Source organism: Neovison vison, chromosome 10, assembly GCF_020171115.1.
Source record: "Neovison vison isolate M4711 chromosome 10, ASM_NN_V1, whole genome shotgun sequence".
NCBI classification, from domain to species: domain Eukaryota; kingdom Metazoa; phylum Chordata; class Mammalia; order Carnivora; family Mustelidae; genus Neogale; species Neogale vison.
Window position 1 is genome coordinate 54,024,987 of NC_058100.1, and position 128,080 is coordinate 54,153,066.

The 128,080-nt window shown below is 40.7% G+C and overlaps 1 protein-coding gene and 1 pseudogene across 6 annotated transcripts; one reads left to right on the top strand and one right to left on the bottom strand.

Moving 5' to 3' along the window:
* The first annotated feature begins 11,295 nt into the window (after positions 1-11,295).
* Positions 11,296-120,803, top strand: ABL2 (ABL proto-oncogene 2, non-receptor tyrosine kinase). Of its 6 annotated transcripts, none has more exons than XM_044267322.1 (13): positions 11,296-11,698; positions 99,752-99,814; positions 101,236-101,406; positions 106,348-106,643; positions 109,486-109,758; positions 110,864-110,948; positions 112,293-112,470; positions 113,098-113,282; positions 114,495-114,647; positions 115,476-115,565; positions 118,262-118,435; positions 118,983-119,216; positions 119,526-120,803. In XM_044267322.1, the coding sequence occupies exons 1-13, from the start codon at positions 11,542-11,544 to the stop codon at positions 120,704-120,706; spliced, it is 3,240 nt and encodes a 1,079-aa protein (XP_044123257.1). In that variant the 5' UTR covers positions 11,296-11,541; the 3' UTR covers positions 120,707-120,803. The 6 variants fall into 6 exon arrangements, with proteins under 6 accessions (XP_044123257.1, XP_044123254.1, XP_044123259.1 ...); XM_044267323.1 differs by lacking the exon at positions 11,296-11,698 and adding an exon at positions 94,281-94,449; XM_044267319.1 differs by having other exon boundaries at positions 118,983-120,803.
* Positions 86,406-86,977, bottom strand: LOC122918643 (annotated as a pseudogene).
* Positions 120,804-128,080: the final 7,277 nt, after the last annotated feature.

Below are 128,080 nucleotides of genomic sequence, written 5' to 3' on the forward strand. Positions count from 1 at the left end.
CATAATAGCAAATGCTGTAATTTGTCCAAACAAGATGGTAGCAGGTCTGGTTATCAACACAACACCCCCTTCTTCTGGGAACTGTTCCTCAGTACTGTGCCTGAAGAGACTTTCATATTGTTCTGTGACTTGCTGGGGTGTTTGTTTGCTTTTTTTTTTTTTTTCTAATATACTTTGGATCTTCCTAAGCCCATACACATGTACCTATTTCAACCTTCTTTAAACCAACCAACCAACCAACCAACCAAACCAGGGCTTGGCATTACATTAATTATTTCCATATTAAAAATATGGTTAGTTAGTTGCTTTCAATTCTTCACTATTAAAAACAATATTGTGGGATGCCTGCGGGGCTCAGTTGGTTAAGCATCTGCCTTCAGCTCAGGTCATAGTCCCAGGGTCTTGGGATCTAGTCCTGTATCCCGCTCCTTGCTTAGCAGGGAGCCTGCTTCTCTCTCTGCCTGCTGCTTCTGGGGTCTCTCTCTCTCTCTTTCTCTCTCTCTGACAAATAAATAGATAAAATCTTTTAAACAAACTGCGACTGTACTTGAACATGTATCTTTGTGTACCTATAAAAGTAATTTGGAGTAATTAAAGTAATTAAAGAGTAATTTAAAGTAATTAAAAGGAATTATTAGATAAAAGAATGTATGAATTGATATACTATGTATATATACTGAGTGTATACAATAATAGATTCTGGTAAGTTGCTCACAAAAGACGTGTTACAGTTCAAACATGGGCCTATTGGTCATTCTTCACACTAACCTCAACAACTCTAAACAGATAGCTTCTAAAAACTAGGGTACAGGGGGCACCTGGGTGGCTCAGTCGGTTAAGCATCTGCCTGTGGCCTAGGTCATGATCTCAGGGTCTTGGGGTCAAGTCCCACATTGGGCTCAGCAGGGAGTCTGCTTCTTCCTCTCTCTCTGCCCTTCCCCCTACTTCTACTCATTCTCTCTCTCTTTCTCTCTCAAATAAATAAGGTCTTAAAACAAAGAAGCAAACAACTAGGGTACAGATGATGGTGACTGTCGGCCCAGAGAACGACTTCTAGTCCAGGATGTTGGTCAGGTTTCTTAGAGAAGGTGACTCCTAAGCTGAGTTTTAAAAAAACGAATAGGAGTTAGGCAACAAAAGAAGTGTAAACTGGCTTAAAATCTTACAGGATGGAGGTGAACAATGATCTGGAATAACTAAGACTCTTTCACACTATTTGCAGAAGTATAAATTGGTAAAAGCACTTTGGAATATCAGATAGTATCTAGTTCTAACTTAGTTCTAAGTTCTAGATAAATATCTAACAAAATACTTATCTGTGGTCATCAGAAAACACATACTAGGATATTAATAACAGCAGTATTTATTAGAGCCCCAAATGAAATCAGTTCATCAGTAGTGGAATGGATAAATGAAGTATAACATAGCCTCATATAGTGGAATACTATACAACAATGAAAATAACTTACAAGTATATCTGGGTGCCTGGCTGGCTCAGTGGGAAGAGCAAGCAACTTTTGATCTTGGGGTCACGGGTTCAAGCTCCACGTTGGACCTAGAGCTTTCTTTAAAAAACAAAACAAAACAAAACAACAAAAACCTACAAGTATGAACAAAAATAGAAATGAATCACACATACACTATTTTGGGGAAAAGGTGTCAAACACAAAAGGTTACATATTGTATGTTACCATTATATAAAGCACAAAAACATGAAAAAATTAACGTATGCTATTAAAGTCAGAATAGTTGTTACCTTTGTTGTGTGGGAGGGTATGGGTAAAGATTGGGAGAGGGCATGAGAGTGCTTCTGGGGTGCTGTTAGTGTTATGCTTTTGGATTTGGATGTTGATGACAGGGATGTGTTTTGTTTATGAAACTCGTCAAGCAGTACACATATGTGCGCACTTTCCTATATAAAGACTATCCTTCAATAAAAAGATGGAAATTAAAAAAAAAGATGCAAATAGGGTGCCTGGGTGGCTCAGTGGGTTAAGCCACTGCCTTCGGCTCAGGTCGTGATCTCAGGCTCCTGGGATCGAGTCCCGCATCAGGCTCTCTGCTCAGCAGGGAGCCTGCTTCCTCCTCTCTCTCTCTCTGCCTGCCTCTGCCTACTTGTGTTCTCTCTCTGTCGAATAAATAAATAAAATCTTTTAAAAAAAAAAGATGCAAATAAGGGAAGGGGAAATTGACTTTTGAGGCAGAGGTAACAGCATAAGCTCAGACACAGAGGCTTGATGAGTTCATGTGGGAATAGCCCATAGAATGGACAGAGAAGGGGAGCATGGGAATAAGAAAGGGGCAGAGGAAATATATGCATTAGTGGAAATAAGGTTGGCCTCAGTCCCTTCCAATTCTGAGAATCTATGCTTTTATGATTAGCCTACATTCATAGAGTTAATTGTAAAAAAGGATAAGACTCCATGGAAGATTGAAAACATGGCTATAATATTCTGCTAATCTTCCCATTAAGGCATGGGGTCTCTTTCCCCATTCTACAAGTCTGGGCTGGTTTTGTGACTTACTTTGATTAATGGAATGTGGTAGAAAGGGTGTTTTCAGAGTCTTGGAGTCTAAGCCTCAAAAGATCTTGCAGCTTCCACTCTTGCTGTCTTAGAATCCTGAGACCAGCCACCATGCTATGAGGAAGCTCTGTGTTAGGGGTTGAATATTTTCTCCAAAGTTTGCGTGTTGAAATCTTCACTCCCAGTACCTCACAATGTGAATGTATTTGGAGATAGAGTCTGTAGGGAGGCAGTCAGGTTGAAATCAGGTCATTAGGATAGGCCCTAATCCAATAGGACTGAGGTCCTTAAAAGGGGGGGAAATTTATTTATTTATTTATTTATTTATAGATATAGATATTATTTTATTTTATTTTATTTTTATTTATTTGATTTGATTATTTATTTGATTTTATTTATTTATCTGACAGAAAGGTAGAGAGAGATCACAAGTAGGCAGAGCAGTAGACAGAGGTAAAGGGAGAAGTAGGCTCCCCGCTGAGCAGGGAGCCCAATGTGGGACCTGATCCCAGGACTCTGGGATCATGACCTGAGTGGAAGATAGATGCTTAACCAAATGAGCCACCCAGGCACTCCCAAATGGGGGGAAATTTAGACAGAAAGAGCAGCAAACTTGTGAAGATAGGCAGAGATTGGATGCTGCTTCTCCACACCAGAGATCACCAGCAAATTGCCAGGAGCTAGGAGACAGACAGAGAACAGATTCTTTCTCACAGCCTTCAGAATAAGCCCTGCTGACATTGTGGCCTCAGACTTCCAGGCTGCCGAACTGTGAGAAAACGAATTTCTGTCGTGTAAGTCACCGTGGCGGTGGTGTGTTGTTACGGCAGCCCTAGCAAACCAATTCACCTCTGATTCCCTAAGGTTAGATTGTCTCAGTTTGCTAGTGTTGCCATAACAAAGTACTTCAGACTGGGCGAGTTAAACAACGGACATGAATTTTGTCAAAGTTCAGGAGACTGGAAATATGAGATGAAGATTTCAGTAGGGTTGGTTTCTTCCAAGACCTCTCCTTGTGTAGATAGCCATCTTCTCTCTCCAAGTCTTCATGTGATCTTCTCCGGTGTGGGTTGTGTCTCAACTTCCTCTTCTTATAAGAACACTGGTCATATTGGAATAGGGTCACCCTAATGACCTCATTATTATTATTATTATCTTTTATTTAAAGATTTTTATTTATTTATTTGACAGAGAGAGAGAGATCACAAGTAGGCAGAGAGGCAGGCAGAGAGAGGAGGAAGCAGGTTCCCCGCGGAGCAGAGAGCCTGAATCAAGCTCTCTGCTCCGCGGGGAACCTGCTTCCGGGCTTGATCCCAGGAGCTTGGGATCATGACCTGAGCGGAAGGCAGAGGCTTAACCCACTGAGCCACCCAGGTGCCCCACAATGACCTTATCTTAACTTAATCACCTCTTTAAAGATCCTATCTTCAAATAGAGTCATAAGCTTCAACCTATGAATTTGGGGGAGGGCACAGTTCAGCCCATGAGAGGCCAGATGGAGGAGAACCGAGATGCTTGAACTGACAGCAGCACCAACTGCCAGATATGTGAATGAGGCCATTGTGAACCTTCCAGCTCAGCTGACCCTTCCTCCAAATGCTGTCACATGAGTGAGCTGAGGTGCCCTCAGCAGAACTGTCCAGCCATCTGTAGAATTGCAAGGAGTAATAAATCACTGTCCTTTTAAGCCCTAGGTTTGGGGATGGTTTGTTATGCAATTGAAGCAACATGTATGTAGGGTCACCTGGGTGGCTCAGCTGGTTAAGTGTCTGCCTTTGTGTTAGGGCATGATCCCGGGGTGCTGGGATTGAGCCCTGAGTCAGGCTCCCTGCTTGGTGGGGGGCCTGCTTCTCCCTCTTGTGCTCTCTCTTGCTATCTCTGCTGCTATGTCTGTCTCTCTCTCTCAAATAAATAAAATCTTGAAAAAAATTAACAAAGTGTATGAGCAGTTGAGCATCTGCCTTTGGCTCAGATCATGATCTCAGGGTCTTGGGATCCAGGATCTAATGGAAACAATGTGTATAGTGACACATAAATTACAAACTAGGCCCAGTTCTACTACTCTACATTTACTGATGGGCTACGTCAAATGGATTGTTTAGTCAGCTTGTCATTGTTACCACAGAAAAGGAGTGAGTACTAAGTTATTAATTTACAATGAATAGATGCTATTACTTCAACTTGTAACATTTTATATAGCATTTTGCTAATTGTTTGAAAGAGTATCTTTAATAAATAATAAAGTTTTTTAATCAAAGAAATATTGAATCATAGACCCTTGGGGCTAAAAAAACAAGAGGTCATTTAATTCAACTCCTTATCTTCAAAGAGAATGACTTACTCTATCCCATCCAGATAAGAATCCTCCACCTCTTTATTGTCATCCAAAAAAACTTTTAAAATATCGATCTATAAATGGAACTGTATTTGGCACTGTACAGGCCTTTAAAGATTTAATACAAGAACAATGCAGAGACAAACCACATATAAATAAATCTAAAGTACAGCATGCACAAACAGCTTAAAAGGAATGGATAAAAAGGATGTGATACGCACACACATGCACGCGCGCGCACACACAGGAATATCATTCAGCCATGAGAAAGATAAGATCCTTCATTTGCAACAACACATATTGACCTTGAGGGCATTGTGCTAAATGAAATAAGTCAGACAGACAAGGACAAATACTGTGTGTCACTGCAGTGTGGAATCTAAAAAACTCAAACTCGAGGTACTCAATGGCTCAGTCCTTGATTTAGGGGTTGTGAGTTCGAGCCCTGTGTTGGGTATAGAGATTACTTAAAAATAAAACCTTTGAGAAATAATGAAATAAAAATAAAAAAGCTAAACTCATAGAAACAGAAACTAGAATGGTTAGCAGGGGTGGGGTGGGGGAAATGGAGAGATGTTGGCCAAAGGATACAAACATCTAATTTGGGGATAAGCTCTGGGGATCTAATGTACAGCATGGTGATTATACCTAATAATACTGTATTATATACTTGGGAATTGCTATAAGAGTAGATTTTAAATGTTCTCACCACAAAAACAGAATGGTTATTATATGATGTGGTGGAGGTGTTTACTAAAGCAACGGTGGTAATCATTTTGCAAAATATGTGTATCAAGTCACCACGTTGTACAACTTAAACCGCATGTTGTATGTCAATTACATTTCAATAAAGCTGGGGAGAAAAAGAAAAAGGCTACGTATAAAATGACATTTTTTTCTTCCAATTTATCTACCTAAATATTTTTAGCTCATGTAGATAATATAAACAGAGATAAACATAACTAAACAAGCATCTACACGTACACAAGTAGTAAAAGAAGATTTGGGGTCACATGACAGTTCTCAAATATTTGAAGGGTGGTTGTGTAGAAGAAAGGTTAGATTTGTTTTGTTCAGCTACTGGGTAGAACTAGGACCAGGGTGAAACAGGTAGAAGTTTCAAGGAGGCAGGTGTCAGTTTATCTTTAGGATGAACTTTTTAGCAATCAGAACTCCTTAGCCTGGGTTTCTCAGTTGGCTGAGTGTCTGCCTTCAGCTCAGGTCATGATCTCAGAGTTCAGGGACTAAGCCCAACGGGCATCTGGCTCCCTGTTTCACTGAGAGGCTTCTTCTCTATCCCCCTCTGCCTGCTCTCTGTTTTATTTTTATTTTTTATTTTATCATTTTTAAAAGACTTTATTTATTTATTTGACAGGCAGAGATCACAAGCAGTCAGAGAGGCAGGCAGAGAGAGAGGAAGGGAAGCAGGCTCCCCACTGAGCAAAAAGCCCAATGCAGGACTCGATCCCAAGACCCTGAGATCATGACCTGAGCCGAAGGCAGAGGCTTTAACCCACTGAGCCACCCAGGCACCCCTCTCTGTTTTATTTTTAAAAGATTTTACGTATTTATTTGAGATAGAGAGAGAGAGCATGAGTAGGGGCAGAAAGAGGGAGAAGCAGGCTCCCCATTGAGCAGGGAACCAGATACCCACTGGGCTCAATCCCAGGATTGAGCCAAAGACAGACACTCAACAGACTGAGCCACCCAGGTGCCCCTGACTCTCTCTTAAAAAACAAAAACAAGGGCGCCTGGGTGGCTCAGTGGGTTAAGCCGCTGCCTTCGGCTCAGGTCATGATCTCAGGGTCCTGGGATCCAGGCCCGCATTGGGCTCTCTGCTCAGCAGGGAGCCTGCTTCCTCCTCTCTCTCTGCCTGCCTCTCTGCCTGCTTGTGATCTCTCTCTGTCAAATAAATAAATAAAAAATATTTAAAAAAAAAAAAGTTTAAAAAAAAAAAAAACAAAAACAGAAACAAAAGAACTCCTCGAAATAAATGAGTTCCGTCACTGAAGTTACTGTCAAGGGAATTCCAGATTAGCCTAGGTGACCTCGAAGGCTCTTTACAACCCTGTGATGCTGAGTCCCATGTCAAAATTAAACAAATTTACCAGCCTGGAGATGCAGGGATCAAAATGCACAGGGATCAGTGCAGCATTGCAACACTCCCCTCCCTCCAATTACGTTAGAGGAAGGTAATTGAATGTTAAGGCAGAGAATTGTTACCAGCTGTGGTTGTTTTAGGTATGGACTGGTAGAATCCAGGGAAATTAAGCATCTGTGGATGTGTCTGGGATTCTCTTACGAAGGAGGCAGGATCCGAATAGAATCCCGAGTACTATAAGAGGAGTCACTTGGGAGCCATATTGGGGAGAATATGATTATTGCAAAAGTCATAACTAAGAAAGAAAACATCATGAAATAAACGAATTGGAGGAAACACCCATGCATGCCGTAGGAGGGGTGGGGGTTTGAGGACCAAGAGATGACATACCTTAAACAATTATAATCCAGGATGTTCTGGAAAATAATTTTGAAACAGGTGAAAAATTTGGGCATTGCACATAATGAAGGGCAGGGGAAACATTGTCCAAGTGATGAAAGGAAGAAATATTTTTGTCTTAGTGAGTTGCTTGGTACTAAAGGTCAGGAATTTAGGAAGGAAAGGCTTATAATAGCAGAAGAATCTAGCAGATATGACCCAAGTCTAAATGAACACGGTGTTCATACAGAGGTAGAGAAAGAAGTAGATATGAAAGACAGTTTAAGAGTGTGATGATAGCCTGGAAACGCAGAGTGGTGAAGAAAGGGAGCATTGCTCACAAGTCCCTTGCTTCTGGAAATAGTGGTATTGCTCCTACTACAGGGAAGGTAAAGATGATAAGCATCTATGTCTTCCGTGTGCCTTGTTAATGTTGGTGATGGGTCTGTCTGCTCTTCCATGCCAGACCCGGGCTATCGGTTTGTTGAGGTTGTCCCTGGGCTATTGTGTATCATCCCCCGCTACTTTTTTTTCATCTGGTTTCTGCCCCTGCCTGGAGCTCACAGCTGCCCCTCAGTTCAATTTGAGATGATACTACTTGGGATTGTTTAAATGTTGTCCTCAGGTAAGTCATCTTGCTTTGGTTATATTGAGATGAAATAATTTCCCATGCCTAATGAAATGTTTCTACCTAGTCTATAAAGTTCCCATTCTTTTTTTTTTTAAAGATTTTGTTTATTTATTTATTTGACAGACAGAGATCACAAGTAGGCAGAGAGGCAGGCAGAGAGAGAGGAGGAAGCAGGCTTCCTGCTGAGCAGAGAGCCTGATGTGGGGCTCGATTCCAGGACCCTGGGATCATGACCTGAGCTGAAGGCAGAGGCTTTAACCCACTGAGCCACCCAGGTGCCCCTATAAAATTCCCATTCTTAAAGTTCCCAATTCACTTTGAAAATGAAAGAATGGAAAATATCTACAAGATAATGCATATATCCTAATCTCCCCTTACAGAGTATTTGCTTTAGTCTAGAAAGGATCCTAAGAATCAATGGTAGAGGAATCCTCATATGCAAAATAAGAATTATATAATATAGTCCATGTGTGCATAATCATGTAGGAATAATCATGGATTATAGTCCATGATATATATATATATCTCACATTTATCTTGATATATATATAATATATGTGATATAATTATAATGGATTACATAATACAGTCCATGTGTGCATAACCATGTAGGAATGACTAATAAAGTGCTATTTGATTCTACATGTTTTAATTGGTTGATTGGTGTTTTTTTGTTAGCTGGTGGCAAGTGGAAGGGGGGCTCACCTGAATAAATACTGTAGCACTTGTTCCATAATTTAAGTTGTACCACTTGAAAAAATTAGGCTTGGAAAATCTGATGGACTTCTGAAAACATTAATTTTTTTGAACTAATACTTCTATGACACTCATTAAATGTCAAATACTGTTTTAAGAGCTTCATGTTAACCAATTTATTTATTTATTTATTATTATTTTTTAATGTTAACCAATTTAATTCTAACAACAGCCCTATAGGTATTATTGTTATAACCATTGCTTCATGGATAAAAGAACTGACACACAGAAGGTTAAATATTTGCCCAGGAGCAAATACCTAATAAGTATCAGAGCCTAGTTTTTAACTCAGTCTGGCTTCTGAGTCCCTGGACTTAACTACTATCCTAATATTGATCTATTACATACCATGTGTGAATTAGCAGAGAAGCCAGACTGTTATCCTCAAATTAATATTCTTTCAGAGGGACGCCTGGGTGGCTCAGTTGGTTAAGCAGCTGCCTTCGGCTCAGGTCATGATCCCAGTGTCCTGGGATCGAGTCCCGCATCGGGCTCCTTGCTCGTCAGGGAGCCTGCTTCTCCCTCTGCCTCTGCCTGCCTATCTGTCTGCCTGTGCTCGCTCTCTCTCCCTCTCTCTCTGAAAAATAAATAAATAAAATCTTTAAAAAAAAGAAATTCTTTCAGATAATAAAAACCAAGTAACAAACCAAGTTCTAGTTCTATGATAACCTCTATCCCTTGTAAACGATTTTCCCCTAGTAGTTGCAAACACTTGGGAATTAAAAGGAAAAAAATATTTTAATGGCAGGAAAACTTTGATCCAAATGGAAAATTTATATTCTATCTAGTGCCAAAGCATAGTATTTCTGTTCCCATTTTTGGAGGGGGGCGGTTTCAGATTTTCTGGTTACACCCTGGATAGTAATGGAATAATTCCATAGCGCTCTGATAGTAGTATCAATGTCAGTGAATGGTTCATCTAAGAGCACCCTAGTTCTATGAAAGATGTGTAAAAAAGAGCTGCATCGGGGCGCCTGGGTGGCTCAGTGAGTTAAAGCCTCTGCCTTTGGCTCGGGTGGTGATCCCAGGGTCCTGCATCGGGCTCTCTGCTCAGCAGGGAGCCTGCTTCCTCCTCCCTCTCTCTCTGCCTGCCTCTCTGCCTACTTGTGATCTCTATCTGTCAAATAAAATAAATAAAATCTTAAAAAAAAAAAAAAAGAGCTGCATCCACCTTTCCCCCAAACCTATTTTCCCAGTGGGTGTTTTGTTGCTTCTTTGCAATGTCTGCTTTAATTTTAAGCAAGTTTTCAGTGTGTTACCTGTAATAACTGATACTTATCAGGGAAATAAGGGAGTGAAAGGAATACTAAGAGGATAGCTATGAAGTTCCTTGAGAATTAAAAAAAAAAAAACTGGGTCAGTATTAAGATGCAGAATGTGCAAAGGGGCAATGATTAGTGAATATTTGTACATATATATGTGTGTGTGCATGTATAAAAAACAGCTGTTGGCGTCACTCTCTTTAGGCAATATAAATTAATGATGAGTAAGATCTGACTCAGAAGCAGGGTCAAAGAGAAATTTTCTTTTCCCCTTTGTCATTGAAAGAAGACCTGACCACGAGCACTGTATATAAATCACACCAGTGCGAAGATTAGCTTTACTGTCAAGAATTGTAAGGGTAGGGACGCCTGGGTGGCGCAGTTGGTTGGACGACTGCCTTCGGCTCAGGGCGTGATCCTGGAGTCCCGGGATCGAGTCCCACATCGGGCTCCCAGCTCCATGGGGAGTCTGCTTCGCTCTCTGACCTTCTCCTCGCTCATGCTCTCTCTCACACTCTCTCTCTCTCAAATAAATAAATAAAATCTTTAAAAAGAAAAAAAAAATTGTAAGGGTAACAGAAACACAGGTATGGTTAGACGGTGAAGGAGGTCAAGAGAAATTCATGGTAATATGAGGAATGGGGCCACAACTGCTTCTCCAAGGAGACGGCAGAGTACAGACAACGGAGGCGACTGCAATTTAACATCATGAAATAATTTCAAAAAATTACAATAAAATAATAATGTACCTTTTTACTACCTTCCTGTACATTTTGTATAATCTTCGACTCTAGGCCTGCTGCTGACAATGGAGTTGGAAGGGATTCTCCTGGGCGTTTCAGGGATCCTCACCTGGATGGCAAGCAGCAAATGCCTTGTGCTTTCCTTTATCAACTGTGCCTGCTCTTTAGCAGAGCTACCTGGGGGGCTCAGCGCAACGGACTCATTTGACAAGTGGAGGTGGGACAAGGAAGGCTTTAGACCGTCCAGCTCCAAAAGGCGGTAGGTAGCAATGTAGAGCCGGAGCTGGGAGGGGTCGGCTAGGACGAACTCAGACCTGGGAGGCCCAGGTGGCGCGAAGACACCCAGGGACCGGAAGACCCGAAGGAGCGGTGGACTGGCCGACGCGGTGGGCAGCGGGGGGACCCACCCCGCGAGGAGGCGGGGGCGGCGCGGGCGGGGTGGGGCCGGGGCGGGGCCGCCGGGAAGCCCTCCCTCCGAGTAGCGGAGGTGACTGGTCGGGTGGGGGGCGGGAGACGCTCTGTCCCACGCTCTCCCAGCGCTCGGTGGTTTAAAGATGGCGGCGGCAGCGGCGGCGGCGTTGGGGGCGCGGAGCCGCGGGAGGAGCGAGAAGGAGAATCTGTGAGTCGCCGAGAGGCAGCGCGGCGGCTGCTTTGAGGAGTCCGCGTGCGGAACCGCCGACGGCCCTACCGCTCGGGGCCGGGGCCTGGGCTGGGAAGGAGAGGCCGGAGCAGCGCCGGGAGCCTGAGGCCGAAGCCGAGTAGGAATGTGACCTGGGGTCGGCGGGGGCGCGGGAGTACGCGAGCGCAGGGATGGGGCAGCAGGTGGGCCGCGTTGGGGAGGCTCCGGGGCTTCAGCAGCCGCAACCTCGCGGGATCCGGGTCAGCAGTGCAGCCAGGCCCTCCGGCCGCAGGCGGGACCTGGCGGGGCGCACCACAGAGGCCGGCTTCAATATCTTCACCCAGCATGGTGAGTGTGTGTGGGAGCTGGTGTGAGGGCGTGGGGGAGGCCGGGGGTGGGGTTGGGGCGGGGTGGGAAGGAGACAGGCAGCTCTAAGGGGTCTAGGGGTGGCTGGGTGCCTGAGAGTGGGGGCGGAATCCGCTGCCATCTGGGCCAGTCGCGGGAGGCGAGTCACACCCCTCCCCCCTCCCGTCTCCAGCCTGGCTGGCAGCTCCTGGGGGCGGAGAAGGGAAGAGAAGTGGTCTGAGGGGCGGTGGATGGACTGTCTCTACCCTGGGGCACACTGTGTGGCTCGGGGAAGACGGTGGGTAGTATCCCCTGGGGAGGCAAGGATGCTGGGAGGTGTGAGCTCAGTCCAGTAGGTGTTAGTGTAAATCGGTCGTTAGCGAAGGGAACCGGTTGTGCCTCGAGGGATTTGGAAATAGGAACTGAATCTCTGGAGCTGGTGGCGTATAAAGTATACACACGTATAAGTCAGACTGTGAACAGTGTCAGAATAGTGAGCAGTGACTTGAAATACTCTGATAAGGCAAAGATAAGGGTAGTATCTCAGCGCTTTTGGGATTTCCACCCCCCAGCCCAGACTGGAAGTGAAAGGCGTTGCCAGACTGTCCTACGTTCTCTTTTGAGTAGGACGTGATTCTGAGAACCCGGCAGGGGTTAGAGGTTGGTGGGCATGGTTAGGACTTTGGATATGCACAAGAGTTTTTTTCCTACAGTGTGTGCATATGTACATAAATCTTCTGTATAGTTTGGGACCTATTACTTTGACCTCATTATCAAGGTGTTTTTAGAATGGTTGTCTCCCAACTCTTTTGATCATATCCTCTTATCGGTAAAAGAGCACACACTCCCAAGAATTTGTTATCGTTAATTATATATGTACTTGTTCTGTTGTACCAATATATTATGTAACTTATACATGCACTCAGAAACAGAATTTAGGAAGGGATGAGATGAAAACAATAAGTATAATGAGAGGTTTTTTTTTTTTAATTTTATTTATTCATTTATTTGACAAAGAGAAAGAGATCACAAGTAGGCAGAGTCAGGCAGAGGGAGAGAGGGAAGCAGGCTCCCTGCTGAGCAGAGAGACCGATGTGGGGCTCGATCCCAGGACCCTGAGATCATGACCTGAGCCGAAGGCAGAGGCTTAACCCACTGAGCCACCCAGGTGCCCCTGTAATGAGAATTCCAATATTTTTTTTTTCCTGCAGTCAAGTAGATCTTTTTGTGCTTCCTCTGAGCTGCACCCACACTACTTTTGGGACCAGTTTTCTAGAGGAAGGAAGAGTGGGGAGGGGGAAAAACAAATTGACCTTCATGGGGTTGGAATACCATACGACCTTAGGCTGAAGAGATGGATATGACTTATTATACAAAGGACTGGATAGTTGAGGTTGGATGAGGGGTAGCAAACACGTTTCACTAATAATAAAGAATAAAAGAGGGTGTCCAAATTGCACAATGTACAGAAGAGGAGGAAGAAAAAGAAGTGTGAAGTATTTGTTAGAAATGGGAGTTTGGGAGGAAGTAATGATAGATGGTAGTATGCAGAGAGCCATGATCCCAAGGAACTGTGGCTGCCAGCTGAGTTGTATCAAAGAGCTCTGGATTTGGACTTTGTGAATATGCTGAGTTGTTTCTATATGGAGAAGGTAACAAGTGATTTGGGGGCTATTTAGGTGTTACATGTCTACTGTTAAAGATGTGAGTGAGCTTCTCTTTCATATATATGCGCATTTTATGAAGGTGTTATATGTGAGTTAGTCTTTATTAAAGTGACTTCCTAGAACAATGGAGGAATGGATGGCACGCTTTCAAGGAATATCATCCAAGTAGCCTAGCTTTATGGTAAGTGTTAGAATGCATTAAACTTGGCCCAGCGGGCAACAGTGATTTTCTTCCTCCAGCGCCTTATTGAAGACAAACTTTTCTGAGGAGGAGGAATGTCATAAAGAACAGAATAGCAAGAGATTTTGAAGGATGGAAGGATTTGGATCTATGGAGCAAGAAAAAGAGGGCAGGCTGGGCAGGAGAGACAACTTGAGTATAAACAGTGGGAATAAACATGATTTCTTGGTGGGGTGGTGAGAAGACATCTGTTGGGAATGAAGCAAGTTCTGCAGGAGTCAATCCTAGAGCAAAAACTGCAGGAATCAAGTTCTGGTCCTGGCTCCACCTGGCTGTGTGACTTAGTTACTTGCCATCTTTAGGTTTCTTTATCTGCAAAATGTAGGATTGGATGATCCCTGAGGTACCTTCTGACTCTTAAGATTTTATGATTCTAATTGAAGTGATGGCAAGAAAGCTTTGGATATGTTTGATTGGGCCCGGGTGTTGGAAAATGTGGCAGAGGAGTTTATATCAGTTTACATGATTGGCTGATTCATAGGATATATCAACAAACCCAGGTGTGTAATGCTGAAAGACTGGCCTTAAGTGGAGGCAAAGGAAATAGGAGTAAGTTTGAGGGATATTTCATTCCATGAACAAAAGTTTTTTTGACTACCTGTTACCTAACTGGGCTCTGGGAATGTTGCTGTCCCTTATAGAACTTGAAGGACTTCATAATTCAGTATAGAGGATGAAAGAAGAGAGATCACTTTGGAGTATTTATTAAGGGCATGAACTCTGTGGCCATTCTGCCTGGATTTGAAACCTGCCTCACCTGTTTATTTGTGTGATTCTGGGCAAGTTACTTAACTTTTTATGCCTTGGACTCCATTGGTAAAACGGGGATAAGAGCACCATTAATAATAGTACCAAGACTAAATTAGTTAATATTCATAAGGCACTAATTGCCTGACCAATAGTAAGAGCTGATATCGTTAACTGCTGCGATTACTACCACTACTATTATAAAAATAGTATATTTTTAGGGGTGAGTCAGAGACTATGAAGTTTTGAAATTGGCTTAAGTTATAATTGTTCTATCAACAATTTTGACACGGAGAGAGATCACAAGCAGGCAGAGAGGCAGGCAGAGGGAAAGAGAGGAGGAAGCAGGCTCCCCACTAAGCAGAGAGCCCAATGCGGGGCTCGATCTCAGGATCTTGGGATCATGACCTGAGCTGAATGAAGGCAGAGGCTTTAACCCACTGAGCCACCCAGGCGCCCCTCTATCAACAATTTTGGAAGTCAGAAGCAGATCAAAAGGATGGGACAGGGTAAGTTTGTTGCTGAAGTTGAGTAAGAAAAGACTGTCATTAGTAGATAATATAGGAAATAAAGATTACTTTATTTACTTCTAGTACTACTTCTAGACAGATGAGTGTTTATAAACTTTTAAAAAAATATTCTGGTACTTTTTTTTTTTTTTTTAAGATTTTACTTTATTTGAGAGAGAAAGAGTGTGACAGAGAGAAAGAGCACCTGTGGGTGCACAAGCAGGGTGAGGAGCAGAGAGAGAAGCAGACTCCCCGCTGAGCATAGAGCCTGTTGAGGGGCTTGATCTTGGGGCTCCAGGATCATGATCTAAGCTGAAAGCAGATGTTGAACCGGCTGAGCTGCCCAGGTGCTCCAAAGTGTTCATAAACTTTTCTATAGGTCAGTGTCTCAGCCTTAGCACTGTAGATATTTTGGGATGGATAGTTCCTTGTTGGGGGGAGGGGTGTCCTATGGTTTGTAGGATGTTTAGCAGTATCCTGGCCTCTACTCACTAGATGCCAGTAGAACCTCTTCTGGCAACCCTTGCCTCCAGTTGTGACAACCAGAAATGTTTCCAAACATTGTTCCCCACCTCACTCCAGGGGACATTTTAGCAAATTTGCTCCTAGTTGAGAACTGCTGCTTAGGAAAATGTAGAAGGGTCCCTGGGTGGCTCTGCTGGTTAAGCGTCTGCCTTGGGCTCAGGTCATGGGCTCAGTGGTCCTGGGAGTCCCACTCCCTGCTCAGCCCTCTGCCCTGTTCCTGTGATCTCCCTCTGTCTCTTGCTCACTCTCTCTGAAATAAATAAAATTAAAACAACAACAACAACAAAAACCTGGTAGATTCTGAATTGAATGACTAAATGAGTCAGATTCTAAAGCTTCTGAACCTGTCATTTGACATTTACATAAAAAAATCTGAATCCTGGAAATAGTGTACAAATAGTGGTCTTGAGTTTCAGAATTGAGATATTAGCACATAATTTCATATAGGAAATTATTAGGTCTGGCAGACTTTTGAGCTTACATGTGGGTTTAGATACAGGTCAAATAATTGTTTGTAGTTAATCAGTAAAAATGTATAGATGTTATAGAAGTGGGTTTGAGTCCATGATTTTTCTTCTGTAGAAAGACATAGTATTTTTTATTGTTAATATATGGGAAAGTTATAATAATTTGCTTCTCCAGAAGGATTTTTTTTTTTAAAGATTTTATTTGTTTGACACAGAGAGAGAGAGATCACCAGTGGGCAGAGAGTCAGGCAGGGGCGGGGAGCGGGGGGAAGCAGTCTCCCTGCTGAACAGAGAGCCTGATGCGGGACTCGATCACAGGACCCTGAGATCATGACCTGAGCTGAAGGCAGTGGCTTAATCCACTGAGCCACCCAGGTGCCCCTCCAGAAGTGATTTTTATGAAAATAATTGAGAAGGAATAAAAATAATAGGGCTGGCTTTGGTATGAAAGGAGTGAGTGCTGTATGACTTCTCTGAACTCAGCTATTGAACCTTTTTGGTGAGTTCCTGTTCTGTCACTAGTAATCTGGGGTTAATACTTCTTTTTTTTATAACTGACAGACCTTGCAACAGTTGAGTGATTTCACTTCAGCTTCTCTCATTTGCTGAAAGTACTACTAAAAATGAACCTTAAATTATGAAGTTTTGAATAAACTCCTCTTAAATCAATTTCATCATTTTAAATGGACTTATTTACTTATTTGTTTATTTTGGATCTATACTTCATGTTTTAATCTTTGCAGAATGAAAGATGTGGGCACCCCAGGTTGAAAATGGTACTGTAGAAAAGAATAGGAAGGCTGTTGCAAGAGAATTTTAATTGTAGTTTTGGTGGCCTCGTACAGTATAGGTCACTAATTTTTTTTTTTTTTAAAGATTTTATTTATTTATTTGACAGACAGAGATCACAAGTAGGCAGAGAGGCAGGCAGAGAGAGAGAGAGAAGCAGGCTCCCTGCTGAGCAGAGAGCCCGACGCGGGACTCGATCCCAGGATCCTGAGATCAGGACCTGAGCCAAAGGCAGTGGCTTAACCCACTGAGCCACCCAGGCGCCCCTTTTTTTTTTTTAACTTTAAGTAATTTCTACACCCAGTGTGGGGCTTGAAATCAGGGCTCTAAGATCAAGAGTTGCATATTCTTCTGACTGAGCCGGCCAGGCACCCCAGTGTGATCACTGATTCTTCTTTTCTTCTCTCCCCCCAACCAAAAGATTTTATTTATTTATTTATTTGAGAGAATGAATGAGAGAGAACAAGTTGGGGTGAGAGTTAGAGGGAAAACTCTGCTTCTTCCTGCTGAGCAGGGAGCCTGAAATGGATCTCCATCCCAGGACCCTGGGACCATGACCTGAGCCAAAGGCAGATGCTTAACCAACTGAGCCATCCAGGTGCTCCATGGTCACTGATTCTTATGAGAAACTAAACTTTTAAAAAGAAATAAGCCTGGGGCGCCTGGGTGGCTCAGTGGGTTAAGCCGCTGCCTTCGGCTCAGGTCATGATCTCAGGGTCCTGGGATCGAGTCCCGCATCGGGCTCTCTCCTCAGCAGGGAGCCTGCTTCCCTCTCTCTCTCTCTCTCTCTGCCTGCCTCTCCATCTACTTGTGATTTCTCTCTGTCAAATAAATAAATAAAATCTTTAAAAAAAAAGAAATAAGCCGTTACATTTTTATTAACATTAAAGTGTGCAGAAGGTACAAATATATAACTGTGTCTGTACTTAGAGCAAAGTGACAAAATAATACAGATTTCTGTTCTCACAGCCCAGTTGACAGTAAGGTCCTAGGTAAATTATGAAGTCTGAAGATCCTTCTTAAAGGTCTTTAGCATGCTTAAAAAGAAGGCAGAGCCAAACGAAACCATCCTGCAACCCCCTTTCACTGTTCTCTTTTCTCCTGTCCATTCTTTACCAAAATCAGGAATAATGATGATAATTATATTTGTGTACATATCTTTAGAGTTTATGAAGACATTTTGTGTCCTTTATTTCATTCGATCTTTTTTTTTTTTTTTAAAGATTTTTTTATTTATATGCCAGAGATAGAGAGAGAGAGTATACGCAAGCAGGCAGAGAGGCAGGCAGAGGCAGTGAGAGAAGCAGGCTCGGGACTCGATCCCAGGACCTTGGGATCATGACCTGAGCTGAAGGCAGCGACTTAACCCACTGAGCCACCCAGGCGTCCCAATTTCATTCGCTCTTTAAAACTATTCTGTTTACTTTGAAATAGGTAGGGGCAGGTATTGATCTTCCCGTTTTATAGATGGTGAGGAGTTAAAGGAATTAAATGACTTCCTAAGGTCACATAAGGTCCATAAATTATGGACCTGAAACTCATGGCTTTGCCTCCAAATTTTGCTCTAGTGAAGAGATTTAGAGAACATGGGTTTTAGAAGTAGAATTGCATTCACATCTCGTCTTCTGACATTGCTAAAGAGTTATAGCTTCCAGCTTCATAAAATTATGTACTAAGTACTCGATAAGTAGGAGTGTTGTTATTTATTTTGAGATGGTTGTAGAGATTGTGTCAGTTGTATGTGAACATGTTTTGTAAATAAAACACTGCTGTTGTCATTTTGAGGGCATGCTAAAGCATAGCATTGTCTTACCACTTACATTTTAAGTCTCTATTTTCTCCGAGTTTTTTTTTCCTCTGAGGTGACTCTTGACTTTGAGAAAGCATCAAAAAGGTAGGGAAGGGGCGCCTGGGTGGCTCAGTGGGTTAAAGCCTCTGCCTTCGGCCTAGGTCATGATCCCAGGGTCCTGGGATTGAGCCCCATGTCGGGCTCTCTGCTCCGCAGGGAGCCTGCTTCCTCCCCACTCTCTCTCTGCCTGCCTCTCTTCCTACTTGTGATTTCTCTCTCTTTGTCAAATAAATAAAATCTTTAAAAAGAAAAAAAAAAGGTAGGGAAATTTTGGGGACCTGAATTCACATTAGGCCTTACTTTCTCTGAAAGTAAATGTTACCCCCTTTTTTTCCTTTCTTCCAATTTGAATTATAGTTAGTACACAATGTTACATTAGTTTCAGGAGTACAACATAGAGATTCAACAATGATATACATTATGCTATGCTCACCACATGTGTAACTACCATCTGTCACCGTACAGCACTATGACAGGACCAGTGAATATATTTCCCATGCTGTGCTTTTTATTCCTGTAACGTCCATAACTGGAAGCCTGTATCTCCCACACCCTTTCACCTATTTTCTCATCCTTCCCCCTCACTACTTCTGCTCTGGCAACCATCAGTTTTTTGTTTATAGGTCTGATTCTTCTTCTTGTTCATTCGTTTGTTTTTTAGATTCTATATGTAAGTGAAATCATATCGTATTTGTTTTTCACCAACATAATATCCTCCAGGTCCATCCATGTTGTCGCAAATGGCAAGATCTCATCTTGAGTAATACTATAATTGGGTGTGTGTGTGTGTGTGTGTGTACACCACATATTTATCCATTCATCTGTGGTTGGACACTTGGGCTGCTTCCATATCTTGGCTACTGTACATGATGCTGCAGTAAACATAGGGGTGCACATATATTTATTTTTTTATTTTTTACGATTTGGTTTATTTACTTGAGAGAGAGAGAGACTATGAGCAGGGGGAGCAACAGAGGGAGAGGGAGGAGACTTCACACCGAGCAGGGAGCTTGATGCAGGGCTGGATCCCAGGACCCTGAGATCATGATCTGGGCCGAAGGCAGAGGCTTAACCCACCCAGGCGCCCCTGAATTAGTGTTTTATTTTATTTTTTTAAAAGATTTTATTTATTTATTTGACAGACAGAAATCACAAGTAGGCAGAGAGGCAGGCAGAGAGAGCGGAGGAAGGCTCCCTGCCGGTCAGAGAGCCCGATGTAGGGCTCGATTCCAGAACCTGAGCCGAAGACAGAGGCCCTAACCCACTGAGCCACCCAGGCGCCCCTGAATTAGTGTTTTAAGTGTTATTCTCTTAGAATGATTTGTCTTAGGGGCTGGGTGTCAGTCAGAGGATGCATAGCCCAGGGTTCTTTTTCACTGACTTTTTTTTTTTTTTTTTTTTTAAAGATTTTATTTATTTGACAGAGAGAGAAATCACAAGTATGCAGAGAGGGAGGCAGAGAGAGAGAGAGGGGAGGAAGCAGGCTCCCTGCTGAGCAGAGAGCCTGATGCGGGGCTCGATTCCAGGACCTGGGATCATGACCTGAGCCGAAGGCAGAGGCTTTAACCCACTGAGCCACCCAGGCGCCCTCACTGACTCTTTTTATAGGAATGTTTCCCCCCACCCCCTCGGAGAAGGTGAACCAGAAACACAGGCCAATGCAAATGTAATGTTTAGGTAGAGACCTCATTCTGAGCTGGCACATTTGTTTTCTGGTTAATGTTTAATGACTTCATAATATAACTTCCTTCATCTGATATCCTTTGAGACCTTTTTGTGCTTCCCTGCATTATTTTTACCTCTCATTGTAAAATTTCTTTTTAAAAGCATGTTTTAGTAGGACTTTTATATTGATTTTGTGAGTCAGATGTGCTTTTTATCATATACTACACATAGGAGATTTCAGAATATTTGAGAACGTTAACCTTGTCAGTGTTAACAGATTTCTTTTGGAATAGATGAATTTGGAGTTCACTGTAGAGTCTTCACCAGATTTTATAGAATAGTTCTCAAACTTTGTGGGGAGTTTGTTAAATACAGATTGCTGGGTCCCATCCCCAGTGGTTCTGAGTCAGGTCTGAGGTAGAATTTAAGAATTTGCATTTCTGGCAAATTTCCAGGTATTGCTGATGCTTCTTGTTGGGGGCAACAGTTTGAGAACTAAGAGAACACTTTGAGTGATGTGAAATTAAGAATAGTAATGAATCAGGATTCTTCAGAGATTGTCATTTGTGTCAGAAAATCTAACGTATTGATTCTGTTCTACTTAAAACTGGTTCAAAAGTCCATTTGTTCCAAGTCGGGTGTGTCTGTATGCAAGCGTCCACCATTTTAAACCATCTTTTGGTGGCACAAAGAGAGATGTCTTTTTGCTTTGGCCTCAGCTTTTTTTGATCTCTGAAAGTTCATATGTTTGGAGGTCTGTTGAGAGACTTAACTTTGAAAGAATCTAGAGTATTAGAAAGAAGGTAGGACATAGGGTTCTGTTGACAGATTTAGGGTGGGCCTCGGTTTTTACAAGAAGTGGTGGAGGGGAGCCTGGGTGGCTCAGTGGGTTAAAGCCGCTGCCTTCGGCTCAGGTCATGATCCCAGGGTCCTGGGATCGAGCCCCACATCGGGCTCTCTGCTCAGCAGGGAGCCTGCTTCCTCCTCTCTCTCTGCCTGCCTCTCTGCCTACTTGTGATCTCTGCCTGTCAAATAAATAAATAAAATCTTAAAAAAGAAAAAAAAGAAAGAAGTGGTGAAGAAAGAATTGCCACCTATTGACTGCTATGTGTCAGGCATGTTTTTTCATTTAAACGCGTAAACCCCTGCTTGCCTGCTGAAAGAGATTAGAGCCCAAAGATACTGGGATACCTGTTTGTAACTATATTTTTGGTATATGTTGAGCCTTTTGGAGGATGTGTCCACGTACATCTGTATCTGTGAGTTTTCGTTTTTTAAAATCTCTCTTGAGACCAGTGATGAGGTTTTTAGAATGGTAGGCCAGAGTTGGGTCTGTATATTCTGTGGCTATGAATTGAGACTCCAATATTATGGTATAACAAAGGGAGCAGTAAGTACTCATGATGCTGTTTGGGATCTCACTGTAATGTGGAACTATGGTCCTAACTTCTAGGCTTAGTATTACTGGTATTTCTTACTTAAAACCATGTATGTATGTTTGTTTGTGTAGTATGTACATTTATATATTTATATATAAAAATATATGTATTTAGAGATTTTATGTATTTGATCGAGAATGAGAGCACAAGCAGGTGAAATAGCAGGCAGAGGGGGAGGGAGAAGCACACTCCCTGCTGAACAGAGAGCCTGACATGGGGCTTGATCCCAGGACCGTGGGATCATGACCTGAGTTGAAGGCAGATGCATAACCGGCTGAACCACACAGGCACCCCTTAAAATTTTATGTTTTATATAATTTAACATGGGACTTCTATTATATATTAATATATGTCATATTTTATATAATTTTATACTTTCTCCGTCTTACAGATTACAACTCTCTTTGCTTTTTAGAAATTAAGATTTTTTTTTTAAAGATTTTATTTATTTATTTGACAGAGAGAAATCACAAGTAGATGGAGAGGCAGGCAGAGAGAGAGAGAGAGGGAAGCAGGCTCCCTGCCGAGCAGAGAGCCCGATGCGGGACTCGATCCCAGGACCCTGAGATCATGACCCGAGCCGAAGGCAGCGGCTTAACCCACTGAGCCACCCAGGCGCCCCTAGAAATTAAGATTTTTAAGATTTTACTTATTTATTAGAGAGAACAAATTGGGGGCAGAGGGAGAGGGAGAAGCAGACTCCCCACTGAGTAGGGAACCGGATGTGGTGATCCATTCCAGGATCCCAAGATCATCACCTGAGCCCATGGCAGATGCTTTACCATCTTAGCCACCCAGGTGCCCCTGGTAATTGCTTATTTTAATGCCTCAGAGAGAATTTTTCAGGTGTAATTTATTTATTTATTTATTCTTTAAAGATTTTATTTATTAATTTGACAGACAGAGATCACAAGTAGGCAGAGAGAGAGGAGGAAGCAGGCTCCCTGCTGAGCAGAGAGCCTGATGTGGGCTTGATCCCAGGACCCTGGGATCATGATCAGGTGTAATTTAGAACAGCTGTCCAAGAGACTGATGCTGCTTAAATAGATGTTGGTGAACATCCTTACTGGTTTGTGTGTCTGCATGTGTGGAAGTGTGATACTGTATACAATAACCCTTGGTTGCTAATCCTGCCTTTTTGAGTTGAGTGCATAATTTCAGTGTGTAAATTTATGATTATTACACTAGTTAGAAAAATTTCTCAGTATTGTTTTGCTTAAACTTTCACTCAAATACATAGGTTGCTACACATTAAGTACAATACTGTGCCACATTTCATTATGGTTGCTAAAAACTTAGGAATCTGTTAAGCCTCCCCTGTGCCTCTTTGCTTCATGCTGTAAATGTGCTGAGTCTGTGGTGGTGGAATTGCTAGCTTCTCCATGGTGAACTCTGCCAGTATGGGGTTTTGATCTAGCAGAACACAAAGCTCCACAGGCCCAGCCAGGCAATTTATATTCTCTGGTTTGCTTTCCAAAGACAGGGGAGTTTCAGAAACCTTTCACTTGATGTGGTCAGGGTCAAAGAAAATGATCTGTGGCTTCATCTAATATGTAGTATGTATGCATACTGTCTGTTAGCCTGTTCCTCTCTCTATACTAATTCCAGCAAATTAAAATAACAATACTGAGTTAGGACTAAAGATTGCCACTTAGCATTTTGTGGTTCTAGATAATTACTAAGAAAACATTTTCCTAAAACTAGCATACTAACAGGCACAGTTGGTATCACCCATCTGTTTGTTTGTTTCTTTCTTTTTTAAGATTTTATTCATTTGTCAGAGAGAGAGAGCACAAGTAGGCGGAGTGGCATTCAGGGAGAAGTAGGCTCCCTGCTGAGCAAATAGCCCCATGATGATGCGGGACTTGATCCCAGGACCCCAGGATCAAGACCTGAGTGGAGAGCAGATCTTAACTGACTGAGCCACCTAGGAGTCCCTTTTTCTTACTTTCTTTGTTTCTTTCAAGATTTTATTCATTTGAGAGAGAGGAAGGAGCAGAGGGAAAGGGACAAGGAGACTCCATGCTGAACACAGAGCCGGACACAGGGCTTGATCTCATAACCCTGAGATCCTGACCTGAGCTAAAACCAAGAGTTGAATGGTTAACCCACAGAGCCACCCAAGCACACCCACTTAAAACACGAAAGAAAGGTTGATACATGAAGGGTTTTGTTAAGTAGCTTTCTTTTTGTTTTGAGATTGTAGTTTTAATTGTATATAAACCTATGAAGAGGTATCTCAATATAAAAAGACCAAATTAATACAGAAGCATATAACCAAGACTAAAAGTCCTCTTTGATAATCCCACCATTCTCCTGTTCTGTTGTTAGAGGTAAGTACTGTTCGTGGTTTGATTTGTATTTTCCCAGAACTTGTATATATTTACATGTATAAAAGTGTACATACTTAGAGTTCTCTTGCCATTTCATAAATAGCATTGTACTGTATGAATTTTTTTCTCCCGGATTTTTTTGTATTTAATGTATCTGGAAGACCTTTCTATGCCAGTATGTGTCAATCTGCCATTCTTTTCAACAGCTTTATCATGTTGCATGATTTAGATACATATAATAACCATTTTGTATAGATATTAGCCATTTTTTTAAGTTGATGAATATTTGTTTACAAGATTATCGAAGATCTCCTGTTTTTCTCTTCTGGTATTTTTCCCCTTTACATTACCAACTTGAACTTATGTGAAATATTTATCCATCCATCTATCCATCCATTCATTCATTCATTGATGGTTGGTTGGTTGGTTGGAACCAACTTAATATTTTTCCATTGTACTAATACTAACAAAATAGCTTATCAGTTCCCACTGCTTTGAAGAGCCATATTTCTCATATGTCAAAATCTCAAATGTACACACCTTTGAAAAATTATCTACATGATTCCATTCCTCTTTCTCTTCCTACACATTGTTTTACATATTATTTTAGTTATAATAATTTGATTATAAGCTTAAAGCATATGTGTTTATTTGGGTAGCTCCCCATCATTGTGTTCTTTTTCAAAATATATTTGGATATTATTATTATGACCTTCAAAGATCACTAGGATTTAGATTGTTAAGATTTAGAAATTTAGATTTTGATGGGATTTGGATAATCTGTTAAATTACTGGTTAATTTGCAGGCAAGTTGACACTGTTGCATCATTGTGTACTTAATTCGAAGAGTGGGGTATCCTTTTGCCTATAAGTAAAAAATGTCTTTAAGTAAAAAAGAGTTTTCAGTTACTGTTTTGGATATTTCTTGTTAGGCTTATTTGTGGGCATTTTATAATTGTTGTAATTTTAAGTGTCATTTTTTGGGTACAGACTTAGAAGTGGAATTGCTGGCTCACATGGTAGTTCTATTTTTTAATTTTTTTGAGGAACCTTCATACTATTTTCCATAGTGGCTCTACCAGTTCACATGCCCACCAACAATGCGCAAGGGTGATAACACTGGTCATCTCATCTTTTTTGGTTATAGCTATTCTAACAGGTGTGAGATGATATCTTACTGTGGTTTTTGACTGACATTTTTCTGATTAGTGATTTTTCAGCACAAGGATATGAAACATATCCTTTTTGGCTCTTTGTGTGTCTTTGGAAAGATGTTCATTTCCTCTGCCTGTTTAAAAAAAAATTTTTTTTTAAGATTTTTTATTTATTGGGGCACCTGGGTGGCTCAGTGGGTTAAAGCCTCTGCCTTCAGCTCGGGTCGTGATCCCAGTGTCCTGGGATATTGTCCTGATCTCCCTCTCTGTCAAATAAATAAATAAAATCTTTAAAAAAATAAAAAAGATTTTTTATTTATTTATTTGACGGACAGTATTTGACACAAGTGGGCAGAGAGACAGGCAGAGAGAGAGGAAGCAGGCTTCCTGCTGAGCAGAGAGCCCGATACAGGGCTCGATCCCCTGGGATTGTGACCTGAGCTAAAGGTAGAGGCTTTAACCCACTGAGCCACCCAGGTGCCCCTCCTCTGCCCATTTTTTAATAGAATTTTTGTGCTATTGAGTTATATAAAATTTTTCCTTTTAAAGCTCAAGAGCTTAATAGGTAGATCTTTGATAAATCTATCTTAAAGGATTATTTCTGAATCTTTATGTAATGTACCACCTATATAATTTCTTTGATCAAGAGGATGGTTTATAGTAAACTTTCATTTCTTAGCCTCATTTCTAAACTCCTTGGACAGTCACTGTGATTGGTGGTCAGTTCACCCATAATAGGATTCCTCAGTGTCCATAATATTGACACTTGGGGCTGGATTTTGTTGTTGTGGTAGTGGGGACTATCACGTGCATTGTAGGATGTTTAGCAGCAACTCTGGTTCCTAATAACTAAATGCCAATAGCACTCACCTAATTGTGATGACCAACAAATGTCTGTAGATATTGCCAGTGTCCTTCTGGGGGTAAAATTACCTCTGGTGGAAAACTTCTGACCTAGAATGTGTTTGGCTGCTGTGGGCATACCATGTATGAGAAGGACTTTTCAGGAGAGTCATTGTGAGCTAGGTACTCCAAACTTTCGATAAATATTTTTGGGTTTTTTGGTAGCAACTATAAATTTAGCACTTTTTAAGTATTTTTAGGTATCCCTTTTAAGTGGCTCAGTCAATTAAGTGTCCAGCTCTTGATGTCAGCTCCGGTCTTGCTTTCAGGGTTGTGAGTTCAAGGCATGTGTTGGGCTCCAAACTGGGCATAGAGCTTACTTAAAAAAAAAAATTCCCCCCCCAGGGGCACCTCGTTGGCTCAGTCAGTAGAGCATGTGACTCGATCTCAGGGTCATGAGTTTGAGCCCCACCTTGGGTATAGAGATTTTTTTTTTTTTTTAAAGATTTTATTTATTTATTTGACAGAGAGAAATCACAAGTAGGCAGAGAGGCAGGCAGAGAGAGAGAGAGGGAAGCAGGCTCCCTGCTGAGCAGAGAGCCCCATGCGGGACTCGATCCCAGGACTCTGAGATCATGACCTGAGCCGAAGGCAACGGCTTAACCCACTGAGCCACCCAGGCACCCTAGAGATTTTTTTTTTATATTAACATATAATATATTATTTACCCCAGGGTACAGGTCTGTGAATCATCAGGCTTTCACATTTCACAGCACTCACCATGGCACGTACCCTCCCCAGTGTCCATAACCCAGCCACCCTATCCCTACCCCGCCTCCCCAACAACCCTGAGTTCGTTTTGTGAGATTAAGAATCTATTACGGGGGCATCTGGGTGGCTCAGTGGGTTAAAGCCTCTGTCTTCAGCTCAGGTCATGATCCCAGGGTCCTGGGATCGAGCCCCACATTGGGCTCTCTGCTCAGCGGGGAGCCTGCTTCCTCCTCTCTCTCTCTGCCTGCCTCTCTGCCTACTTGTGATTTCTGTAAGTCAAACAGACAAATAAATAAATAAAATCTAAAAAAATATATATATATTAAATTTACGAGATTACTGATCTACCAAGAATGACTGTTTGCTCTCTGATCTTGATGTGAACAGATTTTTTACACTTGGAATTCTTGAAGCATTTGGGTTCCCTAGTTGAGTGGTTTCAGTTGTAAACATCAGTCAGAGTTGCAGCCATTTTTAAGCATGCTGTTAACAGCAAGGATTCTGGTGTTAGACTATGTGGGTTTAAAGCCTGGATTACATTTGTGACTTTGGTATCTTGACAAAGGTATGACAAATTTAGAACCCTGGGAGACCTTGGAAATAGTATTTCTGGACAAGTTACTTATTTTCTGTTTTTTCATCTGTAAGATAGTCATGCTAATAGTACCTACTTTACAGAGTTGTTGTGAAAATGATTATGTATAAAATTCCCAGAGAGTGCATGGTGAATGATAAAAGTGCTCAAAAAATGATAAAAAAGCAACAAAGCGATAGAAAAAAAAAAGTGGTAGAAAAGCAACTTAACAAAAATGGCTGGTATTTTTATTGGTTAATATACTTAAGTTTTATAAGTTCTAAATGATTTAAATAACAATTATGACCATGTTGAGGCCTTAATACAAGGTAGTATATTGTACTTAGACTTGTTCTGTGCCTCTGTTTAGTTACCAGATTTCAGTGCTTCTGGATATATAGGTAAGTGTAGTTTGTAGTTTTATTCTGTTTTGATAGAATTATCAACATTCTGATTAGTTATCTCTAGCACTTAGGTAAATCATAATCTTTCTTCTCTACAAGGGGCACTTGGAAGTCATCCTAAAGTACTTTCTTATTCATATAGGTAGAAGAGCTAGCTAGGGGGCGCCTGGGTGGCTCAGTGGGTTAAGCCGCTGCCTTCAGCTCAGGTCATGATCTCAGAGTCCTGGGATCGAGTCCCGCATCGGGCTCTCTGCTCAGCAGGGAGCCTGCTTCCTCCTCTCTCTCTGCCTGCCTCTCTGCCTACTTGTGATCTCTCTCTCTCTGTCAAATAAATAAATAAATAAATAACCAAAAAAAAAAAAAAAAAAGAGCTAGCTAGGGGCTCTAAGGTAAAAAGGAATGGCGAACCAGTGGTGCTAATTCCAGAAGGTGGTAGAAGGGAGAATTGTATGTGGGTGCCCTGGGGATCATGACACTCTGTAGATAGGAACCCTTCTGCAGCTGGTCCTTATGGAAACTGGAGCCGGTAAGCAACTAGAAATTGAGACTGCATGCTCCATCCTTCTCTTTCAGAGGCTATAAGCTTTTGGCATCTTTTTTGCTGTATACATCTGTTCAGTTTTCCTTTTCTTCCAGCTGGCTTTCTCCGTTTTAGCTTGTATATGAAGTGTAATGGCTGTGAGCTTCTCTTTATCATGAAAACTCTCAATATATTCTTTTGGCATTAATCCTTGCTGCTAGATGGCTCAGTCTTACTCTTCTTTTAAAATTTAAATAATTTGTCTATTTATTGAATGGTCAGTATCTTTACATGGTTTAAAATTCATATGGTACAGAAATGTTCCTGCCACTTCCTTTTCCCCTGGCCACTCAAATTTTGGCAATCCATTCACCAGCGTCTTGTGTATATTTCCAGAGATATAGTATATATGTATGTGTATGCCTGTATATCTCCCCAATCCTTTTTTTTTTTTTTTAAGACCAGTGGAAACATGTATGTATGCATTGTTTTGCATCTTGGCTTTTTCAACTTAATTTATCTTTTTTTTTTTTTTTTAAAGATTTTTTATTTATTTATTTGACAGAGAGAGATCACAAGTAGGCAGAGAGGCAGGCAGAGAGAGAGAGAGGAAAGCAGGCTCTCCGCTCAGCAGAGAGCCCGACGCGGGACTCGATCCCAGGATCCTGGGATCATGACCTGAGCCGAAGGCAGCGGCATAACCCACTGAGCCACCTAGGCGCCCCATCAACTTAATTTATCTTGGGGATTCTTTCATGTTAGTAAATAAAGAACTTGTTTCTTTTGTTTTTAATGCATGCATAGCATTTCATTATAGGGATAAATTATATAATTAGGTTGTTTTCAAACAGTGCTGCAGTGAAAAGCCTTATTTTTTTTTTTTTCAAACATGTTAGTGTAGCTCTAGGATAAATGCCTTGAATTGAACTTGATGACAAGAAAGGATATGGATATTTCATAATAACCACTTATTGAATAAACTATTTTTTTTTAAGATTTTATTTATTTATTTGGCAGAGTGTGAGAGAGAGAGCACAAGCAAGGGGAGCGACAGGCAGAGAGAGAAGCAGACTCCCTGCAAAGCAGGGAACCTGATGTGGGACTCAATCCTAGGTAGGACCTTTGGATCATGACCTGAGCTGAATACAGATTAACTGAGCCACACAGGCACCCCAAATAAACTATCTTTTATTCACCTTTTTGTATACACTAAAATCCTGTGCACATTTAATTCTGTTTTTGGATTTTCTGTTCTGATGATTTGCCTGTCTAATTATGTGCCAGTACATGCTGTTTTAATTTTGGTATCTTTTTTTTTTTTAGATTTTATTTGAGAGAGAGTGCATGCGTAAGCAGGTAGGGGCAAAAGGGGAAGGAAAAGGAGAAAGAATCTGAAGCAGACATGGAGCCCCATGTGGGACTCAATCTCATGACCCTGAGATCATGATCTGAGCCGAAACCAAGGGTTGGATTTTCCAATTGACTGAGCCACTCCGGTGCCTCCTAACTGTGGTACTTTCTATAATGTGTGGGATAGCATGGTGGTTAAGAATATGGACTTTTTGGTGAAAAAATAATGAATACTGTTTTTCTGAAAATAAATAAATAAATAATAATTAAAAAAAAAAAAAAAGAATATGGACTTTTGGGGCACCTGGGTGGCTCAGTGGGTTAAGCCACTGCCTTCTGCTCAGTTCATGATCTCAGGGTCCTGGGATCGAGTCCCACATCAGGCTCTCTGCTCGGTGGGGAGCCTGCTTTCTCTCTCTCTCTCTCTCTCTCTCTGTCTGCCTCTCCATCTGCTTGTGATCTCTCTCTGTCAAATAAATAAACAAACTCTTAAAAAAAAAAAAAAGAATATGGACTTGTGCTAAACTGCTTTGCTTGAAAATCTTGTCTTTATCACTTCCTTAGCTGTGTGTCCTTTGCCAAGTTACTTAACATCCCTGTAGTTTTGTGTCCTTATTTGTAAATTGGAGATGATGATAATACCTATTTGATTAGGTTGTTATAAGGTATAAATGAGTTCATGTATATAAAGTTCTTAGAACAGTGTTTGGCATATAGTTAGTATTACCATTTTACCAGTTTATTATTGCTGCTAACTAGTAGGGCTGGTTCTTCATTGCTCTTCATGTTCAGAATATTCCTGGGTCTCCTTTCTTGCCTATTTTTTTACATTAACTTAACAATCAGTTGGTCTGTCTGCTTAGGGTAGACTAGGTTATGGGTTGGTAACAATAGCCCCCCCGCCCCCAATCTTAGTGGAATAACCCATCAAAAGTTTGTCACTCACAGTACATGTTCAGTGTGGATCATCGCATGTATGTTGGTGGAAGGGCTTGGCGGGAGGTAAGAGAGGGGCTGTGCCCATCTTTTGTAACCAGACACCCAGGCTGGAAAGTTGGCAGATGCCATTGCATGGGGAAGAGGAATGAGAAATCAAATACTAGTGGAAACTTTAAAAGTTGGAAGAGACATATATCACCTTTTTTTTTTTTTTAATGTAGGCTCCTCACCCAGTGTGGAACCCAGGGCTGGGTTTGAACTCATGACCCTGAGATCAAGAGCAGATACTTAGGACTGAGCCACCAGGTGCCCCCATCACTACTTCTTCTATTTCATTGGCCAGAGCAAATTGTGTGGCCTTAAATCATGTCACAGGGTTGGGGAGGATGCAGTTTTGCCTGTGCCTGGGAAGACAGCTAGAATATTTAGTGGAGAGCAGTGATGATTACCCTGGTTTGCTTTACTGTTTGCTAAATATTGAGTAACTGTTTGTGTTATATGCAACACACTAACCCCCAAACTTAAAACACCCTAATTTCTATCTAGTAACTATGCTGAGTTCAAACTCTAGAATCTCTGAGTGATGTTAGATTCAGAGGTTTGTCTGGGTCCAAACAGCTGTGAATGAAACAGGTCAGATAGCTGGTTTGTTAACCACTACAACAGCATTTTTTTCAATTTTTTTTTTTAAAGATTTTATTTATTTTTTGACAGAGATCACAAGTAGATGGAGAGGCAGGCAGAGAGAGAGAGAGAGAGAGAGAGAGATTGAGAGGCTCCCCGCTGAGCAGAGAGCCCCATGCGGGACTCGATCCCAGGACCCTGAGATCATGACCTGAGCCGAAGGCAGCGGCTTAACCCACTGAGCCACCCAGGCGCCCGTACAACAGCATTTTATTAGTATTTTCATAGGCTCCTTGGTGGGAGATACAAAGGGAACTTCCATTTTTAACTCTGCATATATCTATATTATTTGAATTTCTTTTTCATGGTGAATATATGTTGTGTGAAGAGAAATGTTAACACAACCTATCACAAAGGATCGTCTGATGTCCTGTTCACACTAAATTAAGTAATGGATAATAAGTGGCACAACCTGAACTGGAATGTAATATAAGGTTCTGATCCACTGTGCCTTTTTTTTTTTTTTTTTGAGATTTTATTTATTTATTTGAGAGAGCATGAGAAGGGAGAAGGTCAGAGGGAGAAGCAGACTCCCTGCAGAGCGGGGAGCCCGATGTGTGACTCGATCCCGGGACTCCGGGATCACGACCTGAGCTGAAGGCAGTGACTTAACCAACTGAGCTACCCAGGCGCCCCCACTGTACTTTCTAGTATACCAAGATGTCTCTTTTATTATTTTTTAAAGATTTTATTTATTTATTTGACAGACAGAGATCACAAGTAGGCAGACAGGCAGGCAGAGAGAGGAAGGGAAGCAGGCTCCCCACTGAGCAGAGAGCCCGATGCAGGGCTTGATCCCAGGACCCTGGGATCATGACCTGAGCTGAAGGCAGAGGCTTTAACCCACTGACCCACCCAGGTGTCCCAAGATGCCTCTTTTAATGCATGGGCTTTTGTGTATAGCTTTCTAAAGACAGTGTAGATGCTTTTGTTACTTGCAGTGAACATAGAAAACTGTTTACTTTGAGGAAGATGATTTTTTGAAAATAATAGAAGTGAAGTGAAGAATGATTTAAAGAAAGTTACCTTGAGGACCTCAGTGAGAGAGGGTCTGTACTAACAGGGAGGGTGATGGTGCATATTAACTGTTTTCTGGCTTGAAGATCTTTCCTGGAGCATTTAGTTTTATATTTGACTGAGTTTTAAGGGACAGTTTACAAAGCCAGCAGAATGACCAAGTGTAGTATGTTTGTGTTTTATATCGTTATTTATCCAAGTATAACATGTTTATTAAATACAAATCCCTTGTTGGGCACCTTGCTGCCTTAGTTGGTTAAGCATTCAAGTCGTGGTTTCTGCTCAGGTCATGGTCTTGTGGGATTGAGTCCCAGGTTGGGGACTGCGCTCACGTTGGGGTCTGCTTGAGATTCTTTTTTTTTTTTTTTTTAAATAAAGATTTTATTTATTTATTTGACAAACAGAGATCACAAGTAGGCAGAGAGGCAGGCAGAGAGAGAGGAAAGGAAGCAGGCTCCCTGCTGAGCAGAGAGCCCGATGCGGGGCTCGATCCCAGGACCATGACCTGAGCCGAAGGCAGAGGCCTTAACCCACTGAGCCACCCAGGTGCCCCTGCTTGAGATATTTTACCTTTCCCTTTCCTTCTTCCCCCCCACCTGCACACATGCTCTCTTTCTCTCTCTCTCTCTCAAATAAACTCTTTTAAAAAGATTATAAATTCCTTGCTTCATCTTTTAAATTAGAAGAAAGGGGGAAGAGCTAATTTACTACTCTTTATTTCTTTAAACAGAAAGGAAAATAACTTTATCTTTTTTCTTTTTTTATTATTTGACAGATACAGATCACAGGTAGGCAGAAAGGCAGGCAGAGAGAGAGGAAGGGAAGCAGGCTCCCTGCTGAGCAGAGAACCCGATGCGGGGCTCCATCCCAGGACCCTGGGATCACGACCTGAGCCGAAGACAGAGGCTTTAACCCACTAAGCCACCCAGGTGCCCCGGGAAATAACTTTTTCTTATTACAAAAGCATATATTTCATTATGGGAAAAAAAGTACATTAAAAAAAAAAAAAGAAAAGCAAATGAAACCTCAAAATCTACCTTCCTATTTAGAGACGACAGTCATTAAAGTTTTGGTATGTATCCTTTGAAATCCTCTTCATGCATACAATTTGTATTGTTAACCAAAGTGTATACAAAACATGTAATTTTTTATTACTTTTCTCTTTTTTTTTTAAATTTTTATTGTGTGTTATGTTCGTCACCATACAGTACATCATCAGTTTTTGATGTAGTGTTCCATGATACATTGTTTTTGTATAACACCCAGTGCTCCATGCAATCGGTGCCCTCCTTAATACCCATCACCAGGCTCACCCATCCCCCACCCCTCTCTCTGCTAAACCCTTCAATTTGTTTCCCGGAGTCCGTAGTCTCTCATGGTACTTTTTTCACTTTACACTTGATCCTTGGGGATTAAGAGTACCAATTCCCCAGCAGTTAAAAATCCACATATAACTCTTCACTTCCCAAAAACTTAACTACTAATAGCTTACTGTTGACTAGAAGCCTTACTAATGACATAACTGTCAATTAATACATATTTTGTGTGTTACACATACTGTGCACTGTACACTTAAAATAGAGAAAATGTTAAGAAAACCATATTTATAATAGCCAAGGTATGGAAGCAACCTAAATGTCCATATAAGATGAATGGGTAAGGAAGACGTGGTATGTGTACGCAATGGAATATTATACAGCTATTAAAAAGGATGATATCTTGCCATTTGTGATAATGTGGATGGACCTAGAGGGTCTTAAGCTAAGTGAAATAAGTCACTTAGCTTAAGAAAGATAAATATGATTTCACTTAATGTGGACTCTAAAAACCAAAAGCAATGAATAAAAAAAAGCAGAATCAGACCTGTAAATACAGAGAATAAACATATGGTTGCCAGAGTGTAGGGGAAATGGAGGATGGGCAAAATGGGTGAATGTATAGGCTCCCATTATGGAATAAGTCACTGGAGTAAAAGGCATAGTGTAGAGAATATAGTCAGTGATACTGTCACAGTGTTACATGGTGACAAGTGGTAGCTAATTGTGGTGAGCACAGCATAGTGTATGGAGTTTTTAAATCACTGTTGTATACCTGAAACAAATTAACATTTTGTGTCAACTATCTTTTTTTTTTAATTTTTATTTTTTTGACAGAGATCACAAGTAGGCAGAGAGGCAGGCAGAGAGAGAGGAGGAGGCAGGCTCCCCACTGAGCAGAGAGCCCAATGTGGGGCTTGATCCCAGGACCCTGGGATCATGACCTGAGCCGAAGGCAGAGGTTTAACCCACTGAGCCACCCAGGTGCCCCTTGTGTCAACTATCTTAAAAAAATTAAGATCCTAAGGAAAATACATTCTACAATTTACTTTTAAAAGATTTTATTTAACAGAGGGAGACACAATGAGAGAGGGAACACAAGCAGTGAGAGAGGGAGAGGGAGAGGCAGGCTCACTGCCGAGCGGGGAGCCTGATGTGGGGCTTCATCCCGGGTCTCCAGGATCATGACCTGAGCCGAAGACAGATACCCAGTGACTGAGCCACCCAGGTGCCTGGAAAATACATTTCATAGTAATTTACTGTATTTATTGAAAAGAATCCGTGTATAAGTGCACCCATTGTATATATTTTGCACCTTATATATATTTTGAACCTTAGAAATCTTATTAAGGGAGGAAGGGTTTTTTTGGGGTCCTCTTTTTTTTTTTTTTTAAAGACTTTATTTGGCAGAGAAAGAGATAGCAAGAAAGGGAATGCAGGCAGGGAGAGTGGGAGAGGGAGAAGCAGGCTTCCCACCAAGCACCGAGCCCCATGTGGGGCTCGATTCCAGGACGTGAGCTGAAGGCAGACGTTTAACAACTGAGGCACCCAGGTGCCCCTTGAGTCCTCTTTTTAGGACTTCTGTATTTACTTCTCACACTGTTTTAATATCCATACTTTTGCCTTGCAATTTTTATTGTTATTCCTGTTTTCTCAGTTAGATTAAGTTCCTTGGAGTTTTCTGTATTCTTCATTCTGCTGACTCATGTTAAATTAATTTAAGGACAGGATGTACTTTAATGGAAGAGATTGTAGGGAAACAAGTAGAAGACATTTCATCAGTTATTTCAGGGTATAGATCAATCACTAAATCACTTACAGTCCAGCATTGTTCAATTTGCTGATACAACCAAAAACTAAGTACAAATTTGTAGACATATATTTAAAATTCTTCCCTTTTTTAAAGCTAGGTGGCTCAGTGGGTTAAAGTCTCTGCCTTCAGCTCAGGTCATGATCCCAGGGTACTGAGATTGAGCCCCACATCGGGCTCTCCGCTCAGCAGGGAGCCTGTTTCCCTTCCTCTCTCTCTCTGCCTGCCTCTCTGCCTATTTGTGATCTCTGTCAAATAAATAAATAAAATATTAAAAAAAATAAAGCTAGAGTAAAGTATTCCTATGATTATAATTTTTTATAATATGCTCCTTTGAACAGAGCATCCTTAGTTTGAGGAATTAACTCTTTTGAAAATAAAATGAGGGCAGTAAGGTTATTTTTTATTTCTTTTAATTGTCATGAGTTGTTTAATCTCTTAAGAGGAAAGTGTGGGTTTACTGTCTAGTTTTTAGGTGGTGATTTATAAAAGAATATCACTCCCACAGTGTTAACAGGTAATTTGTAAATGTACATATTAACTGGTAATATGTAAAAATCTCCTGGGGCTGAGGCCTACTTTAAAAAAAATTTTTTTTTTCAAGGTTTTATTTGTTCATTAGAGTGAGGGATCACAAGTAGGCAGAGAGGCAGGCAGAGAGAGAGGGGGAAGCAGGTTCCCTGCTGAGCAGAGAGCCTGACGCAGGGCTCTATCCCAGGATGCTGAGATCATGACCTGAGCTGAAGGCAGAGGCTCAACCCACTGAGCCACCCAGGCGCCACCCCCCTATAAAAACTTTTTAAAGAGCACTTATGGTTACTGATTCTGTTACAGTATAGATGAACAGTAATATGTATTAAGTTGCATCGAGTGATGTATATATTCTAGTGGTTAAGATTAATTTTTTTATTGTCTTTAAAATTTATTTTATTTTTTTAAATAGCTTTTTTTTATTTGACAGAGAGAGATCACAAGTAGGCAGAGAGGCAGGCAGAGAGAGAGTTGGAAGCAGGCTCCTCACTGAGCAGAGAGCCCGATGTGGGGCTCGATCCCAGGACCCTGAGATCATGACCCAAGCTGAAGGCAGAGGTTTTAACCCACTGAGCCACCCAGGTGCCCCGTCTTTAAAATTTAAAAGGATTTTTTCCCTCACAGGTATTCTCCTCAAGGATAGATACAGAAATTAATCATACCATGGCTTATAAAAGAGTTTTAAAACGGGCATGAGTAGCTGATAAATTAGGAAAAAAAATACAAATCTCAAGAAAAATGACAAGAAATGGGGACCCATATTGTATAGAAAAAAGACTGCTAAAAACAAAATGCGTGTGTGTTTGTTTTTTTTAAGATTTATTTGTCAGAGAGTATGCAGAAGCAAGGGGAGCGGCCGACAGAGCAGGCAGAGGAAGAAGCAGACTCCCCACCGGGCAGGAGAACCTGATATGGGACTCGATTCCAGGACCCTGAGATCATGACCTGAACCAAAGGCAGACGCTTAACCTACCGAGCCACCTAGGCATCCCACTAAATGTTATTTCTAAAGGGAACATCTCATTTGTGCAGAAAAGAGTTAACATGGTGGACTTGAGACTACTATCCTTAGAACGGTCTGCTTACAATAAGGCTGGCTCTTGGCTCTTGGCTAGATTTTAAGAGAAATTCACAGTTCTGAACTGTGAAGAGTGGCTCACTGTGCCTAAACTGTACAGTGTGGTTTATGTCAAACACCTGCTTTCCATCTAGGAGTCTAGAATTTTGGTGCATGGTAGACAGAGGAAAAGCCAGGAAAAACCTTGCTGAATCTCTAATGAACTTACCCTGTAGACAATATTTTATACGTGTTATACTTAACATTTCTGGAGGAGTTAAATGTATCCGGTATGACTCTCATGGGAAAAGACTCTTGGAAACTTGTGTTTGATTTCTTCTATACCATCTGCCTTTTCTTTTTGCTGCTTTTGCTTTGTTTCCTTTTGCTTTAATATTGAGTATGACAATCTGCTGAGTTCTCTGAGTCTTCCTAGTGAATCATCAAAAGCTGGGGGTTGAAGGGACCCCCTTCCCTTGATACAACAGTAGATCAGATAACTTTGTTACTGGAGTCACTTTGCTCATATAAAGCCTCTGGACACAAGTCTCTAATGTAGGTAGATGACATTTTTGGGGGGCTTAACATGTGTCTGAATAGGGTAATAGAACAAATGATATTAAAAATAAGTTTGGGGTCTGTAAGAGAGGGAAAAATGTTCTTAATTTGTGACTGAGAAACTTCTGTCTAAGGTTCTGTTTTTGTGAAACTGGATCTTGGTGTCAGGTTCTCTGCTAAGTTTCTGTAATTTATAGAACTGTGTTCTGCAAGGAGAACCGAAAATGACAAATGTGACTCTAGAAAGCACTATGATGTAGAAGTACAAGATTTTGGAACTAGGCAGATTTTATCTTAGAAATAAGATAATGTATATAAAGCTGCCATTATGTCTTGCACAAAATGACTAAAAAATTGTTAGTATTCTTTTTCTGCTCTTCCGAGATGTGGAGAGATTGAACTTTAAGCAGGAGAAAGAGAAGCTGAAGTTTGTGTTTCTCTTTTAATTGGTTTAATGTGAGGTTGTGTAGCAAGGTTATTGAGTAAAGAAGAGGAAGTTTTAGACATCTAAAAGTTTAAAGTTTAGAACATTAAATTTTAGATTAATCTATCCATTTTAAATTTATCTCTGAAATTGCCCAGTGGAATTTTTCCTGGTTTATTTTAAGAGCTATGAAAAAAAATATATATTTATATATAAATATAAATATATATATATATTTAGAGCTATGAATATTTTAAGAACTAAGAATTTCGGATGATGAGCACAGAGTGTTGTATGGAGCAGTAGAATTACTGTATTGTACACCTGAAACTAATATAACACTGTATGTTAACTAACTGGGATTAAAAACTTGAAAAAAAACCTAAGAATATCTTAAGTACAAAATAAAGAAGGGGCTGAGAAGTACAGAAACATTATGAATGTTTTCCATACCTTTATGGTGAGGTTGTCATGAATTAGTTGACAGCTGTGTGTTAGTGTGTGTTTTTACAGATTTTATTTATTTATTTCTCAGAGAGATAGAGTACAGGCAGGCAGAGTGGCAGGTAGAGGCAGAGGGAGAAGCAGGCTCCCTGCGGAGCAAGGAGCCCGATGTGGGACTCGATACCAGGACCCTGAGATGATGACGTGAGCCAAAGGCAGCTGCTTAACCGACTGAGCCACCCAGGCATCCCTTTTTTTTTTTTTTTTTTTTTTTTTAAAAGAAGTTAGTGTGTTTTAGTAACTGACTAAACACATAAACCTCTCTTTTCTTACCATGAATTCTTCCAGGTAATGGACGATTCGGATTAATTTATGGGCATATTACTTTATTAGAATTTTTAGAATCAGTGTTTATAAAGATAGTGGCTTTTTTTTTTTTTTTTTTTTTTTTTTAAATTTGACAGAGAGTGAGAGTGAGAGAGAGATCACAAGTAGGCAGAGAGGCAGGCAGAAGTGTGTGGTGGGGGAAGCAGTCCCCCTGCTGAGCAGAGAGCCTGATGCGGGACTCAGTCCCAGGAACCTGAGTTGAAGGCAGAGGCTTAACCTACTGAGCCACCCATGCGCTCCAAAGATAGTAGCATTTAAAAAAAAAGAGATTTTATTTATTTATTTGACAGAAAGAGAGAGAGAGAGAACAAGTAGGCAGAGAGGCAGGCAGAGAGAGGGGGAAAGCAGGCTCCTTGCTGAGCAGAGAGCCCGATGTGGGGCTCGATCCCAGGACCCTGAGATCATGACCTGAGCTGAAGGCAGAGGCTTAACCCACTGAGCCACTCAGGTGCCCCCGCCCCCCCTTTATTTTTTTAAAGATTTTATTTATTTATTTGACAGAGATTACAAGTAGGCAGAGGGACAGGCAGAGAGAGGGGGTAAGCAGGCTCCCTGCTCAGCAGAGAGCCTCATGCGGGGCTTGATTCCAGGAGCCTGAGATCATGACCTGAGGTGAAGGCAGAGGCTTAACCTACTGAGCCACCCAGGCACCCCGATAGTGGCATTTTAAAACCGAATTGTAGGGGTGCCTGGATGGCTCAGTGGGTTAAGCCTCTGCCTTCGGCTCAGGTCAAGATCCCAGCCTCCTGGGATCAAGCCCTGCATCAGGCTCTTTGCTCAGCAGGGAGCCTGCTTCCCTTCCTCTCTCTCTGCCTGCCTCTCTGCCTACTTGTGATCTCTGTCAAATAAATAAATAAAATCTTTAAAAAACAGAAAAAAAAACCCCCACCCAGAATTGTAGAATTGTAGAATTGTAGAATTCTGGTACTGCATCTGTGTTTTTTTAAATTGTAGAATTCTGGTACTGCATCTGTGTTTTTTTAAAATAACTTTTAGGGGTGCTTCACTGGCTCAGTTGGTCTAGCATGCAACTCTTGATCTTAGGGTTGTGAGTTCAAGCCCCACATTGGTGGGTGTGGAGCTTACTTAAAAAAACTTTTAAAAAATAAAATAACTTATTTTGAAAGTTTCAAGATTATAGAAGAGTTGCAAGAAAAACATTAAGAACCCTCATTACTCTTTGCCTAGATTCCCCAATTGTTAATACTTTGTCTCATTTGTTTTTATCATATTTCCTCTCTCTCCTTTTCCTCTTTCTCTTCTCACTCCTTAACGAGGAGTGTATATAAAATCACCTCTAGAATATTAAAAAAAAAACGTTCCTACTGAACCAAACACGTATATTCTGAAGAAAAAACAACCTCCCTTGTGATTTGGATATGCACATCAGGTGAAGAAATACAGATGATCCCTGACTTATGATGACTTGACTTAGGATTTTCAGCTTCACCATGGTGTGAAAATGATACCATTCAGTAGAGACCATACTGCAAAATTTGAATTTGATACGCAGTATGATACTTTTTTTTTTTTTAAAGATTTTATTTATTTATTTGACAGAGAGAAATCACAAGTAGATGGAGAGGCAGGCAGAGAGAGAGAGAGAAGCAGGCTCCCTGCTGAGCAGAGAGCCCGATGCGGGACTCGATCCCAGGACCCTGAGATCATGACCTGAGCCGAAGGCAGCGGCTTAACCCACTGAGCCACCCAGGCGCCCCGTATGATACTTTTTTGATGCTGGGCAGTGGCAGTGAGCTGAGCCATAGAGTTCTGTCAGTGATGTAATCAGGAGGGTAAACAGTTGATGGTACCCTTACAACCATTCTGTACCCATATAGCCTGTTCGTCACTTTGAGTACATTCATTATTCCATAAATTGCACGAGCTGCTCAACACTTCATTATAAAATAGACTTTGTGTTGGATGATTTTTCCTAACTGTAGGCTAAGGTAAGTATTCTGAGGATGTTTAAGGTAGTCTAGGCTAAGCTGTGATGTTTGGTAGGTTAAGTGTATTAAGTGCATTTTCATCTTACAGTATTTCCACTTATGATGGTTTTGTTGGGATGTAACCCCATCGTAAGTTGAGGAAGGTCTGTAGTTCACTACAATATGGTGATGAGAGTTTCTTTTCTTTTTGTTGGGCCACAGGAGCTCTCAGAGTCATGTAGGCTAAATTGCACAACTGTGAAGCTTGTCTGATGATTTAGTGTTCATCTTTTTCAGTATGTTATTACCCTCTGGGTTCCATTATTGCTGTTGAGAATTTAGCTGTCAGTATAATTATCCTTCTTAGAGACAGTGTCATTTCTATGCTGTGGTTTTACAAATCTTTTTGTCCTTAATATTCTGCATTTTCATTGCTAAGTAACTAGGTATAGATTTCTTACTGTTTATCCTACTAGTGGTTATTTGTACTTCCTAAAACTTCAATTCTGGAGAAGTCTCGGCAACTATATCTTCAAATATTGCCTCCTTCCCATTTTCTCTACTCTTTTCTTGAATATTGTTTAGAGCTATGTTGGACTTTTTGCTTTGTCCTCATGTTGCTTAACTGCTGTCCCGTGTTTTCATTTGTTGTATCATTGTGCTGCATTTTGTGTATTTCTTCAGAGTGGCCTTTAGCTGGTCTGATCTGCTGTTTAATCTATACATTTAACTTCTCATTTTAGTTAATATATTTTGCATTTCTGCAAGTTCTATTTGATTTTCCTTAATATATCTGGCTTTTTAAAAAAATTGTGAAATACACATAAAATTTACCATTTTAACCATTTAAAAATATACATTTGAGGGCATTATTATATTCACATGGTATAACCATCACCACCATCCATCCCAAAACTCTTTCCATCTTACAAAACTGAAACTCTGTACCTTTTAAACAAAATAACTCCCTGTTGCCCCTTCCTCTGGCCCTTGGCAACAACTATGAATTTGACTACGTTAAGTACCATAAAGTGGAATTATACTATATTAGTCCCTTTGTGATTGGCTTATTTCATTTAACATGATGTCCTCAATGTTCATCCATGTTGTAGCATGTTCAGAATTTCCTTTTTATGGCTGAATGATATTTCATTGTATGCGTGTACCACACTTATTTATTCATCTGTCAATGGACCATTTGGGTTACTTCCATGTTTTGACTATTGTGAATAATGCTGCTGTGAACATAATGTATTCAAATGTCTCTTTGAGCCCTGCTTTAATTTCTTTGGGTTACATATCCAGAGTGGAATTGTTGGATTGCATAGTTATTGTATTTTAATCTTTTGAGGAGCTGCCATACTGTTTTCTTGTTTTTTTCTTAAGGATTTTATTTATTTATTTTCCAGAGAGCACAAGAGCCAGAGAAAGCATAAGAGTACAAGCAAGGTAGAGGGAGAAGCAGGCTGTCCACTGATCAGAGAGCCCGATGTGGGACTTGATCCCAGGACCCTGAGATCATGACCTGAACTGAAGGCAGGGGCTTAACTGACTGAGCCACCCATGTGCCCCAATAAAGTGGTTTTTAACAACAGAATAAAACTCTAAGGAATAATCTTAAATGACAGAAGCACATTTTATTTCTGACAGGTTTAATGGGGCCAGTACTAATAGTGTTTACATGATGGCTGGCATTGTTAAAAGGTGGTTTACAGAGGTGTTACTAAATTGTCCCAACAGCCCTGTAAGATAATAGACTCTCTAAATAACCCTGTAATAAAACAAGCAGACATTGCTTAAATAAATCGTAAAAGTTGAGGTACATAATGTTATGAGAAGCAGTAATAGAATTGTATCTAGTCAGGGAGGTTAGTGTTGATTTAGTTGAGGTTTGAAGGGTGGGTAGCCATTAATTAGGTCCATGGGTCGGAGTGGGGAAGAGTGTCTTAGGGGGAACAGAATGCATAAAGATGGTGTGGATGGAAGAAGGAGGATAGCATTGTTTTCAGTGCGTTCAAGTATGATTGAAAGATTTTGTGTACTTTTTTGGTGTACTATACTTTTCAGTAGATTTTGCTTGCTTGCAAAACATGAAATAGTCATTGTGTTGTTTTTATTTGTGTATAGCTTGTTGATGCCTTAAATTATTTTTTAGTCGTTCTTCAAATTCCCACATGTTTTCAGAAATTACATAGTATGTAAAAGAATCATTTTCAACCCCCTTTCGTAGTTTGTCAAATTCATTTCTGGTAACCTCTGGCTCTTTGGGAAACACTCTACTTGATATTCGTAATTTCATTGACCTTCAGATCAGTGAGATGGTATGAGTAATTTCCAAAATAATTTCCTTTCTTTTAAATTATTAGGAAATTATTATAGAAGATTGGAAAAATACATGCTTTGGGGATTAGTATGGTTAGTGAATTTGTTACTATCAGAGACTTGAATCAACTTAATAAGCAAAAGAAACCTGTTCCTTACCAGTCCACTAGGGGATACTCCAGGACTTAGAAAGAAAATCCATTTGCCTCTATACAAAGTTTTAAAATTATCTCCTGTTTGGGGTGCCTGGGTGGCTCAGTCATTAAGCATCTGCCTTCAGCTTAGGTCATGATCCTGGGGTCCTGGGGTCCTAGGGTCGAGCCCCCCCACATCAGGCTCCCTGCTCAGCGGAAAGTCTGCTTCTCCCTCTCCCACCCACCCTGCTTGTGTTCCCTGCGTCTCTTTTTGTCAAATAAAGAAATTAAAAAACAAGTCTTTAAAAATTACCTATTCTTTATAAAAATTACTACTTTCGTATTTGCCTATATGGAAAAACCAGACTTTTCCGTCTGGTTTGGGCTATTAATTTAACAATAATAGTTACCTGTGGGAGAATTTGCAGGATTTTCCTAACTTTTTAAAGGTATAATTGACAAATAGGAATTGTATACATTTGATTAGAACATCAAGTTGTGGGCGTCTGGGTGGATCAGTCCTTTAAGTGTCTACCTTCAGCTCAGGCAGTGACCCCTGGATCTTGGATGGATGCTCAGCAGGGAGTCTGCTTGTCTCTCTCACTCTTCCCCTCCCCCTGCTCCTGTGCCTACACATTCGCTAGCTCTCAAAAATATCAAGTTGTATGTTTATATTTTGTTGTATGTTGACGATACAACATGATGTTTTGATATACATATATTTTGTGAAGTGAACACAAGCTAATCATTTTCTTTTTTTATTTTTTGGTATGGTGAGAACTCTTAAGACCTACTCTCAGCAAATTTCGGGTATGTGACCCATTTTATTAAGCATAGCCACCATACTAGACCACAGTTTTCCAGAATTTATTCATTTCGCATAACTGAAACTTTGTGTACCCTCTGACCAGAATGTTCTCATTCCCTTCCTCTCCCCAGAACAACCATCATTGTACTCTTTGTTTCTGAATTTGACTATATTAGAGTCCACATATAAATGGGATAATGGAATTTGCTGCATTTTTAAAGTGTGGAAACTCAGTGTGATTCCTTGGCCAGTTTTTCTGATGGTAGTCCCTTAAACTTAATTCTTTGAGCACTTTAGAAAAAACTGGTTATTTTTATTTTTTAGTGCAGGAAAGGTTTCTCATTTATTTTCAAATTGTGCTTTTCCTTGGGAAGGCAAAAAGGGTGATATTTGGTTTGAGTTTGTTAAATTTTCTCCATTGTATGATATATGATCTTTGAATCTCTTAACTTAGAAATGAAATATGACCTTAGCTACATGTAACACAGGACCGTTGGTGCTGCTATTAAATGCATTCAACAGAATTTAGTATTATCTTGATTTCTCTCTGGTAATTTAAGTAGACACAGTGCAATTATTTAATACTCTCAAAAAAATGTAAAAAATTGAGTTCTGTTTTTAAAATAGCAAAGTTTACTGGCGATTCACAGACCTGTACTCCTGGGGCTAATAATTCATTATATGTTAATAAAAAATAAAAAAAAATAGCAAAGTTTCAAGAAATTTAGTCTCAAAAAATTTAGTCTCTTGAATTAGGAAAAGGTTATCAGACTTAATGTTTTAGAAAGTACTTCAGTTAACCAAAATTTTATTGTTTTTTCTAGATTCATTTAAAAGTTTCTGTCTATTATAGGATTGTACACATTTTCTGCATAGGATGTACATGATTTTTCTGTGCACACAAATATCTTTAGGTTAAGTGACTTTTCTGATTTAACTCTTCAATTTACCTGATTTCTACTATTTATAAACCCAACAAATGGGTGAAATCATGTGCCATCATGACAGCATGATTTAGAAAATGGAAAGGCAGGCTGGGATAAGAACAAGTATATTTAGGGACACCTGGGTGGCTCAGTCAGTCAAGCATTTATTTGTCTTTGGCTTGTGTCCTGATCCCAGGATCCTGAGATCAAGTCTCCCATCAGGCTTCTTGCTCAGCAGGGAGCCGGCTTCTCCCTATACCTGCCACATTCCTGCTTGTGCTCTTTCCCTTTCTCTCTGACAAATAAATAAAATCTTAAAAAGAAAAAAAAAAGTTTATTCTCGCGCAGAAAATAAAGCAGTGAAGGAATTATTCAGTAAGTTTGTTTTGATTAGAGTTTGGGTGATAACCTTTACAGGGTATTAAAGAAGTAACAGTATTGGGTGGAAACATTTTATTTGACATTGATTCCATATTTTTTTGTTTTATCTCTTTTTCCCTAGCAAAATGGGGAAGGAGCTAGAGAATGTTGGGATAATATGGATTTTTGGTTGTGCTTCTGGATAGATTGACTGGCATGACCTTGATGCTAGCTGTACATACCTGTGGTATAATGAGAACCAGAATAGTCCTATGAGCCATTTTTCTTAATTAGTTCTGTAACTGCTAAGTCTGATTAGTAAACTCCCTCTTGTATACAGTGACTAATCAATACATTGAACTATCACTGGTTCATGTTTTGTTATATTTTGGCTATAGAGGAAAGGCAGAATGTCCAGAGTATTACAGTTGCTCTTTTGTTTCTGTATGTTTTTGTTTGCAGTGAAGTGTATGTGTGTGTGTGTTTAAAGGAAACTAAAGACCATTTATGGTGCTTTTGTTTAGGTCCAAACTTATTTATTTAAATTACGGTTGAACTTACTTTTATATGACAGATTCCAGTTGATTGTTCAACTTTTTTCTTTAACTTCAGTTTAGGGAGTAATTAATGGTTCCATCTTTCATATAACACTATGTAGACTGTTTCTTAATTTCAGGGGGAGAAGTTTTTTTTTTAAGTAATAATAGTAGAGATTATTTAAATAATGGGGAAATAGGTGTATATAGTTTAAGTGATTAAATACAGAAAGATTATGCTTGTCATACTACCATGTAATACCTAATGTCTTAATATACAAGAGTTGGATAAGTATCCAGTACTATCTGAATTGAAGTATAATAATCTGTTACCGGATGCTGGGCAGAAATCAGTGTTTATTCTTTCCAAGTTGGTTTTATAATTCTGATCCTTTGTGATAAAATACAAGTAGAAAGTACTTGGAAGGTTGTTAGAGTTAATATTGGTCCTTGAAGGAGTTTATCCCTATCTTGCTGGGTTTCCTCTTTTGTAAGTAACCTTCTGGTGTCCTTCTATTCTGTGAGAGGAACACTGTTTTCAAGAGAACTGGGAGGGACATTCTGGTTAACTATGGATTAGCTCTGATGATAAGGGGAGTGGCAGTAGCTGCTTTCACTTCTCCTTTTCCAACATTCTTCCCACCCAATCCCATTACCAGAGCTAAGACTTTATCTTCCTGATACACTGGAGCTTGTCCTTGGAATAGTCTTTGTTATTGCTCTCTTTAATGGCCAAGTTTCTGATAATACCATTGGCACACAACCCTATAATTAGTAAAGGCATTATCATACTGTTTATCTTGTTTACTAGTGAACTAGTGAATGTAGCTAACAAATTCCTAGTGACCAGGTGATTGCTAGTTTATATAAGACTAAAGGGAGCATTAAGGAAGGAGCATAAAACTTCTTGTGCACTGAGGAATTCCTGAAGAATCATATTAAAACATCCCAGAACAACATAAAGAATGCTGTATTTTTGCAAGTAGTATTCCATATCTTTTTTTTTCCCCCCTTAAAGGTTTTATTTAAGCAAGAGAGGGAACACAAGCGGGGGAGTGGGAGAGGGAGAAACTGGCCTTCTGCCAAGCAGGGGGAGGCTTGGACCCAGGACCCTGGGATCATAACCTTAGCAGAAGGTAGATGCTTAATGACTGAGCCTCACAGGCGCCCCAGTATTCCATATCTTGAAAATGCAGGATTGAACTGGGGTGTTTACATAAGTCAAGCAACAATATTACTATTAAATTTGAAATTTTATACATATTAAGACGAATCACACATTTGTTCAGTTCAAGATTTAAGTTAACACATTAATACAGTTAATGAAGTTAGCACATTAATATAGTGTTAACACATTAAGACAGTTCAAGATTATAAGAGGTATACAGTTATATTTAATTTTTTTTTTTAAGATATTATTTGCCAGAGCATGCATACAAGCCAGGGGAGAGGCAGAGGCAGAGAGAGAAGCAGACTCCCCGCTGAGCAGGGAGCCCGATGCAGGGCTTCATCCCAGGACCCTAGGATCATGACCTGAGCCGAAGGCAGATGCTTACCCTACTGGGCCACCCAGGTGCCCCAGAGGTATATACATTTAATTGCCCTGCATCTCTCTGCCTTCAGCTACCTGCTTCTCTTCCTTAGAGGCAAGCAACATTCCTAGTTTAAATAACACTTTAAATATCATTTAAAGGACTTTGTTAGTATGCTTGAATAATAAGGACAGCATGACTTCCTGAGTCAGGCATTTCAGATTTTCCTGTATTTAACTGTTATTGAGCACCTACCACACACTTTCTTGACACTGGGAGTATGTTAGTGAACAAATGAAACTCCTGCCTTTGTGGTAAGTGGTAGTGGTTGGAGACAGGCACTAAATAACTATGGTGATGAGATCGAGGAGAAAAATACCGCTGAGTAAAAGAGCGGACCCAAGGGGTGCTACTGTTGATGATAGGATGGTGAGAGAAAGCCTCTGGCTGAGAGGGTGATTTTTCAGCAGAGAACTGAATGATCAGAAGGAACGAGACTTAGGGCTTTCAGGAGTTAAGTATTCCAGGGAGAGGACCATCAAGGACATCTCTGGAGAACATTTTCAAGGCAGAGGTATCCTTCTGGAGTGGTAGAGGAGGACTGGCTAGAGAGGACTGACTTGGTGGGAGAATGCTGAGAGATCATCTGTAGAAGGAGAAAGAAGGTAAAAGTTGCATGTGGGATGAGGGAGACTGCTGAGGGCCAGTTTATAGAAGGCTTGCATACCATCCTAAGGAATTAGGACTTTATTCTGAGTAGGATGGGAATCTTGGGCCATGCGGGTTATACTTAAAAGTTTCAGTCTGACTGTTTTGGGGAGAATAAATTCTTGGGGACAGGGATGAAAGCAGAGAGACAGCATGAGTCTAAAATAGCCATCGAATATGTAGCACTGTACTAGCTAAAGTCGTTTTTTTTTTTTTTTTAAGATTTTATTTATTTATTTGACAGAGAGAAATCACAAGTAGATGGAGAGGCAGGCAGAGAGAGAGAGGGAAGCAGGCTCCCTGCTGAGCAGAGAGCCCGATGCGGGACTTGATCCCAGGACCCTGAGAATCATGACCTGAGCCGAAGGCAGCGGCTTAACCCACTGAGGCACCCAGACGCCCCTAGGTAAAGTGGGTTTTATCAAATTTAGTTAGGTGTCATTTCTTTCTGGGACGTGACTTTCTACCATTGAAGACAGGGTATGAAATAAAAGTGAATTCATAATAAGTGTTTATATTTTCAAATAGTAACTTTAGGAATTAATAGTCAAAACTCTGTAGTGATTTAAAATTTGATTAGATCCCCTATGTATCACTTGGATCTTGAAGAAAGGTGGTAAGATTCCTAAAAGAATCTTCAATACCTTTTATAGTTATAGCATGAAATAAATTTTTATTCCTTAGGCCTTCCAAAAAAGACTGAGCAGTAGAGTTTTGAGAAATTAAATATTGGGTGCTATTTTTTCCTCTCTACTTTTACTAGGTAACATTTCAAATTTGAAACTGCTTTGGTTTCTCCAGCATGTATCAGTGTGCTGAGAAGTATTTAAAAGTCAAAATTCTTAGACTTTAAGCAAGCAGGTTGCTAGTGATGAAAACAAATGGAATATAAAAATGTCAACATGTAAAATTTAAACTTCTGAATGATTGAATAATATGTCTGAATTTGCTAGCAAACCTGCTATGTCTGATAATGTGGAAAGGAGTTGCATCATAGGGAATAAATCTGAAATTTGAGGATCTCAGAACTCTTAATATCTAACTGGGTCAACAGAGCCCCCCCCCCATTTGGGGGGGGTCATAGACATAGGGACACTTTGAAAAAAAAATGGGGCTGCCTGGTGGCTCACTTGACCCTTGATCTTGGCTCACGTTATGGCTCAGGGCATGATCATAGGGTCATGATCTCAGGGTCCTGACATTGAGCCCCACCTCCTCACTAGGTGTGGAGCCTGCTTGGGATTCTCTTTCTCCTTCTCCCTGACCCTCTCCCATTTCCTTGTATGTGTTCAGGTGTACTGTGTCTTTAAAAGAAAAATGAAATCATGGATAAGGGAGGCATTAAAAACCAGGCATGGTAAAGGTATAGGAAGTAGATAAGCAAAATGGTCACTGTGAAGCATACTGAAATGTAGATAGTGTTGGAAGGAGAAGAGGAATAGAAAATGAAGGTTAAAGGGAGAGCCTAGCATATTGAGTTTAGGAAAACTTTTAAATAAGGAATTGCTGGATCCAGTCAGGTTCAGAGAGAGAGATAAAATGACTTAACGTGTACACTCCAAAAGAACTCTGAGAATGAATACCAAAGCTATCTTGTACAACTTAGGCATACTACATAATTGTAATTACAGTCTAAAAGACCATCGATTATTTATTCTTGATTTCTGCTAATTTGATCACTTCTCTAGAGTTCCTAAAATATGAAAACAAAATATATCCCTCAGTTTGGTTCATGGAATCAAAAGATTTTTGAGCTGAAAATAACCTTCCCCTGCCCCTTATTTTTACAGGTTGGAGAAGTAGAAACACAGTGGTAAATTTTCATATCCAGTTACGATGGAGGAAGGATTAGAACTCAGGTCTTGGCTTCCAGTTCAGTGCTCTTCCACAGTTTTTTGCCTTATGTTTGTTTTTGAGTTACAATTTTTTGACTGTTTAGTTGTATATTAACAAAGACAGGAATTTTGTTGTTGTTAAATTGCTAAGAACTAACAGTCTTGTTACCAAAACAAGTAAGTCTTATTAGTGAAAGTGAACCTGTATTTTGTAGGAATACATTATTTAAACTTTCAGTCTTAATTGCCAGCTTTATGACTGTTTATTGCTTCCTTAAATATTTTGATTTGAGGGGCGCCTAGGTGGCTCAGTGGGTTAAGCCGCTTCCTTCAGCTTGGGTCATGATCTCAGGGTCCTGGGATCGAGTCCCGCGTTGGGCTCTCTGCTCGGTGGGGAGCCTGCTTCCCTCTCTCTCTCTCTGCCTGCCTCTCTGCCTGCTTGTGATCTCTCTCTGTCAAATAAATAAATAAAATCTTAAAAAAAAATTTTGATTTGAATTAGTATTTTTCATAATTAAATTTATTTAGAAGAGTTTAGTGTGCAAAGTATAAGTGGCACCTTATCTGTTAAAATCTTCTAGAACCTTACCAATTTTATTTTTATTTTTTAAAGATTTTTTGTACTTGAGACAGAGCACGAGTGCACGTGGGTAAGGGGGAATGGCAGAGGGAAAAGCAGACTCCCACGCTGATTAGGGAGCACCATAATTGGCTTATTAGTTCCAGGATCCTGGGATCAGGACCTGAGCAAAAGGCAGAAACTTAACCAACTGAGCCAGCCAGGTGCCCCCCAACCTTACTAATTTTAGTATGAAGAAACAGTTTGGCTTTATAGGATATCTGATTTATGGAAAATTTTAGGGCATTTGTTGCTATTTTTTGAGGTACAAATAACTGGAAGTAGATTATTATGGTCTTGCTGGTAAAAATCTTTGGGACACTTGATTTTAACATACAGCTAAGGATGTTTTTGGTATCATTTTAATTTAATAGTTTAAATTAAATAGAGAAAGTGTCTTTACAAATAACTTTTTAAAATTTTAAGTAACTTTATCCTTAAACTTTTTTTTTAAAATTTCAGATTTTATTTATTTATTTGACAGAGAGAGATCATAAGTAGGCAGAGAGGCAGGCAGAGAGAGGAATGGAAGCAGGCTCCCCACTGAGCAGAGAGCCTGATGTGGGGCTGGATCCCAGGACCCTGGGATCCTGACCTGAGTCGAAGGTAGAGGCTTTAACCCACTGAGCCACCCAGGCGCGGCCCCCCCCACCCCCCGCCTTAAACTCTTTTTGACATGATTATTTAGCAAGCCAAATTTTTACAGATTTGTAGAAACAAATTTTATTAACTCCCTATAAAGTATTTAGTTTCCAAAGCTTTGAGGTAATGAGGCCCTCAAGAATAAAATTTTGATGGAGTAATTTTTTTGTAAAAGCATACTTTAGAGGACTGTAAATATATATCCTGTGTATCTTTTTGTTTTGAAAGTTTTACCTCAATTCTGAATATAGTGTAGTTGTTAAATACATTTTGGATGTGTATTAAAACACTGAGTATTAAATGTATATTAAGTCACTAAGTCAGTTTTCCCTTTTGTAAAATGGGAGTAATAACAGTGCTTATGTCACAGCATTGTAAAGGTTTAATGAGATAATGTGTGTTAATCTTTTTTAAAGATTTTATTTATTTATGTGACAGAGAGAGATCACAAGTAGGTAGAGAGGCAGGCAGAGAGAGAGAGGAGGAAGCAGGCTCCCCGCCGAGCAGAGAGCTCGATGCGGGGCTTGATCCCAGGATCCTGGGATCATGACCTGAGCTGAAGGCAGAGGCTTTAACCCACTGAGCCACCCAGGCGTCCCAAAAGGTTTTTATCTTGAAGTGAGTTTGCACATTTTAAGTTGGTGACTTGTTAAATTGTTCCTACTTAAGATGTAACTATTGTTAATGCATTTCTGTTTCCTAATTTCCACTCTCTATTTTATCACTATTGCTTTTCTTTCTTACTCTAAAGATTTATTTATTTTAGAGAGAGAAAATTAAGTGTCCAAGTCAGGGGGAGTGGGAGAAGGAGAGAGAATCTTAAGCAGACTCCCTGCCGAGCACAGAGCCTGAGGTGGGACTTGATCTCATGACCCTGAGATCATGACCTGAGCTGAAATCAAGAGTTGGGCGCTAAACTGACTGAGCCACCCAGGTGCCCCTTTTCTTACTCTTGACATCAAAAGTTGTGTGATTTGTGTATTCCTTAGAATTAATGACATAGTGGGTGACACATTATTTGTTTGTATGAGTAGGCTTTATTTTAGATGTTCTTCCTATTTAGCTTCCAGAATCTTAGTCATTTTACCGTAAGTTTCACTTTCTCTGTTCCTAATTTTAGTGTGAAATCATTTAGGTAAAACAATAGTCAAGGAAACTACAGGCATACTAAACATGTCTTGGATTTTTTTTTTTTTTTTGTCATGAACCTAAGTACAAGAGAGATTTATTATGTAAATAGCAATGGGTGAAACCCCCAATTTATTGAGATGTACTTAAATAACTTCTTAAAGTTAAAATTAGCATGTGGCATTGAAGACATTTCTGGTAACTTTTTTTCCTGGTGTAGGCTCACGTTTCTGTGCTAGAGCTACCTGCCTACAGCAGATAAGGTTTTATGGGACTTACTCTTTAAAAAAATTTTTGTATTGTTTTAAAATATATATAACAAAAAATTCTCCATTTTAATCATTTTTAAGTATACAATTGACTGCCATTAAGGACATTTACAATGTAATGCAACCATCACCACTATCTATTTGAAAACCTTTTCAGACAGTCCAAACAAAATGTGTCCCCATTGTCTCTCCTCCCAGTCCCTGGGAACCCCGAATCTACTTTTTGTCTCTAAGAATTTTCCTATTCTCAATATTTCACATAAATGTCTTTAGTTTATTTGACTAGCACAATTTTCAAGGGTTACTATGTAATGGCATGTACCAGAACTTTGTCTTTCTTTTTTAAATTTAAAGTTTTATTATTATTTTTTTAAAAAGTTTTATTTATTTGACAGATCACAAGTAGGCAGAGAGGCAGACAGAGAGAAGGGGAAGTAGGTTCCCTGCTGAGCAGAGAGCCCGATGCGGGGCTCCATCTCAGGACCCTGAGATCATGACCTGAGCCGAAGGCAGAGGCTTTTAACTGAGCCACCCAGGTGCCCCTATTATTATTATTATTTTTAAAGATTTTATTTATTTATTTATTTGACAGGGGGAGAGAGAGAGCCAATGTGCACAAGCAAGGGGGAGCAGCATAGGAATAGGGATAAGCAGACTCCCTGCTGAGCAGGGAGCCTGACCCCTGGCTCCTGAGCCAAAGGCAGACCCATAACTGACTGAACTACCCAGGTGCCCCTAAAGTTTTATTTTAAGTAATCTCTACATCCAGTGTGGGGCTCCAGCTCATAGCCCTGAGATCAAGCATCACATGCTTTTCTGACTGAACCAGTCAGGCGCCCTAGAACTTCATTCCTTTTTATGGCTGAATAATATTCTATTGTATGCATAGACAACAGTTTATTCATTTCTCCGTGGACACTTGGGTGGTTTCCACCTTTTGACTATTGGGAATAGTGCTACAGTGAACATTAGCATGTTAGCTTCTGTTTGGATTTCTGTTCTGGATTCTTCTGAGTATATATCTTGGAGTGGAATTGTTGGGTCATTTGATAATTCTGTGTTTAGTTTTTGAGAAATCACCAAGCTTTTCCACAAGGACTATACCATTTTACATTCTTACCTGCAATATACTGGGATTCTTTAACGGGAATTCTGCCTACAACATCTTGAGCTAGTTATGTATACCTTGGATGAATCTCTCTTAACCTAGCTTTGTATTTCAGTTACCTCATTGTTAAATTTGGAGCTTGAATTAGATAATCATGTCTTCTATCTCTAAAATTCTATGGTACTATAATGAATTGCCATGTTTTTTTTTAAAAGATTTTATTTATTTATTTTAGAGAGAGAGACACCGTGAGAGAGGAAACAGAAGCATGGGGATTGGGAGAGGGAGAAGCAGACTTCCTGCAGAGCAGGGAGCCCAATGCAGGGCTCGATCCCAGGACCCTGGGATCATGAATTGAGCTGAAGGCAGACGCTTAACGACTGAGCCACTGAGGTGCCCCTGATTTGCAGTTCTTTAGTTCTTCTCTCCCCGTTTTTTTTTTTTTTTTTTAAATATTTTATTTATTTATTTGACAGACAGAGATCACAGGTAGGCAGAGAGGCAGGCAGAGAGAGAGAGGAGGAGGAAGGTGCCCTGCTGAGCAGAGGGCCCGACGTGGGGCTCGATCCCAGGACCCTGAGATCATGACCTGAGCTGAAGGCAGAGGCTTTAACCCACTGAGCCACCCGCCCCCTCTCCCCGTTTTTTTGACTGTATATTGGGAGGCAGCACTGTTATATGCCTCGTGATACAAGTGTATGCAAATCTCCAAATACATTTTAATTTTTTTTAAAAGATTTTATTTATTTATTTGACAGAGAGAGATCACAAGTAGGCAGAGAGGCAGGCAAAGAGAGAGAGGGGAGGAAGCAGGCTCCCTGCTGAGCAAAGAGCCCGATGCGTGGGTTGATCCCAGGACCCTGAGACCATGACCTGAACCAAAAGCAGAGGCTTCAACCCACTGATCCACCCAGGTGCCCCTACATTTTAACTTTTATTCCATTATATATGAGCCACTTTACAGAGTTTATCAAAGACTTTTTATGGTACATCTACATTGAAATATCATAAGATTTATTAATGTGCACTGTATGGATATAAAAACCATAACTTGGATGAAAAGTTGTTTTTTGCCCAATTTATGTCACAAAAAGTTTTGCTATCCACTAGTCTACACTAGTACTTATTTATGAAAATAAGTACTGTATTTATATATAATTTATGTTATCATGTTATATGATTTATATATGTAACTACATATATTATAGATGTTACATAATATATTTAGAATAGTACAATAAAATAATTATAAGAAAGGTTATTTTTAAGAGTGTAGAACAATTTGCATAAAGGTAATTATCTCTAGATGCCTAATGAAAACTTGAAATAAAGGCGAGAAAGGAATCAAGGATAACTGCAAATTTCAAACCTGAAAGAAAACTAGTTCTCATAATAAAAAATGGAAATTTTGTGGGGCGCCTGGGTGGCTCAGTAGGTTAAAGCCTCTGCCTTCTGCTCAGGCCATGATCCCAGGGTTCTGGGATCGAGCCCCACATCCGGCTCTCTGCTTAGCAGGGAGCCTGCTTCCTCCACTCTCTCTCTCTCTGCCTGCCTCTCTGCCTTCTTGTGATCTGTCAAATAAATAAAATTAAAAAAAAAAAACCCGGAAATTTTGAAATAGAAGTATATTTAGTTGACATATGAGCAAGAACTTAAGTCAGTATCAGCTTGGTAGTACAGTTGTTGCTTTCATTGGCATGTTGGAACTTGAACCTTTTTTTGCCAAAATTGTATTCCATTCTGTGTAATTATATGATGATGATATGTAACTAAGTATATTTGCATGGCACCTAAATTACATACCAAAATACATTATAGGTACAATGAGTTGGGAGGCTGGAAGTCTTGTGTATCTAGTATCTTGTGTTACAGGCATCCTTTTAGAAGGCCATGATGCCCCAATAGGTCCTAATGGGTTATGGAAAAGAAGTTTTAGCAGAAATTTTTCCCTTGGCTATGATGTCTGAGTTGGGAGAACACTGTGAATAGCCCTTCTTCCCTAAAAGCCACTTTTAAACTGGTTATGTAACCTGTTAATATGTAACAGTCTACCCCAACATTGCAGTGAAAGGGCCACCTTGTTACTTAAGTATTTTCAGTTGATTTTAGTAGTTAATTGTTTTCCAGATAGCCCCTGAAAGTAAGATTTCTGAAAGAGGTAACAGTTGTAGCTTATTCTCTCCACCCCCAGTAAATTACATGAGGTAATTGCTATTAAATGAATGCATTGCTATTAAATTTAAGGTTTCTCTTTATTTGGATTTCAGTGATTGTGCCATTAGTCCCAGGACAATCTAGTTCCCAAGACCAGCAGTCCCCCTGAGGATAACTGTAGTTAGAAGGGGATGGTATGTTATGACTATTCTTGGAACTTGACTTGGCTGTTAACTGTGCTTCTCTGGCAGAAGACAGAAGGGTTGGGTTGGATGTCAGGGCATCTTTGGAATAATCAACATGCTTAGTGTAGCAGCCCGGCTTGCAATCAGGGCTCAGTCCTCTTATTGTGTTTTTTGTTTGTTTGATTGATTAGTTTTTAATCTCATTACCGTGGTTTTAATCCTTTTCTTCTTAAATAGGAGCCTCCTTATTAATCCATCTCTTCCACCTGGGCTGGCGGGTGAAACTAGTTCATTCTTTTTGTTGGCATTCTGACTCCTAAACTTGGATCCTCAAAATCCATTTTTTACTACTAAAAAATGCTCACTTGCTTCTGTTTCATTTTTCTTAGGATAGGAAAATGTAACAACACTAAAAATTAAAACTAGCTGCTATTAATAATAGCCTTACTATTTTTGTTTTCTTGAATAGCACTTCACTCTCCTAGATACTTGCCTTTATCTCCCAAGTGTAATACTCTTAGAACTTTAAAAATTCTTTTACGCATATAATTAAAAGGAGTGATAATTGATTTTCATTAATTTGTTAAAACTTCTTTTGATTATAGAGACTGTGGTAGGAATTTGTCTAGCCTGTGATCTCCTATATTAATTTGCTTCATCATTCCCTTTCATCAGCGTTTATGTGTTACTGCCTAGGGCATGAGCTCACATTCCCATTTATTGGACTTACAAGATAGTGGCATGCCAGACAGTAGTAAAACTTCCTAGGATATCTGTCTGCTAGGAGACTAAAATTAAGAGCTAGATGTTTATTCCTTAAGGACATCCATTTAGGGAGAGTGGTTCCTCCCCTTCTTACCCCTCTCCTCAAATAGCTAATTTATTTCTTTTAGGTGCTTCACACTTGTCTGTTCTAATGTTCTAAATACACCACCAAATATTTATTAAGCTTCTACTATTGTGAAACAGCCTTGGCAGGAGTCTGGTCTCTGTCAGTGACTGGTTTTCTTTTCTGAGTTGGACAGGGGACAGAAGGCCAGTTCACCAGGTCCAGGGAATAGCTAGCTGAACATCTTTCAGCCTGGACTAACATCCTGTCCATCTTTATTTTCTGTCCCTGGCTTTGGTATCCCTAGCTTTCTTGCTGCTGCTATGGCCATGTGGGTTTTCTACTTTGCCAGTCTGCGCCAAAAACAAAAACAAAAACAAAAACAGGGGCGCCTGGGTGGCTCAGTCGGTTGGGCCGCTGCCCTCGGCTCAGGTCAGGGTCCTGGGATTGAGTCCCGCATTGGGCTCTCTGCTCAGCGGGGAGCCTGCTTCCCTCTATCTCTGCCTGCCTCTCTGCCTACTTGTGATCTCTCTCCGCCAAATAAATAAATGAAATCTTTAAAAAAACAAAAACAAAAAATCCATCTCCTCTATCTTTTCCCCTCTTTTTTTTTTTTAAGATTTTATTTATTGATTTGACAGAGATCACAAGTAGGCAGAGAGGCAGGTGGGGGGGGTGTGGGGGGGGTGTCGGGAAGCAGGCTCCAACCTGAGCCCAACGCAAACGGAGAGCCCAACGCGGGGCTTGATCCAAGGACCCTGAGATCACAACCCAAGCCGAAGGCAGAGGCTCAACCCACTGAACCACCCAGGAGCCCCTATCTTTTCTCCTCTTACTGAGATTAAAAAAAATACTCTAAGAAATTTCACAGGGAGTAACAAAAGGTAAAGACACTAAAGGGACAACAGGGGATAGTCTCTCTTTGATATTTAAAAGACTTCTCTTTTTTGCTTAGAATCAGTAGGAAAGTTGAGGGGTATGAAATTGTAGAAGGTTTAAAGACTACACTGGACTAAATGAAGTAATATTCATTTATATATATATACACATATATATTTAAAGTATTTCAGACTTATTTTCAAGTGTACATGCAGATGTGGGAATTGCAGTGGGCAATATCAAAGAGGAACTCTAGTAACTAGAAAGGCTTTGCATTTCGCGGCTGTAAGGACCGTAGGAGGATAAGCTTCTTTTTTTTTTTTTTTTTTTTAAAGATTTTATTTATTTACTTGACAGAGAGAGCTCACAAGTAGGCAGAGAGGCAGGCAGAGAGAGAGAGGAGGAAGCAGGCTCCCTGCTGAGCAGAGAGCCTGATGCGGGGCTCGATCCCAGGACCCTGAGATCATGACCCGTGCCGAAGGCAGCGGTTTAACCCACTGAGCCACCCAGGCACCCCAGAGGATAAGCTTCCCTAGTCTAAAGTGAGGGCATAGGAGAAGGGAGCATCATATGTTGCCAGGACATGCAGGGGTGGGTGACGGGAACTTAAGAGGGAAACAAAGGAAGAGAACTTGATGGGGCAAAGGAAGGAGGCTCTGTAGCTGCTTTTAGGGCCAGCATATTAAAAACGCAAGTGTTTTTCTTCACATAAAATTTGATATGAATACAAGCACAGTAATAAGGGAAAACTGTAATAATAATGCTGGTTTGCCAGTTCATTTGAAATTTTTTTTTCTTGCAAATAACAATATCATGCTTCAGGGTTTTTTTTTGACAGGGCACCATGGTAATTTATACTTTTTTAAAAAATACTTATTTGTTTTGCTATAGTCCCATAATCAGTGTTCAGATGTCATTGTTTTTCAGGTTATGTGAATTACTATCCAGACAAGACCTGTTTGTCACAGTGATATATTTAATAATTGATAGAATTATTTAATGATGTATCTAATACAATTCATAGGTATCTCAGATCTCTGCTCTGTAGGTTCTCTGCCTGTCATTCTTCCTTGTGCACTAAAGGGTTGTCACTTCTAAAAAACGGTTAAAACCTTTTGCCGGGCACCTGAGTGGCTGAGTTGGTTAAGTGTCTCCCTTTGGCTCAGGTCATCATCCCAGGACCCTGGGATTGAGCACGTTCCCTGCTTAGCGGGGAGTCTGCTTCTTCCTCTGCCCCTCCCCCTGCTTGCATTCTCTTGCAAAAATAGATAAATAAATCTTTAAAAAGCCACTGAAGAGGGACACCTGGCTGGCTCAGTGGGTTAAAGCCTCTGCCTTCAGCTCAGGTCTTGGGGATCAAGCCCCGCATCTGGCTCTCTCCTCAGCAGGGAGCCTGCTTCCTGCTTCCTCCTTTCTCTCTGCCTGCCTCGCTGCCTGCTGCCTACTTGTGATCTCTGTCTGTCAAATAAATAAATTAAATCTTAAAAAAAAAAAAAAAACCAACAAAAATGGGGCGCCTGGGTGGCTCAGTGGATTAAAGCCTCTGCCTTCTGCTCAGATCATGATCCCAGAGTCCTGGGATCAAGTCCCGCATGGGGCGCTCTCTGCTCAGCGGGGAGCCTGTTTCCCCCATATCTATCTATCTATCTCTCTCTCTCTCTCTCTCTCTCTCTCTCTCGCCCTGCCTCTCTGCCTACTTGTGATCTCTGTCCTTCAAATAAATAAATAAATAAATAAAATCTTTAAAAAAGCCAAAAAGCCATTAAAGCCTTTTGTAGCTTTAAAATTTGTTGTTCATTATTCTAATTATATCAGCTATTTCCTAGAACATGCTTCCAAAATATTTCTTTAATGGTTTTAGAAGAGTGCATATGGAAATTTTCTTTCTTTCTTTCTTTCTTTTTTAAGATTTTATTTATTTATTAGAGAGAGTGAGAGTATGAGAGGGGAGAAGGTCAGAGGGAGAAACAGACTCCCCGTGGAGCTGTTCGATCCTGGGACTCGATCCTGGAGTTCCAGGATCAAGACCTGAGCCGAAGGCAGTCGCTTAACCAACTGAGCCACCCAGGCGCCCGGAAATTTTTCTTAAAGTAAAACTTTCCTTCTAAATATCCAGATGGGGCATATTATATTCATATTTTCTATTATAAATTTCCTCATAATATTCTGGGTGGGCATTTGTTGGACCCTGTTAATTTAGTAACTTCAGTGGAGATTTGCTTGTTAAAACAGAGCTAGCCCATATGTATTTCTACAGGGATAGAACAAGCTTTATGGCATGATTTGAGGAACACCAGCAGTGTCTCCCTGCCTACTTGTTGATGATTAAAATTATTTCTTTGGGGAAATTTCTTTTATTTTTAACTGCCTAACCTATTACGGTGTAAATATTACTGCAGTGGCTGGTTGTGTGGGGGAGTTGTGGCGGGGGGCGGGGATTCAGTACCGTTATACTTTGTAAATGTTTCTTATGAAGTTATCTGTAAATTTCATAGATTATCTTTCAATTCTAAGGTTCTAGAGCACAGTTGTTCTGGAGACCTTAGAGGAGTAAATACCTTTAGATCTTTATTAAGATAAGTGGAATCTGCTCTCTTCCTCCCATTACTACCCTCCAGTCAAAGATAAATTAGGAGTGCTTCAGTGGTTCGGTCTGTTGAGCAGATCTTTGATTTCAGCTTAGGTCTTGATCTCAAGGTTGTGAGATCAAGGGCCCCATTGGGGTCTGCTAAAAACAAATTTAAAAAAAAAAAACATAAAATAACTTTAGCTCTTTAGATAGACTGACTTGGGGCAGTTTGTATGTGCATTCAGGTAGGAGTGTTTATCTCGAGGGGTTAAAGGCCTTGGAAAATAGAGAGGTTAGGAAAGGAGGGTACCTGCCTGTCAAGGCCAACTTTACCATCTTCTCTAGGATAAATTAAGGAGTTACTGTATGTATCTCGAAGTAGAGCATACACCAACTTTTAACTCAAGTCTGCCATTTGAAAATGATTGCCTATTTTTTCTTTTGAGGTAAATTAATTTGTTTTTTCATTTTGTCATGAATTCTTTTAAGTTCTAACTCTGTGATCAGTTTTAGTAAGGAGAAAAGTATTTGTGGTTTCTGCTGGGATTTTTTTTTGGGGGGGGAAGATAACATAGCAACAAATAAGGGACATTTGCGATCATTGGTACTTAGGTTTGATGATTTTTATTCTTTTTTTAAAGAAATGAGAACATAAATTTTGCAGGACTTTTCTGGACATATGACAACATGAACATGAAAACCCATTCTTTGAAGTATCATGGAACTCCTTATAGAATTGTATTTCTGTTTCATTTGTAGTTAGGTGTAGAATAATTAAGTACCTGTTGTACTTTATTTCCTAAGTGTAAAATGAATTTATTCTAACCAAATCTCTCAGACATCAAGCTTCTTGAGTGTAGTGTCTGTATCTTTCATCTTTGTACCTTTCAGTATCTAAGTAACAGAACCCTATTGTAAGTGGGGTCCAAAATGTGGTATATCTTTTTTAAAGATTCTCTTTATTCATTTGAGAGAGGGAGGCAGAGAAAGCATAAGTAGTAGGAGGGGAAAGGAAGAGGGAGAAGCAGGCCCCACCCCCGCTGAGCCAGGAGCCTGACATGGGGCTCAATCCCAGAACCTGGAGATCATGACCTGAGCAGAAGGCAGACACCCAACAGACTGAGCCACCCAGGAGCCCCAAAAATGTGGTATATAATTAAAGTTAGTAAAATTGGGGTGGCTGGGTGGCTCAGTCGGTTAAAGGGCTGCCTTCGGCTCAGGTCATAATCCCATGGTCCTGGGATTGAACCCCGCATTGTGCTCCCTGCTCAGCAGAGAGCCTGCTTCTCCTTCTCCCTCTGCCTCCCACTCTGCCTACTTGTGCTCTCTCTCTCTCCCTCTCTCTGTCAAGTAAATAAATAAAAAAAAAAAGCCTTTAAAAAAAAGGAAAAAGTTAGTAAGATTACCAATATGGTTGGTTAGTAGACATAGAGTCAGTCACCAGTCATAGTATATCAGAACTGTAGTCTCTCGAGCAAAGTAAATTCAGAATTTTTTGAGTGAATGGGCATTTCTGTTTGTATTAATACGAATAGAGATTATTAAGTTCCTACTTTCCATTTAATTCTTTGTTATTCTCAAGTACAACAATGTTGGGGTTTATACTGTGTTTTTTTGTTTTTTAGAAAAATGATTTTTACTGTTTGGCCTTAATGACTAAATCCATCTTTATTATCAGTCTTTCTTTCTTTCTTTTTTTTTTTTTTTTTGTAGAGTTAGAAATAAATTAGTGTTCTTAAATAATTCAATAAGAACCACTTTAGCTTATGTACTATATTTGACCTTACTTGCTTATAGTTTCCATAATTGTTTGAAGTCCTTTGCTTTTAACTTTTTTGTTTAAAAGACTTTTTAATTATATTTAGAAAGAGAACGCATGTAGTGTGTGCGTGCGCTTAGAGGGAGGGGCGGGGAGAGAGAATCTCAAGCAAACTATGCTGAGCAGGGATCCCAAGTCCCAGGGCTCAATCTCACAACTGTAGGATCTTGCCTTGAGCTGAAATCAAGAGTCCCATGCTTAACTGACTGAGCCATGTAAGCAGTCCTGCCTGGCTTTGACTTTTGATGTCTCTTCTAGTGGGGGTATGCTTGGTAGTTTTGAGAAAGACTGGTTGAAACCCTTTTGTGTGCAAAAGGGTTTATTTTTTTGTTTGTGTTATACTTCCTTGATTTTCATTTGGAATTGCTCTTTATTTTTTTTATTTTTTTTTTTTTAAGATTTTATTTTATTTATTTGAGAGAGAGAGACAGTGAGAGAGAGCATGAGCGAGGAGAAGGTCAGAGGGAGAAGCAGACTCCCCATGGAGCTGGGAGCCCGATGTGGGACTCGATCCCGGGACTCCAGGATCACGCCCTGAGCCGGAGGCAGTCGTTTAACCAACTGCGCCACCCAGGCGTCCCTGGAATTGCTCTTTAAAAGTGATATTTATCCAAGTCTAAACTTCCTGTAAAATTAAAGCAAGCAGAAATGGAAGAAAATTCTGACTCGGAGGTCTTTTAATACAGTCCGGTATAACCAAGCAGATGTATTTAACAAATACTAATTTTCAGATGAAAATAGGCATCCTTTATGAGTATTGTGGAGAAACTCTAAGTCTTTTTTTTTTTTTTTAAAGATATTATTTATTTATTTGACACAGACAGAGATCACAAGTAGGCAGAGAGGCAGGCAGAGAGAGAGGGAGAAGCAGGCTCCCCGCTGAGCAGAGAGCCTGATGCGGGGCTTGATCCCAGGACCCTGAGATCATGGCCTGAGCCGAAGGCAGAGGCTTAACCCACTGAGCCACCCAGGCGCCCCAGAAACAATGCAGTGGACTGTGAGTCAGTAAGCATATTAACCAACTCAAGACTGACTTGGATATATTATTTTGCCCTTTGAGTAGATTTTACTATTGCTTATTGGATGTTTTGGGTGTTATTAATATTGCTCAAGGAACTTGAATTCTGCTAAAAATTTGCAGCTTCTGTAACCAGGCTAGTAAATCATGCTCATTAGTGTCATAGAGCCGTGTTCTTCAACTTCTTTGTTCACATATTTTCCTAAAACAACTTCATACAGATCTAGGTGAGAAGAGAATGTGACAGGGACAGGGATATACTGTGAAGGGACAGCAGCATGAGAGGGATGATTGTTCTGTATCTTATACAAATAGGTATTGATTACATGAAATTCACAGAACTGTACACTAATAGAAGGAAAGTAGCTGTCTACTGTCTTGCACATGTTTTGGGTGATAACAAAAGTTTTCATCATAAGTTTAAAAAATTGCAAATTATGTAATTATTGGTGTATTATAAATAATGACTTTAAAATAAGGCATCATTTAAAAAATGTATCTAGGAATCTAAATACTATAGTAGTTCATCATTACCATAATCCATTTTACAAAGTACATGAATAGGCTCTTTTTTAACAGCCTAAAGTTGTAAGTTACTCCTGTTTTTCTTTGGATTTGTATTGCTATTCCACTTCCTTCAGAGAGGTTTATTCTAATGTATTTTGACTATCCAAATACCATATCATACTTCTCTGCACCTAAGATAGGTAAGTAAATTGAAGTTAGATTTTTCTTTCAGTATCTCTGTTTAAAATTTTTATGATTGATTTAAGATTTTAACCTATTAGTACATAATCAAGACAATATAAGCATATATTTTGATAATTAAAAGTAAAATTTTATTGGAAATGCATTATATCAGCCGTTGGTGCAGAAATGCTATGTAATAAATAATCTGAATCTCAGTAGCTTAAAACAGCATTCCTTGTTTTTCCTCCTAAGTCTCTGTGTCAGCTGGGATTTGGTTGGTCCCAGCTTAGCTTGCCTAGTTTCAGTTAGATTTGGCTCCACACCCACAGGTCTGCTCTGCATGTCTCACTGGAGAATCATCTCCTAGAGATAGCGGGAGCACAGGAAGGGTGAGAAACACACACACATGAGGCCTGGTAAAGCCCCAGTTCAAAATTGGACATTGCCCATACTCTTGGGCAGAGGAAGTCACATGACCAAGCCCAGCATCAGTGGGGAAGGGAAATATATTTTGCCCATTCCAGTGGTACATAACTGTAAAGTCTTTTTGGCCAAAGATACGCATGTATAATTCGGTAACAGTGAGGAACTTAAAAATTGGGAACAAAAATCTTAACTTATTTTGTGCATTTTTTATTTTTTAAATTTTTTGGTTTTTAAAATATTTTATTTATTTATTTGACAGAGAAAGAGAGATAGACAAAGAAAGAGTGGGCAGAGAGGCAGGCAAGTGTGGGGAGAAACAGGCTCCCTGCCAGCAGAAAGCCTGATGAGGGGCTTGATCCCAGGACCCTGAGATCATGACCTGAGCTGAAGGCTGAGGCTTATTAACCCACTGAGCCACTCAGGTGCCCCTATTTTGTGCATCCTTTAAAGAGGTATTTTTTCCTGTGTCTGTGGATACCGTTTACTAGAATGAGACACTTGATTGAGATCTGAAGCAGTAGGAGTTAAGCCAAGCAAAATGGCAGTGGAGATAAATGGGAAGAAAATATTTGGGGCTGAGGGAATAGTATTTATCAAAATAAGAGAGAGTTTGGGAAACCAGAGAGTTGAGTATGTCCAAAGCATAGGGTGGGAGGCCAGGTGTTTATCAAAAAGAATGGGCAGGAGGTTAAGGCTTTGGTCACTGCAAAAGAGCCTTTTATGCCACGTGAGGGAGATTAGACTTTAACTTCAGTTAAAGTAGGGAAGTCATTGGAATGTTTTAAATAGAGTAGTGATGTGGTCAGACAGTAGGGAAGTCATTGGAATGTTTTAAATAGAGTAGTGATGTGGTCAGACTTTCTTGTGCTCAAGGAATAAAAAAGAATCATTTTGACTGTTTATGCACATTAGAATGTTGTTAGGGAAGACCAGAGTCTGAGAGACCAGTGATTAGATCATTGCAGGAAGTTAGGTGAGGAATGAAGGTGGCCTAAACTAAGGGAGTAGAATTAGGGCTGGAAAGAGATGGTGTTAAGCGACAGAGAACTAATTCGAACTGTTTTCAGCCAAGGAGTATATTGGTCACATTTTCTCATTTATATATAATTTGAATATTAGAACAAGGGCATTTTTCAGTTGATATATGTCATCAGTATTTTTTTTATTCTGTTTAGTTAGCCAACATATTGTACATTAGTTTTTTTTTTTTTTAAGATTTTATTTATTTGGGGCGCCTGGGTGGCTCAGTGGGTTAAGCCACTGCCTTCGGCTCAGGTCATGATCTCAGGGTCCTGGGATCGAGTCCCACATCGGGCTCTCTGCTCGGCAGGGAGCCTGCTTCCTCCTCTCTCTCTCTCTCTGCCTGCCTCTCTGCCTACTTGTGGTCTCTCTCTGTCAAATAAATAAATAAAATCTTTAAAAAAAAAAAAAAAGATTTTATTTATTTGACAGAGAGAAATCACAAGTAGATGGAGAGGCAGGCAGAGAGAGAGAGGGAAGCAGGCTCCCTGCTGAGCAGAGAGCCTGATGCGGGACTCGATCCCAGGACCCTGAGATCATGACTTGAGCCGAAGGCAGAGGCTTAACCCACTGAGCCACCCAGGCGCCCTGTACATTAGTTTTTGATGTAATGTTCAGTGATTAATTAGTTGCGTATAACATTTAGTGCTCATCACAACATGTGCCCTCCTTAATACCCTCACCTGGTTACCCCATTCCTCCCACCCCCCTCCCTTCTGTAACTCTCAGTTTGGTTCCCGGAGTCCAGAATCTCTTATGGTTTGTCTCCCTCTCTGAATTTTTCCTAGTTTTCCCTCTCTTCCCCTGTGGTCCTCGGCTCTATTCCTTATGTTGCACATATGAGTGAAACCATATGATAATTGTCTTTCTCTGCTTGACTTATTTCACATAGCATAATCCCCTCCAGTCCCACCTATGTTGGTGCAAATAGTGGGTATTCATCCTTTTTGATGGCTGAGTAATATTCTGTTGTATATCTGGACCACATCTTCTATCCATTCATCTGTTGAAGGGCATCTCGGCTCCTTCCACAGTTTGTTGTGGATATTGCTGCTATGAACATTGGGGTGCAAGTGCCCCTTCTTTTTTTTTTTTTTAAAGATTTTATTTATTTATTTGAGAGAGAGAGACAGTGAGAGAGAGCATGAACGAGGAGAAGGTCAGAGAGCGAAGCAGACTCCCCATGGAGCTGGGAGCCCGATGTGGGACTCGATCCCGGGACTCCAGGATCACGCCCTGAGCCGAAGGCAGTCGTCCAACCAACTGAGCCACCCAGGCGTCCCGCAAGTGCCCCTTCTTTTCACTACATTTCATCAGTCTTTAATTTTACGGAACAGTGAATATTAACAATGTATGTTTAAAATGCTTTGTAAATAGTAACATTTACTACAATGCCAACTGTTAATATTGTGCAGGATGTTCTTTGTTTTAATTTCTTGGGAAAAGAGTTAATAAATGAATATTATTTTATTGAAATAGAGAAACACTGTTATCTCTGACCTAGTGTGTATTGTGTGTTTTTTATTTCCTTGGTTTAAATATTTTCTCCTTCTTCCATAATCCAGAAAATTCAAAGCATCTGTTTGAGAGAAAAACTCTTGAAATTCTTACTGCTCTTTAATGGCTTCTAATTGCCAACAAAATAAATCTGAACAACTTAGCATGGCATTCAAGGTTCTCCAAGATCTAGTCCTTGCTTATTTCTCCTGCTTTAATTTTCTGAGCACTTCATTTCATGCACACACACTCCTCCACCCACTCAAATCTTTGGCCCACACTTTTTTTTTTTTTCCCCCTCCTCTTTCCCAGTTTATAGAATATGCTATTCAGCTTATTATCACTAATCATACTTTACTTGGAATGTCTTTATCTTCATTCACTTTACCTGCTTCAGATGGTTGATACAGAATACTTGTCTTTAAACCAGAGGTGATATGTGAGAGCCAGATTTCATCTTTCCACTTACTGATATATTCTTGGTGCTTGTTAATAGTGCTTGGTTCATGTGGATATTCAGTAAATATTTCAGTAATCCTCAGTGTAATAATTGTTCAGTTAGGCATTGCATTATTTCCTGTGGATTGAGTTATTTTGTTTCTTTCTGGGTATACAGACACATTCATAAACATTCCATGCACAGAAAAGTGTGTGTGTGTGTGTGTGTGTGTGTGTGTGTGTGTGTGTTAAAAAGCAGTTGTTACATACTTCCATAGTTTCAAACAGCTGACCGCTTGGATTTCAGAGGATTGTATTGTAGACCTTTAGGAATGATCTAGGTTTATTTGTGAGTTCCTCCCTAGAATGTCAGCTCTGAGCTTGCGTTGAAGTTATTATACCAGGTGCCAGCTACATTGACCTTGGGAATTCCATGAGGGAAAGAGGATTGGCACATTCCTTTCATCCCTTAGATATTTCATTATCTTTTGCAATAACAACATAGGCAATGATGTGTCTCTGCTAAGATGCAGAGATCTTGGAACGCTAAATTCCACAAATTTCATGTGTTTAGGAAGGATCTTTCCTCCAAACTTCCGTCACAGTTCTTAACAGAAGGGTATTTACATCTAAAAATAAGTATGGAAATTTTAAATTCTTATTTAAATTCTTGTAGGTAGGTATTGCTAAATTTTAGTGTTTTGTTCATCTGATATTTATGACATGGCTTTGATTTTTTTCATGTAACTGGTGTTAAATGTGCTTCAACTTATTTCTTTGCCTTTTTTCTCTACTTTTCAGATTATCATACAGTAAAATTGACTTTTATATCTGTACAGTTCTATGAATTTTAACCCCTATAGATTTGTTTAAACCCACATTCAGCAGCAAAGTAATTACATTATCCCTAAAAACTTTATTGTGCATTCCCTCTGTGGTCTCATCTTCTATCTTCTCTCTACCTCACCATTCCTGGCAACTGCTGATCTGTTCTCTCTCACTGTTGGTTTGCCTTTTCCAGAATGTCACTTAAAAAAGAACCATGCAGCATTTAACTTCTTGAGACTGGCTTCTGTTGGAAACTTAGCATGGTATCTTTGAGACTTAGATCTAAGTTGCTGTGTGTGTCAATAGTTCATTTCTTTTTTATTGCTGCTTGTGTTGCCCTGTGTGTTCCCTTCATCTGTTGAAGGACGTAAGGTTGTTTGCATTTTGGGGCAGTCATAAATAGCTCTGCCATAAATATTTCTGTACAGGTTTTTGTGAATAGAAATTTTCATTTCTCTATGGTGAAATAACCCACCAGTGGGATTGCTGGGTCATGTGGTAAGTGTATGTTTTACTTACGAGTAAAACTGCCCAGCTGTTTTCCAGAGTGCCTGTATCGTTTTATGTCCTCCCTAACGAGGTCTGAGAGAGCCGGTCGGTCAGCATCCTTGTCAGTACTTGATGTAGTCAGTGGTTTTTGTATTAGTTGTTCTCATGGGCATGTAGTGGTATTTCATGGTTTTAATTTGCATTTCCTTAGTGGCTGCTGCTCTTCAGCATCTTTTCATGTGCCTGTTTGCCATTCATGTGACCTCTTTGGTAGAGTTTTGCCTGGTTTTGTTATTGTTGTTGTTGTTCTTGTGTATGTGTTTTCTTAGTGTCTTCACCCATTTTTTGTTTGGCCTTTGTATATCCTCAGTAAATAATGTTTCCTTTTTTTTTTTTTTTTTAAGATTTTCTTTTTTTATTTGACAGAGAGAGATCACAGGTAGGCGAGAGGCAGTCAGAAAGAGAGGGGGAAGCAAGCTCCATGCCGAGCAGAGAGCCCAGTGTGGGGCTCGATCCCAGGACGCTGGGTCATGACCCAGGCCGAAGGTAGAGGCTTAACCCACTGAGCCACACAGGCGCCCCAGTAAATAATGTTTCTTGTTCCCATCAGTTTTCTTATTTTCTTATTAAAAGACAGTGTCACAGGACTTTGGAGACAGACGAACAGCTGGGTTTTAAATGTGGGTTACTCTGTAAATCACTTCCTGGTCTGGGACAAATTATTTACCTGACAGGATTATTATGAAAATTAGAAAATTTGGGGGCACCTGGGGGACTCAGTTGTTAAATGTCTGCCTTCAGCTCAGGTCATGATCCTGGGATCAAGGCCCTCATTGGGCTTCCTGCTCAGTGGAAAACCTGTTTCTTCCTCTCCCCCTGCTTGTATTCCCTCTCTTGTAGTCTCTGTGTGTCAAATAATTAAATCTTTAAAAAAAATTAGAAAATTTTAATTGATAGACATGAAGTGCTTGGCACATAGCTTTATCTAAGCCTTTCTCCCCCCCCCCCATTCCTATTTTAGAGTGCATTCCCTGGAATACTAGTCTTTTAAAATGCTCAGTGACAATAAATCTGAGATAGGCGACTTGATATAGCTGCTTTTTGGAGGGCTAGCTACTATGAACATGAGTATATTAACTGGCTCTAGTAAGTTAGACTTTCTTTTTGTTGTAGGACTACTTTTATTTAGCATTTTCCAATCTTATTCAACTGTGGAAATACTTCACCTATGACACCATATATGTCATAGGTGCTTAACCTGCTTGTATGGAACACACTTTGGGGAATACTGACTTAGCATGTTACCCCAAATAGTGTGGCACGTGGTAACATAAATATTATTTACACACACACACACACACGATTCATTTAGTTTAAGTCTTGAAATAGCATTTAAAAATATATAAACTTGGGGTGCCTGGGTGGCTCAGCGGTTAAAGCCTCTGCCTTTGGCTTAGGTCATGATCCCAGGGTCCTGGGATCGAGCCCCGTGTCACGCTCTCTGCTCAGCAGGGAGCCTGCTTCCTCCTCTCTCTGCCTGCCTCTCTGCCTACTTGTGATCTCTCTCTCTCTCTCTCTCCCTGTCAAATAAATAAATAAAATCTTAAAAAAAAATAATATATAAACTCTTTGGGTACCTGGGTGACTCAGTTGGGTAAGCATCCAACTCTTGGTTTTGGCTGAGGACGTGCTCTCAGGGTTGTAAGGTCAAGCTCTGTTGAGATTCTCTCTCTCCTTCTCCTTCTGCACCTCCTGCTCTTTTGCTCTCTCTAAAGTAAATAAATCTTTAAAAAATATAGGGACGCCTGGGTGGCTCAGTTGGTTAAGCAGCTGCCTTCAGCTCAGGTCATGATCCCAGCGTCCTGGGATCGAGTCCCACATCGGGCTCCTTGCTCGGCAGAGAACCTGCTTCTCCCTCTGGCTCTGCCTGCCTCTCTGTCTGCCTGTGCTCGCTCGCTCTCCCTCTCTCTCTCACAAATAAATAAATAAAATCTTTAAAAAATATATATATATTAACTCTTAATTTGGGATGGGTTATGTAGATTAACATAATCTTCCTCTTTTATTTTTTATTTTTATTTTTTTTTTTTAAAGATTTTATTTATTTATTTGTCAGAGAGAGAGGAGCGAGAGTGAGCACAGGCAGACAGAGAAGCAGGCAGAGAAGCAGGCAGAGGCAGAGGGAGAAGCAGGCTCCCTGCCAAGCAAGGAGCCCGATGTGGGACTCGATCCCAGGACACTGGGATCATGACCTGAGCCAAAGGCAGCCGCTTAACCAACTGAGCCACCCAGGCGTCCCTAATCTTCCTCTTTTAAAATATTCTGTTCAGGGACGCCTGGGTGGCTCAGTTGGTTAAGCAGCTGCCTTCAGCTCAGGTCATGATCCCAGCATCCGAGGATCGAGTCCCATATCGGGCTCCTTGCTCAGCAGGGAGCCTGCTTCTCCCTCTGCCTCTGCCTGCCATTCATTCTGCCTGTGCTCGCTCTCTCCCCCCCCCCCTCTCTCTTATAAATAAATAAAAAAAAATCTTTAAAAAAAAAATACTCTGTTCATGATTCCTTTTCTTCATTTCTTTTTTTAAAAATTCCAATATAATTAATACATGATGTTAGTTTCAGGTGAACAACATAGTGATTTCAACAGTTCTGTACATGACTCAGTGCTCATCACAGTAAGTGTACCCTTCATCTTAATCCCCTTCATCTATTCATATGTGTCCTATCCCCTTTTTGAGAAAGTTCTGGGCAATGGATTGAAAGTTTGATTTGTAGACCCTTAGCCTCAATATCAGTTCTGGGTGAGATTGGAAAGCATATTCTTTGGGTCCTACCCTAGGACCAAGTCAGAAACTTAGAATGATGCTTTATAATCTGTGTTTTCCAATAGGTCCTTCAGGTGATTGCAGAACTCACTCTAGGGAATCATTCAGTTCAGGGTTTTGTTGTCAGAGCAACAAAATCTGAGAAGATTCAGGGCTCTCTGCTCAGCAGGGAGCCTGCTTCCCCCTCTCCCTCTGCCTGCCTCTCTGCCTACTTGTGATCTCTCTCTGTCAAATAAATAAATAAAATTAAAAAAAAAATCTGAGAAGATTCAGATCATCTAGGTGTGACTTGGATTAACTAGAATACCTTATTGTATTATCTCTTAATGTTGAAAAACTTTGTAAAATGCATTAGAACACTACTAATAGAACAGATTGTCTCATTTTCTTGCCTTGGATAGTAATTTTCCAATTGTAGGTTGTGAATCAATTCATTGGGAAGCCACCAGCAATTGAGAAGATACAGAGGGAAGGGAAGGAGACCATGAGAGTGTCACCTGTGTTAAAAAAATGTTTTATGAGTTTATTTCACTTGCACATGTTGATATGGAGTGTCACACTATCACATGTTTTCTTTCTTTCTTTCTTTCTTTTTTTTTTTTAAAGGTTTTATTTATTTATTTGACAGACCCAGATCACAAGTAGGCAGAGAGGCAGGCAGAGAGAGAGGAAGGGAAGCAGGCTCCCTGCTGAGCAGAGAGCCCGATGCGGGACTCGATCCCAGGACCCTGAGATCATGACCTGAGCCGAAGGCAGCGGCTTAACCCACTGAGCCACCCAGGCGCCCTCTTTTTTTTTTTTTAAGATTTTATTTATTTATTTGAGAGAGAGACAGTGAGAGCGTGAGCGAGGAGAAGGTCAGAGGGAGAAGCAGACTCCCCATGGAGCTGGGAGCCCAGTACGGGACTCGATCCCGGACTCCAGGATCATGACCTGAGCTGAAGGCAGTCATCCAACCAACTGAGCCACCCAGGTGCCCCTATCACATGTTTTCTTTACTGTGGCTATGATTTGGGGGCATATAAGGGGAGGCATTTGTGTTGTAGAGGAGGGAGCCCTGGATTCAGAGTCTGAAAGCTTGTACACCACTCAGTTATTGCTTTTATCAAAGCTTTGTATATCATAGGATTAAAGATAAAGATAAATCAGGGGTTCTCAGCTTGCCCTCCAAGAGACTAGATAACCTTTGGAGACATATTTGGTTGCAAGTGGTGATAGGGTGCTACTGATTTTGAGTGGGTAGAGAGGCTAGGGATGCTGCTAAGCATTTCACAAAACAACTATCTGGCTCAAATGTCAGTAGGGTCGTGGTTGAGAAACCCTGGATTAAATGATTACATTTAGAAAAATTACAAATTGTCATATAAGGTACATAATATTTTTTAAAAAAAGATTTTATATGTTTATTTGACAGAGAGAGAGCAAGAGAGGAAACACAAGTAGGGGGAATGGGAGAAGGAGAAGCAGGCTTCCCGCCCAGCAGGGAGCACAATGTGGGGGTCAAACCCAGGAATCAGAACCTGAGCCAAAGGCAAATGCTTAACAACTGAGCCACCCAGGCGCCCCCATAATATTTTTTATTAAGAATTATTTAAAGGGTGCCTGGGTGGTTCAGTCAGTTGGGCGTCTGTTCGACTCAGGTTGTGATTCTGAGGCCCTGGGATCCAGCCTGCATTGGGCTCCCTGCTCAGCGAGGAGTCTGCTTCTCCCTCTTTCTCTGCCCCTTCCCCTGGCTGGTGCTTTCTCTCTCTCTCTCTCTCAAATAAATACATACACTATTTTTTTAAAAAAAGTTTTTTATTTTTTTATTTTATTTTATTTTTTTAATTTTTAATTTATTTTATTTATTTTTTATTTTTTAATATATTTTTATTTTTATTTTTTAAATTTATTTTATTTTTTTAAGAAGATTTTTATTTATTTATTTGATAGAGAGAGATCACAAGTAGGCAGAGAGGCAGGCAGAGAGAGAGAGAGAGAGAGGAGGAAGCAGGCTCCCTGCTGAGCAGAGAGCCCGATGTGGGGCTCGATCCCAGGACCCTGGATCATGACCTGAGCTGAAGGCAGAGGCTTAAACCACTGAGCCACCCAGGCGCCCCACATACAGTCTTAATAAAAAAAAAGAATATATTTAAGTACTTTGGTTTTTAATTTTAATTTTTTGAGAGAGAGCAAGTGCGGAGGTGGGGAGAGGGAGAGAGAGAATCCACACCCTAAGCTGGGCTTGGAGCCCCACGCTGCCCTGTGTCATGACCAGAGCTGAAATCAAGAGTCGGGCGCTTACCAGCTGAGTCACTGAAGTGCCCCCTATCTAAGTATTTTAAAAAGACCTGTGTCTCAGTATTATCTTTCAAAGATGAATTTTTATCATAAAATATAGCATATAAGGAAGATAAAGAAAATTGGAGCAGACCTGTATAATCTGGTTAAGTTCTTTACCTGACAGAATTATGAGAATTTGATAATTAGATATGTACCAATTAGATACATACTAATAGGATAATTACATATATCTTTCTTTCTTTTTAAAGATTTTATTTATTTGACAGAGAGATCACAAGTAGGCAGAGAGGCAGGCAGAGAGAGAGGAGGAAGCAGGCTCTCTGCTGAGCAGAGAGCCCAATGTGGGGCTCGATCCCAGGACCCTGGGATCATGACCTGAGCCGAAGGCAGAGGATTTAACCCACTGAGCCACCCAGGTGCCCTGATAATTTCATATATCTTGATACATTTTTCAAACCCTCATTTGGTTTAAGTAATATGTAGACATATAGGAGCAGTGCAGAAGGTAGAGTACTTGTATAAGAAATGATTTTGTATCAATACAAGCAACATCAGAGAAGCTTGCATTTAAACACATTATACCAATCTAAATTATTTGAGAGATTAATGTAATTCTGTGCTATTCTGTGTTAGTCAAGTATAAAAAAGTATAGCTACTTAACAGCTTTTAATCAGATTTTCAGGAAAGCTGCAAGGTAAAACAACCAGAATCAGCAAATTTTGAAAGGATAAGCACTGTTCACACTGTATTTTCTAGCTCTTTCTGAAACAGAGCAATCTCTTAAATATATGGTCAGAAAATCAAGATATCACCTGAGCCAGAAATTCCATTATAGAAGTCTGTTACTGATAATTTATGAAACAACCATCAGCATAATACAGTCTAGGACTGCTGACCACTCCTTCACCAGCAAGATGTGATAATCGTCATGTACCCTCTTGACTGTTTCATCATGTATTACCTTGTGAAAAATGAAGGGGTTAGCATAAACCCTCTTTGTGAACTAGAAAATTGTCCTTGGACATTAAGTTCTAAGGATTCCAGATTAAAGAGACTATCTGTACTTAGAGTGTGCATATTATCTACATTAAATCGAAACCAGCTTTCATCCAAGCATCCCGTGCAGTCTGTTAGAAAAGATAGAAATTTTATTGTTAAGGTTTGAAGGTAATGCTCGGTGTACATTTCTTCTATTTAGCCTTTTTCTCTTCATCAACTAAAAAACATTTTATACAACTCTTCATATCAGACACTGTTTTATGGTCTTTACATACAAGCAACATTTAATTCTTATTTTTAGAGGAGTGCTACTATTACACTCTTTTGGATGAAGAAACTGAGGCACATATATGTTAATTTGTTGAAGGTCATGTAGTTAGTAAGTGGTAGAACTAGGATTCAGACCCAGGGAATCTGACTCTGCAGTTTATGTTATTATTGACTGTGTTCTGGCTGTTCTGCCTCTTCTATAACAGCTGCCTTGCAGGATGGTCGTAATTAAACTTCATGTACCTAACACTTCACATGTGTTATGTACTCAAACTGAGAGATGATATTATATATTTTGTTAAACGCAGCTAGGGGAAGTTATGCACATAGCATTACTTTTAAACATCTCTTTACAAAAAAATGCAGAAATTATGTATTTAAATCAAGAATTTATGCTTTAATTTAAAAAGAAAGATATTTATTTATTTATTTATTTATTAGAGAGAGAGAGAGAGAGAGAGAGAGAAAGCATGAGGGGGGAGATTAGAGGGAGAAGTAGACTCCCCGTCAAGCAGGGGGCCTGATGTGGGACTTGATCCCAGGATTCCAGGATCATGACCTGAGCCAAAGGATCCTCCAGGAGCCTCAGATCAGGAACTGAGCCATTCAGATGTCCTAAATTTTTTTTTTAAATAAGAGTTATATTAAGATAAACATATGCTTTTCCCCCTTTATTTTATTGACGCGAGGTATTAGCTTGATTGATTTTTGTGTATTCAGCCAACCTTGCATTCCTTGGATGTATCCTACATGGTATGGTGAATAATCCTTTTAATATACTCCTAGATTTGTTTGCTTGTAATTTATTGAGGGTTTTTGCATCTTTTTTTTTTTTTTTAAAGATTTTATTTATTTATTTGACAGACAGAGATCACAAGTAGGCAGGGAGACAGGCAGAGAGAGAGAGGAGGAAACAGGCTCCCCGATGAACAGAGAGCCCAGTGCGGGGCTTGATCACAGGACCCTGGGATCATGACCTGAGCTGAAGGCAGAGGCTTTAACCCACTGAGCCACCCAGGCCCCTGCCCCTTTAAAAGATTTTATTTGTTTATTTATTTGTCAGAGTGAGCATGCACAAGCAGGCAGAGTGGCAGGCAGAGACAGAGAGAGAAGCAAGCTTCCTGCTAGGCAAGGAGCCCAATGTGGGATTTGATCGCAAGTACCCTGGGATCATGACCTGAGCCGAAGGCAGTGGCTTAACTGAATGAGCCACCCAGGTGTCCCTTGCATCTATGTTTATAACGAATATTGGTCTGTATTTTTTTTGTGTGTGTGTGTGATATCTTCAGCTTTATCTTTTTTTTTTTTAAGATTTTTATTTATTTATTTGACAGATCACAAGTAGGCAGAGAGGCAGGCAGAGAGAGAGGAGGAAGCAGGCTCCCCACTGAGCAGAGAGCCCTATGCGGGACTCTATCCCAAGACCCTGAGATCATGACCCGAGCCGAAGGCAGAGCCTTTAACCCACTTAGCCACCCAGGTGCCCCAGCTTTTTCTTTTCTTGAAGTCCTTCTCTACTCTCTTTGCCCCCTTTACTCACCCATCTCTAGTTGTAGGTCAGAGGCCAGTTTCACTACATAAGGCCCAGACAGCCAAATAATTAGGCAGTTATGGGGCCCTTCAAAACATTCTGGCTTTGGCAGCCCAGGGCAAGTGATCCCTGGCACAGGAGGATATTTAATAAGGCACATATGCTTTTGCAAGACTATTATGGTTCTATTGTGCCTTGCTGATAATAGGATGGCTATATTTTTAGTTATTAATTGCCCATGGTAATTTAAGGTTTCAAGGCTCGTATGTGCTAGAGGCATAATTTCAGCTCTTACTCCAAAATTGTCTCTGTAGGGGCAACTGGGTGGCTCAGTCAGTTAAGCGTCCAACTGTTGATTTCAGCTCCGGTCATAATCTCAGGATCGTTGAGTTCGAGCTCTGCTTGAGATTCTCTCCCTCCCTGTTTTTTTATCCCTCCCTCCACTTGTGCACATACTCTCTAAATAAATAAATTAGGTTTATTTATTTCATCTTTGAAAAATTCCACTAAATTATCTCCCTGCTTTATAGCACATGGCTGTTCATCTGAGAAAGGGGAATAGTATTCTATCAGTATTAAGATGAGAATTAGTGATAACATAGGTAAATTCCCTGGCTTATATAAGCAAGTACACAGTTGTTAGATTTTAATTTTTTTTTTAAAGATTTTATTTATTTATTTGAGAGAGAGAGACAGTGAGAGAGAGCATGAGCGAGGAGAAGGTCAGAGAGCGAAGCAGACTCCCCATGGAGCTGGGAGCCTGATGTGGGACTCGATCCCGGGACTCCAGGATCACGCCCTGAGCCGGAGGCTGTCGTCCAACCAACTGAGCCACCCAGATTTTAATTTTTTATCTCTGTCTTCTATTCTCTACTAGATGGTATGGTGCTCAAAAGTCCAGACTTTGAATGCTTAAGTGGCTCAGTTGGTTAAGCGTCTGACTTCAACTCAGGTCAGAATTCCCTGGAGTCCTGAGATGGAGTGCCATGTCAGGCTTCCTGCTCAGTGGGGAGCCTGCTTCTCCCTCTACCTGCTGCTCCCCCTGCTTGTGCTTATATCTCTCAAATAAATAAAATCTAAAAAAAAAAGTCCAGACTTCAAGTTTTATTCCTATAGGGTTGGTATAACATTGCTTCCCCCCACCCTCCCATATTCTTACTATTTTTTTCTGTCCTTTATCCCTTTTCCTCACAATCCTGCTCACCATTTAGGAAGAATTTTGATATCTGATTTACGTTCTTTCTAGGTCCTATAGATGTTGCTACTGAGCACAGTATTTTCCCTTCTGTCATCAGTATAGAATCAAGTGGAAATCTAGCAAAACTGAAAAGGAAAATTGAAATTAGTCATACCTTTGGGATAGTTTAAATATACAAAGCCAGTTCTTTCTTGACCTGGGCCTGGCTATCTTGGTGAAGAAACTTAGCTGACTCCTGCTCTTAAGGATTCTGTATTTTTATCTGTAGATACCTCTAAAGTATTCACTTTCTTTCTTTTTTAATTCTCTATGGCTCTCAACTGATATTTGGACTATTAGTCTGGGAAGACATTATTGGTAGTTGTAGGGAGTGTTAACACAGACTTTTCTGCTGTCCTGGGGTTTTTACCTTGCATCATAAAATAAGCCAGTGATAATAGTCAACTCTACTATGAGTTATTGTGCACAGTCATGTGATTCACGTCACACTTAGCATACCAGGGACTCAAAGTTTGATGCTTACAGATGTTCAAATAAAAATAACTTTAATAGCTTTATTAACAAAGATACATCATTAAAATTTTTCAATAATTTTGTAATTCAATGATAGTCTTATTTTAAGTTGGAGATAAATACAGAGTTTTGCAATAGGGATTAAATCCTGGGCATTTTTTAATAGATTATTTGAACAAAAAGTATATATTAATATGAGTACTAAACCAAAAGAATTTTGTAATTTGAACTATTTTTTTTTCTTCTTACTTCTAACACTCATGCTGTAGGGAGGTAATAATAATGCCTTTCAGAGCTGTAAGTAATGATATTATAAATTATAATACATCAGTTAAAGTGTGTGAAGTGCCTTGTACGTATGTGCTCCATAAATGGTAGCTGTCATTCTGTTCCTACTGTAGAGGGCTAGAATTGCTTTAAGTCATTTTTAGTTTGCATAAAAACTTCATGCTGGTAGAGATTTGTGAACATTAATTTAAAAATACTTGCAGGCCTACAGTGTGCAAGATACAGTGATTAATACAGAAGAAAATTAGTGATCATATTGTTAAATGTAAACAGGTGTTTAAAGAGTCTGATCTGGGGCTAGGTGATTCTTTCCCAAATGCGTATATCCTCATATTATCTAAAGGCAACTATACCTCCAAAAAACTATACCTTCAGAAAGAGGGCAAATGATAATGTAAGAAATAATGAGAAGTGGGTGTTGTTAGGGAGATGTTCTAAGAGATGCTCTTATAACACAAGAATTCCTAAGTCCATATTCTATCACTCCCTTCATACAAGATCCTCTTTCAAGAATGATGCTTGCATGTGGAACTTAGCAAGGCAGGATAACACTTTGTTAGCAAGAGTTTTGGCTTTGGACCCCATTGAAGAAATACAATTATGTAGGATCAAATTAATAGATCTTACCTCTAGCTGCATGAAAAGACTATACCTTCTAATAAGAAAAATGAGGAAAACACAAGAGATGGGGAAAAATGTGACTTACTCATTGTCTCGAATATAGTAAATCACAAGTTCTCCGTCTCCTTGATGGTTGAATTGGAAGCCAAGCTTCTGATTCAACTTTGTGAGAAAATGAAGATCTGGGAAGGGAGAGGGGAGCCTTCAACTTCTCTTTCATAAAGACCAGTACATAATTAAGCATGCCATTTAAAAGTAAAATTATAAGCTCATTAGACCAAATTTCTGAAACACTTTGGAAACTTTGCAGTTTCATTTTGACAGTCTGTAAGGACTCTATCCTTTTGCGCAGTTGGTATTTTGGCCATAAAATGGGTAAACTACTTCAGGAATGGATCACATCTTGTGTTTTATTTTAAATTTTGTTCATCTTTGAAAATTAAAATTGTTTTATAAATGTATAAAAACTACCTAATGTTGAAGTTTGCTTTGAAATTCCTTAAAACCATAACACTTCAACAGATCTTAGATCTTAGGTATCTGAATATCTAGAAATTTAAATGAGATAAATCAAATTTGCACATTTCCCAGACAAATCTGTGGACTAAATACATTCTGTTGCCAAGTTCTAAACCTTAACCTACAGGAATTGGTAGGTTATTATTTAGCCTTAAGGTTAGCCTTAAAGCTAAAATTGCTGTGAGAGTATATAAGGGAACATCTTTAGGAAGGAAATGAGGAAAAGACTGTATTAAAATGTATGAACATTGTTGTCAGTAATTATTTCTGGGTGTTGGGATCATGGCTGCTTTTAATTGTCTTCATACTGTATCTTTTAGTTTCTAAAAAAAAAAAGCAAGTCGGGGCGCCTGGGTGGCTCAGTGGGTTAAAGCCTCTGCCTTCGGCTCAGGTCATGATCCCAGGGTCCTGGGATCGAGCCCCACATCGGGCTCTCTGCTTAGCGGGGAGCCTGCTTCCTCCTCTCTCTCTCTCTCTGCCTGCCTCTCTGTTTACTTGTGATCTCTGCCTGTCAAATAAATAAATAAAATCTTTTAAAAAAAAAATAAAAAAGCAAGTCTTGGTTCTATGATTGAGAAAAAATGATATGTCAGTAAGTGTTTATTGAATGCATGTCCTAGGCAAATAGATACGGATAAAACATAATCCCTTCCTTTACATGGGGTAAGGCTGGAGTCATACATTGTAAATAATAGTACTTTGCATTTTTCTGTATTATGCAATATTTCACCCCCACAAATAACTACTACTAATTAAAATCTGTGTGAATGTGATGAAGTGTAGAGTTACAGACTTTATTTTAGGGGAGAGGGAGAATACTTTTGAGAACATTGAACAGAAGGAATATGAATTGTGTAAATGAGTTCACTAGGTAACTGGAAAGGAAGATTATGGGAGAAGAGAATTAGCAACAAAGGTTGAACAAATTGATATATTCAGAGAACTGTTGGGAGAGTTGTATATGGATGAACATAAGATTGAGGATCTGGCTAAGTGCCAGATCATAGCTAATCTTTCTCATGGTGAGAAATTTGGAATTTAACTCTGTGCAATAGAGAGTCGAAATCCTTAGAGATTTTTTAAAAAAAGATTTATTTATTAGAGAGAGAGCACAGGCACAGGAGTGTGGATGAAGAGGGGCAGAGGGAGAGAGAGAGCAAGAGAGAAGCCCAAGCAGACTCTGCTGTGGAGCCTGACATGAGGCTCGATCCTAGGATCTCACCACCAACTGAGTTGAAACCAAGAGCCAGACATTCAACTGATTGTGCCCCCCGACCCCCAGCAGCCCCTTAAACCTTAAAGGTTTTTTTTTGTTTTGTTTTAAAGATTTTATTTATTTATTTGACAGACAGAGATCACAAGTAGGCAGAGAGGCAGGCAGAGAGAGAGGAGGAAGCAGGCTCCCTGCTGAGCAGAGAGCCTGATGCTGGGCTTGATCCGAGGACCCCGGGATCATGACCTGAGTTGAAGTCAGCGGCTTTAACCCACTGAGCCATCCAGGCGCCCCAACCTTAAAGGTTTTAAGTAGGAACATAACTCTAGGTGGTCTTGCCCTTTCAAAACTGCAGTTTAGAGGCAATGTGGGTATTAGATTGGAGCAGAGTGAAACTGAAATCAAGAAGATCAGGTGGATGAATGTTGTAGCAGCTCAGGCACGGAAATAAAGAGGGCCTAAGTGAGGACAGGTGGTAAGAGAGTAGAGTTCACGGATTTAAGAGAGATTTAGGAGCTGGAATCTGTAGGATAATAGTGTTAGAGGGAATTAGGGAAGAAAGAGGATTCTAGAATGGTGATGGGGTGTCCTGATTAAATACCTGGGTGAATGGGTATGCCATTAGCAAGAACACACATGCACATACACTTGCTAAACTGAAAAAGAAATAAAAGCAGAAGTAAGAACAAAATGGGTTTTTGGTTCTTTTAGGATATCTGAGTGTACTTAGAGGCTCTAGGAGTCAGCTGACCAGGAGAGAGATTTGGGAGCTATGGTAGGGTGAAAAGTGCCCCCTCAAAAGATACCCATGCCCTAATCCCTGGAATTTATAAATGTTACATGGCAAAAAAGTGGGGAGAGGAGAGGTCTTTGTAGATGGAGAGATTATCTTGCGTTACCTGAGTGAGCCCTAAATGCAGTCAGTATCTCTGTAAGAGGGAGACAGAGGGAAACGTCACATACATGATAAGAAGCTGGAGCAGAGAGCTCTGAAGATGCTGATTTTGACGATTGGAGTCATGTGGCCACAAACCAAGAGATGCTGGTAGCAACCAGAAACTAGCAGGGGCCAGGGATGGATTCTTCCCCAGAGCATCTAAAGGGGGCTGAAGCCTTGTTAACTACATTTTGTCCCAGTGATACCAGTCCTTGTGATTATTGCCACTTTTTTAGTTGATTAAAAAATGTCTTGATGAAATTCTGCTTTCCATTGCCCTTTTTTTTTTTTTAAGATTTTATTTATTTGACAGAGAGATTACAAGTAGGCAGAGAGGCAGGCAGAGAGAGAGGAGGGGAAGCAGGCTCCCTGCTGAGCAGAGAGCCCCATGCGGGACTCGATCCCAGGACCCTGAGATCATGACCTGAGCCGAAGGCAGCGGCTTAACCCACTGAGCCACCCAGGCGCCCCTCCATTGCCTTTTGTATTAAATGTTGAACCATGTTGACAATTCCTAAAGTAATGTCCTTAGTGGATATACCTCATTTATATTCTTGTCTTTTTTCTGGCTTTGAAATCATTTTGCTCCAAACTAGAGATAGATTTATTAGTTTCCTGGGACGCCTGGATGGCTCAGTGGGTTAAGCCGCTGCCTTCGGCTCGGGTCATGATCTCAGGGTCCTGGGATCGAGTCCCGCATGGGGCTCTCTGCTCAGCAGGGAGCCTGCTTCCTCCTCTCTCTCTGCCTGCCTCTCTGCCTACTTGTGATCTCTCTCTCTGTCAAATAAATAAATAAAAATCTAAAAAAAAAAAGATTTATTAGTTTCCTTTCCTATATCCTCTATTACTAGATAATTGTCAACTCCCTTCTTCAAAACATTTCTTGAATATGTCATTGTCTATGCCATGAACAGGCTATTATCCCTGCTTAGTTTTCTGAGGCAAACTTTTAGAATGCAGGGGGTCCATCAGGAGCATTATAGAGCAGTCCTCTTCCCTTACTCTTTTAAAAAAAGATTTATTTAGGGTGCCTGGGTGGCTCAGGTGTTAAGCATCTGCTTTTGGCTCGGGTCATGATCCCAAGGTTCTGGGATTGAGCCCTGCATCAGGCTTTCTGCTCAGCGGGAAGTCTGCTTCTCCCTCTCGCACTCCCCCTGCTTGTGTTCCCTCTCTCATTGTGTCTCTCTCTGTCAAAGAAATAAAATCTTAAAAAAAAGAGATTAATTTATTTGCAAGACATACACACTCACTCACTCTGTATGCCTGTGTGGGGAGGGGCAGGAGGAGAGCATCTTCAAGCAGACTCCACACTGCGTGTGAAGCCTGACACCAGGTTCAGTTCCATGAGATTATGACCTGAGCCAAACCAAGAGTTGGGCACTTAACTGATTGAGCCACCTAGGTTCCCCAATTTCATCCCTCGCCTGAAGTAGGCCCCATGGTTTGAATCCAGGGCATGAACTCATGACCCTGAGATCAAGAATCAGAACCTTAATTGACAGAACCACGCAGGCGCCCCGACCAGTGTTCTTTGAATAGCACAATGTGTTACTACTTCTCACAAATCTACAATGATTACTTACTGTATCTCAGTATAGTCTGAATTCTTCTTTTGTCTGGTTGTCAAGGTTGTCTGTGTCATTCGGCTCATAAATATCTCCCATTGCTTGACAAAGACACATAGATTTCTTGTCTCTTCTAATCAGGCCAAGTTTCTCATGCAGCAGAATCACTGAGCTGGATTAAGGATCCGGCCAGCTGGGCTCCTCTCCAGATTGTGTTTCTAAAGGTTCACCTGAAGTGAAACAAGGAGAAGAAATTGGCTTCTAAAAATCCTCTCATAAAGAGTATTATCTGTGGTGTTGGGGAATATTTTCATAAGCTGTTTGGGCTAGAGCCTTAGACCACGAAAGGGCATGGGAAAGTGCCTGCTGAGGTGGGTAATTCTGGTTAACTGCAGGGTCTCTTGCTGAGTCAGGACTCCTGAGTTTAGGGCTAGAGTTGAGTTATTCCGGATCACTCCTTTGTTTCTGTTTTCCCTTCTCCCTTAGCACAAACTTCAGGCTTCTTGATGAGTAAATGTTGAATACATTTAAGGAGTGTTGTTTTGTTTTGTTTTGTTTTTAAGATTTTATTTATTTATCAGAGAGAGAGAGGGAGAGAGCGAGCACAGGCAGACAGAGTGGCAGGCAGAAGCAGAGGCAGAGGGAGAAGCAGGCTCCCCGCCGAGCAAGGAGCCCGATGTGGGACTCGATCCCAGTACACTGGGATCATGACCTGAGCCGAAGGCAGCTGCTTAACCAACTGAGCCACCCAGGCGTCCCAGGAGTGTTGTTTTGAAGCTGTATTAATAGCCTACCCAGGTTCCCACATGTCTTGGTCTGGTCTTGTAAAACTTAAAATGCTCAATGCTTTTTCTTCTCTGCCTTTGTCGTGTGTGTGTGTGTGTGTGTGTGTGTGTGTGTTTATGTTCTTACCCCCTACTTAGAAAAATGTGTTCTTCTTTCTCTGTAACAGAAAACTTTGAGTCCGAAGTGTGTTGACATCTTTGGTTTTGCAGTCAGAGGAAGCTCTTACTCTATTAGGAACAAATGAGTCCTGTTCGGACCTTCAAGTGTTTGGAGAATTTGGTTAAGTATAGAACATGCATTCTCAACAGGGCTGATAATAACTTAGGTATTTACAGTGGTTTGTGACCCTCCAAATCTCAGTGCTACCTTATAAAATCTTACCCTTTTAATTTTTACTTTCTCTTGTTAGGGAGAAATTGAATTAAGTTAAATTATTTAGTTAATTTAAGTTAAATGTAATTTTAGTCCTTAGAGTAGTGGTAATGAAAAAAGAAGTTTGAGAAACACTAGTGTAGAAAAAGGGAAAAGATGCTCTTAATAGGTTTTATTTTTGTAACAATAAGTCTCACTGAATTTTTTAAACGAGTTAATCCTTTTTACCAGTCATTATTTATTAGTAAAGTACTTTGCTGGGTTTCTTAGGACAGAGAAACATAATGGTTCTATACCTGTAGAAACTTAATCTTACTGGATGAAAAAAGACACAAAAAAAGGAAGTAGTAAATTATAGTAAACACACTATAGAAGATGTCCCAATGTAGTATGACAGTTGCTGTTCTAGGCAAAGGCAGTGATCACTTAATCAGAAATGGTCAGAGAGGTAGAGTTCAGGGAGAAATCTGTGAACTTGAGCTACACTTGGAAAGATAATACAGAATTTGAGTAGACAAAGGAGGAGTATAAGTATGGTCCTCCTTAAAATAGCATTTTGATTCTTGTGACTTTTTGTGATATAATCAAATTGAGAGTGTATGAGAGCTTGGGAGATCATCTATAACTACTATTACTAACTGACCTTAAGAGGGTTACTTTTGCAAAAAAGCTTAGAGTTACTTACTTTTGACTTCTTGTTAGCTATACAGATCGTCTAACTCAAGCTCAACAAATGTATTCTTATCTTTTAATAGATGTATTTTCCAGGCAGGAAGGTATACTTTTAGAACAGAAGGTACTAAAGTTTTAACTTACGGTGTCAGGTTTTCCCCTAAACACTTTACATCCATTTAATCTCATTTAAGGACTACATAAAAGTACTTACCATTTTCTTCCTGTTTTATGTATGAAAACTGGACATTCAGATATTGTAAATAACTTAACCAAGTTGAAACCTCACGTTTTGAATGGCAGAGCCCAGGGCTACTTAGAACAGAGCCTGAGGTCTTGGATTACAAAAACAAAAAACAAAAAACTTAACATTAGGGTTTGGTTTTTGTAATGAGAGGCCAGTTTTTATTCCTGAAGCCTTGAGTTCACAAAAGGAAAGGTAAGGTGGTGAACACTAAGAGTGAAGTAGCATGACATGGAATTGGTGCTCTGCTCTCTTAGAATTCTAATCAGCTGCCATGTTGGGAGGTTGAGGGGTGAGGGTTAGCAGCAGGCAGGGCTGTGGCACCTGCCACGCTAGAGATCATTTGGTTCTGACACTAGCTTTGTTTTTTCACTCTGTAATAATGGAATTGAACATGTTTTGAGGTCTACCATTCCGTCCCAAAATATTACTTGAAAAGACCTCTGTCTTAGAAAGTACCTTTCTGTGCATTGGATGCTGTAATGCTGTCTGTGTGATGCTGATAGGAAAAATGGATAGATGATCTGTTGGGGATAGTTCATCTGGTGTGGCCGTCCACTCTAAGAATACATGCTGGTATAGAAATGACAGCTCCAAAAAAAAAAAAAAAAAAAAAGAAAGAAAGAAAGAAAAGAAATGACAGCTCCAGTGATGAACTGTTTGAAATTGAGGGCCTACATAGGGAAGAATCAGATTTTTTTCTTTGTCATATCTAGAGGGAAGAGTGCCACTAGAAGTTATATATTTGTATATTTCCTGTTTATTGATTTTGATTTATTGCTTGTGCCTCTTAACAGCTTGAAAAATAGGAAACAAATAGCAAAAGAAATGAGAAAATATTTTATGTCATGAGGAATAAATTACTGTGTAGTTAGCCAAAGAAATGGGAAGTAAAATGTGAATTTAAGCAAGTCACTTTTGTTTGCCTTTAAAAATATATATATATATTTATTTATTTATATTTAAACATTATTTGTTTATTTAAATATTAAATTATTTAAATTTTATTTTAATAAATATTATTTTATTTAAATATTAAATTATTTAAATATTACACACACACACACACACACACACACACACAAACACCTTGGTGAAATGAACACCTATACATCATTATTAGTGTAAAGAGGTAATATTTTTTGGAAATATGTATCATGAGTTGAAAAGGCCCTTGGACTAGAAAATTTTTTTTTTTTTAACATTCTTAGTTTATTAATCCTCTCGTAAAAAATCTGCACAATCACCACAGATAAAGCCACTGCAGCATCTTTACTCCTTCTGTTGTTCAATCTCCAGCTTACTGCTAGACACTTCATTTCTTTTTGCCGGCACCAACATTGGCTTTTGCAGTCCACTGACTTTCTTCATTCTGTTCTTGGCGTTTTTTTTTTTTTTTTTTTTGCTGTTTTCTTGAGGTCTTTTTCTTCTCATAGAGACTATGTCTTGCACGTCTGTCTTTGGGTTCATTTTTCTTTGCATAATCCAGGGAGTCATAAATCATGCCAAAGCCAGTTGCCCTGCCACCACCAAAATGGATTCTGAATCCAAATACAAATATAACATCTGGTGTGGTCTTGTACATTTTGGCTAGTTTTTCCCGAATTTCTGTCTTAGGTACTGTTGCCTTTCCAGGATAAAGGACATCAATAACCATTTGTTTGCGCTGAACTAGTCAGTTGGTCATGAACTTCCTGGTCTGCATAGTTACTGTGTCGTTCATGATGGCGGCCGGGCTTCAAGCCTAGAAAATTTGTTTTAATGAGGTCATGTTAATCAGAAAAATTGGGGGGTACGAAGTGCATATAGGTATTATTAGGTGACTTGTAACTTGGTACATGTAAGTGTTACTGGAAATGGTGGTACCTCTGCAAGAGGAAATATATATAACATTAAAAAGACTTCTGACAATTTATAAGAATATGGGGAAATTTTTGATGTATAGCTTATAAAAGCAATGAATACTTTTACGTACTTATTTATCAACATGTCAGCAGTTAACGCTTTGGATTCTTTCCTCCTCCTGTGTACAGTTCCCCTGCCCAGTCTTTGATGTTTTCTCTTCCTTCCTTGCTGACTAGTCTTAGTCTCCTTTGCTGACGCCTCTTCTGTTTGCTCTCTAAATGTGGGTGTTCTTGAAGCACCTAAGTAGCTCAGTCCTTAAGCGTTGGCCTTTGGCTCAGGTCATGAGTCCAGCCGCGCATCAGGCTCCCTGCTCGGTGGAATGCCTGCTTCTCCCTCTCCCACTCCCCCTGCTTGTTTTGCCTCTCCTGCTGTGTCTCTGTCAAAAAAATAAAATCTTTAAAAAAAAAAATGTGGGTGTTCTTTAGGGCTTAGTACTGGATCCTGAACTTCAGTTTTTTAAATTAACTTAGTAAAATCAACTCTTTTTTATTTTTTTAAAGATTTTATTTATTTATTTGACAGAGAGAAATCACAAGTAGATGGAGAAGCAGGCTCCCTGCTGGACAGAGAGCCCAATGTTTTGACTCGATCCCAGGACCCTGAGATTATGACCTGAGCCGAAGGCAGCGACTTAACCCACTGAGCCACCCAGGCGCCCAGTAAAATCAACTCTTTTGGGGCATGTAAAGTACTGTGAATTTTAGCCCATGCATAGATAACGTGTAAGCACCACCACTCTCAGGAAACAGAATAGCTATATCATTTTCCCCAGATGTCCATTGTGCTCACTTTGTGTTATATCTTCCCTACTCCTGACCCCTGGCAACCACAGTGGTTTTGTCTTTTTTTTAAAGATTTTTTTTTTTTAATTTTATTTATTTATTTGAGAGAGAGAGACAGTGAGAGAGAGCATGAGCGAGGAGATGGTCAGAGACCGAAGCAGACTCCCCATGGAGCTGGGAGCCCGATGTGGGACTCGATCCCGGGACTCCAGGATCACGCCCTGAGCCGAAGGCAGTTGTCCAACCAACTGAGCCACCCAGGCGTCCCGTGGTTTTGTCTTTTGAAGAATCTATGCTTTTGATGCCAGCTTCTTTGGGAAGCTCGACATAATGCCTTTGAGATCCATTTAGGTTGTTGTGTGTATCAGTAGTTCATTCCTTTTTTATTGCTGAGTGGTATTCCCTTGTATGGATGTACTGCAGTTCATCCGTCCATTCAGGGACATGCAGATAATTTCCAGTTTGGGATGGTTGGGAATAGAGCTGCCACAAGCATTCATCTACACAGTTTTGTGAATGTAAGTTTTCATTTCTCCAGGACAAATACTTAGGTATGGTATTGCTGGATCATATATGTGATGTTTTACAAGAAATTGCCAGATTGCTTTCTAGAGTGGCTGTTCCAGTTGGCTTATATCTGTAGTATTACTAGTATTTTTAAGTTAGTCACTCTAAATAACACGTGTATCTATAGTGGTATCTCATTGTGGTTTTAATGTGCATTTTTAAATGATTGCTGATGTTGAGCATCTTATTTGTCATCCTCTATTTGTTGAAGAGAATTTTTATCCATTTTTTAAAAAAGATTTTATTTATTTATTTGACAGAGAAATCACAAGTAGACGGAGAGGCAGGCAGAGAGAGAGAGAGGGAAGCAGGCTCCCTGCTGAGCAGAGAGCCCGATGCGGGGCTCAATCCCAGGACCCTGATATCATGACCTGAGCCGAAGGCAGCGGCTTAACCCACTGAGCCACCCAGGCGCCCCATTTCATAAAACTTAAGTTTTAAAAGGTATATAATTCAGTGATTTTTTTGAAAAATGTGCATAGTTTTGTAACTCTCACCACAGTCTAGTTTTAGGATATTTCCATCACCCAAAATGTTCCTTGTACTATTTTATAGTCAGTCAGCATTCCTGCTCTAGTCCCAGGTAATCACTAATTTGCTTTCTGTCTCTATATACATGCTCTTTTGGGGTATTTCATACGAATGGTATCATGCAACATGTAGACTTTAAATCTGGCCCTTTTTCCCATAGCATAATGTTTTTAATGCTTTATGAAATACAGATCCACCCACTTAAATTAGTGTATGATTAAATGGTTTTAGTATATTCAAAGTTCTTCAACCATCAGTACAATTTACTCTTAAAATATTTTCATCACCCCTGGGGTGCCTGGGTGGCTCAGTGGCTTAAAGCCTCTGCCTTCAGCTCGGGTTGTGATCCCAGGGTTCTGGGATCAGGCCCCACGTCCGGTTCTCTGCTCTGTGGGGAGCCTGCTTCCTCCTCTCTCTCTGCCTGCCTCTCTGCCTACTTGTGATCTCTGTCTGTCAAATAAATAAATCTTTAAAAAAATTTTTTTCCTAACCCCCCCAAAAGAAACCCCATAGCCTTTAGCAGTCATTCTGTATTCCTCCCCACATCCCAACCTTAGGCTACCACTAAGCTACTTTCTGTCTTACGGATTTACCAATTCTAGACCTTTCATCTAAATGGAATCATACCAACATGCGTTCATTTTGACTGGCTTCTTTCACTTGACATGTTTTCATGGTTCATATATGTTACAGCATGTATTAGTATTTCCCTTGTTTTTTGTTGTTGTTGTTGTTTTTTTTTTGCTGAGCTGTTTTATTTATCCATTCATTAACTGATGGGACATTTCGGTTGTTTCTACTTTTGGCTATTATTAATAATGCTATGAAGGTTCATATAAAGGTTTTTCTGTGGACATATGTTTTCATCCTTTTATTTTTAACCTACTTCCATGGTTATATTTGAAGTGAGTTTCTTTTAGATAGCCTGTAGTTTTATCATACGTATCTATTATGACAAACTAGCTTATAATTATATTTAGATCATTTTCATTTAATGTTAACCATTGATATGTTTGGATTTCAGTCTACAATTTTTTCTTCTATTACTTCATCTCTTTGCCCCTTTCTGCTTTCTCTTGGATTATTAATGTCTTTTTAATATTCCATATCACTTACCTGTAGTTTTCTGGCTTTATCTCTTTGGATAGGTTTTCCTGTAGTTGCTATAGGGATTTCAGTATACATATTGAACTTTTCACACTACCTAAATTCAGTATTTTGCCATCTCAAGTGAAATATGGGAACCTCACCATCATACAATTTTTCTTTTCACTGTGTTATGTAGTCGTCATATATCTACATGCATTGAAAAGTTCCTACAGATGGCGTTAACACTGTATGCTGTATGTCTATATCCTCCCCCTCCTCCTCCTTTCTCTCCCCCTCCCCTTCTTCTTCTTCTTATAAAGATTTTATTTATTTATTAGAGAGAGAGAGAGAGATTGAGAATGGAGCAGGAAGGAGTAAAGAGAGAGGAGCAGAGGGAGAGAGAGAAGCAGACTCCTCCTGAACAGGGAGCATGACATGGGCTTTAATCCCTGGGATCATGACCTGAGCCAAAGGCAGACCCTTAACTGACTGAGTCACCCAAGCACCCCTCACCTTCTTTAAAGTAGTGAAATTCCTCCCCTCTCCAACCCATTATCTTCATCTGTTACGGACTTTATTTCTTGCCTGCCACCTGATATTTCCTGCCTTAGTGAAGTGCTTTGCACATAATAGCCACTCAAATAATTGGCTGAATGAATGAAACATGCAGATTAAAAGGGCCAAATGCAAAGGTATCAATGTTATTTTAATGATATAACAAATGGGGCTGTAGAAGTGGGTGATGTGCTGTTGTCTTTTTATTTATATATTGTTTCCAAATTTTCTGTAATAAGCATGTGTTACTTTTATAAACTGAAAACAAAGAATTTTAAAAAGAAGAACTTGTCTTTCTAATAGTTTTGTTGAGTTTAATCTTCTTAGGTTTCATATACTATTTTTTGGTGATTAGTTTTGCATGTGTTCTTTTTCATTTTATTTAAAATGTTTAGAAGTTATTAGATAGTTTAGATAGTTAAAAGCAGCATAGAATCACAAAAGTATTTATTTTCTTTATATTATACTTTTGTAGTGTCTTAATTTTTCTAGTTTTCTGAGTTGTAGCTATTAATTATTAGTAATTTGAAGAGCAGATTTTCTGGCTAAATAGTAAATTATGTGCTATGGAATATAGGTATGTATAGAATATGGATTATGGAGCTCCTTTCTGTTATATATTTTTAAAGATATTATTTATTTATTTGACAGAGAGAGAGAGATCACAAATAGCCAGGCAGAGAGAGAGGGGGAAGCAGGTTCCTCACCCAGCAGAGAGTCTGATGCGGGGCTCTCTCCCAGGACCCCGAGATCATGACCCTAGCCGTAGGCAGAGGCTTAAACCACTGAGCCACCCTGGTGCTCCTTTCTGTTATATATATATATTTTTCTTTCTGTTATCTTTTTAAAGATTATCTAGGGAAGGAGAAATTCAACCTGGTATTTGAAACACCTGGTATTTGAGTCATTAATTGGGGTAACTATTAGTCATTTAACTCTTGCTTTTCCCATGATGTTAACAATACTGGCTTTATAAAAGGTTAATTTCATTGAAAGTATAAGCCTTGTTTTTTTTTAAGCTCTTAGTAATTCAGAGACAGTCTTTCTCTAAGGTTACATTGTAATTTTGTTTCAACTTTACAAAACACTGTTTCAGTCCTGGTATATTATAATTTTACCCTGTTTCCATTATGGACCTGAAACCTAGCACAGTGGCTAGTACATAGTAGGTGCTTATTAAATATTGATCAATGAGTATTCTTAGAAATACTTTTTTTTAAAAAAAGATTTTATTGTTTTTTGGGAGAGAGTAAAGCAGGGGTGAGAGGCAGAGGGAGAAGGAGAAGCAGACTTCCTGCTGAGCAGGGAGCCTGATGGGGGACTTGATCCCAGGACCATGCGGTCATGACCTGAGCCAAAGACAGATGCTCAGCCGACTGAGCCACCCACGCACCCAGTTAGAAGCATTCTTGTGTTATTTTTGTAGATAATACCACTGAATAATTTAGTGTACTAATTTCAGATTTACTAGTTTAATTCTCAACAAGGTACTCTCATCTCAGATTTTTACATTTTATTTAACTTTGTTCCTATATATTAGTAAAGATTTGCTTTTTCAAGTTTTAACATTCATTAATTTTCTTTTTTTTTTTTTTAAAGATTTTATTTATTTATTTGGCAGAGAGAGATCACAAGTAGATGGAGAGGCAGGCAGAGAGAGAGAGAGAGAGAGGAAAGCAGGCTCCCTGCTGAGCAGAGAGCCCGATGTGGGACTCGATCCCAGGACCCTGAGATCATGACCTGAGCCGAAGGCAGCGGCTTAACCCACTGAGCCACCCAGGCGCCCCAACATTCAGAAATTTTCAACACTGTCATGACATGTTTCTATTTTTCAAAAAATTTATTTTTATTTTGTTTATTTATTTTATTTTGTTTAAGTTTATTTAAGTAATCTCTACATCCAGTGTGAGTTCAAACTCACCACCTGAAATCAAGATGGCTCTTTTGGGGCACCTGGACGGCATAGGCAGTTCAGTGTCAGACTCTTGGTTTCAGCTGGGGTCATGTTCTTAGGACCTTGTTGTCTGTCTGTCAGTCAGGGTTATGAGATAAAAGCCCTGCCTCCAGCTCCACACTCCACGAGTAGCATGGAGTCTGCTTGAGATTTCCTCTCCCTCTGCCCCTCCTGCTCATGCTCGCTCTTTCTGTAGATCTGTAAAAAATAAATAGATCTGTAAAAAAAAAAAAAAGTCACATGCTTTTCCAGCTGAGCCAGCCAGGTGCCCCTAAAATTTTATTTATTTTTTAAATTGAGATATAATTGACACACAATGTTGCATTAGTTTCAGTGATTGAACAAGTTTATATGCTGTGCTGTGCTCCCCACAAGTGTAGTTATCTGTCACCACACAGTGCTATCACAGTGCCATTGATTGTATTCCCTACACTATAGCTTTCATCCCTGTGACTGACTGACTCCATAACTGGAAACCTGTGTCAGCCGCCCATCTCCCCAACCCCCGTCTCCTCTGACAGCCATCATTCTCTGTATTTATGGGTCTGTTTCTGCTTTTTGTTTTATTTGTTTGTTTCCTTTTTAGATTCCACATTTTTTTTTAAGATTTTATTTATTTATTTGACAGAGAGAGATCACAAGCAGGCAGAGAGGCAGGCAGAGAGAGAGAGAGAGGAAGGGAAGCAGGCTCCCTGCTGAGCAGAGAGCCCGATGCGGGACCCGATCCCAGGACCCTGAGACCATGACCTGAGCCAAAGGCAGCAGCTTAACCACTGAGCCACCCAGGCGCCCCTAGATTCCACATTTAAATGAAATCATACGATATTTGTCTTAGTCTGAAAATTTCACTAATTTCACTTAATGTAATACCTTCTAGGTCTATCTGTGTTGCCTCAATCATGCTGTATTTTTTTTTTAAAGATTTTTAAAATTTATTTGCCAGAGATCACAAGTAGGCAGAGCAGCAGGCAGGGGTGGAGGGGGATGCAGGCCCCCCACTTTGCAGAGAGCCCGCTGCAGGGCTTGATCCCAGGATCCTGAGATCATGACCTGAGCCGGAGGCAGAGGCTTATTAACCCACTGAGCCACCCAGGCGCCCCTTTATGCCATATTTTTAACCGTATTAAGCTGTAGAGCCAAAATGTTAGCAAAGGCAGTTATTTCCTGGCTTCTGTGCTCATGAATCAGATTGTAACTATTTCTTTGACTTTGGAGTTGTGGTTACTTGAACTAATTTAAGCGACGCAAAAGATGAGTCTCCTTAGGGCGTTTCCTCTTTTAAAAGTCTATTTGGTATTTTATTGTAAACAGGTTTTCTCCAAGGAAACTTTTCTCTACAGCTTACATCATCATCCATTTAGGAACAAAATCCCATCTATATATACTGATCCCTACATATTTTATTATTTGTTACTCTTATGTGTGTTGATTTTTATTTTACTTATTTTTTTCTTTTCCTTCAAAACATTCCCAGAGGTTCTTCTGAATAACCCTGTTGTGACTCAGTCTTTGCTGATTACTAGACATTTTCCTTTAGGTTACTCTCCACCCACTTTGGGACTTGTAAATGCCTACCCTCCTATTGGTTCCCTGTGGCCACTGAATACATGAGTAAATGCCACATGCATGTGGTATGGCTTGTCAGGGAGTGGAATTCTAAGACTTCCTCTACATAGAACAGTTTAACTTTTGTGCTTCTGGTCAGAAGAATGGTCCTTGGAACAGTCCTGCTTTCACCCAATAGTTATGGCAGGGATCAGGACACGTCTTCACTTTGCTGCTTGTGTAGTAGTGAGGCCTCAGACGCTGCTGTACCCAACTTGACAGGTATGGTTCAGAGGTGATAGTTTGGGTGGGGTGTGGATATTCACAGCAATCAAGCGTGAATGGAGATTTCAGAAAAATTCCCTCTACTGTTAACTGTCCTCGTTGGCAGGGAAGTTTTATGTGCTTTGTTTCTGGTATTTCATAGGTAGGGTCTCAGTAAGTACTTACTGAAAGAAAGAATAGTGAATAATATGTAATATTTTGTGATGTTCAGATATGTCTTGCTTGATATGAAGAACTTAAGCTATAGTGAGAGCTGTTGAATGATTTATCCAACTACCTTACATAGTTGTTAAAAGAGATATTAAAAAGTAGTAGCTTCTTAGAGAATAAGCAATCAGATAAAGTGGAATTCTGGCAAGATACAGATTTGTAAATGCTTGGAAAAAAATGTCTCAAGTGAAAAATTTTTGTATTTAATTCTCCAGTTACTTTCCTGATGAATTTCTAATTAAAATGATAAAAGTTATTGAATGACTAATTGGTGAAAGTTTTTTAATAAAATTAAACATTAAATTTAGGAATTGTCTCTGAATATGAGTCTGAGTCTTACTCTAGATTTTTAACTTCTTTAATCCTGATAATTTACTTTGTACAAACTGCTGTTTCTGTGTTTTTGCCTTATTTTTATTGTCTTCAGCAAGTCTTTCAGATAAAAGTAATAAAATTACCTTTACATAGTCATATTTCTTCTAGCTGGGTCCTGTGTTGCATAGGTGAAAATCAAGTCTATTGTCTCATCTTAAGTCCATGATTACCTCGGTAATAGTGATTAATGAAAGATCAACCCGCTAAGGCACCTAATATATAGTAGTCATTTCACATTGTTTTTTTTTTTAAAAACAAAACAAAACAAAAAAACACAAAAAAAACAGAAACCCATTTCCAGCTTTCACGCTTGGATTTGTGAAGGCACAGTGCATCTGAATCATCCAGCTGTGTCTGTTTTAAGCCGATGAGTAAAGTGGCATAGACTAGACCCATTGAATAACACGGTGACATTTACTTGCCCTTCCTTTGGGTTTTTTGTTTGTTTGTTTTTGCCCTTATTCCTTAGCTTGTTCTCCTGCATTTAGTTCTTTAACTCTTCATGATTTAATACATGTTCATTCTTGGTCTTAGGAAAATGTTAGGATGTTTTTTGTCTTCAGAACATTTTCCCTTTTGTTTGGTGCTAGCGGATAGGATGGTGTTTAAGTGGATATCCTGTGCAGACGGATTGTACAGGAAATTGACCCTTAGTTCTATGAGAACAAAAGCATGAGTGGGAAGAAAGAAGAAAGGAAGGAAATAAGGTTTTTGACTTGACCAAAAAGATCACAGAAGCAGGGATGGGAAGAAGGGGAGTGAGAAATGAAAAGGATTGTTTTCCAAGTCATGGTTCTTTTAGTACTTTGGCTTCAAAGTACTATGCACAGTATTGTTTGGCCTATAATAATCTTTTTACATTTACATAAAATTGTGCTCATTGCCTTTTGTTTGTTTTTTAAGATTTTATTTACTTATTTGACACAAAGAGAAATCACAAGTAGGCAGAGAGGCAGGTAGAGAGAGAGTGGGGGAAGCAGGCTCCCTGCTGAGCAGAAAGCCCAACGTGGGGCTCGATCCGAGGACCCTGAGACCATGACCCAAGCCAAAGGCAGAGGCTTAACCTACTGAGCCACCCAGGCGCCCCTACCTTTTTTCAAATAATGTGGTTTTTAAGCTGAACCTGCCTTTAACAAACCTTTGAGCTGCTGGATCTGGTCTCCAGTACAGGTGAGTCACATGTTGTGGACATGTCCTTACGCGTCGACAGCCTGTCAGCTGTCTCATCAGGGCACAGCTCCTGCTCATCTAATTTAAATGCTTTCTCTTCTCTGAAACCTTTTGTGATCCAGAGTTTTGTTTTCTATCCTGTCCTCTCATAGCACCACAGCATGTGAATATAACACTACACATGATTCATTATTCAACAAATGTTTTTTGAGAGACTCTTACATACATGCACTATTCTGGGTGCTTGGAATTTATCAGTGAACAAAGCAGGCAAAAATCCTTGTCTTCATAAAATCGATATTCTAGTTGGGGGGAGTTAGGTAATATACATGAATTTCAGATTAATTAGATTAATTAATTTAATTAGATTAAAATTAAGATTTTAATAATAAGTAAATTATATCGTTTGCGGTAGTAAGAGCTATGGAGAAAAATAGGGAAGGAGACGTGGGGGGAGGTGGGAGTGTTGTCAGGAATAGCCACATTTTAAAATAGGGTAGTCAGAGAATGCTGTACCAGGAGGGACACACTTGAGTGAAGTGTCATGTGAATGTCTTGGGGAAGGAATGTTTTAGAAGAAATAGCCAGTACAAACGTCTTGAGGCAGGAGCGTGCCTGCCTTGTTCAGGTAATAGCAGGGAGGCCAGTATCCAGAATGAGGTAAAACTGCGGAGGAGTCTAGACAAATATGGGCAAGACAAGTTGTGAAGAGCCTTGCAGGCTCTCGCAAGCCTTCGGCTTTTTACTCTGTGGTAGGGAACCATCAAAGAGTTTGAGCAGAGGAGTAACATAATCTGACTTAAGCTTTAAAAACTGGCTGGTGTGTTGAGAATAGACAGAGAACAAGGCTCGAACTGTGGAAATCAAGAGTGTGGTGAAACCCAGGAGAGAGATGATGGTGGTAACAGGGTAATGGTGGTGAAGGGCTTGAGAAATGAATAGATCCTGGGTGTGTTTTTGAAGGCAATGCCAATAAGGTTTCCTTACGGATTAGATGTAGTATGTGAGTGCAGAAAAGGAGTCCTGAGGGGCACCTGGGTAGCTTCGTCAGTTAAGTGGCTGCTTTCAGCTCAGGTCATGATCCCAGGATCCTGGGATTGAGCCTCACGTCGAACTCTGCTCAGTGGAGAGCCTGCTTCTCCCTTTCCCTCTTTCGGCCGCTCTGCCTACTTGTGATCTCTGTCAGATAAATAAATAAAATCTTTAAAAAAAAAAAAAGAGTGCTGAGTGATTCTAAGGATTTTACTTTTGGTCCCCACCCCCAGCTGTATTGATATAATGGACATTTTGCATAAATTTAAGGTGTACAGTGTGTTGATTTGATACTTAGGTATTTCATAATGATTACCACCACAGAATTAGCTAATACCTGCATCACATCACATAATTACTTCTTTTTTTGTGGTAAGAACGTTTAATATCTACTCTACCAATTTTCAAGTAGATAATACAGTAACTATAATCACTGTGGTATATGTTAGATGCCCAGAACTTACTCATCTTATAGCTAGCTTTTTAAAAATAAATTGTATATTTATTTTTCTTAAGAAATTCTTTTATTATGTTCAGTTAGCTAACATATAGCTAATTGAACCACCACAATATATCATTAGGTTTAAAAAATTTTTTAATTTTATTTATTTGACACAGGGAGACATCACAAGTAGGCAGAAAGGCAGGCGGAGAGAGAGGGGGAAGCAGGCTCCCTGCTGAGCAGAGAGCCGGATGCGGGGCTCGATCCCATGGCCCTTAGATCATGATCTGAGCCGAAGGCAGAGGCTTAACCCACTGAGCCACCCAGGTGCCCCCATTAGTTTTTTTTTTTTTTTTTTTAAGATTTTATTTGTCAGAGAGAGAGAGAGGCAGACAGAGGGAGAAACAGGCTCCCTGTGAGCAAGGAGCCCACTGTGGGACTCTATTCCAGGACCTTGGGACCATGACCCCAGCCAAAGGCAGATGCTTAACCAGCTGGCCACCCAGGCATCCCTTACAGCAAGAAGTTTGTATTTAAACTTCACGGTTTTTGGCCTGAGCAGCTCAGAAGAGGAAATTGCCGTTAAGTGAGATAGAGGGAATTGTGGGAGAGAAGCAGATTTGGGGACAGAACAGAGAGTGTTTTTTTCTAAGTCCAAATAGTGTTATTAGTGATTTATAATTTTTATATTTGGAAACTCAGAATGACGACGTATAGTAGATGTTCTCTAAAATTACTAGATTTGTAAACCTTAAAGTGTTCATATATTGGGTTTCACAAGGTATAATTGTATGATGTTGCTGGTTTTGGTCTGCTAGAATTTAAGAGTTGGCTTCAGTATCTGCTTAATTATTGTTTCTAACTTTGTCAGTGATAGTAGAGAAGTTCTTATTACCCTTGATTTTTGTTCCTTGTATAACCTCAAACAAGGGGGACTTCTGTTGCAAAAGAAGAAAATGTTCTTGAACTGTTTGATAATCATTAAACAGGGTAATAATCACAAAACATTATAATGTTAAACACCATCATTGACAAAAAACATTTATTAATGAGGATCATGTGATACTCAGTATAGAATCTAATACATATTACAAATATTCTCTATACTTTTTGGCAGTCTTTTTTTTTTCATTTTAATAAAAGATTGGCATTTTGTAGTCTCATGGAAATTTTGCTACTAGAGTGGATATTTTCTCAAGCATAAGGAAAAACAGTACATGTGACTTGTTTGGAGGTTGTTTCATAGAATATGGTGTTTTGTTTGGTAAGCCTAACTGGTTAATCTTAATACATAATACAGCTGTTTCCATTCCTTATAACTGCATTTAAACAAGGAGCATTTGATTCACATTAACTTTTCAGGGCACCTTCAGATTTGTTATAATAATTTTTTTTTGTTTTAAGATTTTGTTTATTTGGCAAAGAGAGGGAACACAAGCACAGGGAGTGGGAGAGGGAGAAGAAGCAGGCTTTCCGCTGAGCAGGGAGCCTGATGTAGGTAGGGTTTGATCCCAGTACCCTGGGATCATGACCTGAGCCAAAGGCAGGCGCTTAACCACTGAGCCACCCAGGCGCCCCAGTCATAATATTCTTAATGTGAAACAAAATTTAATTAGCTCTGAAACTGTAAAGATACATTCTGTTTAAGAGGAGGAAGGAATGTGATGAAGTGAACTCTAAAACTATTAGGAAAGTTACGATCCATCCTACCGCAGGAATGTCTGTAGACTGTTATGAAGCCATTTTTAAAACAAGTTAATTCTGATTTAAGATTAAAATACATCTGAGTGTTACAAAATGAGGAGACGTGAGCCAGTCAAAAGAAGGGTGGGTTGAGATCCCATTCCATGTAGCCAGGACTACGTGAGCAGAGGCACAAAAAAGCAGGAAGCATCATGATGTGTGTTAAAGTTTAGAATTTGAAATTTGGAGGGGGGAAGGTAACCTGGAGAAGTAGGTAGAGACCTGACCATAAAAGACCTTGAAGGCAATTAAAGAGATTTTAGCTTGATGGTGAACTATTCAAGAATTTTAAAAAGAGTGACCTGGTCAAATTTTTGTTTTAAATAGATCACTTTGCCAGCTGTGTGGAGGATGGCTTTGAGGGAGACAAGACTGGAGGCAGTAGTCCAGGTGAGAGATGGTGGGGGTCTGATCTGCAGTGTTGGCAGTAGAGATGGAGAGGAGGGTGTGGGTTTGAAAAGAAATGAAACCACAGATTCAAGGTTTTTCTTCTTCAGATATAGTAAAGTCAATTTTAAATTAAAAATGAGTGCAGGGAGGAGAGAGGGAGATGATAGTAAAGTGTTACATCACAGTGGGTAGTTGGAGAGTGGCAGAGAGCCACTATAAACAGTTCCTGTGATCGAGAAGATCATTGCTGAAGGCATGGTGTATTTTTTGTGTAAATGACCTGAACTGCAAAAAGCAGGTGATCTTTATAGGGATCATCTATTTGTGTAGTGTGACTAAATTTAGGAACCCATAAAGCCTCGAGGTAAACTAGGTCCTAGAAGGCTTCAACATTACACATTGTAGATACTCAAATGGCTATTGCTGGTGATATTTTCTAGAGCTGTCAATTAAGTGTTCAAAATATTTTTTATTTTTTTATTTTTTTTTTAAGATTTTATTTATTTATTTGACAGAGAGAGATCACAAGTAGGCAGAGAGGCAGGCAGAGAGAGAAAGGGAAGCAGGCTCCCTGCTGAGCAGAGAGCCCGATGCGGGACTCGATCCCAGGACCCTGAGATCATGACCTGAGCTGAAGGCAGCGGCTTAACCCACTGAGCCACCCAGGCGCCCCTCAAAATATTTTTTAAAATGTACCACCTAGGAAAAGAAAATAAGGTAAAAACTTTTTTTAAAACAACAGTTGGAAGCTGTTATATTGTACACTGTGCATTGTAATGCAGAGGTATTTTGTAGTGCCAAGAATATTTGTATTAAGTCAAAACATTTTTCTGTTGTTTAACAGATAATTTTAGTATTTTTGTTTTTTTCTGGAAGCACTGTTTCTATAATTTTTCTGTATGTACACAGAGGATCCGGATTTATGCAATATGTACATATTTCTTAAAGTTTCTGTTACCTTTTCCACAATTTGTTTTGTGTGGAGAGAGTCAGTGAAGAAGGGTAGTTTGGGAGGATTTTTAAAAACAGAATTTAAAATCACCACCACCACAAAGTAGCCTATATGTTTTATAAAACGAATTGCCATGTTTTTGAGTGGGGGGCTTTTCCCCGCATTTTGAGAAACCCTGCTTTTTCTGTTTATTTCTGATTCTGGTTTGAGTGCATATGAATCACAGCTGAATGCTTCTTTGTGATCTCTTCTCTGTCTTGTTGCATTTTCAACAAGTAGACTTCTCTCATGTTTAGGAGACTGTGCCATTTGCTCATTCTTCATGTCTCCATATGATACAGTTCTTTTCCACCCTGGAGCCATCAGTATACACATGCCAGCAGCTAGAATACTGTGTATGTACTGAATTAAATGAACTTAATTTAACCGTTGAACTTACTGTGAATTCCTTTCTTTGTTTGTCTTTCAGAAGCCTTGCACCGCCCGTATGGTTGTGATGTTGAACCCCAGGCACTGAATGAAGCCATCCGGTGGAGCTCCAAGGAGAACTTACTTGGAGCCACTGAGAGCGACCCTAATCTCTTTGTTGCACTTTACGATTTCGTAGCCAGTGGTGATAACACACTCAGCATCACTAAAGGTGAGCTTCACTTTCCAGTTTTCATGTGGTTAAGAAATAAAGGGGTCTGTTCTAGATTCTGCCTCTGACCAAAATTAGGTGATTTGGGCCCCAATACTTTAGGGTTCATTGTCTTGGTTTGGTTTTGTTTTTTAAAAAACCTGTGTCTCCTTTATCTGTCCTGTTAAGGGTAAAAGGAGATAAAGAACTTTAGAAAAAGCACCACACGGTCTATACTAAACTGTTTCACTCTCAGGATTCAGTACTCTCTGTAATAGGCCAGCATTCATCTTATATGGCGGTAAGGTTCACTGTGCATCCCTCCTAATGGAGCCGTGGCTAACACGAGTCGTTCTGCCCCAGCCGCTGCTGCTTGGAGTGCTGTCCCCGGGCTGACTGCCGGTCTAAGAACAGTTCGTTACCAGTCCTCATTGTTAAGATCTAGAACTTGCTCCCAATATGTAAATCAACTACATCACTAGGTATACTAATTATTTTGTTTAGAGACATTTTCTTTTTTTGCGGGGAGCAGGACTTTCAACAAGAAGAAAGTAGTCGAGTGATTTCATATGCCAGTGTGAGTGTCCTGTCACATTGTGGACCTGCTTCAAGCAGCACCGGTGGAGACCATCTCTCATCTCTGTTTAAGTGCCTTACTGAAAGGGGTCATAGGAAAGGTTTCTGTTGTAGTAATACTCTCAAGAGAGCAGTAGTTTATTTCGGTAGACAATTCTTATAAAAGGAAGGATTTAGAATATGACCAAGTAAAATCGTTCAATATTAGTGTTTCTGAACAACGAGAGGGAATGTGGAACTTTTATGGGAAAGAGCGTCTGGCTGGCTCAGTTGGTAGAATGTGTGACTCTTGATCTTGGGGTCATGAGTTTGAACTCCTCATTGGGTGTAGAAATTACTTAAAAAAAAAAGAAATGAAAGAAAGGAAGAGGCATGGACCATTCTCATTGTGTCCTTGGATTGGAATGCTAATCTGCCTAAGTTTGTTCTTTTGAACCTATGAAAGCCTCCTACTAGAAAGAACATATTTCAGGATAATTTTTTTTTAAATATTTTATTTATTTGTCAGTGAGAGAGAGAGAGATCACAAGCAGGAGGAGCGATAGGCAGAGGGAAAAGCAGGCTCCCTGCTTTTGAGCAAGGACCCCCCCCACCCCAATACGGGACTTGATCCCAAGACTTTGGGATCATGACCCCAGCCGAACAAAGGCAGATGCTTAGCCAACTGAGCCACCCAGGCGTCCCAAGGATAATTTTTTTTTATTAAATATTTTATTTATTTATTTGGCAGAGAGAGAGGGAGCACAAGCAGGGGGAGTGGCAGGCAGAGGCAGAAGCAGGTTCCCTGCTGAGCAAGAAGCCCAATATGGAACACGATCCCAGGACTCTGGGATCATGACCTGAACTGAAGGCAGACACTTAAGGACTGAGCCACCCATGCGCCCCTCAGGATAATTTTTGACTTAAATGAAATTGTGCTTTAGGTGATAATTTGTCAGACATATGCCTTTTATTTATAAGGTTCAGAATTAGGTAATAAATGGGAGTGAATATACCAGATTAAGATAGGCCTCCATTCAGGGATTGTTACCCTTTTATAAAATTTTTATATGCTTCTATTTTTTTAAGTCCAGAGCAGAAACCTGTAACTCAAACTGGGGTATAGATGTGTTCCAGAGTGGGTGGGAGGCACATACATACATACTTGTGCCAGGGGATGTCAGAGGTGAAGAAAAAGTAAACATGTGTGATCTCCTAGTTGCAAGTTACTTGAAGGCTTTGGGTAGTTTTTGGGGACGGGATGGTGATAGTATTTGTATGTGTGTGAGGTTTTTGTATCGGGGAAAATTTTACACAAAGTTTTAGGATAAAACAAAGGATTTCAAAGAATTTTATACTGTGCAGTAGTCTCTTTGGGCTACAACACACTCTTTTACCTTTATTGATATTTCAGGAGAGAAGTTTGTGAAGCAGTGACTCAGAACATTCTTTCCTAGATACACTTTTCATGTCACTGTTTTCCAAGATAGCTCTGTCACCAAGGAAATACCAGTCAAGACTTTGTTGCTGCCTCAGTTACCAGTTATGGCAGCTGCTGGTGTGCAGCTCAAGGGCTGGGATTCTTGTTCTCTCATGGCGAACAGTGATTTGTCTTAAAACCCCTGAAATGGGGGGCGCCTGGGTGGCTCAGTGGGTTAAGCCGCTGCCTTCGGCTCAGGTCATGATCTCAGGGTCCTGGGATCGAGTCCCGCGTCGGGCTCTCTGCTCAGCGGGGAGCCTGCTTCCTCCTCTCTCTCTCTGCCTGCCTCTCTGCCTACTTGTGATCTCTGTCAAATAAATAAATAAAATATTAAAAAAAAAAAACAAAACAAAAAACCCTGAAATGGGGGCGCCTGGGTGGCTCAGTCGGTTAAGCCTCTGCCTTCAGCTCAGGTCATGATTCTGGGGTCCTGGGATCGAGCCCTACGTCGGGCTCTTTGCTCGGCAGGGAGCCTGCTTCCCTTCCTCTCTCTCTGCCTACCTCTCTATGCCTACTTGTGATCTCTCTCTCTGTCAAATAAGTAAAATCTTAAAAACAAAAAAACAAAAAAACCTGAAATGTCAGATTTTTCTATCAGGTTCATATTGATATAAAGTGATGTCATGCTAAAGCTATCTTACTATTTTAAAGATTTTTTTTTTTATTTATTTGATAGAGAGATCACAAGCAGGCGGAGAGTCGGGGGGGGGAGAGAGAGAGAGAGAGAGAGAGAGAAAAGCAGGCTCCCGCCAAGCAAAGAGCCCGATGCGGGGCTCGATCCCAGGACCCTGAGATCATGACCTGAGCCGAAGGCAGCGGCTTAATCCACTGAGCCACCCAGGCTCCCCTATCTTACTATTTTAAAGGACAAGAAAGTATATTTGAAAAATAATGATTCCTACTTTACTTCCTTCTTTGAAGATTGTTTTTTGCTTGAATTAAAAAATAAGAGTTCTCCCAACATTCCTGTCAGTAGAACCGATGTGTACATCCCCATTAGTCAGACTCCTCAATTTCCATGGTACTCACAACTTCCAGAGTAGGAAATTCTCCTAACTTCCAAAAGAGAGGAAAACAAAAACCTAGGATTTTTTTACTGTATCCTACTTATGATGACTTGCTGTTACCAGAAACAACGGTATACTTGATGTTTACATTTTCTGGTTTTTGTGGTACAACAGGAAAGCTACACAGGAACGAGTTTTATTTAGCTTTTCTAGTAGCACTGAGTTTTTTGTTTTCCTGCAGATATGGCTGGGGAGTATTTCTCTGCATCCTGGTGCATTTCCACAGCCACAGGACACACAGTCCTATCTGTCCCTCTATACATATGTATATTGTATGAGTACATACTCCTAGGTTTTTGTCATTAAATGTCTCACGTCCAGGTGTCAATGGTGAGAGAGTGATAAAGTTATCCTGTGGTAAACATTTCTGTGGGTTGCTGGAAAAATTTGATGACTGCCAGAATAATGATTTTGAGCTTTTCCTCAGTGGCCTATGTCTGACAGCTAGTGGGCCATATGATTTTAATTGGTTTGGTTTTCTTCTGCCGACACTGAGAAGTAGGTGTGAACTCTGTAGGAAGGTGTGCATCTCTCAGAGATAGGGGGGCCCAGGGCCTTTCCCCACAGTCTCCCCCCACCCCCCACCCCCCACCCCCGCATAAAAGGTTTAGTTATTAGTTATTACTAATGATACCTATCACCTTTCCTGTTTTGTCTGAGTTGCACATTCAGGGGCAAAATGTATATTAGTGAGTTTAAAGTTCACAACTTGAACAGAAATCAAGGGTATTGACGTTGATAGCAAGCAAAGGCATTCTGAGTAACTTGTCTTAGGTTCCAGCTTCAGTGTCAGCTTCCCTTCCCACACACTAATTTTAGAGGAAGGAATAGGACTGACTCATATTCTTGGGAAATGGGAGGGAAGTTGGGAAACTATAACTGTTAAAACTTGAGTCCTGGAATGTGCTTTGGGAGTTCTACCTGCCCAGCCCCCCCAGCAGTTTTTGTTCTGAAAGCATTGCCCAAAGCCCTTTGGTCTGCTTTTGTTTTGTCTTGTTTTCTTATTTGTTTTTTTACATAAATGGTTTTGTTGCCTCCCTGGGAACTGGAGGCAACAAAATTTAGAAGTAACTTTGTATTTCATGATTCTCATACCAAAGCCTTGATTATTACTAACATTGAACCATATATAAGATATATTCCTTGACAGACTGTTATATGAGAAAAAAAATGAATTATTTTTAAGGGGTGAGGCTGTGCCATTTTCCATTTTCCATTTTCCATTTCTTTCTGTCTTTTTTTTTTTTTTCTAACTGAAGTACAGTTGACACAATATTACATTACTTTCAGGTATACAACATAGTAATTTATTCTAAACGTTATGCTCTGCTCACCACAAGTGTAGCTACCATCTATTATCACACAGTGCTGTATAATACCATCAGCTATATTCTCTATGCAGCTGTACCTTTTATCCTGGTGATTTATTCATTCTCTAAAGGACTTTAAGCCTGTATCTCCTACTCCTCTTAACCCATTTTGCCCATTGCCCCTCCCTCTCCCCTCTGGCAACCATCAGTGTCTTCTCTGTATTTATGGGTCCATAACCTTTCTATCCTTGTATGCCTCTGTACTATACCACACATGGGGTTGCATGAAGACATTTTTTTAGTTGGTGTAAAAGCCATTAGTCAATGCCAGCAGGTTATTTCTAACTATGCTGCTTCTGTTTAAGCTACATGTTAAAGAGGTCAGTCAGGATATGATGAATAGCCAAGTTTGTTTTCATTAATTTTTTAAAAAAAACGTTGGCATAGGAGTTACTGATTGATTTTTCTCTTGAATTTGACAGTAGACTGCTACTGCTTGAGATAAAGTTCTAACACCTTCTCTTTTCTTCTCTGATGACTTCATGGCTAGGTGAAAAGCTTCGAGTCCTTGGTTATAACCAGAATGGTGAGTGGAGTGAAGTTCGCTCCAAGAATGGACAAGGTTGGGTGCCAAGCAACTACATCACCCCAGTGAACAGCTTAGAGAAACATTCCTGGTACCATGGACCCGTGTCACGCAGTGCAGCAGAGTATCTACTCAGCAGTCTAATCAATGGCAGTTTCCTGGTGCGAGAAAGTGAGAGCAGCCCCGGGCAGCTGTCCATCTCGCTCAGGTACGAGGGGCGTGTATATCACTACAGGATCAATACGACCACAGATGGCAAGGTAAGACGGGCCAGCACTGCCTCTAGGTGTGGACTGTTGTTTTTTAGAAAAAATACTCAGAATGACTAAAGAATACAGTTTTTATGTCAGACATAAAACGAAATAATCACTGATGTGAATTTGGGTTATTTGGCATGTGGAACCTTACTTTTTTCAAAAGAATATGGTAATGGGAAAAAAAAAAGAATATGGTAATGGGATTTAAAAACAATACTACATTAATAGTTTAATGAGATAGAATTGAAGGTGAGTGAAGGGAACTGCTATGTAAGTTAGTGGTTCTAATCATCATATACAGATACATACACGTGCATCTAGTACGTTGTACAGAATTGACAAATTGACCCTTTTTATTTTTTTAAAAGATTTTATTTATTTGACAGCGATCACAAGTAGGCAGAGAGGCAGGCAGAGAGAGAGAGAGAGGGGAAACAGGCTCCCTGCTGAGCAGAGAGCCCTATGCGGGGTTTGATCCTAGGACCCTGAGATCATGACTTGAGCCAAAGGCAGAAGCTTTAACCCACTGAGCCACCCACACGCCCCAGAATTGGCAAATTAAGCCTTGGATCTTTGAAACTTAAAATAATCTCTACCAGAAAGTTTGCAGAGTAAGAATTTGGGCTTCTGAGACTGGGATTGATGGGTAGTATAGATAGATTATTTGGATATTTAGCAAATATCCTGTTAGAAAGACCAACCATTGTAGAATGGTAGTGTAAGAATGGAGCTGTTTTACTTTCTGAACTGTGAAGCACAGATTTATGTCCATTCTGTGGAACAGTAAATTTACATTGAATCATTTGTTCTTTCCTCGTATGTGATCTTCATAGTAGGGGGAAGCACACAGACTTTGCCAAGAGCAAGCAGACCTGGTTTGCCGGACAACTCCACCGTTTCTCTTCGTTAACTTTGTGACCTTACTATAAGCCTTAATTTTTCATCCTACTTTATTGGATTGTCATGAGGATTAAATGAAATGATTTCCTTAAAACATAATAGCTGGTACAAAGTAGGAAGTAATTATTCTCTTTCTCTTTTGCATCATCCTACAGACATAACTGTTCCCTGATGAAACCACATTGAATCAGATTAAGTGATAATGTAGGAGAGACCTAGCAGCTCTACTTCTGGTTACATACCCAACGGAAATGAGTGCATGTGTGTACAGAAGAGATGTCCAGGATGTTTATAATCGCATTATTTGTAATAGCCCCAAATTAGAAACACTTAATTATCTAACAACAGAATGAATTAATAAATTGTGGTATATTCATAAAATAGAATCTCATACAGCAACAAAAAATGAGTGTGGTACTGCTGTGTACATTCTGAGGAAAATCTGTGGCCCACCTAGTTTCCTGCTTTTGTAAATAAATTTTTATTAGAACACAGCCACATCCGCTTGTTTATGTATTGTCTATGGCTGCCTTCTCATTCTTATAGCTGCTTTGAGTAGTTAGCACAGAGGCACCATGGCCATAAACCTGAAATATTTACTCTCTGGCTCTCTGCAGAAAAGTTAGTTGACCCATGTCGTAGGTGAGTCTCACACCTATGTGAAGTTGAGTGAAAGGAGTTAGTCATTGTTGGGGTGGGTGTGAGGGGAGCGGCAAGGGCTGCTGCGGATATGGGATCTCTTCGTAATGAAGGCTGATGTAAGTGTTCTGGAGTTACATAGTGGTGATGTTGGACAACTTTGGGAAAGCCACTGAATTGTATACTTGAAAATGGTGGGCATTATGGTATGTGAATTCTTTCACAATAAAGAAGAATGGAATGGAAGAAAGCAGGCACAACAGTGCATGTAGTGTGATTCCATATGTGTAAGTTCAGAAGCAGGCAAAGCTATTGTAAGTTGTGAGAAGTCAGGAGAGTGGTTACCTTTGAAGGAGTGAATAGCTTAGCTGGGAGGGTGCTGGTAGTGTTATAATTCTTGGTGAGGTTTATGTGGGTGAGTTCACCTTATAAAAACCATCAGTTCTGTATATAATACGTATCTGTATACAGCACAAGTCTCTTTTTCGGTAAACAATAAACAGGCTAGCTACCACAGGACATAGGGTTCAAAGACTGCTCATCTTTTATACTTTAATTACTTGCCACAAAATAACTACTGTTTTGCTAACAACCCTGAAATAAAATTGTGGCTCTTTTTTTGATGGCCTAGCCACTCAGAAGCACATCCTAATTAAGTAAAAATTGTAAGATCCTTAAATATTCTCCTCCTTCCAAAAAAAAGGGAAGCCAGTGGTTCTCAAATTAATGTTCTGTGCAAGATTCTGTGCAAGATTTCATGACCTTTCAGAGGCCAGGTCTCCCCTTTCCACTTAAATCAGAATTTCTGCCTTTATCTTATGAATTTGGGTTTCACGGTCTTGTTGCTTCAACATATTCAAAGACCAGTGATCCTTTTTTTTTTTTTTTTTTAAAGATTTTCTTTATTTATTTGACAGAGATTACAAGTAGGCAGAGAGAGAGAGGTGTGAGCTGAGCAGAGAGCCCGATGTAGGGCTCCATCCCAGGACCCTGGGATCATGACCTGAGCCGAAGGCAGCGGCTTTAACCCACTGAGCCACCCAGGCGCCCCTTGAAGACCAGTGATCTTGATGATCCAGAAAGATAGCTTGGAAATCTCGTTCCCCCACTCTGCCTGCGAAGAATGGTGTAAAGAGGGTTAAACTGAAGTTGTGTTTTCCTTTCTCCTCATCGCTGAATTCTTTCACTTACCTCCATAAAAGAGCCTCTTATCTTCATATCTTCAGACCAGTGGAATAATGGGCTTTGAAAAAGGTTCTCAGACCTCTCTTGAAGTTGCTAGCTTTCCTCCGGCCTTTCTCACCAGGTTTACGTGACGGCGGAGAGCCGCTTCAGCGCCCTGGCAGAGCTCGTGCACCATCACTCCACGGTGGCTGACGGGCTGGTGACGACCTTACATTACCCAGCGCCCAAGTGTAACAAGCCCACAGTCTATGGTGTGTCCCCCATTCATGACAAATGGGAAATGGAACGAACGGATATTACCATGAAGCACAAGCTTGGGGGTGGTCAGTACGGAGAAGTTTATGTTGGCGTCTGGAAGAAATACAGCCTTACGGTTGCTGTGAAGACGTTGAAGGTGGGTTGCTGAGAATTCGTTTCCAGGCCTTTTTTTTTTTTTTTTTTTCTTTTCCCTTTTGTGCTGAATCACTTGGAAATATGAGCGCGCCCCTCTTTAACTTTGGAGCACTTTCCACCCACTGGTGCCAAGCACATCAGCAAATTGATGAGTAACCTCAGTGCCCTTGCTGACAGTGCGGGGACAGATTGTTCACTGCGACGCAGTGAAACCCACATGTGGGGAAGGTTGGTCTCTGGAGGGTGTTGATGTAGGTCTTAGTGGAGGGTTAGGAGCCGATTAAAGAAGTTATAAAAGCCAAACAAGCTGTTTTGCTTCCTGAGAATGACCCCTGCTGGACGACATTGTTCATGCAGTGCTCAAGAATTGTGTGTTCTCTTTTCTCCTTGAGCTCTCTGCCTCGTGCTCCCCCATCTCTCTGAGATTAGATCACTTCTTCTCCTAATAGTCACAGGAATCTTCTTTCTGATGCCACTGCCTTCTTTAAGCGTCCTAGTATCCAGTTACAAAGTTGTCACTCATTCCATTCTCTGAAGATCTCCCATATGCCTCATAGCTCTGGCGAATCACGTGTAAGGGCTGCTCTTCGGCTTCCTGAGTGTGATCAGTTTCAGTCAGCAGATATTTATTAAGCATATTTTGAGTGTGAGACAGTATACATGGCTTCGCACAGATGTATTGCTCCTTAAGGAACTTGTCAGGAAGACAAATGCGTGAACAGCTAACTCTTCTGTCTCCTCTTTGGAAGGCTGAGGTACCTAGAGAAGTAAACTGTCAGAGAACTGAGTAATCCATCGAGGCCCCCCAGGCCTCAGTTGTGATGGGATATGATGGCTGAATTATGCTTGCCCTGCTAATTTTCACTCCAATTTCAAATATTGGGTAAATTTAGAGATACTCTTTCTTAATCAGATGTCTCTGGAGCCTATTATTCGGTTCTGATAAAATTTCTCTAAGTAATCTGCTAGAATATTCAAAAGATACCTCCTTTTAAAACTGTAGTTTCAGGATTATAAGTTGGCTCAAATGATTAAAATAGGGGTTTGTCCCCTGTTCTGGGTTTTATTTATTTATTTATTTCCTCCTTACTTTTCCCTCTTTCCAGGAAGATACCATGGAGGTGGAAGAGTTCCTGAAAGAAGCTGCAGTGATGAAGGAAATCAAGCATCCTAATCTGGTCCAGCTATTAGGTGAGGAAGATTGTCTGAACCATAGGTTTCCTCACAGGGCCTTGTCTCCCAATCCCATTATTTCCAAATGCTGCTTTTGTATCACCATGGTGGAAGCTCTAGGTACAAATCTACTTCAATAAGTGGTTGTCATTTTTAATGACACTTAATTTTAATCAGCAGGCTCTCTGCTTAAAAATTTCCCTGAAACGGGGTCCCTGGCTTGCTCATTCAGTAGAGCATCTTATTCTTAATCTTGGGGCCATGAGTTTGAGCCCCAAGTTCAATGTAGAGATCACATAGATACATACATAAATTAATTTTTAAAAATTTTAATAAAAATTGCCCGGGAAAGTGGCCTGGGTTGATTATAATATATAAAATTGGCCAACTTACGGTAATTGCCTCAGAATCAAGGTTCAAGATTACTCAGAATGATACCACACCAAACATTGTCAAAAAATATTTGACAAAATAGACATGAAACAAAGAACTGTTGAGAAGAAGCAGATTCCAAATTGTGGCCACACACATTGGTTCACCTTCCTCACCCATTCAGGTCATGGAGAAACTAGTGACTAAACTCTCGGCCCTTCTTAAAGGAGGACCAGTTTCTTTGTTCACCTTGAGCCATACTGTCCCAAAGGAAGTTTGGGACAGTTTCTTTTTGAATCTTTATAAGGAGTCTGCCATGTATCAGTAAAATCCTTGACTGTGGAAACATTCTTTTTACAAAGCATGATACGGACTGGGTTCACCTGGTCTTCAACATACACAAAATTGCTGTTACTTGAAGATAAACATTGTTAGTGTACAGGTGAGGATGGGAATCGTGGGCATATGCCGAACTAAGGACATTTTGGTTTTCTTTTCTTTTTTAATTTAATTTAATTTAATTTTATTTATTTATTTGACAGAGAAAGACCACAAGCAGGCAGAGAGGCAGGCAGAGAGAGAGAGAGAGAGAGAGAGAGAAGCAGGCTCCCTGCCAAGCAGAGAGCCCGATGTGGGACTCGATCCCAGGACCCTGAGATCATGACCTGAGCCGAAGGCAGCGGCTTAACCCACTGAGCCACCCAGGCACCCACATTTTGGTCTTCTTGACCCCTTATGAAATTAATGCTTTTCCCCAAGCAGGCAGATACTCAGATGCATGTGGATTTCCAAAGAATGATGTAGTGAAAGCCAGGACTCCCTTATCAACCACTTTTATCTGAACTTTGCTCTGTTTTTTTAGGAGAGTGTGGTGGTGAGAAGGGAAAAGATTACTGCTGAGCTAGACTTTAAAATGTGTCTGTTAATCTTGTCGAAGTGCTTGGGAATTTCTATATCCTAATAAAACAAGCTCTGTTCTTCCACTATCAGGTGTGTGTACTTTGGAGCCACCATTTTACATCGTGACTGAGTACATGCCGTATGGCAACTTGCTCGATTATCTCCGAGAATGCAGCCGAGAAGAGGTGACTGCGGTGGTCCTGCTGTACATGGCCACTCAGATCTCCTCTGCAATGGAGTATCTAGAGAAGAAGAATTTCATCCATAGGTGTGTAAAGCCTGATTATGGCCCGTGACTAACCATGAAGCTACCTTGCTTGATGTGCAAATAAAAGAATGTGAGAACCTTACTGGAAATTTCCAGACGACCCAGAAAAACAGTTTTCTCTTTTACAGGACCCACCCACTATAATGTTATTCCCAGTTTATAAACCTACAGTATTTTGGTTAAAGTATTAATGGGCCTTTGCTGATTCTTAAAACAGAATGCTCTTTATTTTGCCCAGGACCATTTCCAAGATCCTTTTACTCTCCCTAATGGCTTAATTGTAAAAATAGCTTTCTGTCTTAGTAAAGAACTTAAAGTAAAGCCCTGTAGAAAAGCATCTTTTGCTCACCTCTGAAACCTCTCCCAGCGTACTGGTAAAGAGGAACCCATGTTCTGAAGTGGGCTTTATTCTAGTATCAGATGACTGCTGCCTCTTGGAGATGACTCTACAAGTGATACATAATTAGTGGCTTTCTCCTGTGTTAGCAGCTATCATCAGGTGCTACTGTGTCTGTCAGCATGGACTTAACCAACTCTGTTTACAGCACAAAGGACCAAGAAGAGACTGTTCATGGACATTTTTCTCAACATCTGAATGGAATCACATTAGGGTTCTCTTTTCCACAGAGATCTCGCAGCCCGTAACTGCCTCGTAGGAGAAAACCATGTGGTGAAAGTGGCCGACTTTGGCTTAAGTAGATTGATGACGGGAGACACCTATACTGCGCATGCCGGAGCCAAATTTCCTATTAAATGGACAGCACCAGAGAGTCTTGCCTACAATACCTTCTCAATTAAATCTGACGTCTGGGGTAAGGTTGGAAGGGACTTCTTCTGTGTCTGTCATTTTAGGTTTTTAATGTTCTTAATTCTTTAGAGCTTCTCATTTATGCAGTCAGTAACCTCTACCTTGGCCCCCATCTTAAATTCAGCAAGGATTTATTAAATACCTATTATCTGCCAGGCATTGTGTTAGGCACTTAGCATAGAAGTGTAAAGAGGAAAGTGTGGGGGTGGGGGAGTCCTCACTTTCAAAGAGCTCACAGTCTAGTCTTGGATTGCATTGGAATTTTACTGATCTTCTCTTTGTAAAGTCCCTGTTTTCCATATTAAATTTATTGCTCATTTTCGAAGTACTGTGACAGAGTAGCCTCTTCTCTTCAAGGAAGGCATGATGGAATTGCACCTAGAGTTTGTCCTTGTAACTAACTCATCTTGTTTCTGTTACCCTGGAAAGCAGTCCGATTTAGCAGAGGCTCTTGGACTGAACAAGTCTAGAAATTTGGGTTATAGGCCAACAGAAATAGTTGAAAGATGGCGAGTCACTTTTTACAGAAATCTCAAACTCAGAAATAATGTGTGACAAAATTAAGCAAATTTTCTTTGCTAGTGTGATTTTTTTTCCCCCTCTGACTTTAAAAGAGTCCATTTTCTATTTTACTCCTTCAGTATTAGCTGATCTAAAAACTGGAACTCATTAAATAGATCATCAATTGTTCTAAGAGTAGTTTGGTTCTGTCCCAGACTTTTTATGGTCATAATTTATTCTCCCTCACTACAGTTAAATCTAAAAATTGGGAAATTAATGGAGCACCTGGGTAACTCTGTTGGTTGAGTGTCGGACTCTTGGTTTTGGCTTGGATTGTGATTTTGGTGTGTCGGTGATGTGGGATCAAGCCCTGCTCGCACTCAGTGCGGAGTCTGCTTGGGATTCTCTCTCCCTCTCCTGTCCCTCCCACCCTGCACCTGTACTGTGTGCTCAAGCGTGCTCTTTCTGTCAAATAAAAAATCTTTAAAAAAAAAATTGGGAAATTTATAGAAAACAGTCTATCTGAATCATTTTGTGGCAGATACCTTAGGACAAGTTCAGCTGTAAAAATTAGAATGTTACTAAGAATTAGAACAGTTTACTGATGTAACAGTGTGGATGTTAATCCAAAACTTGAAAGAGAAGTCACGTAATAGTATAAAATAGATAACAAATCAGAAGAAACATTCAGCTTTTTTTTATATCCCCTTTGCAGCTTTTGGGGTACTGTTGTGGGAAATTGCTACATATGGAATGTCACCATATCCAGGCATTGACCTGTCTCAGGTGTATGATCTACTGGAGAAAGGATATCGAATGGAACAACCTGAAGGATGCCCCCCTAAGGTTTATGAACTTATGAGAGCATGTGAGTGTTTTCTTTCGTATTTTAATTTTGAAGACTTAAGTCAGTGATTCAGGATGATTAAAGAAATAAGAAACCGTTTTCCTCTCAGTGTGAGGTTGACTCCAGCCTCCTGACATATAAAGGATTGGTCAGGCACTGAGTGGCTTAGTCAGTTAAGCTTCTGCCTTTAGCTCAGGTCATGATCTCGGGGTCCTGGGATCATGCCTCTGTGCTTCTCCCTCTGCCTCTGCCCTCCCCCGCCACCTTCACTCATGCTTTCACTCTCAAATAAATAAATAAAATCTTTTAAAAAAAGAAAAGAAAAGGTTGATCATTGATCATCCAGTTGGCATATATGATAAACGATCAAGTTTAATTGGAATTCTGACACAGTCATCCATGGCCCATATATTGACTAAATTTCCCCAGCTCACCTGTATGATAAAGCTAATAAGAAACTCCTGTTTTTGTCAAAGTGAACTCTTAAGTTCCTCCTTTCTGATATCCTGTTACATTTCTGAACATGGACAGCTGATTGTAAGGTTAGAATAAGTTTGAAGACAGGTCTCATCATGCCCTTCCTTTTCCCAGTAGAAAACAACTTTCCATTTCATAAACCATCTCTCTACCCCTCTTTATCCCTATAGTAGAAAAACAGAAGCTGGGGCTACATAGAAGGACCAGCCCTGGGAAGTGGGTTTATTACACCTGAGTCTGGAACTGAGAAGCAGCTGCCTTGCTCACTGTGAACCTGCTGTACCTCCGCCTCAGTAGCCTCCCTTGCAGGTGTGCCCCCGGGTATTTAGTTTCTGCAAGAAGCTTTCAGCACTTCTTTCTTTTGTTCCGCAGGCTGGAAGTGGAGCCCTGCTGACCGGCCGTCTTTTGCTGAAACACATCAGGCTTTTGAAACCATGTTCCATGACTCCAGCATTTCTGAAGGTGGGACTCTGGCAGGTTATTGGTGGTGGCCAGGTCTGGGTGGTGGTAGGGGTCATAATAACATTGCGAAAATGATAGACTCCTCTAGTTTGGGACTCCATTTCAGAGGACTGAATTAATTCTTGGCCTTCGTTAATTCTTATTTTGCCCTCTGTTTTGCTATTTTTAAATGTGTCTCTATGTCTCAAGCTCATTTCTAACATTGAAATTGTATTTTAATTAGAAATTCAGTCTCATCATAGAGAAGTTGGGTAGTTCTTAAACCACCAACACTTAACCATATATGGAAGGGAATTAAAAATGAGTAGGAAGAATATTCTGCCTCCCTGAACCATACCTACAAAGACAGAATCAAATCATAAAAGCAATATCCAGAAATTTCATTTCTGGAAATAGATCTTAGGGAAATAATTAAGGGTGTGAATAAAGATTTAGCTACAAGGATGTTACATCAGCATGTAGTTTTTAATATTGAAAAACGAACAATTTAAAAATCCAGTGGGCTAATTGATATATTCATATAATTGAATATTTAAAATGATATTCTTAGATATATTGACATGGAAAATAGTTTAAAAATGAGCATGTTAAGCTATGAACAGTGAGAACCCTTTTCATATCCGAAAAACGAATGTATGGGCACATACAGGCAGCTTCCAACGTCAGTATCACAGTGCCTCTAACAATTATGTGCTGAAGTCAGACAGTACACTTGTTACAGAGGCAGCCTATTCCCAGAGAGCTAAAAACAGAATTCTTAGTTATGTGTGCTGATTGGATTCTCTAGTATAGCTCCAGAATTTTGCACATATTTTTCCAGTTTCTTCTTTCCTTCCTAATTGAGCATAAGAGCTTATGACTTAAGTTCAAGTTTTAAAATATAAGAAGAGGAAATCAGGCAAGTTGAATTTTGTTGTCTTCCGTTAGCTATTTATCATTTCGGATAAGAAGAAAGGGAAAAGTACAACCCTGAAGTTGAATGAAAAGTATTTTCTTCCAAGTACTTTGCTAGCTCAAACTTGTGCACATCAGCCTTTGGGCCAGATGGAGCAGCTGCCCCTCACGACCTTCTTCTTTCTTCTTTGTGCTTTACTTCGTGTGGCATTCAAGTGGTAGTAATCACAGGCTCCATTTCTTTGATGCTTCTGTATCAACTTTTAACTTCTGTTGACTCCTTAGTTAAGTATTTGTTTCTCTTGAAAATGTTCTATCCTTTTAAAAAAACAACCATTTTCAAACCGCTTTCAAAGGTAACTGCAATTCAAAATTGCTAAACAAATTTATGATTATTTAACCCACATTTTATTAAGCGTTTAATCTGTGGGAAGCACTTTACTGAAGAAACAGAGATAAGACACAGTTCCTACCTTAAAAGGATGTACTTACTGGTTGGTTGTGAGTGGAAAAAACCTAACTCAAGCTTTCTGAAGCAATAAAATGAGGATTTACTTGCTTATAACCAAACCCTGGTTTGGTTCAAAGTCAGTAGAAGCCACAGACTCAAGTAGCTTTGGGACTTTCTCCTTCCACAGCCTCTCCCATGCAGTATCACTTTTCTTTTGTCTCTGCATTGATGTCATCCTCGGAATCTTCCAAGAGGCGTGGGGCACAGTTGCTAGCATCCTTGAGGTCATATCCTCATAGTTTATGTCTCTCTGCCAGCTGCTGTATATAGCAGTGTAGGAAAAGAGTCTTGCTGGATGGCTTGGGTTTTGTGCCATGTACCCATTCTTGTGAGGGAGCCGATTTTTGAAATAGTTACCCAGAAATTTAATTGCTCTCACTTGGTTCATTTTTGTTCCGGAATGAATACCAAAGTATGTCTTTGCCCCAGTAGGAGCCACAAAACACATAGCCATGTTCAAAAGGGTGAACACTTCTTCACAAGCCTCATTTGCTTCATTTGCATGAAATGAAATGTATCTACCCTCCTTCTTTGGGTAAGGTGCAACCTAAAAATGAAAATAACTCCAGAAATCTGTCTCCTTTGTTCAGCCTCTGAGCAAGCACTCAGTAAACAAGGCTAGCCAAATGATTTGAAAGCCTATGAAACCGTGCTTACTTAACATACTCCTCATCAGAGAAGTCCAAAATAGAACAGTGAGATGCCACCATATACCAATACCAGAATGGCTAAAATTAAAATCGAGCCCCAAAAACGGATAATACCGAACTCTGGCAAGCGTGCAGAGTAACCAGAGCTTTTACACAATGCGGGTGGGAGTCTGGATTGGTACCGCTGTCTTGGGAGACAGTTTGGCAGGACCAAGCGAAGCTGAGTGTTGTGTGCTCTGTAACCCACCAGTCCCGCTCCTAGGGATGTACCCAGCAGACATACACGTATGATTCTGAAGCAAAAGACATGTAGCCAGGTGTTCCTAGTGGCCTAGTTACAGTAGCCCCAAACTGGAAGCAGCCTAAATACCCGTAAAAGAGAGATAGATTCATTTTGTTTGAGTCACACATTTGAACGATGCACCCTGAGAGAAAGCCCCCGCCACAGATGACATCGTGCATGAGGCTGTGCTCAGTGTTGGACCACAGAAGCCCGGCGTAGAAGAGTCCATACTCTGTGATGCCATTACATATTTGAGTGCTCTTTTCTCCAGTTTTTTTCTCCGTTGTGTATCTTTTCTGAGAAGAAAACCTTTTCTGTGTCACGAAATGGTTTTTTATCGGTCCCCTTGTCCTCACAGAGGTAGCTGAGGAGCTTGGGAGAGCCGCCGCCTCCTCATCTGTTGTTCCATACCTGCCCCGACTGCCTATACTTCCTTCCAAGACCCGGACACTGAAGAAACAGGTGGAGAACAAGGAGAACATCGAAGGGGCACAGGACGCCACAGAAAATTCTGCTTCTAGTTCAGCACCAGGTATTGGTCGGTAGGCGGGTAGCAGGAAACTGTCTTCGTTTCCAGAACTTTGGGGATGATGCTTTATCTCCACTGTGCTGCCCGTCTTCCCTGAGGAGAGAGAGGCCGGCATTGAAACAGATCCTGCTCTTGGGCTCAGCCCCGCAGTGCTGGCGTTAGTCCTGACCTTTCCGTAGGCTGCTCAGCTCAGCCTCCTGCTCTCTTTCCTCAGCTCCCGAATCCTAGCCGCTTACCGTCCTTACAGTTCTGGCAAAAACTGCCTGATAGATGAGGCCAGGGTGTGCTGTCATTTTTAGAGAAAAGACAGATGCCGAGGTGAAAATCAGCGGGTTGTTCCTTTGCATTTATAGCCCGTGTTGTATTTGGGACACTCATCGGTGTAAAATAGTATTATCGGTGATATTGTATTTATTAGTTTTCTCTGAGTCCTACTAATGCCTGACATTTAAGAGATCCTGAAAAAACTCTTAAAATGTAACCTTAGTTACTCAAGTGTAATGGAGTCACTGTTTGTCTTTCACATTACTGACTGGCTGTTTCTCATCAGGGTTCCTTAGAGGTGCACAGGCCCCCACTGGGTCTCCAGCACTGCCTCGAAAACAAAGAGACAAGTCACCCAGCAGCCTCTTGGAAGATGCCAAAGAGACATGCTTCACCAGAGACAGAAAGGGAGGCTTCTTCAGCTCCTTCATGAAAAAGAGAAATGCTCCCACACCCCCCAAACGCAGCAGCTCCTTCCGAGAAATGGAGAATCAACCCCACAAGAAATATGAGCTCACGGGTAACTTCTCATCTGTTGCTTCTCTGCAGCATGCTGATGGGTTCTCTTTCACTCCTGCCCAGCAAGAGGCGAATCTGGTGCCACCCAAGTGCTATGGGGGGAGCTTTGCGCAGAGGAACCTCTGTAATGACGATGGCGGTGGGGGCGGGGGCAGTGGCACCGCTGGGGGCGGGTGGTCTGGCATCACAGGCTTCTTTACACCACGCTTAATCAAAAAGACACTGGGCTTACGAGCGGGGAAACCCACAGCCATTGATGACACTTCCAAGCCTTTTCCAAGGTCAAACTCTACATCTTCCATGTCCTCAGGGCTTCCAGAGCAGGATAGGATGGCAATGACCCTTCCCAGGAACTGCCAGAGGTCCAAACTCCAGCTGGAAAGGACAGTGTCCACCTCTTCTCAGCCAGAAGAGAATGTGGACAGGGCCAATGACATGCTTCCAAAAAAATCAGAGGAAGGTGCTGCTCCAAGCAGGGAGAGACCAAAAGCCAAACTTTTGCCCAGAGGAGCCGCGGCTCTTCCTCTCAGAACGCCCTCTGGGGATCCAGCCATTACAGAGAAGGACTCTCCAGGGGTGGGGGTGGCTGGAGTGGCAGCTGCCCCAAAGAGCAAGGAGAGGAATGGTGGGGCGCGACTCGGCATGGCTGGAGTCCCAGAGGACGGCGATCAGACGGGCTGGTCTTCTCCGGCCAAGGCTGCAGCAGCCCTCCCAACCACTCACAACCACAAAGTGCCAGTCCTTATCTCACCCACTCTGAAGCACACTCCCGCTGACGTGCAGCTCATTGGCACAGACTCTCAGGGCAATAAATTCAAACTCTTATCTGAGCATCAGGTCACATCCTCTGGAGACAAGGACCGACCCCGACGGGTAAAACCAAAGTGTGCCCCACCCCCACCCCCAGTGATGAGACTACTGCAGCATCCGTCCTTGTGCTCAGACCCCGCGGAAGAGCCGACCGCCCCGACTGCAGGACAGCCCGCACTAGAAACACAGGAAGGAGGGAAAAAGGCCACTCCGGGGGCAGTGCCTGGCGGTGGGAAAGCCGGGAGGCCAGTGATGCCTCCGCCTCAAGTGCCTCTGCCCACATCTTCCATCTCGCCAGCCAAAATGGCTAATGGCACAGCAGGTACTAAAGTGGCCCTGAGAAAAACCAAACAGGCGGCTGAGAAAATCTCAGCAGACAAAATCAGCAAAGAGGCCCTGCTGGAATGTGCTGACCTACTGTCCAGTGCCATCACAGAACCTGTGCCCAACAGCCAGCTGGTGGACACTGGCCACCAGCTTCTTGACTACTGCTCAGGCTATGTGGACTGCATCCCTCAGACGCGCAACAAATTTGCCTTCCGAGAGGCTGTGAGCAAACTGGAACTCAGCCTGCAGGAGCTGCAGGTGTCTTCGGCCGCTGCCGGGGTGCCCGGGGCCAACCCTGTCCTTAATAACTTATTGTCATGTGTGCAGGAGATCAGCGATGTGGTACAGAGGTAGCCACTGTGAGCTTCGTGGGAAGATGCTCACAGTTCTGAGGGGAGAGGGGGAGGGACTTGTTTTCCTGTGTTCTTGTTTTCAAAAAATGAAAGACTGATACTTGAGTGTGTTTATGTGAAGTACCTCAGATCTCTGAGTTCTCACGTTTACAGGTTCATCTCAAAAATAACAAAAAGCAAAACACGTAGGACAGGGAAATGAGATGGGGACGGAGCAGTCGTGGACAGGATTGGAAGGTGCCCTGGAACATCAGGGAACGTGTGTATGTCAGGCCGCTCCTACCCAGGATGCTGCGCGGTGCTGTCGTGGGGCTGCTCTCGGCAGGGCTGCAGGCCGGCGACTGCCCCGGGACTGGCCGTGCCACTCACTCTGCACCTCACACAGGAGGGTTGACTTGCGGCTCCACTAGGTACTATTGGTAATGTCACTCCACCTCGTCAAGTGAATGGGGTGGGACAGAAGAAGGGAAAGCTGGGAATGTACCAAGGGACCTTTTCTTTGAGGCTGCTGAGCGCAGCTGTTGTAGGAACTGCAGATCAGATCGCTGGGTGTGCTCCCATCCTCTCCCCCATGGTGTGCTAGTTGGTGCAGGAAGTGAAAGAATGCTAGGAAGTAGTCAGGGAGATTGAAACCTCCTCCTCACATCTTCTCCACTGATGAGCAGAAGTCCTTTCTCCCAGTCTCGTGATTTCCTGATGGACCAGGATTGGGTTTCTACTTGCTGGTGCCCATCTAGAAATCATAGGCACGGGGGTCTCCTTCGTGGTTCCTCTCTGATCTGCGCTGGGCAGGCTGTCTTCCTTTATTTCTGGCAGTATTCGGGGCATTAACCAATGCTGATTTTGAAAATAGTGGTCATGTACAGGTTCTCTTGGAAATCCTTTTCTGATACGGTGTCCCTGCATACCAACATACTGGTTAAGGAATTGAGCAGCTCTGTATTTTTTTTAATCAGCTAAAATACCAGGGAGGGAGGTCTCTTCTTGGAATCCAACAGCGAGGTTCAAATGTCTGTGACAGAGTTTTCGAGAGGCTAACTTGGTCCCAATCACCATTGCTCTGGACTACCTTTCTCCTCCCTTATCACCTTAGACCCAGGCTAGGTCAGGATAAGGAAAAACATTCTCTCACTCTCTGTGGATTTCAAGTGAATCACCCCAAATTATTCCCCTATGCTTCTCTCCTCTCACATATCCTCCTCCCCCTTGTTGTTGTGCTTATCTGTAAATATCCTATTGGGAACACTCTTTGATATTTATTTTGTCATTTCATCTCTCCTTGAAAAATGCGTAATTGAGGGTGCAGGTCATTTTCAGGAAACACTGATTAAATCCTAGAAACCTAATGACTTAATCCCCAAATGTGTTTTGCCTTGAAAAAATGGGCCGTTTCCTTTCTGTTCAGTTACTGTTATGGAAGCTAATTAAGATCACATGAACTGAACCTTATCAGTTAGATATTACTAATATCCTTAATATCAGGTCTAATTTTAATTAACACTTCATTCTCTTTTTAAAGCTTTACAACCACCTCCCACACCTGCCCAAGGAGAACCTGATACAAGAGAATAAATACATTATTTTCCTCCCAAAGGAATATTAATTTAGGAAGATAGGAATTGAACACTGATGGCCTGTGAATTTTCTTCCTGGCTCTGTCTTCGATCCACTGTCAAGCCACAGCCCCATCTCTTAATCTGTTGAATGAAGGTGATGCTTCATCTTCTTAAGGGGCATTTGCAAATAAGTGTATAGCTATCCCTTTGAGAGCTGTTTCAGTGCAGCCTTGTTACGTTGAATGATTTGCATTCTCTTCTTTGCTCAGTAGCAGGTCATGGAAATGTTGAAGTGCCGAGATGATGCTAACTGGGCTAGAATACTAAGGAGGAAAAACTGTGTTTTGGACAGAGTTCATCATCTTTGACCAAGGAGGAAATTCAGTTTTCATTAGACAGAAAACCCTGATTCTTACTGTGGCTGCTCTGAAGGAGGCCCAGGCCAGGAGCAGGGTAAGAAGGGAGGAGACAATCCCGGGCCTTCCTGGGAGAGTGTGGATGAGCCATGGCCAGAGGTTACTGACAGGCAGCACAGGCCGCTAGCGATCCTGCAGAGCTTCCTGTGGTAGGTGTACGAGGAGACGAGGAGACGAGTTCCCTTTAACCTGGGCGTGGGCTGGTGGTCCTCCCACTTTCCTCTCTGCCACTCCCCTTCAGCAGTCATTTCCGTGAACTTGAAATCGTTTTAGCCATTAGCCTTTTTTAAGGGTGGGGCAGGGAAAGCTAAAACTTTAGAGTATTATGCTGCTTTTTAAGTTTATCTGTCATTGTGGGATGCAAGTTGATGGGTTAATTATAATTGCGTTTTTTCAGGGGACTTTTTTTTTTTTTTTTAAAGCAAGGGATCTTTCCTTGAGAGCTCTGAAAATAAGCCTTGGAGGAACACTACTGAGTGTGTGTAAGCTCCCTGGTTTTCTCATGGCAGAACAGTCTTGAGGACGGGGACAGTGTCTTACTCAGGGGCAGCACCTGGCTCTGTCTTGCCTGCAGTAGGTGCTCAATAAGTTCATGAAATGAATTTGCTTTTTCTCAACACTGTCAAGAGCAGCATGAACGATTGTAGCACAGCCCAGCCACACGATGCTTGAACTGTGTGGGACTCCAGGGTCAAGTGAAAGAGGCACTGTCAACTAACTCTAAAAATATCATTTAGATTGCTCCTTTTTCTAATAGAAAAGGATCAGATTTTTAAAATAACCTTATGTAAATGAATTCACAGCAGAGAAAACTGCTTCTCCAAGACTAAAAACATAGTCTTCTTTAAAAGCAAAGCCAGGAGCACGAGGCCTTCTGCAAGTGTTTGACAACTTTCTAAAGTGGTTGATAAATGTGCATACCTTTGGGCTGGCACCGCTTACGTCCTTTCACCTATGGATAATGGGGTTTCAGTTTAGATTTCTTACCTTAAAATGCAGTGTTTTGTGTAGAATACATCTTGATTATGCTTTACATGAAGTATTTTCTTAAAAGGCTTTGTGTAAAATTAAAGTGTGTATATTTTCCTATAGACTTCCATTGTGATTTTCAGAGATAATAGCCTTAAAAAAGATTGGCCCTGAGAAATTCATTCAGTGTTTTCCCAAGTGAACCCCTGTTCATTGATATCATTAGAGACCCTTTGCCAGTTGTATTTTGGGGTTTAAATTAGAATTTTCTTACAATGCAGTTGAAAATTGGCTAGTAAGATAGTGCCCTGTTAACAAAACATGCTGACTTTGGTAAGGTATAGCCCATGTTTATTTAACTAAAGTCATGGAGCTTTGGAGTTTTAAAGGATAGTGATTAAGAGTTGAGACTCTGAAGCCAGTCTAGAAGGCAAGTCATTTAACCTTCCTGAGCCTTAGTTTCCACATTGGAAAACAGGGATAATAATAGTAACTACCTCAGGGTTGTTGTAAGGATTCAGTGAGATAATGTATGTGAGATACTCAGCTTGAGTGCCTGTCACTAACGAGCGCTCCGTAAGCAGGCGCTTCTGCTGCTGTCACTAACACTCAGTCTGGTGAGTCTTGCCGGGGATGGGCAACAAAATCCCTGGCATTTAAAACAGTCTGATGCATTGGCTTACCCCAGACCAGACTTCCCAGTGGGGTGAGGTCCCAGCTGAGAACCCCTCCAGGTGTTTTAGACACCCAGCACTGTCTGAACACTGTCAGGACCCCGGCACTTTTCATCACGGCTTCAGAAATTGGAAGAGAGCGTGATGAAGTTACTTGCCCACTGTCTCAGTTAGTTAGTGGCAGAGCCAAGGCTATATTGGGTTCAGGTCTCTGGACTTTCTGGTTGTGGGGTCTTTCCACCTTTCCTGCTGCCTTGTGAGATACTGCAAAAAAAAAAAAGGCGGCTCAGATAGACAATCAGTCTGCACAGTGCTGCACACTTTCTAAAGCACATGCGCCTGGCACTCTCTGACCTTAAGCGTCTTGAATGTTGAGTCATGGCAACACCAGCGAAGCAGGCATTCAGTAGAGCTCAGTATTTAGAAAAATGTGTGGGGTCATTCTTTTGGACAGACCCTGGCAACACAGCAGTAGTCTGCACTTTGTAATAAAAAAATACCAACTTGAGTTTTAAAAAACCTAGTCCTACATTCCTTTTTCTTAAAAATAAAACTTTATTCCATATCATTTTAATGACTATGAGGTAATATATATGAAGGCACTTTGAGAAAAGTATCAAATGTAATTTAACTATAAGGTTGTATTATTACTGTCTATATTTAGAAGATCAAACAGTCAGTTAGATGCTGATTGACTTAATAGGCTTTTGCCTGTGGGAGACCAGAAAATAGGCTTTTGCCTGTGGGAGACCGGTAATCACCCCATGACTTACCACATTTGTAAATAGGAAACTATTAAATGAATATGTGCAGGCATAGTAAGTGTTTTGCTAAAATTGTAGCTCAGCCGAATTACTTCAGAAAACTGCGGACCAACTTTCTGGTTTAAAGATTTTATTTAGTTATTTGAGAGAGAGAGAACAGGGGGAGGGGTTGAGGGAGAAGCAGACTCCCCGCTGAGCAGGGAGCCCAATGAGGGACTCGATCCCAGGACCCTGGGATCAGGACTGGAGCCGAAGGCAGCTGCTTAACTGACAGAGCCACCCAGGTGCCCACAACTTTCTGGTTCAGTTGTAATCATTAAAAAGTAGTAATGTGTACTCCGGAATACAGCAGCTCTTCCAGGGACCTTGACTCAGGAAGGATTGAGGCCCTCTTTTCCTTGACCATTTTTCCACAACGCGTTCAGACAGCATCCCAACAAGGTGGGCGCAGACTCGTACCTGTTGATGTTGACAGTGTCTTTTTAAACTGATGTCCAGTGTGGTTTTGTTGGGGGCTTTGGGAGGGGAAGAGAGTGGTGGGATCAGATGGCTGTAGAACCAGTGTGCTTTGGGAATTAGTTTTCTAGGATTTCCTGCCTGTTAGAAATGAGCTTGACATTCATCGTGTGTGTGTGTGTGTGTGTGTTTCTGAAATGAATAGCCAAACAATTTGCCTATTAGATTATAAAATACCCCAGAGTAAATTGCATTGGTGGCCACTTTTGAGTTACAGCTACACTACATTCTGACCTCTCGCTTCCAGTTTTGCTGTTAATGTCATTGTTACTATCAGGCTCTGCCTCTACAGGAGTTTGCATTGGGCCGACAGGGTTGTCTATGTTTTTGTTCATCACGATATTTGGGTTTCATCATCTTGCTTGGCATTAACTTGTTCTACCTGGATTTGGGTCCATCTCTAGTCCTAAGCATTTGTTACGACAGTTTTCTTCTGAAGGTGGATGTATGTTTCTTCTTATGAATTAATAGACCCCCCCCCTCCCGCCCCCTCAGCTATCTACAGCTCTGTCTCAGCTCTGTCAAGCCAGTAGCTCAGGTTTTTGTAAATGCTTTGGTTTTGGATGTGTGGGAGCAGGAAAGAGAGGGGGAAAGACAGCTTCAGGGGGGCCTCTACCCTTCTGACAAAGGTAGGCCAAGGCAGCCCCACAGAAGCCTGTCCCTTCCGTGTGACAACCCAGGAAATTGCCACTGGCCATTAGCTTCACTAGTCAGAGAGGAGGGGTCTGGGGCTGGTTCTCAAGCTTGTCCCACTCTTAATAGTCAGGATAGTTAAATCTTTGGACAGAATTCCACTTTTCCAACTACCAGAATTGGAAAATTCAAATGCAAGGCTTTCTTTTTTGGGCAAGCGGCCGGAGTAGCAGTGATTGTTGTTACCTGCCCGGTACTACCAGAACTTCGCTGCCGCTGCCTGTCCTCCTGTGTTGCCAGGAAGTGTGGGTGGTTTTTCGGGCTGTGCAATGGGCCACCTGTGCAGAGCGTCTACCCAGGTGACTAAGACAGCATCCAAGTCTGTCTCACTTGAAGTTTACTGCAGTGTCCAAAAAGAGTTTACCTGCTCTGGGGCTGCTGTTTCTCATGCCATACCGAAGGTGTAGGTTTTGTCTTGAGATAACACGTGTAAGGCGGTATTTCCTTCATTTCTGACTCTGTACTCTAGAGCCCAAGAGCAGGACATTAGGGAAGTCTCCACCCTATGACAGGGTAGGAAGACCGCGTGCTTCTCTCTGGGTGAGGAGGCCAAGGCAGGTCATCCTGATTCTAGGATGACTTGGAGTGGTAAAGGTCACTCTGAGGATTGTGCCTTCAAAGATGAGTTCTGTGCGTTTTGTGGAGGAGGGACGTGTAAGCTGGGTTGATGGTGTGCAATTAGTGAGCTAGAACGGGCTAGGTGGGCGGTGGTGGCTCAGTGCCACAGTCAGTGAGAGTCCCTGCTTGAGCTGTCACCACCCCCCCCACCCCGCCATAGGATGCTGATGTGACAGACTGCACTTTTCTCCAGCCCACTTGGTGAGCTGGGGGAAGGCTGCTCTCCCTGCACCCTTCCCTCCCTCCAAGTGTACATCTTTGCTCTTGTGTACAGTTAGGAATCTGAAACTGTTTACGTCCGTTAGAGAACTTACATCCTTGAACTTTCCCATTGTTGAGTACACATACTGAGCACAGTATGTGTACGGCCCAAGGTCACAGATGGCGTGTGAACAGATCTAACCTGCAACCCATGGGAAGGAAGGTGTGTCTCCTTTACGTCGGAAGCCTAACCTCCACTTTGTCCGCAGACTACACCCCATACATGCCCTCTGTATGTGTTCTGTGAAAACCTTTGTTCGTCATTTTACTCAGAGGAGCAAGTTTCCGGGTCCTGCATATCCCTCCAAGTTGCTGAGCTGTACACACAGGGCTTGAGGTCTGGGAGGGTTGTAGTCAGTTCCTCAGGACATGGTGGTGATGAACTGTCCAACACTAGTGGGCTTCAAGAAAGGAAATAGTCCATATTGTTGAAGCTTGCTTATTGTTTTTTTTTTTTTTTTCTGAGCCTCAGGATAGGCGTTTCAGATGCTGTAATTAAGCAGCATAAAATTCAGTTGGAGAATGGGTTAATAAAGATTCCACATGTAAGGATAGTTTTCATCAGTCATGACACAACAGTAACACAGGTATGCCAAATAAATTTCTTCTTGATTCAGAAGATCTTGCAGGATCATGTAGGGCTTTATAAAGGGTCCTCACTGTTGAATCCCAAATACTGTTCTGCATGATTAAGAAGCACCATACCATGTATTGAGAGTTGGCAAGAATGCCCGGAGACTGAGATTTTTCTGGTAGGCGAGGGCCAGATTAGCCAGCTTGCCTCCAATTTGACAAGCCATTTTTCACTGTGGCCACTGTTGGAATTCCGTTATGAGAGAGATTTTCTGTGATCTTAAGAAATCACCTTGGTTAGGGCGATAGTCCTTGGGAGAAATTAGTATTCAGAA

Bases quoted from the DNA above. Each gene is read 5' to 3' on its own strand.
- ABL2 (XM_044267319.1), top strand. From the start codon at position 11,542: ATGGGGCAGCAGGTGGGCCGCGTTGGGGAGGCTCCGGGGCTTCAGCAG. The intron at 101,407-106,347 runs GTGAGCTTCACT...CTTCATGGCTAG, and splicing joins CACACTCAGCATCACTAAAG to GTGAAAAGCTTCGAGTCCTT. The intron at 114,648-115,475 runs GTGAGTGTTTTC...TTTGTTCCGCAG, and splicing joins TTATGAACTTATGAGAGCAT to GCTGGAAGTGGAGCCCTGCT.